This window comes from Psittacula echo (assembly GCF_963264785.1).
Source record: "Psittacula echo genome assembly, chromosome: 1".
NCBI classification, from domain to species: Eukaryota; Metazoa; Chordata; class Aves; order Psittaciformes; family Psittacidae; genus Psittacula; species Psittacula echo.
The window spans coordinates 88,615,423-88,738,471 of NC_137735.1; the positions used below are offsets into that span (position 1 = coordinate 88,615,423).

General features: G+C 47.7%; 9 protein-coding genes across 10 annotated transcripts in view; 7 read left to right on the top strand and 2 right to left on the bottom strand.

Moving 5' to 3' along the window:
- The window catches only part of RAC2 (Rac family small GTPase 2), a 9,130-nt gene extending 8,666 nt beyond the window's left edge, over positions 1 to 464 (top strand). The window contains exon 7 of the mRNA XM_080623974.1: positions 226 to 464. The gene's annotated coding sequence lies outside the window, so the exon portion shown is untranslated. The remainder of the gene's footprint in view (positions 1 to 225) is intronic.
- A 6,097-nt stretch (positions 465 to 6,561) lies between these two features.
- SSTR3 (somatostatin receptor 3) lies at positions 6,562 to 7,770 on the top strand (the record flags this gene model as incomplete). The annotated part of the gene is made up of 1 exon (XM_080621132.1): positions 6,562 to 7,770. Exon 1 carries the CDS (start codon positions 6,565 to 6,567, stop codon positions 7,768 to 7,770), a length of 1,206 nt encoding a protein of 401 aa, XP_080477258.1. The 5' UTR covers positions 6,562 to 6,564.
- A 10,666-nt stretch (positions 7,771 to 18,436) lies between these two features.
- C1QTNF6 (C1q and TNF related 6) lies at positions 18,437 to 21,721 on the top strand (the record flags this gene model as incomplete). The annotated part of the gene is given in 4 exon segments (XM_080636697.1): positions 18,437 to 18,520; positions 18,522 to 18,632; positions 19,445 to 19,679; positions 21,174 to 21,721. Coding segments are annotated over 4 exon segments (978 nt in total).
- Positions 21,722 to 37,274: 15,553 nt separating this feature from the next.
- On the top strand, positions 37,275 to 48,116 carry IL2RB (interleukin 2 receptor subunit beta; the record flags this gene model as incomplete). The annotated part of the gene is made up of 9 exons (XM_080632699.1): positions 37,275 to 37,380; positions 37,958 to 38,084; positions 39,102 to 39,207; positions 40,116 to 40,224; positions 41,153 to 41,301; positions 41,700 to 41,871; positions 44,044 to 44,140; positions 45,877 to 45,961; positions 47,289 to 48,116. The coding sequence occupies exons 1-9, from the start codon at positions 37,299 to 37,301 to the stop codon at positions 48,114 to 48,116; spliced, it is 1,755 nt and encodes a 584-aa protein (XP_080488825.1). The 5' UTR covers positions 37,275 to 37,298.
- Positions 48,117 to 54,095: 5,979 nt separating this feature from the next.
- Positions 54,096 to 69,968, top strand: TMPRSS6 (transmembrane serine protease 6; the record flags this gene model as incomplete). The annotated part of the gene is given in 18 exon segments (XM_080639303.1): positions 54,096 to 54,107; positions 54,111 to 54,267; positions 54,442 to 54,584; positions 54,779 to 54,846; positions 56,022 to 56,206; positions 58,895 to 58,936; positions 59,900 to 60,104; positions 60,447 to 60,583; positions 61,150 to 61,262; positions 61,628 to 61,737; positions 62,743 to 62,888; positions 63,743 to 63,841; positions 65,852 to 65,965; positions 66,229 to 66,345; positions 67,064 to 67,232; positions 68,320 to 68,591; positions 69,192 to 69,328; positions 69,810 to 69,968. Coding segments are annotated over 18 exon segments (2,385 nt in total).
- A 1,865-nt stretch (positions 69,969 to 71,833) lies between these two features.
- On the bottom strand, positions 71,834 to 77,911 carry KCTD17 (potassium channel tetramerization domain containing 17; the record flags this gene model as incomplete). The annotated part of the gene is made up of 7 exons (XM_080626168.1): positions 71,834 to 71,958; positions 73,287 to 73,430; positions 74,148 to 74,273; positions 74,615 to 74,710; positions 75,658 to 75,749; positions 76,973 to 77,081; positions 77,705 to 77,911. 6 exons carry the CDS (start codon positions 77,909 to 77,911, stop codon positions 73,335 to 73,337), a joined length of 726 nt encoding a protein of 241 aa, XP_080482294.1. The 3' UTR covers positions 71,834 to 71,958; positions 73,287 to 73,334.
- Positions 77,912 to 85,358: 7,447 nt separating this feature from the next.
- On the bottom strand, positions 85,359 to 89,140 carry MPST (mercaptopyruvate sulfurtransferase). Its single transcript, XM_080630902.1, has 3 exons — positions 89,021 to 89,140; positions 87,689 to 88,341; positions 85,359 to 87,079 (listed from the first exon to the last, which is right to left on the bottom strand). Exons 2-3 carry the CDS (start codon positions 88,281 to 88,283, stop codon positions 86,781 to 86,783), a joined length of 894 nt encoding a protein of 297 aa, XP_080487028.1. The 5' UTR covers positions 88,284 to 88,341; positions 89,021 to 89,140; the 3' UTR covers positions 85,359 to 86,780.
- A 61-nt stretch (positions 89,141 to 89,201) lies between these two features.
- Positions 89,202 to 97,830, top strand: LOC308227933 (thiosulfate sulfurtransferase). 2 transcript variants are annotated; one of them, XM_080630918.1, is made up of 3 exons: positions 89,202 to 89,827; positions 90,044 to 90,146; positions 97,345 to 97,555. In XM_080630918.1, the coding sequence occupies exons 1-3, from the start codon at positions 89,242 to 89,244 to the stop codon at positions 97,415 to 97,417; spliced, it is 762 nt and encodes a 253-aa protein (XP_080487044.1). In that variant the 5' UTR covers positions 89,202 to 89,241; the 3' UTR covers positions 97,418 to 97,555. The 2 variants fall into 2 exon arrangements, with proteins under 2 accessions (XP_080487044.1, XP_080487043.1); XM_080630917.1 differs by lacking the exon at positions 90,044 to 90,146 and having other exon boundaries at positions 97,345 to 97,830.
- A 210-nt stretch (positions 97,831 to 98,040) lies between these two features.
- CIMIP4 (ciliary microtubule inner protein 4) lies at positions 98,041 to 104,079 on the top strand (the record flags this gene model as incomplete). Its single annotated transcript, XM_080626489.1, has 6 exons — positions 98,041 to 98,490; positions 100,634 to 100,709; positions 101,351 to 101,781; positions 102,423 to 102,570; positions 103,674 to 103,784; positions 103,994 to 104,079. The coding sequence occupies exons 1-6, from the start codon at positions 98,482 to 98,484 to the stop codon at positions 104,077 to 104,079; spliced, it is 861 nt and encodes a 286-aa protein (XP_080482615.1). The 5' UTR covers positions 98,041 to 98,481.
- Between the last annotated feature and the right edge of the window lie 18,970 nt (positions 104,080 to 123,049).

The window sequence follows — 123,049 nt, forward strand, 5'->3', positions numbered from 1 at the left end:
TCTTATTGTTCCCAACTGCCCTTCCCCTTCAACTCAAGGCAGCAGAGGGAGGACAGACGCTTCAGGACAAGAGGCAAAGCTGGCCAAAGCCTGAGGGAAGAGAAGAGTGAGAGCTTTCTAGTTGGGACCTTGCCTTTCATTCTCTTACCACCACTGTGGCAGAGGGACGTAGAGCAGAAAATAGACAAGCTGGTGTTGCAAGGTCTGTCGTGTTTTTGGCTACAGATCCCATCCCCATCTTGATGCCAGGCTCTGTCCAGCACACAGCAAAGCAATGGTTCCAGTATCCCAGTACCATCAGTACCTTGTGGCGATCACTGCGCTTTTTACTTCTGCTGGCTTGAAAGACTGTTGTGGGTCCGACAGCACTGGTTTGCCCGTTTGCACAACTTCCCCACACTCAGCCCTTCCTCACCAGCCCCTTGAGCTTACAACATAGTGAGTAAGTCCCAATAAACAGACTGTACATTCTTGCTATGTCCGTGATGTGTTGTGCCTCAGGGGGATAACGGCGCTGACGCAGTGGGCAATGGGATGGCTGGGGTGGAGGTACCTGCTCGCTGTGACAACCCAGGCAGGACCAAGCTGAGCTTGGTACTGGGGGGCCCCAGCTGCTATAGGATGAAGAGAGTAGGCCTGACTCATGCACCAAGTTGCCAAGTTCTCAGCTCAGCCCCCCGCATTCCTCATTAAAGTGCAGATGTCATGTGCCAGCCAAAGGTGATTACATCTTTGTAATCGCCTGTAATCAGCCAGCAAGGTGATTACACCTCGGCTTTTGCTCTTGTCCTTCTCATCCTCCATGTGTTCAAGAGAAAAGTTGTCTCCCCTCCAAGACACTCAGAGGATGAGATGCAGGCACTGGCATAGGACACATCTGGTAGTAGACTCCTCTCTGTGGGGACTGCGGCTGTGGGTTGCTGGGGACACTCCTTCACCAAAACATTTCTGCATTAACACTCCTAAGCTCACATCATAGGCAGTCATACTGGTACCAGCGCTCACTCCCGCCGTCAGGCTCAGGCAGAGCGAGAACAGGAAGGGGGAGGGCAGGGGGGAAATAAAAAGAGCCAGGAATGAGTCACCAGTCCAGACAAATTGCCTCCAAGTCACTAAAATGAAGCTGGAGAGAGTAGTCCCAGCGGTACCATGGATCTGGCAACTGCAAGCACCAGCCTTCCTGATGCATTGCAGGGACTTGAGAGTAAGTGGTGTTACACAGGGTGGCTGCTACTGCCACTGTTTGCCAGAGGGAGGAGGGCTCAGGGTGCAGTGATTGGCACTGCAAAATCCTGCAGTCCTAGGAGGACACAGAGAAGCTGTGGATCCAGATCACCGCTCCCCAGGGCAGCACCAGTTCTGGGTTTCAAAACCTGCTTTCTGCACTGAGGAGATGCATGGGTAGTGCCAGCAACAGCCCCCCACTGTGAACCCCTGAGGTACCCTACTGTTGGGAAGATTTCTGCACATTGAATTCCTGGGCAGATCAAAGGCAGTCAAGTCAGTGATGAGGCACATTATTCACTGGTAATGTCCACAGCAACCCAGGAGAACATACTGCGGCAGCGAGTTCCACAAATGTCTGCATTGCACATGGACTGCAGGATGAATTGCCCAAGCCTCATCCAAAGGTAATGTAAATTGTGACAACATAAGGCCAGAAGGGCAGAAATTAAGTTTCCTGTGTGGGCATACACCTGTGGAAGGGCAAGAGACACAAAAAGCCCTTGAGGCTGGGATCCAGCCTCCCTTAAACTTCCTAAACATTACTCAAATCGATGCATTCACAATGGGTTATTACTTCCTCTCCAGTTTTCAAGCCTTGGCTTTTGCCTTCTCAGTCTGTCCTGTGTCATGTACAACAATGCAGAGAGGAGAGGCTCACCATCTGCATGAAACAACATTCATGTATTTGCCTACTCGTGGTGGTGCACAGGCTGAGCTCTCCTTCCAACACAATTCAAGCAGTTTGTGCAGCTCCGTTAGAGCTGAGGGCAGAGAACAGAGCAGGACTCTGAGCATTGAGGAAGCAAGCTGGAGACCTGGAAGTTGAGATCCTGTGACTGTGCTTGTGCTAATAAGTCCTGCAACTGGTGGCTGGCCTGAGAAGAGCTCTGCTGTTGCACAGCTCTGTTTCTTCTAAGACATGAGCTCAGGGGCTCCCTATATGACGCTGCAGATACCTGCTCTTGCCATAACAAAGATAGCCACTGAGTGCTACCTGTGCCATTCTGTGTGTCTCCAGACAGCGTTGTGGCCAAGATCTAGGCTAAGGCATCCTGACAGCTTTCAAGCCCCACACTGCCTTCACCTGGTCAGCTATGAGTGGCACTGGCTGGACATAAAATTGCACAAGCAGGTTTGGTAGGAAAGGCTTTAGACCCTGGATATATTCCTCTCTCAGAGATACTTCCTGCTTCTTTTAAGGCTGGAATTGGCCTTAGAAGCTCAAATGCTCATAACGGCAGTGCCAAATATCAAAAGCTAGGTGACTGCACAGCACAAAGAGTCACTGATGCTGGCTGTAGGGCAGGAAATGGTGTGAGGACTATAGAGAAGCACTTTGTGCAGGGAATGGGATGGGAAAATCCTTAATTCCCTTCCTGGCAGAACTGCTCACACAAAAGAGCTTATTTTTTTGCCCTGCCCCATTTCTTCTGGGTGCCCTCAGATGAAATGTGGCAGGAGAGTTTGGGGCTGTGGAACTGGAGCTTTTTTCCAAAGAAGGTACAAAAGACATGAGATTATGCATAGAGCCAGAGGAGGCGGGGGAGAGTTGAGACAGACATCCCCCGTTTGCCCATCTGCCCTCCACTCCATCCACCTGGAGGTGCTCGTAGGGCAGGACAGGAGGGAGAAGGGTTTGTGTGCTCAGCATCCACGCTGGGTTCTGAGCATCTTCCCATCCAGAAGGCTTTGCCGTGTCCCTGGGGCTTTGAGCAACACCGGTCTTGCCTGCAAGATCCGCGGAACAGGGAGTCCCTCTCCCTCGGCATTCACGGGATTCATAGGGCTCTTTGCACTGCCAGGGGAGCCGAGCTGAGCGCCCCCCAGCCACACTACTCTCCCGCCACGCAACTGTTCTCTGTATCCCTCTCTCCACTATCCTCATCTTCTTTTATCGCACTCCATCTTTTGCGCTCCCCCTCTCCCCTTGCCCCTCTCCTGCATCTCCCTTTCTCCCTTTTACTCCCCACCTCCCGGTGTTCCCGTGCGTGGCGCCCATTGGCTGCCACCAGCCGTCCCCCCCCCGGCAGCCGCCGCTCCGCTCCGTCTCGCCCGGCGGACGAGCCCCTTCTCCCGCGGATGGCGGCGGGAGCGGCGGGCAGAGCCCCGCCGCCGTGAGGCTGAGGGGCCGCGTACCCCCGGCCGGAGGGCAGCACGGCCGGCTGGACACCAGCGGGCACGGGAGCTGGTCCCGGCTCAACACCAGCCACGGAGGGGGAGGTGGGCAGGTCCGGGAGGCAGGACTTGAGCCTGCGGTAGCGCACGGTGAGACCCTCTTCGTCCCCGGGACAGCTTTTCTCAGTTGCCTTTAAGAAAAGGGAACGGGAAAAAACATGACACAGATTCTGCCTGCGAAGCAGAGGAAAATGTGCATCCCAGCGACACGTAAGTACCAGGCGGCTCTTCCTAGATGTCTCCCGCGGGTGTGAGTCCATGCAGAAGTTAACTCTGCAGTCCCAGAGGAGGAAACATGTCCATCCAACCTCCCGACCCCCCAGCCCCGCCAGCCCAGCGTGGTCCCCAACAGACAGCTCAGCCCCGAGGTGAGGCAGGGGGAATCCTGAGCCGGAGCAGGGCAGTGGGAAACAAGGGGGACAGGCAGGAATGGGGGCAAGAGGAACTGTAGGTTATTGGCCTCTGTGGTCCCTCCCAGCTCCTGTTCCTGTTTTGTAACCAGGTCCAGGCTCAGCTCTTAGCATCCACCTCCTCCTCACTTCCAGTGCAGACATTTATTAATTTTTTTTTTTTCCTACAGAAAGTGCTGGCACTGATTTGCATCTCTGCCCTCCTCTCTGCCTTCCTCCTGCTCTGCAGATGTATGCACCAGGTATATTCTGGCAGCATGTGTTAGGGGATCCCAAGTCACTTGCAACAGGTAGTATCCACATGAGGGGCAGACCCCAGCCAGATGCCAATACACTATCTAAGCCTGAGGGCAAGGTTCCTCATCAATGCCTACCTATGTGGGCGCTGCCAAAGCAGTCAGTAGAGTTGATCCAACCCAGATGAGGCACTGGTGTCCAGTGGGACACCAAACTAGCCAGAATGGGTGCATGATACAGCATTTGAGTTGGTGGATGGTACTTGCCAAAGTTAGAATGGCACAGGCAGACCGCTCTTGCTTAAAGATGAAGTTTCACCACTGCAGCTGTCTGAGCAGGAGAACAAGTTTCTAGTGAATCAGTGCTTTGTGTTGCATGCCTTAGCATTTTTAACAGGGCTTTTGAGCCCTGGAGTTCCAAACTCAAGCTTTACTGGGTTGCTAAGCCACAGCCTGAGCAACCAGCTTTGAGGTCTGGACCCCAGACACTTCCCCATATGCTTTTCAGCCCCAGCATGAGTGTCCCCATCTGTATTTGATGTTTGTAGGGCTCTGTCTCCAAATGCTTTTTTATTTTTAAGTTCTTCTGCATTCTGGAGGAACATCCAAAGGGATTCCTAACTGTGTCCCCAACTTCTAGAGGATCATCTTATGAACATACCGTTCTGGTCTCTGCCACCCTTTGCAGGGATCTTTGTCTCCAGAAAAGCCTCTGCCCTCCTGTTTCCTCCAACAAGTGGTTTGCATCACTAGAACAGTACTGAAAAACCAAAAAAATCAGAAGATCCTTGAGCTTAGAAATAGAGTTTCAAATCCCTTTGCCCATTCATTGCAGTCACTCATGACGTGTGGTACTGCAGGACCCCAAGAGATGGGTTTCTATCAGGACAGTGTGTCACAGCCCAAGGCACCTGGAAATGAAGAAAGTCTAAACAATTCCAGTTCTTTAAAGCTTATTTAAGTATACCAGGAAACATTTATGCAATAGCCTGTACAGCATATATCCTAAAGACATATTTGCCCAACTGTGGCTTTAAGGGGCCTATCAGAAGATGTTCTTTCAGCATAAGATCTGATGCACCTGCGGAGTCTGTTGGGTTTACCTATCTGATACCCATCTGAAGTTCAGGTCTCCCCTAAGGTATACAGAAGTTGGAAGGATACTTACAAAAAAGAGAAAAACCTGTGCTATTAAGACTTTTGTGAAGAAAGGTGTGATGCTACAGAGAATCCCATCTGGGACAAAAGTCTCTGGAGTCCTGAAAGTAGTTAATATTGGGAGTCCTTTCCTTTGAGATTCCTGGTTTTCATTTACATAACGGAAGAGCTTCAGCATCCTTTTTGTTGGGATAGGTAAAGGTGAGCTTCAGGGTCCCTGTTCTCTTCCACCAAGTCATCCTCCCTTCCGAGGAGCTAGCTCATCAAGAAGATGATGCATAAGGTTTCCCAGGGTGTCTCTGGCCTGGAGTATGTGCTGGGCTCCCTATCTCACAAATCTGGAGCCCTGACAAAAGGCACATTCTTCTCTTATCTGTCTCTTCTCTGCCTGCAGCTTCTCACCCAGTGTCAGCAGAGAGCTGGTGGTGAATGGAGAGCTTGTTTGTTCAAGGCTCTCCCTGAGTGAGCTGAGCGCTGTTTCCATGCCATACCCTGATGTGACAGGCAGTTGGGCACCTCAGGTTAGGAAGGCTGGGATACTGCTTTGGTGTTGCAAACAGCTGGGACAGGCAGAGCCTCTTCCATTAGCAATGTGTTAGAGGGTGAAAGAAAACAGGAGAGAAAGAGACAAGACAGATCTGGGGTGATCCTTCTTGGTGTACCCCACATAATCCAGCTCTTAGTTTACTCCTAAACTGGTTTAACAGAAACCAGCTAGCCTCCAGCTCAGGTGCTGAGCTCAGCCTCTTGGCTTGGATTGAGAGTGGAGATGCTTTCGTTTCTGCTGGTGGGACTAACAACCCCATGATAACCTGGCCAGTCCAAAAAGAGCTGCAGCAAGCAGGAGGGTACTCAGAGAATGAGGGAACCAGAGCTGAAATTGCACTTGTCACTGGATGCTCTTCCCTCGTTATTTCCTAAGGCACCCGCCACTCATAAACGAGAGTCAGGCCTCTGGTGACCCAGTATTCAAGCCATTAGCAGAAAATGAGAAATTTCCCTGTCCCTAGACTACCATGTGGTTCTTTTCCCAGAGGATCTTTCCCTAGCGGAGAGGATCCATTGACCTACATTAAGGCATGTTCCTGTTTGTCACTCCATGCCCACTCCTGTGTCTCCCAGGATTAGATAGGGTTGATACTGTTCTACATTTTCCAGCTGTCAGCACCCGCCAGCTCACCTCAACTTCCCATGCCTGTCCACACCTACACTCAGTTAATGTGGTGTTTTTATCTGTGGCTTTATCTGTTCAGCTGTCATGTCCCCACTATCAATGGCTTTTTTCTCCTCCTTTCACTTCCAGATTGGTAACTGATCCTGCAAGGACACTGCCCTCCGCCCTATTCCCTGCCTCTGCTATGGACACTTCTGCTTTCAGCCTCCCCACTCCAGTGGTGTCCGAGGAGGGGAATGCCTCTGGCAGCTGGGCAGGCTTCACCACCCCCAACAGCTCCACCATCACCAGCCCTGGTGTGATTTTCAGTGGTGTCCTCATCCCCGTGATCTACCTCATTGTCTGTGTGGTGGGGCTGGTTGGGAATTCTCTGGTCATTTACGTGGTCCTGCGGCACTCTGTGAGCGAGTCAGTGACCAACGTCTATATCTTGAACCTGGCCCTAGCTGATGAGCTCTTCATGCTAGGTCTGCCCTTCCTGGCTGCACAAAATGCCCTCTCCTACTGGCCGTTTGGGTCTTTCATGTGCCGCCTGGTGATGGCTGTGGATGCCATCAATCAGTTCACCAGCATCTTCTGCCTGACAGTGATGAGCGTCGATCGCTACCTGGCCGTGGTCCACCCAGGGAAGTCCTCCAAATGGAGAACAGCACGAGTGGCCAAGGCTGTGAGTGCAACCGTATGGGTCCTGTCTTCTGTAGTGGTGCTGCCAGTGGTCGTCTTCTCAGACGTTCCTTTAGGGATGAACACTTGCCACATCCAGTGGCCAGAGCCTGCTTCAGTATGGAGAGCTGGCTTCATCGTCTACACTGCCACGCTGGGCTTCTTTGGGCCACTGCTGGTGATTTGTCTCTGCTATCTTCTTATCGTAGTGAAGGTTCGTTCCTCGGGCAGGCGGGTGAGGGCTCTGTCCTCCAAGCACAAGCTTTCAGAGCGCAGAGTGACCCGCATGGTGGTGGCTGTTGTGGCTGTCTTCATCCTTTGCTGGCTCCCCTTCTATGTCCTCAACATAATCAATGTTGTCTGCCCACTGCCAGAGGAGCCATCCCTCTTTGGCGTCTACTTCCTCGTGGTGGTGCTGCCGTATGCCAACAGCTGTGCCAATCCTATCATCTATGGCTTCCTCTCCTACCGCTTCAAGCAGGGCTTCCGGAGGGCCATCTTCCGGCCATCCCGCCGAGTCCAGAGCCAGGAGGTGCCAGAGTGCCCCCCCGAGAAGACTGACGATGAAGGGGAAGAGGGCGAGATCAGCAAGATCACGCAGAATGGTAATGACAAGCAGGAGCACCCTCTAAGCAGTGGGGAAGGAGAAAGCAACCAGCAAAAACCACTTCCCGAGGAGTCTGGGGGATGTGAAAAGAGCAACAAGTTGCATGTCAGTTATTTATGATGAAAAGGATGGTGCAGGGGAAAGAGACATTGGGACATGGGATCCCCTTCACCCTCTGTGCTTTTCCACCTCAAAGGCAATGGGAGACATTCATATAAAGGTATACTAAAGACCAAGACTCTGTTTAAAGATGAAGAAGGCTCCACGAACCTCTGGAAAAAACAAGACATTATTCTTGGCTTTGGAAGAGACACCTGAGATTTTTGTGGTACCAGGTAAAGGAAGGACTGAATCCAGGGAGAGGTGAAGAGGTGATGGGCACTCACAGTATGGAGAAAGCGAGGTCAGCCCTAGACTGCATGATCCATCCTTAGATGGATCATGCAGGGGTGAAGGGCATCAGCTGCCCTCTGACGCTGGCACCTCAAGGAAGTCCTCAAATGGCATATAGAATGAATAGGCATCCCAGGACCTTGATTATCTTCCTTATAGACATGAGAAGCAGTTTACCCTAAAAGAAAAACAGGGAGGAAACATGTTTGCAGCAAAGACATAACAGCCAGTTGCATGTACGGCTGACCCCTTTTTAGTTCTCCAGTAAGTCTTGGGGACAACATTCCTACCCATGCTGGTCGCGGCTGGAGACCACTCAAAGCTTCTTCTTCCTTTCCAGGGCTCTCATGGACTCTGGGCAGGCTGATGAGACTTACCTGAGAGAGCAGATGGGACACTTCTTTCCTTCACCTTGCATTCTTCAGTGCTTTCCTGGTGCCTATGCACCCTGGTGGAAGGTATAACAAGAGTAGAAAAGAAGACAACGAAGCATAGGTTGGAGGCAGGGTTTCCTACAAGCTGAAATGCCCTTTCCCTTTGTCTCTCCCTAAGCCTTATTGTAAATAAACAAAAAGCCTTTGGACTTCAAAGGCCAACTGGGCAGAACTACCCTGTGTGTTTAGGGGAGTGGGGTGCTATAGGTTTGGCTTTGGCTTCCCTAACAATACATAATGTCTTTGAGATGAGTTGATCTTTGTATGGAGTAATGTTTGGCTGGTACACGAGATCAAGGCATGTATCAGTACAGGATGGGGCAGGGAGCAGAGGGAGGTTGGGGGATCTCCACTGTGTGAGAGCTATGGTTGCAGGAGTCTGGGCAATACTAGGAATTGATTCGTCTTTGGGAAATGGTAGAGTGGCTCAGAACGAATTAGAAACGATGTGTCTGCATGTGTACAAAGGTGACTGTATGCAGAAGTATGTATACATTGTATGTGTATGGGAATGGCTGGAGAGGACTGTAGATTAAGGAGTCAGGGCTACTGGAAGGTATGAATGGGTTGGGCACCGATGCTAACCAGTATGTGGCTGTGGGGTGTGTATAAATGTGTACAAAGCTGCACAAAGTGGTATGCATGTGTGTAAGTGTATACAAACACAGATGTGGAAGTGTGTGTATGTCATTGTGGGATGTTTAAAGGGTAGATAGAGGTGTGTAGGCATGCAAGCATATGTGGAAACGTGTGCAAACGTGAATGCTTGGGTAAGAGCGTGAAAGTATGTGTGTTGCATTGGATGAGTTGCTGCTTCTGTGCATCAGTTTTTGGAGGGAGGTTGTGGGTGGGCCTGTCTGAGTGTGCAGGCTAGAGGAGCAGTGATGTACAAGGGTGGGTGGGATGAAGGTCTCTCTCTCCACTTTGGCTTCATTCCTGCAGGCTCTGCTAAATGTCTGTCCCCACACCTTGAACTTCTCCATGAGTGTTGTTGCTAAGCTACAGCCACCAAGAAGGCTCCCATACCAGAAGAGTCCTTCATTATATTTGGGCACTTTTCTCTACGAATAATCTAAGAAATGGGAAGGAGGGACCCACCAGGAGGAGAAATGCTTTACTGAGTTCAGGAGAAGCTGAAGAAGGCAGTCAGTGAAGGGCCAGTGACAAGAGCTGGCTGATGGAAAGATGTCTCACAGGTCACTTGAGAGAAGTCAAGAGATGTGAAGGGATGGCTTGTGTCGGGTGTGCTGGAACAGAAGACAAAAGCCCTGGGCTGGAAAGCAGAACAATCTGCAGCAGCTGAGGATGTTGGGAACAGAACCACTTTATGAAGAAGCAAGAGACAAGGTCACTCAAAGGTGATGTGTGAAGTGGAGGCCTGGAAGGCATCGGGGGAATTGCAGTGCAGAGCACCTGAGTTCTTGAAAGGACCATCACAGGGTATCAGGTGATGAGACGTGTCCTAGTCAAGACAGAGAGCAGAGGAAGGGTGGAAAGGGGCTGCAAACATGATCAAGAAAAGACATTCAGCCATGCTTTCAGTCACTGGTACAGCCATCACCTCCCTGACAGAGAAAGATTGTCCCTATGAGTCCTCTGTCCTGGGATGTGAGTGCCAAGCTGTCCATGCCCATAGGCTCAGCCTCAGGACCTGACTTTCCAGTGAGACCACATGGCTATGGCTTAGCTCATCTTACTGAGCACCCCTGAGCATGGACAGTCAAACACACCAGAGGGCAGGCTCAACTCATGGGGAAAAGAAAGTGCTTGGTACTCAGTTTCTATCCCCCGCTACCTCTTCACATCTCCTCCTCCTTCAATCCGTGCATCAGCTGCCCACAGTCTGGGCCCCAGTGAGAAAAGCAGGCAAACTATTCGTGGGTGAGGGATACACAGTCTGTTGGACTGAAAAAGCCTCTTCTTTTCGGAGATCTCCCATAGCATCCACCAGAGGAATCACAAACAATAAATCCTAGTGGAATGCAGATGAACTGCCAAAGTTCCTGCCTATATATGGGGCAACAAATACTAGGAAGATAAAAAGGACTAGCTATCAAGTGGCTGGATAGACAGACAGCACAGCACTTTAAGCAGGGGGCTGTGTTGCTCCTCTTGCAGTGAGGAGCAGGGCAAGGTGAATACTGGGCACCACTGGCACAGCCATCAGTGTAGGATAGAGGAGAAATGGTAGTAGCTGGAGAGCACATAGCACTGTTGGTGGTTGGTGACCAAGCACTGAAGAAGGCGTGTGACAGTGAATGAAGACCTTGCAGGAGGCATCTCAGGTGGGTGGCGGGCACAAAGAGGAAGGGTTTCCTTCTCCACCAAGGGGCTGCCCATCTGCCATGGGGAGGGGGGGGGAGTTCCCAAAATGCTTAACAGAGCTGAATCTCCTTCACCACTGAACTGAGCTGAGACTTCACTTCGCACGCCTTTGCAGCTCCATCTGCTGCAAGTCACTGCTCAAGAAACTCCACCAACTGGTTGGCTCCTTAAAATACCTACATCTCCGAAGAGCCCAAGCACGGGGATGTCAGCACCAAGCCGGTGTGCCAAGGAGACATCATTGTGATACATGGAGTCTGAGCCCACTAGCAAGGCAGCTCTGCAGGGGAGCCTGCTGAGGAAAACCGATTGCATCCCAGGGAGACCTGCAAAAAAAAGGGGTATTTAGTTTAAACGGAAGTTTAAAAGGAAAGGGTCACAAGCATTGTATTCTTCTGTCTTGTGTTTCCTCCTCCTCTCTATGTTGCATCTTATTTTTCAGTGACAAATCAGGAGGAAAAAAAAAAAGGAGATGAACTAAAAATAAGACTGGAGGAGGGAAAAGAAAAGGTATTTTTTTTGTCTGAAATTCACGAGGAGAAAATGAACACTACAAAATTTTGTAAACTGTCACCATTGATTGAAAGGTTGATTTTCATTGGAACAGACATTTGGAATGGTGGGCAGTACCTTGCTGCCTCCTGACCCCTGCCTCTCGCTTCAGCTTTGCCTTCCTCCTTGTGAATCCCCACCTTTTCCTATGGTGATAGCATCAACTGCCCTTGTCATCCCTCTCCCTCTTCTAAGGATGGTGCAGTTGACTCGAACAACTCAGAGGCCATGGGGACCCTGCTTAGGGGCTGAGTGAAATTCTGGCTGTGTTAAGAGGGCTTTGTTCCAGTCAGATATGGAAATGGGGTTTTCTATTCTGGGTGCAGAGGCACAGAGATAAGGGCTCCATCCAGCTCTGTGCTGCACAAAAGGTTTCATTCTCATCACGTAGAGATCGGAGCTGCGAGACTAGAAAGGGCTGCAGTGATTTCGGCAGCGTTGTGCAATGCCTCTTCCCAGAAAATGCTTGATCATAAACGGGGTGTTAGGAACGCGGAGAGCCCATTCTGCCACCTGCCCATAGAGTTTAATATGCATGTGCCAGGATGAACAAGAGCAGAGAGGCATATGTATGTGATGTGTATACATGCATACAAATGAGTGTTTATGTGATTGCATGCATGTATCTTGGCCTAAGCATGAATGCAAGAACATTGCACATACTCCTTCATATGCACAGTCCAGACATGGGCTAAAACTGGGAGATGGAAACTGGACCTTGCAAATGACCCCTCCACATAGACGAACCCACCATATGTGGGCACCCAAGCACATTTCTGCCAGCCCAAGAGTGGCCTGGAGCAGCTTCAGACCCACTCAGTGTGACCCTTTTGCTCTGCAGTGGAGCTTCAGGAGAGAAACTGGAAGGGCAGAGAATGGTGATTGGAGAGGAGTTCCAGCGTGGAGAGGTGAGGATGCATTTCCAGGCTGTTAGTAACACAGCCCACACTTAATGTCATTTGAAGCTGTTGTTAGGGAGCTGCTGTATTTGTCATCAGCAGGAAAACACAGCAGCTCAGCTCAGGCAGCAGCAAACCTGTCCAGGCCATGCTCTGCTTTAACTATTTTATAGGACCATGGGCTAGGCAGGTGTGGGGAGCCGGCAGGAAGCAGTTAACCAGTTGTGCAAATAGAGTAGCCAGCAGATGAGAGGCAGAATGGTACAAGGAAAGGAAACACCCTCGAAAGAAGATGTTCCTGTCTCTCCTGAGGATTCAACAGAGAATGGAAATGCTTTATCTGCTTGAACGAGTGGAAAATATGCAAATATTTGCTCATGAAAACTTGGTGTTCTTTGCCTTCCCAAGCATAAAATATGCAAACGCCATGCACAAGGCAGCCGGCTTGCTCAGATCTCACACCACGTCATGCACAAACACACACACACACATCCCCAGCACATCAACTGCAGCCAACTACAGACACATGCCTGGGCTGCAGCATGTCCTTATCCATGACAAACAGGGCCAGGCAGGAAGCGAATAGGAACGCCTTGGCTCACGAACTGGGTGCACACGGATCACTCTGTTCTTTCGGTGGGCTTTAACCGGGGCAGTGCTGGGCGGGAGGCTGCAGAGAGGACGAAGGAGCCTAAGCCACCGGTGCCACCCGTGGGCAGGACAAGCAGCGGGCACCGGGGCAGCGCACGGAGGGAGCCAGGAGGAGGCGCGCAGAGCGGCGCGGCCGGCAGGGGGCAGTCGGCAGCCGCCGGGAGGGCCGGGAGCCGGGATAGGGAAGCAGGATTGGGGCGGGCGGGGGACAAGGAGCTGGGAGCCGGAGCCTGCCTGCTCCTCACACCCCTGCCCTTCTCCCTGTTTAACTCGGGTTTGAGGCAGGGCTGTGCCACGCGGGGATGTCTCAACACCCCTGCACACCCCGCAGTGCTGGCTGAGGTTTTCGTTGGGACCCCTCTCCAACACCACTGTCTTCTTGGAATTCCCACATACTCGCCTGGAGATCCATGCAGAACCCTTTGTCAAACTCTCAGAGGCGTTGTAGCTACTGGAAGTCATCATATGGTTGCAGCAGAGGTATGTTGCTGTGAAACACATCAAGCTTTTCTGCATGGGTAGAAAATGTGCACATGCCCTGTGTCTTGAAGATGGAGTAATGAACATGCTCTAGCTGGATCAAATGGCCAGAGAACATGGGAGGACTCTTACCCTGTTGGCAGGTTCTAGGACCATAGAATCATAGAATAGTTTGGGTTGGAAGGTGCCTTTAAAGCTCATCTAGTCCAACACCTCTGCACTGAGCAGGGACATCTTCAACTACAGCAGGTTGCCCAGAACCACATCCAGCCTAGCGCTGAATGTCTCTAGGGATGGAGCATCCACCACCTCTCTGGGCAACCTATGCAGTGTTTCACCACCCTCAGTGTAAAGAATTTCTTCCTCACATCCAGCGTGAATCTCTCCTCTTGTTTAAAACCATCACTTCTCATTCTGTTGCAACAGGGCCTGCTAAAAGGTCTCTCCCCAACAGGACAGTGCTACCAAGCAATGGGGAAATTACTCTGTTTCAACTCCCTCAGTGACAGGGTGGTTCTCTTAGTGGAAAGAACCTGTCACAGATCCAAGAGTTTCCGTGAACTCCTAAGTACCATCTTTGCCCCTCTCACCTCAAAGTGCTTGTTTCTTTGGTGAGAAAGATCATGGGTACCTCTGAAAAAGATATTTCTCGCCCTAACCACTGTCGCCCTTCCTTAGCACTCCTTGTGTGAGTTGGGATGCCCACAGAAGTGATCTACTGTTGGTAACTGCTCAGGGCAGGGTTAGAAGTGTATGAGGACAGCACAGGGGTCAAAGCTCCTGGGTCTACATAGGAGTGGATGGGAGGAGGAGGCATTTAGATCCAGAAAGGCAGAATGCAGCAGGCTCGGCTGAAGGTTATTGTTAAGAACTGCCTCAAACAGGCTGCAATGTCATCAAGCTGCTGGGCCTAGATGCTCACAAGGCTTGCTGGTTGCAGTAGGCTTAGTGCTTGTAATCACATGCCAGCCTTTTGGTGGATACCAGCAGCGTTTCTTGTCTCAGTGGTAAGAGGTGGGACACTCGGCTGGACAAGCTACCTGTGGGGAAAGTAGCAGCCTGGGCAATGCCCCCTTGGCTGAAAGGCACCCCCAGCTGACATGGCTTGTCAGCCAGCTCTGACACCCTGTTCTGCAGCGTCTGACAAACATGCGGTGTCTTGGACAAGCTGTGGGGGCAGCAGGAAGTGGGAGAGAAGCTACCGCTTTCATGCTCAGTGCTGGAGACTGCCAGGTCTAGCAACAGCTTGGCTGCAGCAATGAGTACAGGTGTAGGGCTCCTCCAGATGCTCCTCGGCAACGTGGCATTTCAGCAACACACAGCAAGAAAATGCAGTGGCTTTGCCAGCCCTTAATCTCTATGTGAGACAATCCAGGCTGCCGAGCAGCACACAGCAGCAATCCCTGCTGGCACAAGCATCCTTGAACTTGGCAGCCAGGGAATGTGTCATTCCCGATTGGTCCAAGCCCTGCATGGGCAGAAGTTAAAAGGGAAATGTAGTCACGCAGCTGATACCCAACAGGCCTGCCCATCCTCAGCGATGTATGAAATATCCTAAGCCAGTAACTTCTTACCGTGTTGGTGCTCCTGGGTAACAGGGGCTGGCTGTTACACAAGCCTTGTACACAGCCATAGAGTTCACAGGCTGGAAAAGATTCATCTTGTCATAGAATCACAGAGTGGTTTGAGTTGGAAGGGTGACCTTTAAAGGTCATCTAGTCTTCCCAACTCCCCTTGCAGCCTGGCCAGACATGATCAGTGATCCCGATATGGCAGAGGGCCAGCTGCTGTTACATGGGCACCCCAAACTACTGAACATCAAAACACACTGCCACATTTCCATGTCTCAGGTGCCCCCTTTGCACTAAAGAAGGGCAAAGCAAAGGTACCTGGCAGCGGCTGGACAGTGAATGGAGAGGAGGTGAACACAGAGCATCTCTTCCCAGCTCTTGCAGCACGTGAGCTCTCTTTCCAAGGGTAGCAATGGCAGTAGCCAAAAGCCTGAATTTTGCTTCCAGGAGGAATCAGCTGTTGAACTGAGCGAATCGTGTGATGCTGTGTGGGGTGGGTGAAAGGAAGGGAAGGAAGGAGGGAGAGCCAAGCCTGACACGGGCCGGAGCAGGAGGGGAGGCACTCACAAAGGCCGCTGAGGCAGGATGGGGAAGACAGTAATTACATAAGAGCACTTGGCAAGCATCTGTGTGGAGTCAGCTGGGCCCCGGCAGCCCTCCCGCCCTGCGCTGCTAGCCAGGAGCAGCTGAGGATACAGATAACCCAGCGCGGGACCCCTCCGGAGGGGACCGGAGGTAAGAGCTCCTCCGCTTCCCCTCCCAGCTTGCGATGCTCTCGGAGAGTAGGGACAAATGGGTGGGGAAGAGGGGAAAGGGAAAGCAGCTGGAAGGGAGAAGCATCCAGGAAGGGGAAGAGAAGGGGATGTTTCTCTGCCTCTTGGTGCGATTGGTACCTCTGCTCCGGAGGTTTTGGGGAGGGAGGAGCAGTGAAGTGTGAGTGTGTGTGTTAACGGGTGGATGTGAGTACGTGTGTATGTATAGCAGAGAGGATCCATGTGTGCAGCAAGGGAGCTGAGCTGTACACAGCGGCTGGACAGGGAAGGAAACATCAAAGTAATTTCCTTCCTTTTGTAGCTGAGGTAGAGAGGATTGATGGGATGGAAGCAGTCACTGAGGAGAGCCAGGCTATATCCCCCTATTTAGCCTGTGCTGGGGGGGGATTGCAGATAAGGGAGGAAATGCAGGAGGAGGAGGAAGCAGCTGTTTTTTGAGCAGGGATTATTGCAATCCAATCTGGCCAGAGCTTCCCTGGGCTGCCTCCAAGGCCAAGTGTGTGATGAGGAAGAGGGAAGATTGTTGAGCACACCAGGTGCCTTCAGGCTTGGTTTACACTTAAAAGCGTGGCTGGCAGAGAGCAGCTGGATAGCATTATCAAAACTCGTATCTTTGAGCGCTCGGCCATACAAGCCAAGACCTCCTGCAAATGAGGCTGCCCTGGCAAAATGTTGCTGGTACAGACAGTTCCTTTCAGGAGGCAGGGTGATATTACCCTGGCAAAAAGTGTCTTTAGTGGCATAACTGCTGCCCAGCTGGGCAATGCCACCAGGGCAAGTCTTTGTTTGCTGGTTCGCTGTGGGTCCCTATTCAGTTTAGACAAGGCATTAACTACAAAGTCCTGCTCGCTGCCCACTGTGAGCTGTTCTTGCAGTCAGATGAGACAAAGTCAAAGGCCCCAGCTGATGAGGTCCTCCACAGAGAACATTTGCTTGGTTGTAAGCAGGTCAGGAGTGCTGATGGAAATGTGGGATGGAAATGAGGACAACGGCCTCCTGCTACCTGTTCCCCTTTGGAAAAGCAGAGGAGGGCAGACATAAGGTCAAGGGCTGCAAAAGAGGATAATATAATGATTGGAAATAAGTCAGGCAGGAGCACCCAAGGGAGTGAGGGACTGCAGTAGCTTTGATGGGACAGAGAGGAACTTTGTCTTCAGTGTCAGTGTCTGAGCTCTCACGCACCCCAGAAAATTTATTGGCTTTCAATAGTACTGTCAGCTGCCAAAATCCCCACCAGCAGCAGGCAGGAGCAGACAACACAATGGATCACAAAACTCAGCTTCTGTCAGCTGGCGAGGGTCCATTAACAAGAAACATTGCCCTGGCCTTTCCCCCTCTCATTTTCCACAAGGGGAAACTGAGGCACAGGCAGACGTGTGAGACTTGCCGCGGGGCTCACTGGATGTCAGTGCTGCAGCCCGGCTGAGAGCTCACGAGCATAGCAGAGGAGTCCTTGGTCCTCTTCCCATCCCGGCTGGGAGGCACATTCAGCCCATGTTCATTGAGCTCCAGGCTGACAAGCAGCCTGAGAATATCTCCAGGCTTCCCAGTCCCCCTTCCTCCCTTCCCCCCAGCTCGCAGCACATATTTTCCCAGAGTTTTCCGCTTGCTTCTCCAGTGGTGCTGGGGTCCTGCCAAACGCCAGCCACTCTCTGGGAAGCGGGGCCTCCCATTCCCAAACCAAACAAGTGGGAGAAGGAAAACAGCAAAGAGAAGTCCAAGCACACGTAGGCACGCACAGAAATCCTTCCCCCTCAGAAACCTTGGAGCCTTCAACAGCTTCTCTTGGAAACTGCTGGAGGCACAGTGCTGACTTGGCACTTCTGGGCCCCGCAGGAGAGAGCTTCCTTCTGCCTCCCAGAGATAAATATGTGCATGCTCCCCAGGGTATAAGCTTCCAAATCCAGTTTTGCTGCTGGGTAGAATCCCCAAAATCCTCTTCCAACAGATTCTGCAGTGTAAGGAAAGCCATCCTGTCCATCCCTCGCTGCAACATGCCCTTCATTCCAAGGTACTGGTGCAGCCACACAGTGCTTACCCCAACAGCATAAGTACGTCAGCTTGGCGCCAGGCTGGGGGCAAAGATCACGGCTAGGGTTTGCTTCAGATTCTCAGCTTTGCTGGCAGGCAGCTGGGATCTAACCAGGGAACATGACCGGGGCATGACACACACCAGAGTGCAAGGGCTGGGGCTCTGCCCAGGGAGAGGGGATGACTAGAGAGGGAAAGGACTGATGCCTCTCCCAGTTGGCAGATAAACCTGCTAGAAACATCATGCGTGGGGCGAGAGCCCACAGTGACGTGCAGAAGAAACAATGCAAGAGAGAATGAAAGATGAAGTGTGGAGACTGAGTGGTACAAGCACAGCTGGGGAGGGAGTGTGGCCAGGCAAGTGAAGGGCTGGGACCCATAGCCCATGGGATAACAGACTAATACAAAGGAGAGCAGCGTCCTGCACCATCCCACCTGAAGGAAAGCACTGATGCACCTCACCTTGCCCATCCTGAGATGCTCAGGGTGGGATACTGCCCTGCTGCCTGCCCACCCTTTGCACAGGGAGCTGCAATCTGTGCTGCCTGAGTTTTGCTGACCAGAGGTAGGCTGTTGGAAGTGAGAAGGCAGAGAAAAAAAGAGCAAACCACAATACATAAAGGCAAGGCACTACCTAGGAAAGAGTTAAAAGGCTCCAAAACCCAAGCCGGTTTGCAATGGAGGGCGCCCAAAGCCAAGGAGGGAAAGGGAGGGAGAGGAGAGGGGAGGGAGCAGGTCCAAGCCAGCGCTCAGCAGTGCCTGTGCCAAGAGCCAGCTTTCTTAAAGCTATGGGCCGGGGGGCCGGCCCTGCAGGCAGAGGGGAGCCCTGGATCAGGGGCTGGGAAGCACCGAGGGGAGCCCTCAGCCTGCCGGGTGAGGTGCCACGCTGCACTGGGGCGCAGGCAGAGGGAAGGGGGGCAGAGGCTGCGAGAGGGGCTTGCTCGGCTTGTTTGCGTGTCTGTCTTTCGTAAGCATACTTCTCTGCAGGCTGCCTGCTGTGCGCTTTGCTTCCCTACCCTCTGCAGAGGAGCAGCTCCTCTCGGGTCCATCCGCAAAAACCCGGCACTGCTCGCTGCTCCTGGAGGAGCCGTCATCCCCTTGGAAAGGTGCTGGGGTTTGGCTGAGAACCCAGCTGAACACTGGGGTTGGGAGGGATGGGATTTGGTGTGGGGAATGGAAAGGGGTCCCTCTGAAGAGAGAGATAGGTCAGACTCCAGCTGGTACAGGGGGGTTGTTGGGTTGGACTCCTGTGAAGAGTTGATACCTAGTGACTGGAGGACTGTAGAAGTTTTTTATGGCCCTCCTCATAGATTTAGCAGCCTACCAGAGCATGCTTTTGCAAAAGGGAGGGTGTGATTTGACGTGTCTTCTTCCCCTACCCCAGCCTGGAGACTGAGCCTTCTAGTGGCTCCAGTGGTTTGGCTAGTGAGGTTCAAGCCTTCTGCAAGGGCACCTAATCTCCGCCGGTCTGGGCAGAAGGGCATTCTCTTGGGCCATGTGGTTCCCACTCACATTGCATCTTTGAGCCTTCAGGGACTTCAAGCATGTGAACTCCCTCCACAGGACCATGCCATTTTCATCCCACCTCTGGCTCCAGCCGCAGAAAGATGTTTTGTGGTGATTTCTGCTCCATTGCCCGAGTCCTCCCCTTCTTACACCTCTGGCACTTCTTCATATCTTCCCAGGTCACCATGGACATAATTTACCTCCGCACACCCCTGGCCCTCCTGCTTCTCCCTCTTGTGCTTGGGGCACCCACTGATGAACCCAACCTCACAGAACCAGCCTCTGGTGCTTGCAAGCGCTGTTGTGACCCACTGGACTCTTCCACAGATGCCCCACCGCTCCCTCCGAGCCACCACCACTTGCCCTACCCAATGCCGGAGGTTCGTCCCTATATCAACATCACCATACTGAAGGGTAAGTGCCCATCTTGGCCCTGGGATGTTTTGTGCTGTGACCAAGAGTAGCCTGAGCAAAGGGAAGGCAGTGCATCCATGCTGTGACCTCTGTTTCTTAGGATGCTGGCTGCTACCAGCTCTTCCTCCCTCCTAGCACAGGAGTAGTAGTAGCAGTCACTTGGCAAGATGGGAGGACGCCTTCCTTCCTTCAGACTTCCAGACTCCCATAGTGCCTAAGGGAAAGAGAAGTCTCTATCCAGATGCAAGATAAGCATGTTTGGAGGGTAGGCATTGACACCTGGGAAGGTTGTGCGAAAACCTCCAGCTCCATGGATCACATGCATTTTGGAGCAGGAGGAGGGCAAAGGGAGGGAGCAGCTATTTGTAAGCACCTTCAGGCTAACTGGCAGCAACCACCAGCTCATTCCACCCTGCTTTGGCTGGCTTGGCTAACGGGAAAAGGCTCCCTATTTTAGATCAGCTCCTCCCTTCAGGGCTCCCCTTTTAGCTTTTGCTGTGGGCAAAAGCTTGTTCCCAGCTGGATGCTGCTGCACTCGCTTATTGTTGCTCTGTGGTTCCTCTGGGCTAGCTGGGCAGATGCTCCACCTTCCCTGCCCGGCTTAGAAATAGCTGCAATCCATCAAGGCTCAGAACTGGGGCAGATAGAAGCCTGGGCCAGAGCAGGGTGTTGCAGGGGGACCTGCATTACCATGCAGGGAATGGAGAGGAGGAAAAGAACAAGATACAAATCTGAGATGCTGTCACTTGTGCTGGAGGCTTCTCTCCAACTCCCATCTCTTCTCTCTATTCGCAAAGTACATTCTGGTGCTGCTTTCTCTCTGTATTGATGCCTGTCCAAACCCCAGGATAGAACTGCAGTCTAATTATACAGGATGCCCAAAGCATGCTGGTATTGTCAAAGTGCCACCCCTCTAACTTGCACTGCACCATCACCAAGTCCAGCTTGCATTTTCTTCCCCTGACCCACCTCACTGTTCCTCTCGAGTCATAATCTCCCACAGGCTTTAGCACTTCTTCCCCTTCTCCAGCCTACAGCAACAACAGTGTGCACACTACATGGGTAATTGGGCCATAGGAGAGGTGTGTAGCAGGGCAGAGTGAGTCCCTGCCTCCTGTATGCTATTGCAGTGTCCTCCTGGAGATAAAGGAGTGTGGAGGACGAAGAAGAGGTCAAGAGCTGCAGTAGTACTTTGTACTGCTGGGCTCCCTCTCAGGCTGAAGTCTCTTAGGGACAGGTTCTCCTGTCTCCAGCAACACCATATCACATGGTGAGCAGGGGGTTTATAAAAGAAGAGACCCCAGTCACACCCAGATATCTGTTAGCTCCTTTCCCATGAAGCACAATGATATTGTGACCCTCATGCATGTTCCTTTTTCTGGCATTGCCTCATTATGCAGCAATCCTCTGCCTCCTCATTAGGCTTTCTCACCACCATTTCCACCTCTCCCTCTGGTACCACACAGGAGTTGTGTCCTCTGCTTTCTCTTGCAGGAGAAAAAGGAGACCGGGGAGAGCCTGGAATGCCAGGGAAATGGGGCAAAGAAGGACCACGAGGTGAGAGGGGAGCCCAGGGCCAGAAAGGCAGTAAAGGACAGATGGGCATAGCAGGAGACCCCTGCAAGCATCAGTATGCTGCATTCTCCGTCGGTCGCAAGAAAGCACTGCACAGCAGCGAGGGCTACCAGGTCTTGATCTTCGACACTGTCTTTGTCAACCTCTACAGCCACTTCGACATGTTCAATGGCAAATTCTACTGCTATGTAGGTGGACTTTACTATTTCAGCCTCAACGTCCACACCTGGAACTTCAAGGAGACCTACATGCACATCATGCACAATGAAGAAGAGGCAGTCATCTTGTATGCCCAACCCAGCGACCGCAGCATCATGCAGAGCCAGAGCCTCATGCTAGAGCTTCAGGAAAATGATGAGATCTGGGTGAGGCTCTACAAGCGGGAGCGGGAGAATGCCATTTACAGTGATGATGTTGATGTGTACATCACCTTCAACGGGTACCTGGTCAAGCCCAGCATTGAGTAGCTGCCTCTCCTCCTCCTTGGGGCCTCTTCTGCCTTTTCCTTCCTCTCTCTCTCTCTCTCTCTCATTACTGCCCACAACCACTGCAAATCACTTAGAAATGGGCCTGTCAAATCTCAGGCACTGAGTGTGAAACTTGCCGCACTGGCTCCCACCTCACGCTCTCTCGTAGTCAGGCCTGTATCTGTCCACTTACAGTGTGACACTACCATCTCTTGCCCCCTCCCTCATGACCCCAACTTTGGTTATTGGCTTCTTCTAAATCTGCCAATGAGCTGTGTCTGGCATTCTGGGTCCTAGAGCAGGAGGAAAGCTAAAGTGCTGCTCTTGGGGATGCGCCCCTCCTTGGAGCTTTATACACAAAGGGCTGCTGTAGAAAGGGCTAGAAAGTCCCCACGGCTGGGTGCATCCTGGCTCCTCTCCATCCCAACTAGGCACGTCAGTTTTGCAGCCTGCAACACAGCTTTAATGTCATCTCTCACACAGATAGACCGGAGTGTGGACTGGGGTCTGATAACCTCCTGTAGCAGAAGGAAGATGCAGGACTGGTGAGAGATGATACTGTCTTTCTAAAAACGGGACTGATGGCCTTCTGAAGTATGGCATTGGCTTTCCTTAGACACCCTGCTGAGTCACAGTGTCCAGGCTGGCTATAAAATCTAGGCTCGGTGGGATTGTTCTCCTCTGTGCCAGCTCTGGCTCTTTGAAGAGATGAAGGGTCAGACACTCAGCCAGACCCTTCAGAAGCATCTGCCATTGAGTCAGTAGTGTCCACCACTCTATTTCCACTAGGGATCAGAAGTACAGAACTAGAGACAAAGACAACCCTGCCATACTTCCCTCCTAAACCTCCCCTGGGGTGCTACTCAGTCTCAATTCCCCAGCTGTGGGAAGCTAGTCCAGACAGTGAACTTGAATCTGCTTGTCTTTGGCAGATGTGCCCCCATGGCCTTCTACTGGTGTCACCAGTCACCCCTGACGTTTGCTGGTGCCTCCTGCATGCTATTACAGTGTCCTCCTGAAGGTGGTTCTCCCACACTGGTATTGAGGGACCGCTGTTTCAGAACTCGAGCTGGAGGCTGTAGGGGCAATCACTGTTAAATCAGTTCCACATCTGGTCAGGTTGGCACTTCTTTGCCTCTGTGATGGAAAAGAGAGAGAGGTGAGACTACAGCACCTCACCCCGAGGGTAAAAAAGCTTCCCTGCCATTTGGTCTGTGCCCTTTTCTGGCAACCTCATCAGAGCAACTGAGAAAAACATGCGGCTAAAACAAACTTTCCCTCTTTTCGTCAGGTTGTAAATATCACAGTAGGAAATGAATGTCAGTGGTAGGTTTTTCTAGTACCATTTTTACTGGTCTCACATCCCTCTGGGGTTGCTGTTATCCTGGGAGGAACAGGTGAGGCTGAATCAGCACTTTGGGAAACCTATATCCACGTGTTGTGGTGCTCCGTAAACATCAATGCCAAGAATTGTCTCTTTTTTGAGTCTCAATACAGGACAAGCAGGAGAAACTGTATTTCTCCACTGCCCACCACTGATAATGAAGTCTTTTGTCTTATCTAGCTTCTGCAGTCTCGTGATTAGCTGTAATCTCTGCCTGGGACTTCCAGAGCTCTCCCATAGGATTGTTTTACAGGACCAGGTCCAGTACACTCAGCCCAGGCTGGCAAAGGCAGAGGGACACAGGCTAAATGTTTAAAATGAACTTGAGAAAACTTCAGGACATTTTCTCTCTTACCCTCTTCACTTACCCTCCCTGCTTTGCTAAGGAAGCTGTACAGACTGGAATGAATTTCAGGCACTTTCTACCCTGGATCCTCCCCACCACTGTCACTTGAGGCAGTGGGTATAACAGCAAGGTTTCACTGAGGCAAAGCTGGGTTTTTCCCAGGAAAACATGTGATGATGGGATCATGGGAACTAAAGGAGACTGTGAGTTTCTTCCCCTCCCTTAGTAGGTCAAGCACGTGGAATTGCTCAGAGGCAGGATTGCAGGCCATAGCATGCCTGAAAGCAGCATGCTGGAGGAGATGCTCAGGTCCAAATCCCGTTCTCTCTTCCTCAACTGGCTGCAAACCCAGGTATTGTCTATTTACAGTGTACAGTGCCCCCGTGTCTCCCTGGAGAGAAAAAAGCCTCTCTAAGACACAATATCTCCAGAAACAAGCTTCCTTCTTCCTCCTTTTCTCTTTGGTGTTTGAATGCCAGTGACAGGTCTCATGAGCAGCCAGACGGTGCCTGATGCACATGAGAGAGGAAGGCAGGGGGACCAAAGGGTGTGTTTAACAGGCTTCTTGGTGCTAAACAAGATGGCAAACCCTTGGTGCTAAATCAGATTTCAGGAGTATTGGGTGCTTTCTGGAAGGTGTAGTAGGCTGAGTTGTAATGTACTGTGGAATTAATGGTGCTTTATGTTACAAAACCAAACAAACTCCAAGAACTTTTGTATATATATTTTTTTTTCAGTGGTATTAAACTTTTTTCGCTGGTTGTTTTGCACTTACGCCTGGTTTTTCCTACCAACATATTCCTTCTATCTCTGGTTATTGCCAAATAGTTGATGGAAAAGGCAGTGACCTGAAAGAGACAGGTACAAAGTCTAACTCAGTTCTGAAACTTCCCATGGCAATGCTTGGCAATTTTCTGTTTACTTTGTGGAGAACCATCACCCTGAAGATATTTAGGGTAATTTCCTCTTTGCTGGGAAAACTTTAAGCAAATTCAAGGAAGGATTCTTCAGAAATTACCAAAAAAACAGGACAATACAGTGGGTTATAGGATTAGGGTTCAAATAACTAATTATATTGAGGAAGACTGGGCTAATGCTGGGGTTCTCTTGAGGGGTATTGGACTCTTGACATTTTTAGCACATCCTTCTATCAAGTACTTCGTATACACGTGTGCTTTCTGTTTTCCCTGTGGTGCTTCTCTTTTATTTGGGGTTTGAACTGAGAAGACTCCCGCTGAAGTGGAGAAGTGGACAAGAAAACAAGAGAAGAAGCCCATATAGGACCTTCTGTTTTGAGTTTAAATCATGTTCACATAGCTTCTCCTGTGGTTTGACATGTACCAGATGCTTTGTTTGGCAAGGGGTGGAAAACATAATTAGTCCAGAGCTAGGGCTATATATATCAAGTAAATGCAATACTTGTCAGGTCAGAGCTCAGCCTTCTTCACAGTTTTTATTTACTTCTGAGAAAACAGGTAGAAATGTGTCTTCAGGAAGTGCAGGGGTTGAGCTTGTGCACGTTCCTGGCCCCTTGAGGTGAGATGCTGGTAGATTGGATGTGACTTTATCATACTTACAAAACGTGAGGAAGGAGAGAGGAGAGAAAACGTGTAGCCAGACCTTCTAGAAAAGACTTCTATGATTCACTCTTTCAAGCTACCCACTTTGAGAAGAAAGCACCACCTGAAAAGCCTCTTCAGCCAGATCCTTTGGGGCTAAGATGCATGGTAACAGGCGGGGTTTGTAGCCAGTGCCACCCATCACACTATGGATGCCTAACTGGGGAATTGCTGTAGGTGAGGCTCAGCTAGGGCAAGGTGGACCCTGCAATGGTACAGAACCTGCCCTGCTGCCCTGCCAGTGGGTGCAGCCATGCCCTGAAAGCCACGAGATCTCCATTCACCCAGGTCCGGTCTGTTTTCCGTGCAATGGCGCTGCCCTGTGGTATGTGAGCCTGGGGCTGGTGACAGTCAGGACCTCTCTCATGGGCAGAGAGCAAGAAGTATGAGCTGGCATGGGCAGATACAGCTCTGCTCCTGGGGCCATTCCTCTCTTTTACCCTGACAGCATGAATCTCTGCTGCAAAGGGCTCTGCGGCCATGTCTCAAGCCTGTTAAAGGTATCTGCCAAGGGAATGGCCCTTTAATCTGGTTTCCTGCCAGTTTGTGGTCTTGCAGGTATGAAAGGAGGAGAGAGAGTTGGAGAGAGGAGATAAAGGGCAGGATGATACGGTGCTATCTCTGGGGAAGAAAGCACATGTCAGGGCCAGCTCAGGAGAAGCTGAAGGCCGTGCAATAGCTCCTTGCCATGTAATAACTGTGGGAAATGGGAAGAGAGAAGCAGGGCAAGAAAAGGAGACCTTTGACTTTACTGGGGGCACTTAGATAGGCACTGGTGAATGCGCCTGAACCCAAAGTACCAGGGAGGGCAGGGGCTCAGCACAGCTGGACCTATCTCTGTGTCTCCCTTGACTCCGTCACAAGAGGGGCAGCCATGAGAAAAGTCTCTTGCAGCCCCTTGAGCATCATGATGGTGCAGAGTCTGCGCCACGCCAGGCATTTGTGCACCATTTGGGTGGCCACCACACTGAAACACATCAGGTTTCCCCTCTGCTCTAGCCTGCTGTCCCTCCTCCCCTCCCAAACAACCCGGACAACCTGCTTCGCTCACACCTCAGCCTTGTTTATCTCACAGAGTCCATGGAGGGAGAAAGGCGTGATACAATGCCCAAGCCAGCATCGCTCAGTGCTGCAAGCAGAGCCTCTGCCTCCCTCCATGCAGTGCATCGCAGCCAGATGCCAGCAGTGGGTTGACCCTGCCCCAGATCTCCTGTTTTTCTCACCTTCCTTTTCCCATTGCTGGCTGGGAGCTGCTGCTGGGCCCAAAAGGCTGGATGTGAACCATGCCTGTGGCTGCATGGATGATGGGGCAGAGCTGCATCGCTGAGGTCAGTTGTTCTACTGCCTCACATGGCATGGCCCACCTCTGACCACAGTAATGAAATGTGCACTTGCTGAGCCATGGTGGGCTTCAGAGGGCAGCTCAGCGCGCACCCTGCTGTGACACCCACACGTGTACCCATGCACGTACGAGCCCTATATGGACATCTCTCACCTTCCTGCCAACGGAAACTGTTGCCCTTTGCAAGCCTGGCTCGCTCTGAAGATGCTATCAGGAGGTGGGTAGAGGGGGGCTGATGCTCCAGGACTCTTTGGTACACGCACTGCTCCCTCACCTCATGACGTGCCTCCCCCTTCTCCCACAAGCCCTCTGTGATGTCTCTCCACTCAGTTATATCACAGTGACTGCTAAGGCAGAAGGTTTAAATCAAAGGCTTCTGACAGTTTATCAACCCACAGACCATCCCGTCGCTTGAGTTCACGTCACTTAACTCACAAATAACCAGGGGATTATTGCAAAATCTCACACTTTCCCCAAGAACTCTTGGGTTCGATAAGATAGGGAGCAGGAGGGTCCCCATCCGCCCGGGAGGGCTGGGAATCCAGCTGTGGGTGAGTGGGAGCTGTGAGACTGGGTTGTTTCTTGATTCATTTAACCTACTTGCATCCATGCCTTCGAGATGCTGACCTGCATCCACCTGAAAGCTGCTGAGGTGCCTCATCTGCCGGGGAGCCCAGACAATGCAAACTGGAGTGCACCTCCGAGGTGGGAAGTGTGTCCAAGCCTCACTGGATGCTACTGAAGACGGCTGCAATGCTTCAAAGTAGCCAGCGGAAGAGAATGACCAGGGAGAGGAAGAAGAGCAGGTCTCCTGTCTGACACACATCCTGCAGGCTCCGTCTTCACTGTTCTGGTCCCTGCTCTGAAGTCCTGACTACCTTCAGGTGTTTGGCACAACATGTCCTAGAGGAAGATGTGGGCAAAGCATCCTCCATGGGGTGCCTGAGGCTCACTGGATTCTCCTGTTTGCCACACACATGCTTTTCTGGGCTCACGGTATTCTCCTGTTTACCCTTACAGAGATGGTTTTGGTTTTGTCCCCATATGTCCTCAGTTCTTCCCCTGAAGTAGTGGAGTGGGGCAGATCACTAGGAAGGACTTCCCAGGCAACCAAGCCCTGTCCCCTGCCACCACAGGCAGCAATTCAGCACATCTTCCAGGCCAAGGGCCCACAGAATTACAATTCCACACACAGCCCAAAGCACCTCCCAAGCCCTTGCTTTGCCCCAGCTTCTGGTTCTCTCTGTGTGCTATGCTGGTGGCATTGTTTGGCTCTTCAGAAGGCTTGCAGATGCTTTTACAGTTGCACCATGTTTCAAGCTTGGTCCCACGAGGCTTTGAAATGTTTTTTGTGTTTCTAAATTCCATTTGTTCAAAATATGCCAGAGTCTGAAGCACCCCCTGACCCTGGGACAAGCTTGCTTCTCCTCCTTTATCCCTAACCCTGCCAGCTGTGGAGGCAGAACAGCTATGCCATCATTACAATGGCTAGATCAGGCAGGAACAGTGGTGCCTTGGCTCAGCCCCTGATCATCTTGTTCTGCAAGGTGGCAACCTGAGCTCTGTGGAAACGGATAGAGGATTAATGCATTGCCTTCTCTTTGCTGCAGGGCTGTTCTGGGCTTGTTTTTCCACTCCTCCCTTTTACATTCCTGTGCCAGCCCTCCACTGCAATGCACAGAGAGGGAGATCTCTCAGTGCAAAGTGCAGGGGAAGCAGTGGGAGGGTCAGGTGAGGACTGAGGAGGGTGAGAGGAAAAGGTCAGTGACGCAAGCCCGAAGCGCTGGCTCTCAGCTGAGCCATACTGCTATTTGGCTGGGGTGTGCTATTTCTACCCTGCAACCATTCACACATCTGGGACCACAACTCCTTCCACTACCCACGCTCTTCCTCCCCCCGCACAGGGGCTGAGGCAGGGGAGGGGGGAGACATGCTGCACCAGGCTGCCAGCATCCCTTCCAAGACCAAAGGGGAGAAAGAGAACCTCAAGCAATCCTTTTCAGCAGTCGCTGGACATTGAGCATCTCTGATGAAGGAACCTGCTGCCTGCAAAATGGGTGTGGAGAGCAGGAAGAAAGGGGGGATCCTTTCTGGGGAAACGTACTAACACCCTCCTCCTTAAAACATGAAAGCAATAGCACAAGTTACCCCTTAGAATCAAGGTCCCACCTGGGGAGACTGTGGCAGAGGGAAGGGCCCCGGTACCTGCGGACGTGTGTTGTCCTTGGGCTGGTTCCAGGGTAAGCATTTGGATGGAGCCAAGTGCTTGACCCCCTCCGCGTTACCCCACTGCGTACGTGCATGTTAGTGTTTGTGCTCACGGATGTGTGCACAGGTGCAGGCAGAGGCCATGCCCCTTCCACCGCAGCCCGCTCCTGACCGTGGGGTACAACACCCTGCCCAGGATAGCCCTCCTAGCCCCATTGCTGGCTGCAAGGGAGGCAATTGCTCTTTCGAGCTGCAAGGAGAGGGAGGATGAAATGATGAACTGCTTCAATGCTCTGTGCCTTTTCCTGCTTCTTATGTGGGAGGTACTGGAGCTACAGGAAATGGTGATATTCTAAAGGGCATTCCCCTCCTGTCCATGCATGCCACTGTCAGGAACAGAAGGAACGTGACACCCTGGTTTTGTCTTTCTCTCAAGGAATCAAATCCTATTTCCCCTGAGATCTCCTCATCCCATGTCCCAAATACAGGCAAAGTCAATGGGTGATGAGATGTGGTGAGATGTGGCTTGGGCTTTGTGTTACAGCAACAAAACTGGAATGTATCACATGTAAAGGCCTCTGTGTCACATCTCTCAAGGAGCACCTTTAGTGTCCTCAGAGACCAGAATCGGGGAAAATAGTAATTTCCACACTGCTTGTTTTTAATCCCAGTGATGGTCCTGCAGCGTTCACCAGGATCTGGATTGCCACTAACAAACAGTCTTTCCTATTCCAGCCCCGCAGCCAGAAAACTGGCTTTCAGTTCCATGCATGTTCAAAAGCCTCACCAGGCTGCAGAGCCACTGTGCTACAGGCAGTTCACCTCAGAGAAAGGAGAAGTGCTCAGAGGAGCAAGCCCACAGCTGAAACCCTGAGGGATGAGGAGCCCTTTGGGCTGACCTGTTTCACAAGGCAGTACATCCTTGGGGGAGTGAAGTGCCCTCAAGCCCTTGGGTCAGGTTGTGGACCTGGACTTCACCATTCCCTTCCATTCCTTCCATACAGGTATACTGATTGTGGCCATTCCTTATCACATCTGCCTCCCAGGGTGGTGAAGAGAGAATAAAGGGATCCTGTGGAGCAATATTAGAGGGGCAAATGGGAAGCCTGGACATGGGAAGCAACAGAGAAGGGGAAAGAATGGCTTTCCTGACTGAGCCTGAGCACCAAGCTGTGGGGGAACAGGCAGCTACCTCTAAACAAGTAATTTCTGTTCAGGCATTTTAACAACATGAAAGGTAATAACTGCCATAGCCACCAATCAGTGACCCCAGAAGAGCTTAAGGAGGAGCAGGGGGCTGGCCTTTGGATAAGTATGACATCATTTTAGATCAAAATCAACCACCTAATTAACTCCCTTTCTAGGCACTGCTCAGGCACAGAGATGAAGAAAACAAAGGAGCAAAGAGAGCTCTGCGCAGAATGGGGGGGTTGTTGTAATGATTTTTTCCTCTAGAAAAGCAAGGGAAATGTGATTAAATTGGGAGCAAGCCTCACTAATCAAAGCACCGGAGGGTTTATTCTCAAGAATCTCCTTGCAGTATCATGTCTTGCCTTCAAGCAGTTTTCAATGTACAATAAATCTCTAAATTCTTCTCAATTTATTAGGTCTGAAGCCATCATTGCTTCATATTAGGCTTGTCAAGCACACAAGCCCCTCTAACTTTAAATAGAGAGATATAACACATTGGCAGGCTGCAAGACAGAGCAGGGCTGTATCTTTCCAAGACCACCCAGGTAACAAGGTAATGATTTCCCTCAAGGACGACAGCAGTCGCTGGTGCTGAACAGCAAATTGGCCAGCATTCAGCTCATTATCTTTCTCAGGCACAGATTTGGCGTAAGGCTGGTCTCTGAATCAATGCTGCCCTCCTGTAGATCATATATCTTGCACAGGCACTCCATCTTCAATACAGGTCTATGACCTGTAGATGCTCTGGCCATGCATCTTCAGCATTCAACCCCAGGGAACCTTCAGGGACTTGCACAGGCATGGATTAATACTGGAAGTCTACTGACTTCCCCACAGACTTGGGCAGTGGACACCTGTATGTGACGAAGGATCTGGTGCCTGGTCTGTGAATCTCAGTTCTTGAAAAAGATGGGAAGATGTCCTTTTACGCCCCTTTCTCTGTGTGGAAATTGAGACACAGAGAGGATGTGAGAGCTGTACAAATATGTCGACAGTCCCACGGGTACACCACCTTCCTTCCAGTTCACACTGGTGAGTTTTCTATCACAGGTGCACCACACTAAGACCATCTGCATTCACAGATGCCATGTTAGATTCAGCTGGCAGAGATCACTTGCCACACTGCTATGGCTCAAATGCCTACTGTGTGTCACATACTATGTCCACAGGATCAGAAAAGGGCATAGGTACTGGCCTTGTTTTGTGTTGCTGAGCCCAAGGGCACTGAGGAACAGAGGAGTGCCAGGTCCAGGGTCTTCCATGACCCTTCCATGACAGCCCAGCTCTTCCATGAGTGTGTATGCAGGGACTCCCAAGTCTGAGCAGCCCTTCTGGCACCACAAGCACCCATTAGGGAGACAGGCATCCGCACTGAGCAGCTTTCTTAAGCCTTTAATCTGCTGCATGGGCTCGAGTCCTTCAGACCAAAGTCCTGGCACTGTCTAGTTCAACCCAAACATAATGGGGAGCCAGGGCTCAAGTTCTGAGGGGGGGCATCTCGTGACTGTCCCGTGCTCATGCTCATGATTTCATAGCTGTGCGTTCACAGCCAGACAGGCTAAGAGTGAAACTGCTCGAAAGCAGCATGCTTTCCCTCCCACCCTTGTTTCCCCACTTCTCTGGTCCTGTGACCACAGAGAGTGAAAGTGAACACCTCCTCCATCCCCTCCCACCTGTGGCCCCAGACTTGCTGTGGGCGATGGTGCCTGCGAATGCCTCAGCTTCCTACCCCTTCTATCCATGCTTTTCTGCAGCCTGCGAGGCTAGGAAATCCCTACTTCTGAACATTTTGTGTATTCATGCGTATATTTGATGTCTCCTGCTTTTATCAGGCAGATCTATCAGGACACTTTCTGTGGGACACAAGTTGGAAGGGAAGGAACAGGAATATCATCTGGTGTGTAGGTGGGCTTAACACTTGAGCATGGTTATTCCATTGTGGTACCTGATACGAGAATTTAAACTCTATTGCTTAAATGCCTCTTCACTTTAACATGGTGATGGAGATTCGCACAATGGCAACATTTAGCCTGAAGCAGCAATATCCCTAGGGATGATGGAGCAGGAGTTAAAAAATCCTCTTTAACGTCGGCCCAAGGTTGCCATTTTGATATGAGTCAAAGCCTCTTTTAGACTTGTAATGTGAACAAATTCAGTAAAGAGCTCACTGATACACCAACCAGTGGCTCCCCACAGGGCCATTTTTACAGACATTTTTCGGAGTAGAACCACAATATAAGGGGAAAATAAGGGCAGATGTAGAGTGATGTAGTTTTCAGAAGCTCACGTATACGAATGGCAGGAAATTAAATGTAAAGGTTATAGTTAAAACAACATTATTTGGAAAGTACCAAGCCTACAGAACGTCTAGAGGCCTTCACAGTGTATCCTGTCAGGAAGCGAACTTTGGTGGCCATTAGGGTGTCTCTGCCCTCATCCCCTCATCTTCTGCTCGCTCTGCACCCTTCCCACTGCTCCACTCCAGAGCACCACAGGGTCAGGACACTGAGATGGATCTACTGAGCCTCTCACTACACTGAACTCACCCCTGGCGAGCTGGGTGGTTTGTAAACCACAGGCAAGGCACCCCAGTTAGCCTGGGACCCCAGTCCCAACTGAAAGCCAGCAAAGGGAAGGGATGACAGCTGATGAGTTGAGCAAACATGGGGTGGTTTGAATGCTTTTGAGTTTCACACTTCTTTGCTCTCTTTATTCTTCCATTCAACTCTGCCATTCTGCAGAGACTCTCAGTAGACAAGCAACTGGAGATCGAGAAGATTCAGCATTGCTGAATGAAAGCAGAATGAAGGGGAAAAGATATGCATAAACACCTGTCCCAGCCTTGAGGATCTTTAAAACTTACACTGTCCCTGAAACACCATTCTGGCCCAAACAACACCTTTAACCAAACCTCCAACAGCATGCTTTTACCTGCCTGCTTTAACACCAAACAACAATGCTGACTAGTGAGTTCACCCATCTCAGTCACCATTATCAGGACAGGAAGGTAGTCACAAGAACACCTTGCATGTGTTTCTGACAATGTGGTTTTGTTTGGCTTCTTACATTACAAATGGCACCATCCCTATCAATGTTGGTGTAAAGGAGATAAAAAAGTGCTAAATTCTCAGCAGCACAACTTCCTGGGCAATCAAGTCTGAAAACTGTGCTTATAGCAAATGTATTTGCCTGTATCAGATGGAGCCTGGACACAGTCATCGAATCACGCCTGGGTAGGAAACCCTTTCCTAATTATGCCGCACAGTTGTTGCTTTAGTACATTTTAAATGGTGTTTCCAATGGAAACCAGGCATGCTGAGCCTGTCTGTGTCTGCACACATCGGTGTTTGGCTGTCTGTTAGCTGATCCAACAGAGGATTCCCCTTCCTTTCACAGTTTTGGAAAAGTCAGTCAATTCCAGTCACACCTGACAAAGGCAGATCCCTTACTACTGTTAAGCAAAGGTGGAAGGAGAGCTGGCTCTAGATTAGGAGTCTCAGTGGGAAAATCTTCAATGGGACACCAGTCCTTACTAGATACCAGAAAATCTGCATGAGTATCTAGCATAGAGACCTAGATGCAGAGAAAACAATCTCCAAGGAACTGGCTGCCCTTTAGCTTTCGTGAGACCCCACCTGGAGTACTGTGCACAGTTCTGGTGTCCTCAACATAAGAAGGACATGGACCTGTTAGAACAAGTCCAGAGGAAGACCACGAGGATGATCAGGGGACTGGGGCACCTCCCGTATGAAGAGAGGCTGAGAAAGTTGGGGCTGTTTAGCCTGGAGAAGAGAAGGCTGCGTGGAGACCTCATAGCAGCCTTCCAGTATCTGCAGGGGGCCTACAAGGATGCTGGGGAGGGACTCTTCATCAGGGACTGTAGCGATAGGACAAGGGGTAACGGGTTAAAATTTAAACAGGGGAAGTTCAGGTTAGATATAAGGAAGAAGTTCTTTACTGTGAGAGTGGTGAGACGCTGGAATGGGTTGCCCAAGGATGTTGTGAATGCTCCATCCCTAGCAGTGTTCAAGGTTGACAGAGCCTTGGGCAATATGGTCTAGAGTGAGGTGTCCCTGCCCATGGCAGGGAGTTGGAACTGAATGATCTTAAGGTCTTTCCAACCCAAATCATTCTGTGATTCTATGATTCTCAGATGAACAATAAAAAATGGGTTCTTTGTGCTCTTGTTTTCCCAAAGTGATCTGTAGTTTGAAGGAAACTGCTGATTTCTCAGTCTGAAAGACAAATGGGAAAAATGATGGTTAACATGAACGCTCATTCCATTGCAGCCACAAAGCTGGTAATACCAAGAGGATTTCATTGCTTCAGCTGAGGACTTCTGCACCAAAGCAAGCTGCATTCATTTTGAGAGTTCCTGGGAAAGGTGGCCTGTGCCCTGATAATACATGCCACTACAGCTCCATCCTAGTGGGAACCTCCAGGCTTCAACCACCACAGTCAACAATTACCACTGCAGGAGAGCAACAGCCCATCCTCCCCCCTGCCCCTCTTCAACAACATCTGGCTGATCAGATTCTCTGGTTGCCCTCACAATGGCCGTAACAGGAGTCTTCAGATGATAAGCAAGAGCATCCAAGTGGCACCTCTCAGACTCCTGGTCCATGTCATGCATGGTAAGGAAAGAGGTGTTGCACTCCTGACTGCTGGCTAAATGAGTGCTCGATGCTGGATTAACTGCAGTGCTCTTCCAGAAGCAGCCATGAAGATCCACTCTTGCAGCCTTCAAACCACTGTTTTGCTCCAACACTGTTTCTTTTTGAGGTCTAATATCTTCTGAGATCCAGTTTCTGTGCTGGTTGCCTGTGACTAAAGACTCATCCACCTCCCACACCCTTTTTCCACCACCTGAAACCAAGATCCCTTTGTTGTTAAAGGAGATCCCATCCTCCATGTTTATAGAGTCTTTAAAAAGGAACTGCCTGTAGACCTGAGATTAGCCTCTTACAACTTTTGGTCAGCAAAACCTGCTTGCTGGACCTCAGCTTGGGCCTTCAGCTGCTCTAGGAGAGTAAAGGTGAGGAGTGTGGTTACCGCTGTGTGTATAAATGGAGACTCTCATCATCTGGCCCCACACCAGCGGCCATCTTCGTGCAGCCCAGACCAGACAGGAAACACAATGGGCTGCACTTCGGAGAATTGCATTTGTGTATGGAAAAAGAGAGGTGTGCAGGAACACGTATGCATGCACATGCCTATCTGTGAAACCATGGGTCTGTGGATTTGCATTTGTGCATCTGTCTTGGCTTGGGATGTGATGGCAGAGTCTTCACCCAGGGTAAGATGTCTGCCTGTGGTGAAAGAATCTTCTAAAACTAACTTGCAGGGCCCATTAGAGGTTATCTATCTGTGAAGGTGAGGGCGCATGAAGCTTTGGGAGAAGCTGGACATATTTTGTGAGTCTCTGTCTGGCCTGTTGAGTGGACAAGCTATGCCAAACAGGCACTGAAGCTACTGCGGGGTGGTGCTGCCTGCCTGGACTAGCTGCAGTGATTCTTCCTTCTGTGGAGCAAGTGGGGTGTTCCGCTGGGTAGGGAGGCCACGGGATGAGTGTTCCTGTGGTGTCACACCATCTGCAAGCGTGAAGGCTGTGCCTCAAGCTTGTTCACACTCAGCACTGCCCTCGTTCCACTCCCGCTCAGACCCAGGATGGATTGTCTGAAACTGGGGCACTGATGTGGAGGCTGGTTTCATTCTGGTGTTGATTAGGTCAGCATCTTAAGTTATTCTTCGCAAAGTGGTCCATGGTATTTCTATGACAGACAGACTGCTGTTCTCTGTTTCAAAGTGATCTGTGCACCTGTGCAGACCCTGAGAGTGATATGAGCAATCTGCTTGGGTGTATGGAAAAGGAAGCTGTGGATCTCTTGCCAGTGTCCCAAGAGAATAGGTCCTCCTCTTTCTCTCTGGCTCCCCAGCAATAGTTGCGAACTGGTCCCAGTGTATCTGAGCACTGCAAACTAACACCTGATCCCTCCACCCTTGTTTCTGCACCTATTGCTTTACCAGCAGGAAGTAGGACGTGGTTTGGGGCTTTTTATTCTCGGCCTCACTAGCCTTTTCGATACTCTGGGGCCTCGTCTCAGTCTGACAAGGCAAGCAAGTGGCAGCTTCCTGTGCAAAGGTGAGAGGGAGAAGACAAATAGAGACCATGCATGTATGAGAGGAACGGCTCTGCAGCAGAACTGTCAGGCTGGAAGCAACTCTTGTGCCAGCAGCACTGGCTGACACCTGGACATGCACTGAGCTAGGATATCTGCCTCCATCCCTCTCTGTTCTCCTACCCCTGTTCCCGTCACTGATGTCCAGCACCTGCATCCTCCCAACTCTACGACCTGATCCCTGGGGACTCCCTTCATCAGGACCTCTTGGTGCCTGCAGCTGGAAGGTAAATGGGGCAATGCCAGCTCTCTCCCATATGGGGGTGGCTGATTTGAAAAGCATCTTGGAAGGAGTTTCAGTCTGACAAACTGAATGTCACCGTTGGGGAGGGCTGAGCACATATTTATCTCTCTGCCTCTCCACAGTCCTCTCAAATCATACTCTGCATCTTCACAACCACACCGCCTGCTTTCTTTCACTCTCTTTCTCTCCCCTTTGTCTGTTAATGCATTGTCGTCATGTTTTTCTTCCTCTGAACCTAATCTTTTATCATGAGGGGAATCAATATTACGTCTCATGCCACCCCTTTATAAATCCTCTCTTCTCACCCCCCGAGTAGTCCCAGTAGGGTCCAGTGGGACTACGTCTTATTTAGCTCAGCTCTGCCTGGGCTCCAAGCTTGATGAGAGGTGAGCACGGCAGGAAAGCACAGCTCCTTCCAAGGCAGTGCAGGATGAGGATGCGAGGATGGTGCTTGGTTTGTACGTGACTATGTAGTGTTTTGTGGTGTACTAAAGCCTTGACTTTCCAGAACCTGGCAAATTCCTCCTTCTCCCAGATTTCCCACCCTGTCCGAAACAAGCTATTCAAAATCTACCTCCTAAGCCATGAGCTGTGTAACTAACTTTTGTCGGTTGCAACCAGAGTCCCCACTTACTCAGCAAGCACCTAGTTATTTCAGCCCTGAGGCTTACCGAAAAAAGATCCTCTTCAAAGCACAAGCCATGTGCAACCAAGGCAGCACTCTCTACCTGAGTCAGCAGCAAGCTGAAACAACACATGCAGACTGCTGTGCACTCACACACACATTTTCAAGAGGCATTACTCCTGCCAACAGCCTATCTGTGCTGCACTGCAAATTGTTTCAGTGCTGAGCAAATCACCCAAGGCAGGAAAATGAGGTGGTGAAGGGAGAGCACAGACTCCGGAGTGGAAGAGGTACGAGTTCCTGAGCCTGGAATATTGCTGCTGGCTTTGAGCCCTACCTGAGGACAGTGGATACCTCCTGTGGGATGACATCTTCCTAATTTGCATTGCTGAGACATGTTGGGTGGCATCTTCTCTCTTTCAGTGTGTCATCAGTACAGATGAAGCCCTCTTTGCTGCTTCTGTGTCACCTCTGGCTGTTCAGCCTCACACCTCTCTCCTGGGCATCAGACTCAGCACAAGGTAAGAAGTGATTCTCTTCACCTATGCCAGCTGTACAAGCAGGGTGAGGAGTCAGACAGAGGAGTGTTTGTGCCACGGTATGTAGTTGTGCAAAGTCTGTGTTGTAACACACAGCCAGAGGAGGCTGTAATAGCTACAGGTCCCTCATAAGCACATCGATCTTCAAGCACAAGAGGTAACAGATTCAAACTTAAACAGGGGAAGCTCAGGCTTGATATTAGGAAGAAGTTCTTTACTGTGAGGGTGGTGAGGCACTGGAACAGGCTGCCCAAAGGAGTGGTGAATGCTCCATCCCTGGCAATGTTCAAGGCCAGGTTGGACAGAGCCTTGGGTGACATGGTTTTGTGTGAGGTGTCCCTGCCCCTGGCAGGGTGTTGGAACTGGATGATCTTAAGGTCCTTTCAAACCCAAACCATTCTGTGATTCTATGACACAGAGGAGTGGCTCTGCCTTTCTTACTTGGAGACAGTTATCCAGCAGAGGAGTCAGTCTGTAGTTTGGGATGAAGCAAGATTGTCTGGTGTGATGGTTAATGCTAATTCAGCCACGTTACTGTCCATATCTTCTCTGCCGGCAGGCGCCTCCAGCCTCACTTGTTGGTATGACTCACGGGCCGCTCTCTTCTGCGACTGGACCCCAGGCAAGGACCTGGCTGAAGCACCATGCCAGCTGGAGATTTTATCCAAGTTAGCTTTCTGTGACAGGTGGGTGACTGGAGAGTAAGAGGAAAGCCAATGCTTTGAATGGGAAGTGTCCTGGGAAGTTTAGCTCTTAACAATAGTGTAGGCTCTCCCTCCCCAGGCCAGGTGTAGTGGAGTCACAGAGCCAAGTGGCTTTGTCTTGAATTCCATCTCTAACCTCGTGTGGGCTGAGATGTGGGCCGCTGCTCAGTGTTTGTCATCTAAGAGTCCCACACTGTCTAGCACAGCCCATCTTCCAGCTCCATAGCTGTGCCTGTGCTTCATTTCCCAAAAAATCCCTTTTCCTTGGTAGCCACTCTCTGGACTGAAAGGAATTTTCAGTGGAAAAGGAGGATGGGGCGGGTGGAATTAAAGTTATACAAAGGCCCCTTGCCAGGATGAGCTGGGATGTTGCACCTTGAGTAACAATAGATGAAGTAAAATAATTTTCCCCTTATCTGCCCTGGCCCCTTCATCCCCCTCAGTTCATGATGTTTTCCTTTCCCACATGTCTCCCAGTAGAAGGGTAGGTGTGTGACCAGTACTGCAGTGGGAGCTGACTAAGTCTCTGTGCTCTCCAAGTACAACATCTCCAACCAAGAGACTCACCAGCCTGCCCCAGGGCTTCCCTGAGTGCCTGTCGTAAGGAAAGGCTCAGTGTGATTCTGGCAGTGGGTGGGTTGCTCATGACTGTCATAGAGACACCTCCAGTGGGGTTAGATGGGCAAATGCATTCCAGGGCCCGGTGCATGCACCTAGAAATCCACAACGTTTATGTTGCTCCATGGGTGTGAATCACAGAGACCGGGGCTGGGATCTGGACCAAATTTGGAACCATGCTATTGCTTGACCAGCAGGGCTGTAGGACACCACCTCTCACCACCATCAGCAAGTCCAGGCTTGATCTGGCCTTACAGCTGGAGCAGGCAGCTCAGTCTGATACCCCCTCAGCTGTAACCCCACAGATACTTTCCCAACCTGTCACTCCCTGTGCCGTGCGAAACAGCTTCCCAGCTCACTGGAGTTCTGCTTAAATCCCAGGTTCTCTCTTTTATCTGAAAAGATCAAGGAGCACTGTGAATTACCCAAGGCAGAACACACGACGGGACTGAGGAGATGCATCAAGACCTTCAGCAAAAACAATAATGTGAGTAATTCATTTGGGATGTCCTGGTTAATGACAAGGTGGACTTTCGTGTGGGTTTTGGGTGTATAAACAGTGTGATGCCCAGGAGCAGTATAAAAAGCCCAAACCTGACTGCAGTTCTAGAATTGGATTTGGTGTTGTATGCTAACATACGTCGTCTCTGCAGGTTCCCCTGCAGGAGGGATTGGCTTCATTGTGAGCTGGGCTATGCTGGACAGACCACATTCAGTGTCCCACGTCTCAGTTACTTGGGTTTGTCCCTAATCCCTTTTTCTGAGGAGGGATGGACATCACCACCAGCTCTGAAATCACCTCTTGACCTCATTTCCCTGAAGAGGCTAATATCATTTCCCAGATAATTAATTGTGATAAACTCACAACCAGGTCTAATGACAGACAAGCTTTCTTACATTTGCACATCATGTGCAAAGACAAATTGCATGGTTGGTAAACAGCTCCAAAATCTTTTCTTTTTAATCAAGCTGATTTCCTATTGCTTATTTAATACTACATGTTGTATGTGGGCCTTTAGTATCACTGCATTTCAAGAGTAAAATTTAATATTAATGCCATCTCAGTCTTACCGATGAAGACAAAATGTTTTAGTAAGAATATTTTTTCTCAATAAATGTCACTCATAGAATGTAACTCTTTTCCCCCTTAGTCAGCACATATAGCAATCCTAGCAAACTGGCATGTTGCAATATTTCATGCCCTTCTAGCCAATGAACAACAAAATCCAACCACATGAAATACACATCTTTGATTTCTCACTCACCTTTCAGCCACAGATATCGCCCATATTTATTGTCAAGTGTTCCCAAACCTCTAATGTATAGGCAATGCTTAGAAATATGGGTGCTTATTGATGAGCCATCAGTGTCACTAATGGTAAATTTTCTTTGCAGACTCAATGCTTCACCACTGCAGACAGTCTTACCATGTCAGTCCATTGCCAGATTGGAGAGAATAGGATTATACCTGTGCGAGTAGAAGATTTCAGTCCACTTGCAAACAGTGAGTACTCATCTGTCTTGCAGTCTCTGAAGTTTCCATATGAAATGATAGCTAATTTCTCTTCCCATCCACCGCTATGCAACACCATAGCTGATTTTAGCCCAGTGTCTTTTCCTCATCCTGTGCTACAACTGACACAAATGAAGCATGTTGACTCCTGCCACTTGCACCTCTAACATGCAGCATCATGCCAGCCACTTCCTGTCCTGTATATGGGACTCTGTTAAATAAGAATGCTTTGTGCTAGGACTTCTGGCTTCAACGTCAGCTCAGCTGACCTCCTGAAAAAGCCGTGGTGCAGGAAGGAGGGAAAGTCTTGCATCTCTTCCCCCGTCCCTCCTACCACATATGTGCTTCCACCCTCTTTTAAGCCAGCTTTGGCATGCACCAGTCTCTGCTGAAAGGGTTCAACTCACTAATCCAGCAGAAAAACATCTGCTTGGGTCATTTTTTGTTGGATGTGTGAGCTTACCTCACTCAAGGAGACATCCAATAGGGTTGCTGCAAGGTGAGGCATAAGAAAGCATGGCTAGAGTCAGGGGTTGGGAAGGATCAGCCTGGACAGTCTGTGTAACTCCATCCCCTGTGGCTGTAGGTCTCTCTCCATACAGTTGCCTTGTGGATCACCCCCATAAGACAGGATTCATGACCATGGGGGATTGATTGCACTGACTGCAGGGGCCACGCTCACAGGCTCACAGGAGGAGCTGCCTTTAATGTAACCCAGAGACAACAGGCCTTTTGCTGTCAGTAACAGTGGGGAAGAAGAGGAAAGAGAGGGAGAGAGCTCACAGACTCTCTCCCATGGCTAGCTGGAACCTTTGAGCACAACCAAGACACCAGCTCTGCTGCAGTGAAGTCCTGTTATGGACAGACAGTGTGGAGGTATCAGCCCTGCTCCTTTTCTCTGCTCCTTTTCTCTTTCCAGTAAAGCTGAGGCCTCCGAGCAATCTTCAGCTGGTTCACAAAACTGAAAATACCTACAACTTAACATGGAGCCTGAATATCTCCTCTCACTATTTGGATGGGGAGCGGGAATACCAAGTGCGGTACCGAAACACTACTGAGTCCTGGCAGGTGAGTAGAGAGAGGCGTACTGGGACTTGTCACCATACAAAGGACCTGCTCCTGTGCCACCCCTCAGGATGAAACCAGTTTTGGTGAAGCTGGAGAGCAGATGACACCCCCCATTCTTTTATCTGTGTCACCTGCTGCCAGTGTTAGTTGATGACATGGAGGCAGATGGGAATCCTATTTTACTTACTGCTGTCACAAAGAAATCCAGACAGCTCCAGGACAGACTGAAAGGGGTGAAAAAAAAGCAACGTGAGGAAGAATTTTCCTCCAGGTTGAACAAGCAGTGCATGAGGTGTAGGGATCTGAGATAGGTCCTCTGTGAGGGCCTTGGAAGGGATGGTTACGTGAGGCTGTAAGCCAGGGTTGTTGATGACGCTCTAATTTTACCCTGCTCCCAGGAGGCCAGGAACTTCACCATTATGCAGGACCAGATGTGGGTGGTGTTTGAGAGCCTTTCACCCAACATGAAATACGAGGCAGCTGTCCGTGCAAGGCCAAGTGCCTCAAGTATCTGCAAAGGCGTGTGGAGCGACTGGAGCGAGACGATACTGTGGAGGACACATGCTGACCGTAAGGATCACAGTCAGACAGTCTGACATGGAGGGGAAAACAGGGACTCAGGGAAATCAAGGTAGAAGCACCAAAGCAGTCTGAGAAGCTGAAGGGTAGGGAGGGTTGTGTTGACAGCTTGAAAGGTTGGGAACCATCTGTCTGTCCTAATCTGTTAGGTCAGGCTGGCTCAACAGAGCTTAACGGCAAAGACTTCCTGTTCCCAACAGAGCCCCTCTGACTTCCAGAAGCCAGGGAATATCCACAAGACGTAAAACAAGGACTGCTTCCCCAGAAGCAATAAGGCCAGATGTCTGACCTGCAGAAGCAGTGGCCAGCACTGGCAATTTCCCAGGTATTAATGTGAACTAAAAACATAAATCCACCTTTCTAAAATGGCCCAGTTCGTTGGAGCCATTGATCAATGAGATGAAGTAAAACAGAGTGCTCAGTTCCTGAAACAAAGGACACTGAAACTGGGAAGCAAAGTCGCACAGAGAATGGAAGAGACTTACACACATAGAATCAGAATAGGTAGGGTTGGAAAGGACCTTAAGTTCCAACCCCCCTGCCATGGGCAGGGACACCTCACACAAAACCATGCCACCCATGGCTCTGTCCAGCCTGGCCTTGAACACTGCCAGGGATGGAGCATTTACCACTTCTTTGGGCAGCCTGTTCCAGTGCCTCACCACCCTCACAGTAAAGAACTTCTTCCTTATACCTAACCTGAAATTCCCCTGTTTAAGTTTGAATCCGTTACCCCTTGTCCTATCACCACAGTCCTTAATGAAGAGTCCTTCTCTGGCATCCTTGTAAGTTCCCTTCAGATACTGGAAGGCTGCTATGAGGTCTCCACACAGCTTCTTCTCCAGGCTGAAGAGGTCTGTTGAGACTTACATCAGTCATTGCTGTGAACCTCATCACTGAGGACACCTCCAGCTTGAAAGACAGTGCCCTGAGCAAGTCTCTTCAGTGAGTGATTGGCTGTGGACTCTGTCATTTCTTTTCCAAAAGATAAGCAGATGGAGGTTATTCCTTCTCATGTCACCCCCACCGTGCCCCTGCTCAGCCCCTCCCTGTTGTGCCGCCTGGTACTGGTATAAACAGAGGAGTTATGTTTAGAAAGGGCACTGTGTTGCTGTGGTGATCAAATTTTGACAGTGTGTGATGTCAGTGAATAGGATACAGCCGCAAACAGTTGTCATAGCAACCAAGACCCAAAGATAACCAGGGTACCAGAGGCAGAGGAGACAAAGTGATCTGAGTAGCATCTCAAGGACAGGCAAAGAAAGGATGTCCTAAAAATGTCTCCTTCTTCTTTTACTTTTCTCTGCTTCCTCACAACTACTCCAGAGATGCTCTGCAGGCCCAGACCAAGGGCTGTGAGGGATGGAGGGAGATGAGGGGGCAGGCAGATGAGGCAGGCACCAGAATAGCAAGACCAAGAAAAGGTGCACTATGAAGATGTGTGTGAAAGAGACAGATTAAGAAAAGTTTGAGATGACACCAGACAAGCCTGAGGAGTGCTGGCAGCACTGGCAATGTGGGAACTCAGTCTCTTTCTCCTAATCCAAGTGCTAAAATATGATGGAAAGCTGTAACCTAAAGCTTTCCTACACCTCTCCAAAGAAAAAAGGCAGTCCTTTGACCCTTAACCTTCTCCATCCTTGGCTATCCTGCCTTCTCAAAGACCCATGAACACCATGACTCTGTCTCCCCCATTGACTCATAACACCATTTCAAGTCTCCAGTCCCACTTAAGCTGATTTTAGGACTCATTGCTTTCCTTTGTAAAGAGGCAGACATGTTGATGGGCACTTCAACCAGTAGACTGTGGCATCTTATCTGTGGCAAACCCCAGCTGTGGTGCTGTTATAAACAGAGTTCAAGCTGTTTAGCACAAATTACCTATTAAGTAGACTCTGAAACCCATATCAGCTCAAAGACATTTTATACAACACAGCAGAAAATAGTTCAATTTATCTGACCTGTATATTATAATTGTATATATTATTATATAAAATTATAATAAAGGACATGTATATTATATATAATTTTGTACTAGTATATAAAGTTATAATAAAGGCCCACTTTGATCACCTTGAACAGCAATGGAAGGGCTGCAGCCTCTGCCTCCAGCATCCTGGCTAAATTTTTACAGCAAATCCCTCATTCTCTCTCATCTTGCAGAAACATCCCAGCTGGTGCTGCCATTTCTTATCGTGAGCACTTGCATCTTCGTGGTCATCGGAACTGCCTTCCTTATTAACTTATGGACCCTGAAATGGTAAATGAGAATCGTTTTCTGCTCTCTTTTCTCAAAACCCAGCCTATTTTTCACCTGGTGTGATTCAGGATAGAGAGCGACTTAAAAATACGGTTTATAGCCCAACCCTCTGGGGCTGACATTTGTCTGGGGAGATATATCACCACCTAAGATGATGTGGTTTTACCACCGTCATTGCACTGTGCCACGCTCCTGTGACCTGGTGCCATGCCCTCGCTGAATTAAAAACAGCTGCCTTAGAACTTCTGTTGCACAAGGATTACAGTGAGAAGTACAATTCTGCTTCTTCCTTATCTGTGCAGTCCTGAAGTATCTCATCAGATGCTGGTAAACATCTACCTGATGTCTTAAAGATCTCTTTGCAGCGTTTCTCCCCAGACATTGCTTTTGCTCAGAACTGAAAGTGTCTCGCAAGGTTACCCCATGCAATAACACAGAGAGTGATGGTGAGGTTAGAAAAGGCTGTGGGCGCAAGGTTACTCCATGCAATAACACAGAGAGTGATGGTGAGGTTAGAAAAGGCTGTGGGCGCAAGGTTACTCCATGCAATAACACAGAGAGTGATGGTGAGGCTACAAAAGGCCGTGGGTTTTCTCATCTTAGGGCAGGGGCAGAGAAGCAGGGTGCTGATGTTCATGGCAGGGAGCAGGGAGAAATATTCTCAGGGATGAGGCAGCAGAGCCTGGATGACTTCCCTGTAAGGGTAAGAGGAGAAGCATGCTGAAGGAAGATGGATACTGAGAAAGTCACTGGTCACTGCGTTTTACCTTGAGTCATAACACAGAAGTGAGGAAGTGCTAGCTATATGACACAGAGAGAGATGAAAAACCTCCTTTCTTCACAAAGTGTAATTAACCGCAGGGAATTGGATGGAGGATAATGCTGAGGTAAGATGCAAGGGAAGGATTAGACATGCATGAATAAAAATAGCATCTGCAGTAATGTAAGGTAGTTTATATGCAAGAACTAGCGAATTCTGATGCTTCAGAGAGTATACTGATTGCCTCCAGAGGTCAAGAGGGTTTTTCCTCAAAGCATCCCACAGCAAAGCTTCAGAAAAGAGCTGACAAGATCAGCCAGCCTCTCTGAGGGGCCGAGAAACAGATTAGATCACTTCATGATGCCTCAGGATGACAGCGGGCTGATTCCAGTACAGTAGAAGCATCTGGACTGCTGCAAGGCATACTCAGATGGCTTGCATGGCCAGTGTGTCCTAGCAATACCATGTAGCATCTTGCTAACAGGGCAGGGAGTTGTGGCCACGGCTTTGCCAGTGATGGTCCCGCTCAGGCCGTGCATTCCTCAGAGTCAAGTGTGGTGTCAGCCAAGCCGAGAGGGGGCAGCTCATAGCAGCTGAAGCTTGTAAACAAGGGAGACCTGCCCAGTTTGTCACCAGGATAGGGGCTTAAGGGGCGAGGTGGAGAAGTTAAGATGACCAGCCAAGGCAGGGAAGAAACCAGTGAACTGTTGGTTGTGCTTCCCCAGGGAAAAGGCTAAGGGCAATGTATTTTCCAATACCAGATTTAACTACCCCATCTTTATACATCTCATCCTTCAGCTACTGCTTTTCAGTCCACTCAAGAGTAAAGACAGCCCGCAGCCTTGCTTATTTTACCTGTTCCCCACACCAGGGTAATACCCATGAGCTGCAATACTTTCTCCTATCCCTATCACAGTGCCAGATTGGTCAGGATCAGGGCCCGCTTCAATCCTTCTTCCCATTTTCTTTTCTCAAGGTTTAAGAAGATCCTGAAGATTCACATCCCAGACCCCGAGAAGTTCTTCCCCCCACTTGTTTCAGTTCACGGAGGTGACATTCAGGTATGTGACTGGGGATGGAGCCATGTGGATATGAGTGAGCAATGAGGGAAAGGAGAGTCCAGCTGAACATGCCTAAGGGCAAACAGGCAGTTTGGAGACCTACATATGCACACCTGGCACATGTGCCTGTAGCACCAGCTGCCGAGTCTTCTGCTCAAAAGAAACCTTTTGACCTTCCAAAACCGAACACTTGGCTGAGGCATCTCTAATTACAGAACTGAGAAATGGCAAAACACACAAACCTCAGCACGCTGCTCCCCTAACAGGGAGCCCGAGAGAAAACAAGGGGCTTGCAGCAGGGAGCTTAGCCTCTCAGGTCCCCTTTAACCCCGCTTCAGTCCCTCCCTGACTGCTCTAGGCTGCCTAGATCCTCCCCAGATTTCCTGCTGTGATCTCCTCCTCCTGGCTTTGAGCCTTTCCTCTGCCCCTATCTTGAATGGCCATCACCCTGGGTGGTACTTCGCTGTTTTCTGCATTCTTGTTGTCTCTTTTCCTTCTTTCTCCACCTCCACTTTCGCCCTTCCCCTGGTCTCGTTGTGAGCACAGGCAGCTGCAAGCAGACAATTACCATTCTGTGCAGCATTAAAGGGAGTGTCAGATGCAAGGCGTGGGAGAGGATCCCAAGGGGCATCTCTCTTTAAGAAGGATGGAAAAAAACTGCAGAAGGTCCAGAGGACAGCAAAGCTTTGGAAAAGCCTAAGTGCAAAAAGGCTTAGAAAGCTTGAACTACAGGGGAAGAGTGCAGAGTAGGTGACTGGGGGGCTGCAGTGGGCACTGAAGACACTTTCTCAGCGCAGAAAGGACTAGAAAAAGTGGCTTTACTGGCCATAAAGGTAATAAAGTTGGGTGTAACCAAAACCAGTTAGTTTTTAAGGATACCGATGCACTCATAATGAGTGTGGAAATCTAGGCACAAGGGGCCTGGAAGAGCACTTGAGACAAGAAATCTGCATAGTGCCATGTAGATGTATCAGATAAACGGTTCAGCACCTAGGAACAGACTGCATGAGAAGCATCTCAGTACTGCCTTTCATGTTTCCACCTTCATCTTACAGCCTTGTAGGGCTTTTTTCTTCCTTTAATTTTATCCTCCATCTTCCATTCACCCTCCAGAAATCTCAAAACATAAGCTTGCAAGATCCACTTTTGATTTCAAAGTGACGGAAATACATGATTTCTCTGTAAATCCTGCAGATAAGATATCGTGAATGCGAATTTCCCTCCCCACCTCTAGCAACTCTTGCATAGACAGAGAAAAGGTCACTTGATGGCTGTGGGCGCTCAGGAGAAGCACTGAGTGTTAAACTTTGTGTTTCTTTCCCATCAGAAATGGCTCTCCTCCCCATTCTCCACATCTTCCTACTGTGTGAACAGCACAACCCCAGAGATCTCCATGCTTGAGGTGACGGAGAAGAATGACCAGGAATCACAGCTTCTACTTTCCAAGGGCACCCTAACTCCTGAACCACCCTTAGAAACCAGTGGGCACTCTGTATCCAGCTGTTTCACCAACCAAGGCTACTTCTTCTTCCCCCTTTCCAACTCCTTTGAAATCGAGCCCTGCCAGGTATACTTCACCTATGAGCCTTTCACCCAGGAGGGCACTGGCAGTGAGAATGGCGAGCCTTACCATGCTCTACCCTCCCCAGACCTCTGCACACTGGCAGAAGACACGCCAGTGTTGCCCCACAACATCTTGCACTGTATCAAGGCTACCCAGGGCTCACAAAGCAGCTCCCTCATGGAAAAGAAGGAAGGTGAATCCCAGCAGGCCACGGCTACTTCTGGGATTCTCCAGTCAAGTGAAGGCACCTCACCAACACCAGTTCTGAAACAGAATGAGAAGGTGATGGACAAAGCAGCTTTACAACCTCCTGGGGCCCCGTGCCAGCTAGGCACTGACTTTCCTGACCCACCAGACCTGGATGACAGCAATACTGTTGATGTAATGGAGGGGAATGGGGAGACAGGCCCTCCGACTGACTCCTGTACACCAGCAGTACATGATACCTCTTCTTCCTCTCAGCCTTCACCTCTAAGGCAAAGCCAGAATGAGGATTCATGCAGAACAGCCTTCTCCAGCCAGGTCCCAAACACTGGTGCCTACCTTTCCCTGAGAGACCTCCAGGGCCAGTACAGCTATTGCTCTGTCTAGGATCTGCCTGGAGGAAACCCACAGCGAGAAAGGCTTTCTCTGCAGGGAAGGATGGAGAGACAGTTTTTCTATTCAGGGCAAGAACGTGGCTTCAGCATCAGACCCATTGGGACTGTTCTTTAGTGAGGCTGGAGAGCACAGATACTCTAGAGAGCTGCAAAACCAGAAAAGGGATAGGATGGACAAGGTGTAAATTCATGGATCTAAATGGGCAAACACCAGCTCCCAAGGTAAAGTGTTAGTGAAACAGACCACTGGAAATGAGAGGACATTTTGTATGGAGAGCTAGGCTAGTGGGCAGTAAAGCAACAGATGGAAAATGATAAAGGCACATTAAAGCTGTTCAGTGGCTACACAGCTAATGGAGACATATAAGCCTGATTCTGAGGCATACAGGCCAACAAGGACTCACCTTTGTAACTGAACCTGTTTCTCTGCTATTACTGGATCTGACAGCATAGAAAACCCTTCCTGAACTGTTCAAGTCCCATCCCGAATTGCACCAGCTTGTTTTTTCCTTCCCAGCTCCTTAGTAGGAGGCTGTGCCAGCACTTCCATGCTCTGCATCTTGATGTAAAATAGCACTCAGCTTTGATGCTGAGCAGCCACATGGTCCATTTGCCTCATCCCAGCCTAAAAATCTCTAGCGGGAGGAAGAAATGCCTGAAAAGGTAGATACAAGATTTTGTACAAGGGACAGTAGCACTGCTGGTCAGTGCTGTGGCCAGTGATGAAACGGACAAAGACATCTGACCAAGGGTGTAACTTTTCCTGTGATGTTCCCACTTCTGGTTTTAATCAGATCTTACATTCTAAGCTACTCAGTCCAGCTTTGGACTTGAGTCTCTAAGGTAGGCTCAGAGTCCCAACTGTGTCAGCTGTCTAAGGCAATGCAGTGTAAAAACAAATCCCCATTATTGCGTTAAAAATAGTGGGGAAATCCCCCTCCCCCCTTTCCCCCAGGTCTGATGATTGCAGTAAAGAGAACGCACACAATTTCCCATTCTTGCTGCAATATTTTTCATGAAATCAAAAGCCTCTCTGCCCTGCTGGCAAAATACAGTTATTTGACTACGATAAGCTGATTGCAGAGTAGTTCATCCCACATCCTGTATTAGTGGAAAACATCACGACACTGCTGCCCATTCCTTCCATTGCTCAAGGGAAACCATTGCCTAATTAGCAGCAAAGATGTGGTGAATAAGCCCAGAAAACTAACCCACAAATCAGCACCTTTGCTGAAACGAAAACCCCAATCCACTCACAAAGAATGGGGATAGCAAAGGCCATGTTATGTTTTTTTCTTTTTCCTCTGCATTTGCTGATCTCATTTCAGAAAAAGCAGCTCAACATGGAAGAAAAGTGGCAAGGCAAAGGAAGACAAGTTGTTCTGGTTACACACATCCCTGCATTTAGCATCTGTACTGTCTATCTGCTTTCTTGCATATTTCCGGACTACTCAGCAGTGGGAAAATATCAGCCCTGTGCTAAAGATCCTTCTTCTAAGATTTTTTATATAAAAAGGTCAAGGACATCAAACTCATTACTTCTGTCACCCCTGTGAGTATCACCCAGAACTAATTCTTCCTTACCCCTATCTGTACAAGCATTGAGCTTCCCCATTGTCACAGTTCCACGCTGTTACCTGACCTTGCATTATGCAGACGGAACGTCATTTTGAGTCCCAGCTATGGGGTACCCACTGACTTGGATTTCACTTCAAAAGTGCTGCTCAGAGGAGCTGAGCCTGAATGTAACTGAGAGCGATGGGGGAGCTAAACCTCTCCTCTCATCAGCTTCTTCACCACCTGCATCAAGACGTGGACCGCTTTGTTGTCTGCAGGAGGCAATAGCTGAAGAACACCCTACAGCTTCCTGGATAAGGAAGCACAAGGCTTGTCCAGCTGCTTGTTATACATCGAGAATCTTCCCAGATGGACTTCAGAAAGACATGCTGAATCCCATGCCCCTGACGGGCAATTTGCTGTTTTACATGGGCCAAGGATCCTGGTTGTACTGATGGTTATCCTGTCCCAATGTAGATCTTCATAAGCTTTTTAATTATTCTCGCTTCTGAGTACAAAAGAAAAACTTTGCCTCTTTGCAAATAAAAGAAATATTTAGGAATCTACAGTGGTTTTCTGTCCTTTGGTGCAGGGGGAAAGAGTTAACAGGTTTCCCAAATAGGTGACTACACAAAGCTTTGCTCAATATACCTTTAGCCCGCCTTCCTACTTGCTCCCCTCAGGGAATCAGCCACCTAAAACAGAAAGCAGAGTTGGAGGTGATCCTGCCACAAGGCCCTGAGGACCATCCTGCTGGCTCAGTACTTTTCTCCCTCCTTGTGAAAACGCTGACAGGTTTCGAGCTGGCAAGCTGTTAGTACTGCATTCGGAGCCATGCTGGGTGTGAATGTGTGACACGCTGCGGCAGGAAGTGCTCAACATCAGATCTGACGATAACTGGACCTTTCTTCCAGGAAGACAAGATCATGTGGTCTTGTATGTGAGTAACCCAGGTCTAGAATACTAGAACCACTCTCAGTGATACAGCGCCCTTCTTCTGCTGACTCCCCAAGAGCTCCTTGGAAATGTCACACGGGGAGCGGTTCCCTCCAAAGCCAATGTGAAGGCACAGCATATGGTTCACAAAACTACAGAGATGCTATGATAGCGTCCACCAGTACCAGAGGGAAACCGAAGGGGAACACCAGTATTGTGTGGAAAATACTGAGCTAACAGCCACAAGCATGAGTCCTCTCCTTATCTTAAAGCTAGGGACAGCAATGATAGCAGCCACATCTCTCATCAACCTCTTCCCAAGATACCTTGTTCATACATAGACATTAACTCTCAGTCCTCTCCCATATCCCTACTTTTTTTTTTACTGTGGAGAAGGAGAAAGTAAAGGGTACTTGCCGTAAAGGAATTCATCTGAAGTCAGATCTGATCAAGGTTTTGGGTCCTTGGTTGATTCAAAAGCCTGCGGTGATAGATGTGGTAAGTTTGCTTAGATAGATTAGATTGAGATTCTACATTTTTTGTTCTGCTGAAAACAACAGAGAAGGAGGATGTTCCTTTCCAGGAATGTTGGACACAAAAAAGTAAGATCTCTGGCACTGGAAAATACCATCAGCTGAGTTCTGACCTACTGTGACAAACCCTCATAGCATAAACTTCAGAAAGTTGTATACAAATACATACATATATATGTCTACAGACTTAGCTAGTCCTCAGTTATCTGGGGAAATTCTGGATCAAAGTAACTTCTAAAGGGAAACCTGGTCTCTTAAATCTCTTGGGCAGTTCTGAAAGCAGCTCTTAGTGCCATTGCGTGCCTCATTTTCCCATATGTACAGCAATGGACTCATTCAGGCTAACGACACTGACATATTCCCAAACAAACCCTGCAGCTTTTCATCCACATGTAACATTTATCTACTAGAATCCACCATTAGGCAATGAGAGCAATGGCTTTTTGGTCTTCTTGCAGTCCTGGACGAAACCTGTAATAGTGGCAGAGCTGAAAACAGCTATCCCTGCCCAGCTGCCAAATAAGCCCAAATGAGCTCTGGCACAAAAGAGCTCAGCCCCAGGTCAATGTCACTGGATGGAGCTCAGTCCCAGGTCGAGAGTTGCCCATGTCCACATTCCCTCCACCCATTTATTGACAGAATAACTCTATTTACTCTGCTCTAGCTGGAGCGTAGTTCCTTTTTTGGAGAACAAAGGGGCATGTACAGAGCTGCAGGGCTGTAAGTAGAAGGTGGTGCAGGTTAAGGTAGGTGAGGAGGACCTGGGGCTAGGTAACTAGGCACTCAACAGAGTGCAGGGAACCCAGTGTCTGGAGAGTAGCCATCAAGCAAAGCAAGAAGACAAGACGTAGGCAGGTTGGGACTGAGAGACACCGTGCTTTGCTTTCATCTGCATAACCACTGCGGTAACTGGACCCACTGCCTATCGTCATCTTCCCTCCTTCCAGCAATCCACACCTGCCAGCCAGCATCTGCTCCATCCGTGTGCTGGGGAGCACACACCTTGTGCTTTGCCTCTCCCTCCAATGGGACCAAGGAGGGTAGGTAAGAAATACAGCAGTTGCTCAGCAACTCCTTGTCCCCCAAGGAAGGCAACGTAAGCTATCTGCACCAGCCTCCTGGGTTGTTCTCCTCTGCACGGCTGGAGGTGCTTCTACCCTGACTTGTTCCAGGCTCACCCTGTAGATCTGCTCCCTGCACAAGCCTCCGAAACCTCCATTTCAGAGAAGAAAAAAGCCATTGTACGGGGTGCACTGACCCATCGCAGCAGGACAGTGCAGGACAAAGGTCGAGCTGAAGGGATATGGCACCACGTTATTGATCGCTGAGACAACCTTGAGCTTGGGTAAATAAATGTCCTCCTCTCTCCCCCCTCTCCATGCGTGTGTGAGCTGGCTTGCGTAGGGGGTGTGGGCCAAGCCTCACAGGTGGCAACAGGCTTCAAAGGTAGGTCTGCAGCTCCAGGGGAAACCCCAGTGCCTACCATCAAACCTTCTAACAAAGAGATTCTGCTGCTACCGTTTCCTGCCTTCCTGCCCCTGCCACTCTGTCTGCGGTTCTTTGCTTGTGTCTGCTGTTTCTGAAGGGATGCTGTGATAGCAGAGAAGTGCCTTTGCTCTTCTGGACTGCCCAACTTGGTTCACTGGCGAAGAGATGCTCCCCAGGAGTTGCATAGAAGGGTGACCCGTGAGAAGCAAGGGAGGGCAACCTCTGCTGGGCCTGTTTGTACCATGTGCCTCTCTAGAAAGGTGTATTAGAGCAGCAGATATGTGGATGATTGTCCAAGTGCTGATGTTCACCAAGCTGGGTTTAATGTTTTGAAGTGAGCTACCTGGTGCTTGCTTTCTGCAAGTATGTTTTCATGTTGCAAGGCAGCCTGGAGGGCTTGGGACTCAGTAACTGGGACGAGCAAGGAGACTGAGGACCTCACTCACCCCTATCTTCAGAATGCTCCATAGCACCCATGCTGGCTAAAATGTGTATGAGGCAAACCATCTCTTCCCACATATGCAGCAAGTCCATCCCATTCACTCATACACACCATTAGGCACAAAGGGGACTCACAGACATGTAGACAGGGCACAGGCATTTCCCAAAACCTCTGTGCCCTCCCACCTGGATGCTTCACACCCCTTTCCTCTCCAGACAGACACAGAAAGCCTTTGGGGGCAGCCATGCACTCAGTGATGGCAGAGGAATGGAGAAGGAAGTTGGGTCAGATAACTAAGATTAATGTGGCTCCCTTCATCAATGGCATTTCCTATCCTCAGAGTCTGATGCAAACAGAAGGGGAGTGGTGGAAAGGAAGCAAAAGAAGCATCCTGGGGGAAACAAGGGGCAAAGAAAGACAGAAGATGTGCCCTAGCACGAGCAGAGGGTGGTAGAGGGCTGAATGTTACTCAGGTTATCTCTCCTCACTAGCTAAACTAGCATGGGCTTAGCCCTGGGACACACGGCCTGGTGGGAATGGCAAGGCTTGCTTACTTTTAGAGACCGAGAGCAAAATGGCACAGCAGGCAAAGGGCAACTTCTGCCTCCCAGGCTTTGGCTGTTTTGTGCAGCTTCTGTGCACATCTGAGATCATAGATTTTCTATTGTAGTGATTTCTAGGTCAATAAAATACCAGTTTTAAAACTATTCCCAGCCTGGGAGGACAACACTTTCGTCTCTGGAGAAATTCATTATTGTACTAATTTGTGGTTTTGGCAGAAGCAAACCCCAGGGAATGCCTTTGAAAATTAAGAGATTACCAGGAGGCATAGACAGGACAGTGTCCTGGAAGCCTGTCTCCCATGGAATTAGGAGATTTACTCACATTTGCACTGAGCAAAGTCTTTGATGGCTAGCACACAGATCTCTTGGGGCTATAGAAAGGAGCACAGAAATGGCAGAGCACCTCTACAGACAGATGTGAAGGGAAGCAGAAAACTCATCCTGACTATGGAATGCTCTGTCACTAGATGCCCCTGATGGAGGCTGAGGAACAAGAGGAAGATGCTAACTCCTTCTCAAAGGACAAGTGTGAGAATAACTCACGTGACTGCCTCCGCTACGTGTCCATTGGGATAACCTTTCTTCTGCTGGCTGGAGCTGCTGCAGCAACCTGGTATTTCCTAGGTAAAAATCCAACATGTTTTGTGCCCACACACAAGGTGGATGGGCTGTAGTCAACGCAATGCGCACCCCAAAATGTGTTAGTGACTCTGGGTGATCTTTACAGACTTATACACATGGTAAACCCCTCTCTCCTACGTATCAGCAGGGTAATCCAGTAGTGTCTTCTGTTGACAGACTACAGACCATGGCACCTGGAACCAGCTATCCTGCAGTATTACTGTGGCAGCCTCCAGGTCCTCAATCGCCAGTACTCCCCGGACCTTGGGCAGGTGGAGTCCAGAGCCTTCTGGTTGGAGTCAGCTAAGCTCCAGAAGATGGTGAGGCCAATTTCATGACCAGAGCTGGCCCTGAGGCAGTTCAGTGAGTAGAAGGAGGAAGGGGTCAGGTACCCTCATCCAATTGACAGACTTGGCGGGTCCCTACAGCAAGAGGGATGGAACATAGGGTTGGCCATAGGTCCTTTGCCACGGTAACATTGCACAATAGTTATCGGACAACATTCTCGTTACAGCTGAAGGAACTGATTCGTGCCACAGAGCTGGGTCGATATTACAACTCGAGTACAGTGTATGCCTTTGGGTGAGTAGCACCCACAGCATATTTGCTTGTTTGTGTGTGAAAGCTTCCAGTCAATTCTACTCTGGTTTCATCAAAATCTGGCCGTGACAAACTGCTGCAGTCCCTACCATGGGCTGTAGGCTAGGCTGGGCAGCCCAGATCCAGAATGCTTCCAGCATGGCAGAGCTGGGGATGTTTTGATGTTTATGCTCATCCGAGGTCATGATGAAAAGCCAAAACTGAGGAATTTTTCAGAGACACAAAAGTTCCAGAGAGTAAAAAAAAAAAAAAAAAAAGGGCTTGGCATTCTCAGAATCTAAGCAGATGGAAATTAACTTTCTAATTCAAGAAAGTCATTTTATGGCCTGATTCTAGGCACCAGAAGGGAGAGGCCAGAATGCACCATGGAAAAGGCATTCCAGCCAAGAAGCACGGTCCATGTGGGAATAGAGTAACAGTGGAATTGGACAGATGTGGTACTACAGCTTTGTAGATCAAGAAAGCAGGAATAACTTCCAAACTGACATATATATTGCTTTTGATTTTTTTCCATGGAAAACTACTTCCCTGAATATGTCCTTCAGCTAAGGAAAATTGCAATTTTAACGAAGCTCCATTTTCAACTGAGGAAAGAAAAGTTTCACTTTCAATTCTTCCTCTAGCCTTTTACTGAACAAAGGTTTGTTCAATTTTCGCTGTCAGCTGGTTGAACAGAGCTTTCCCAGTCATAGTCTCCTGCAGCTTGAGCCTGCCCAGCATTAATGGCTTGTGGTAAGGTACTGAGTCATAAATCATCCACTTGTCACCACTGGGCCGTGACACAATCAAGTCTTGAGTACTTCTTTTCAGCCCCTGGTCAGTAGTAACCAAAGGTCATTTCTGCCTGAAATGAGGCCAGTCATTAGAAGAGTCTTGATTAATTGTCACATTAATTTAACCACCTACGGTCATCACTAAAGCCAGATGGCACAAAATGGCTTCCTCCCCCAAAGGACTGAGCATTAACTAGCACCATGGATGTAGCAGCTCTCCCATCCCACAGAGTGGTTCCTCTGGATCACAGCAGTGATCTGGAAGGTCAACACAGATAGGTCTGACTTGTGGAAAAACAGCAAGGGGTTAATCTCTGGGGTTTTCCTCTCCAGTGATTCTGGAGAGGAAGAGAGAGGATATTTAACATGCTATTTCTCTGTTAGGGAGGGGGCTCTGACCTTCTTCTTCTGGTTTGCCCTCCAAATCCCTGAGAGTCAGCAGCAGGAGATGACTGCCGAGAGGGTAAACACAGTGCTCCACCAGGAGCTCTCCTCCAGCTTCAACAGCTCGGGCAGCCTGTCCTACCAGACAGAGTACACGGTCAACCCAGACTCACTGGTTCTGATGGGTAAGTACCAGCTGCTCAGCTGTGGCCTGAGCAGTCAGAAATGCTCCAAGATTTATAAGGTGCTAAAAGGAGGTTAGGAGAACAGGCCAGAGGCCACTACTGAAAGGGATAAGGGAAATGTGAAGAGAATAGGGAAGAAGTGAGGATCAGGAGATAGAATTACACATGTTTCTTCCTGATAGAGAACTGAAGTTTGATTTAAAAAAACCCAAACCCCTAAAACATTCTTCCTTTGAAGGATTAAAGATTATTAGAGATACAGCTGGCCATGACCAGCTAGGTAACTTTTTCTTCTCCCATCAGCTTTGGCTTCTGTGGAGTAAGATCTTACACAGATCACGACTTTGATCAGCTCAGCTCAAAAATAGCAAGCAATTAGGTTTCCTGCTTCCCTTGGAGAGATTATTCCAGGCTATTGATTGAGAGAAGAACAAAGGCAACATACCTGAGTCACCACTTGTTTTCCTCTGAGACACAGTATTGTCACCACTTCATTTCTTGACATATAATATTAAGGATTGTTTCTTTTTGCCCACAGTGAAGATCACAGCCTCTCTAAAATGCTACCCTTACAGAAGTTCTTTAAAATAAGTGTTAAATAAAGGACTAGGGATGTGTCTATATTCAATGCATCCAAGCCCAATGGAATTCGTATTTGGTCTTTCTAATGAGATTTAACTTCTCAGCTTTATCTGATTTCTCTTAGAAAGCCCCAAACCTCACAGGTTTTAAAATACATTGGTTTTCTTTTCTCCTCTTGAGGCTCTCATTTCCAAGTTTCTTCTTCATTTCCAAGTTTTTTTCCCTATACATTTTATCTCATATTTTTCAAAGGTGAATCTTATTTTAAATATCCCACTCTTATTTTCTGTAACTTTTCCCTCCATATCTCAATTGTTTTATCTTGGGGGTAATTTTTTGGTGTCCCTAAAGAAAATTTTATTTCCTCAAAATGACTTTAACTCCCTCATCCAGAGCATCATGTTAAGATCTTATTCTGGAGACACATTAGCATCTCATGAGAGCATGTCCTCCACAGTTACCATTAGTCACTTACTTCTACTTACTATGTGTTTCCAGCATACCAGACCTTATGCTCAACCAATTTAAATTAACTTTCTTAAGAAAAGTATCATAAGATATTATGCTAAATTCTTCCAAGTCAGCCCATCTAGCATTTTCCATTTATCTACTCACTTCATAATGTAACTAATAAACAAAGAAAAATGATGGTGCCATTTTCTAAGCTGTTCCCATTTCCCTCTTATTTGCACCTGTTTCACTTTTTTATTCATTCCAGCAGACCACACTTCTTTCTGTTTTGGTATTTACACACCAGTTGTAGCCTCTCCAGCTCCTTCTGCTTTCTCTAGTCCTTTCCACCACCCTCTCAGAAGCACAGTCTAGTAACTAAGGCAAAAACCAGAAACTTCTTATACTGCTGGGCCAGGGTGACCTCAAGCCAGTGACTTAACCTCTGGCTTCATTTGCTCTGAAAAATTGGAGTGACAAAATAACTAGCTAATAGCAAGTCATTAGCACTCCATTGCTTTCTGACAGACTCATTTGCTGACCTGCTTTAATGTTAAGACACAGAGCTGCAAACCACTGACTAGCACAGGAACCTTTCCAATGTTTCATTTTTACCAACACCTCCGCTCGCCCCAGGACACTGCCTTCCCCTTTCTCCCAAAGAGTTTCAAGTCTACCTTCTCCTTATAGGAACTCGGTCTTATTACCTTCAGATGAAAGAGTACTTAATACCAATTCAGTCTACGTCCTTCCACACAGCACATGCATTTCTCTAGGAGCCTGCCTTATGCCAGCAGGATCGTCTTTTCCAACACATCTGGTTTTGCTATGACAAATCTGCTTAGCTCTGCCAACAGAATTGCAAGCTGTGCTTAGGAACTAGAAAAGACCAAAGCCCTGACCTAGGCAAACCCCCAACAGCAATTCTCACACCCAACTGACCTCATGGTGCCTTTTATTTTGGCAATTATTCTCAGTAGCACCTGATCTCTGGCGGCTTCCAGTTCAGCTGGAAGGCTGGAGCAAAGCCCAGCTCTCCTTAAAATGTTGTCCACCCTGTGACTTTGTTTCGCATAGATTTGTAGTCCTTGCTGGTGGCTTTCTCTGTGTCTCCCTTCTCCAGAGGTGGATTCTGTAAGGATGTTGAGTAGTTCATCAACCGGTGGTCATCAAATGAGACCTCATTCCCCACCCTCAGTAACTCACATACTTGTTAGAGAGGGTTATTTAAACCGAGAAAGCAGGGGAGGGGAGAGAAGATGGTGAAGGCTCTGGGAAGTGGGGTTGTGCCCTGCGGTGTGGTTGGCGGAGGAGTAGGGTGGGCACCTGGGCAGGGGAAGAGGTCCTGGAACAGCACACAAAAATGGGCAAGGAAAAATGGTAGAGAAGCCCACGGTAGGCTGGAAAGCATGGACTTGAGCTGTTGGGTTTGGGGCAGAGGCCAGAGAGATTTCTCAGAGAGATTGGTTGGGGAAGGCATGACTGAAACAGGTTCCTGAGAGCAGATGGAGAAGTACCTGGAGGATGGCACATACTGAAGTTGTGAGCAAGCCATTTACACAGAAAGGGAGTCATCACCTGCCATGCTAGTGTTCAGATGCTACCAGATTTATCTTTTTTTTGTTTATCTTCCCTTATATATTTTCTTTCTAACAGAATCCAGTGTGAAAGACATAGTAGTGCTGAAATCCACTCTGGGTAGGCTATCTTTTCCTTTCCTTTTGAGTTTGTGACTTTCTGGGAGGGATTTTTGCAGGGCACAGAATGCTTCTTAGCTTCTGGAGTTGTAAATCCTGGGGACTGCAGATGAGAACAGTAGCAAGGGAGCACCAGTGCTGCTTGGTTGGATCCAGACTACATGAAGCAGCTACATGCTGGGCAGCTTTGAGCATCTTGACACCTCTGCCCCAGTAGCACACGACTGTGCAAAGATACCAGCTCCCAGCTGCAGTGCAGCCACCTTAGTCTTATCCTAATGAATGAGTCCTAATGAATCCCATCAGATTGCTTGGTGTACTGGTACAACAGCACTAATCCCAGGCCCCATGGAATTTTGCTGAGTGGGGATTCTCCTGCGTGGCTCTGCACTGGATGTGTTGTCAGTCATTTAGGGGTCTGTTGCCTTAGCAGTGTTTGAAGATGCTTTCAGTAATTACAGGCAGTGTTGCAAGTGCTGTGGCTGGGAGCTTGCATCAGCTATACTGTTAGAAACTCATCTTTAAGCTGACTTCTATTCAAAAATCCTGATATGGAAGCCTGCTGAAACCCGGAAACCAGACAAGAAGGTTGCAAAGCAGAGGAGACTATGGGGGTGAGAGGAGAAAGAGGGGAAGAAATAAATAGAGCTAGTAGAATATAACTGCGCTGTGCTGATATTTAAAGCCTGCGATAGTACTAGCTTAACCAAGGAAGAGGGGTCAGTTTTTATAGAGAGAAACTGGGGCAACAGTACAAAGGGACCGTTGCCATCACAACATATGTAAAAGTAAACTGAGACCACTGGGATGAGTCAGCCTTACCCTGAAATAGGGCTCACTCACATTGATCTCCCAAGAGACAATACCATATCTTAATTTCCCTTACAACCACCACTAAGCCCTGCTATGCCTCCACTTACATCACCTCGCGGTTTCAATCCCTCTGTCTTTCCTCTGGACTCAGGTTGCTACAGGTACAGCTATGTCCAGGAGGATGATGTCCTAAGGCTGGAGGGCCCCGACTACCTGGCCTCCAGTTGTCTTTGGCACCTGCATAGCCTCAAGGGCTATATGATCAAGCTGCGCCTGGAGTGGACTCTGACGGACTGCAGGGACCGCCTGGCTATGTACAGCGCAGCCGGGCCCCTGGAGAAACACCTCATCACCTCGTAGGTAGCTCCTGAGCAGGGCAAGCACGGTGGGGAAGCCGGGCAGGATGGCGCGACACACCACAGCAGGGGAAGGTGTTAGACTGCATCAGAGGAAATTCTCTTTGATGCAGAACCTGCCTCTTGCTGATGAGCCAAAGTCACTGATGTGGGATGTCACAGAGCCAGCCATGCAGTCTGACAGACTACAACAGCACGAGCTGTCTCTCTGCTGGCCCGTTGTTTGAGTCAGTGCCTCACAGCAGGCATGTGCTGCAGATAACACAGACATCCATTGTCTCTTTCTTGTTCGTCTTGTTTGTTGCTTGCTTCGCTCCTAACCTTTTACCTCTTTCCCCTGAGGATCTATGGCTGCAGCCGGCAGGAGCCTGTTGTGGAAGTCCTTTCGTCTGGCCCTGTCATGTCCGTCGTGTGGAAGAAAGCCATGTACAGCTACTATGACCCTTTCATCCTCTCAGCGCAGGCAGTGCCTCTCAAAGGTGAGGAAGGCTGAAGGAGGGAGGCCATAGATATAGATATAGAAAGGACACAGGTTAATTCCTGCATCACAGCTCCTAGAGGTGCTCCATACTCATTAGGGTCAAAACTCACTCTATATTGCAAGGGTAAAAGGGGTCAGTAAAAAGGTTAGATGTTATCCCCTCACCTGTACTCACACATTCGCATCTGGCTCAAGTCTTTACAGCCCAAGGTCTGGCAAGCAGAGCCCAAGTGATTGCGATACAAGAAGGCCAAGTTCTCATGCATGGACAAACCAGATGTGGCCTGGACATCACATCCACATGCACTTGCAGATAAATACCAATTCAATATGAGTCTAAAGCAGCAATTTACATTACCATTACTCTCTCTGGACAGAAGAAGGAGGCTGAAAGTCTTGCCAGGTAGAAATGGCCCCTTGCAGGGGGATTGAGGAGGAAGATCCCAGTCACCTTTAGCATCAAGCCTTAGAGCCCTTTTTCTCCTACAGTGGGATGAGTATATGGCATCCCCAGGCTGAGATTGAGCTGACAAGTAGCAAGGCTTTGAATGTCTGTATTTACAGCCTGTGAAGTGAACATAACCCTGCGGGAGAGCCTGGAGCTGCAGGGGAAGATCGGCACCCCACACTACCCCAGTTACTACTCACCTAACACACAGTGTACCTGGCACATGACGGTAAGAGCCAGCTCCCACAAGGGCATCCACGCCATCCCTGAAACCCATGCCCATATTCAGGGGGATAAGGGGTACAGCTGGTGCTGTCAGTCAGATCTCCATGAGAAGCAAGCAGAGGGTGGCACCCTGCCTAGCCCCCACATAATGTGTGTTTCTGAAGGGAGAGGAGTCTAATATTGGCACAACCAGCAGAGCTACCCTGGGCTGCGGCATGGCCCCAGTTTAGAGCATGCTCCCTTCTGGTCTGCAATGTGTGTATTGACAGCTTTCCCCTTCACATCTCCCCTGTTTGTTCCTGTCCTATGGAGTGAGCTGCAGCACTCACAGGAGCCATCGACAATCTGCTCTGGACCCCTTGCCTGCAGGTCCCATCCCTTGACTATGGGGTCACCTTGTGGTTCGATGCATACTCGCTCAGCAGACAGAAGCACGACCTGCCCTGTACCCAAGGCCAGTGGATAATTCAGAACAGAAGGTGTGTCTTGGGGTCCTTGTTTAATCCACCTGGGATTAAACTGGGATTAAACCTCTGCAGGTTCCCTGCTCACTTCAGCCACCAGGTCTGAGGAAGGACAGGCTATCGCCACACTCAGTGGCCACTGTTCATGCTGGTGCCTCTTGCTTTTCTAGTTCTTTTTCAGCCTGTCTCATTCACAGGCTCCCCAGTGAGCACATTTCTTGCAGAATTGCTTCAAGTTACCAGCCTGTCTTCTCTGACTTGCTGTTTGCATCAGGCTTTCTAGTTTTCTCCCATGTGTAACCTTGGTGTCCTCCCACATCTCCTGTGTTTGCAAATCTGCCTGTCACCACCTCTGCAATATTATCTGTGTGCCATTGCCTTCCACCCACCTCTGTACAGACCTTCTGCCTAGCTCCATATCCTCCCGCTTTGACTGCAGCTGCTTTCCCCTGCAGGACTTCCCAAAATTAGCACCCATACATAGATGGGGGTTCTGCCACCACCGAGAGCTGCTGCATCCCCATCTCCCCAAAGCAGGCTTGGAGATGGATGGACCAATGGCTTTTGGTTTTCCTCCTATGTACTGCAAAATTGCTTCTTTGTCCCTCCAAAACTTGCCCCAGCCTGTCTCATTAACTTCCTCTGCACTCCTTCTGTGGGGATAACTTCTTTTCCTCTCAAGTGTCTTACTCAGAACCAATGTCCACCTGCTTTAGGATTTCCACTTTTTTCTTTCCCTACCTTCCTCTCTTAAAGTGTCAGCACCACAGTTACACCGACATGGCTTTTTCAGGAAGATAAATGCAAGGAATTAATTGCTTTCTGTGGTCTGAATTCAGCTCAGAAAGTGGGAAATGTCCAAAGACAGGGTTGCTCTGGACTCTGGATCTCATGCCGTAATTGAAGGCATTTTCCCCATACCCAGTCTGTGAGGCCCGCTTCCCACCCCAGCCCCACTGAGCCCACTTGGTTGTCTTCTTCCTCTCTGCCCAAAGCATCCTGCTTGTGTTTGCTCCCCAGGTTGTGTGGTCTGCGGACCCTGCAAGCCTACGCTGAGCGGATCTCAGTCACATCCTCTGCTGATATCACCATCACCTTCACCTCACAGATCTCCTTAACCGGCCCCGGCGTACAGGCGGCTTACAGCCTCTACAACCAATCTGACCGTAAGTTCAGGCTCCTGCCTGCTCCTCAGTGGGATGGTGGCTACCAGCTGCCCCTGTGCACTTGGCTTGCGTTAGGATAAACACCAGGCACATCCCATGAGACCTAGATGCCATCGGCACTTCAGGCACGTGCTCACAAATGTGCACACACTCATCTCCCAAAGAGAAGAGGCATTTATGTGCAAAGCTGTTTCTGCACATGTGGCCCTGCCTCATGCTGCAGAGCATCCGTGTGCCAAAACCCAAGGTCAGAGAGTTGACTACAGCCTCACTCCAGCGCCCACGTCATGGACTGGCCTTGGGAATTCAGTGAGAGACCAGCTTGAAGTGGCTTTCATTTCAGTTATAAAAGCTTTTAGAGAGAGCTGTTTCCCACTCACCTGGGAATCTGTGCAAGTGAGAGACAAATAAAACCACACACAAATACACGTACACATATAGGCAAACGCACGCCCACAGTCTGTCTTTCCAAGGTCTCTCCATCTCCCTCCTAAAGGGTGTCTGTAACACATACCAGTGCCTGAATATGCACACCTGCAACATGTCTAACACAAAACAAGTTTTAATAACGACCCCAAAGGACCTGTTTCATCTTTTGCACAGCATTCAGAAGTCAGAGGTACAGCACCCCAAGAGGGTGGTTGTCCTGGCTGTTGCCCATTGGTACATGGGGAAGCAGGGACAGGGCCCTCCCTCTCCCAGTGTATAGCCTGGCTCTGTTTGCCCTTATTCAGAGCAGATGATGTGACACACCTGTGGTCAGAGGGTGTGCAGCCCCATTTTCAAGCCACAGCGCTCTGCTGCAAGGAAGTTTCCAGTCACTGAGGACTAACTACTCTCTGGCGGTTTCACAGCCTGTCCCAGGGAGTTCCTGTGTTCTGTGAACGGTCTGTGTGTCCCAGCCTGTGACGGGATCAAAGATTGCCCCAGTGGGCTGGATGAGAGAAACTGTGGTGAGTGATTTCTTCTCCGTGATGGTCCCTGCTCTCAGGAGGACACAGCCCCTTGCTGCTTCAATGGCAGACAGAGATGGGAAGGATTCGTTTAATCTAAGTACAGCCTTGTACCTCCCCTCCAGGAGCTTAAACCTCTGCATCCTTAAAAGCCTCAACCCACTGCTGTATGGCCTCAGCCTCCTCAGGAAGGAGCAGCAACACTTCTTGCTCCTGTGTACAGCACAATCTTCCTGGGAGAAATCCCTAGTGTCCGTGCACTAAGTGCTCCAAGCAGCCTGAAAGAAGTGGAGGCTGTCCCTCACCTTGTCCTGCTCACCCCCTCTTCCCCAGCCCCGACAATCAACCTCAGCCCTGGCCGACAGCCCCCTCTGCCGTCACAGAACTCAGCATCCCCCTTCCAGCCCTCGCATCCTGCCCACATCTCCCCCAGCCCACTCACTGCCCTGCTCTCTCCCCTTTCCCCCCCAGCCACTAGATCTGTACAGATCCTCACCCGTATATTGCACCCCAGGTTGAGAGCATCTAAGTCCTCAATCAGCCATCAGTTCTTCATGCCAACAGCAGTTAGTAGTGATGCAGGCACCATCCCCGGCATCCTAGGTCTCTCACAAAGCCCCATTCTCATAGGAACAGCTATTCAGGCTCATGCATGGCACCTAATTCATCTATTCTCTCATCCCTGGTGTAAGTGGGAGGTTCATCACGCTGCTGCCACCACTTAGTTTTCATTAGCTGTCCCCTACAGCTGTTCTTCTCAGCTAGGAAGATCCCTGAAGCACTGGAGATAGTGGCCAATTATGAGTCAGAGGAAAGTACAGACATATCTAAAGTGAAAGGAAGGAGAAATCTTTCTCACTGAAGTTTTCATTCAGTGCTGGAAATCTGAGAGCTCTCACAGGATCACTGAGGGTGGGTTTTATACTGTCCATGGTCTTGCTGACAGTGCATGCTGTCCCATCATCTAGCTGTCAGGGCTTTCTTGCTTCCCTCATGCAGACACAGATACATATACACCCTTATGAATATCTAATCCTTTCATGGATCTTGGCCCCAGGCATTTCTTGTGTCATTCAGTTGCAAGTTCAGACCAGGACTGAAGAAAAATGTATTTGTTTCTCAGTGTTTTCAAACATCCTTTCATATTTGAAAAAGAAAATAGGAACATCACGATTTCCTTCCTTTCTTATAGTCCTGTCACTGTTGCATCTCTGTTTATTCACTCCATGTCTGTATGGAAATGTCCCTGTCTTTAAAATCAGTCTTCACGTTGTGTCAGACCTTCATGCACCTTTCATCATCGGAAGCCTCATGCGAATTACTGAAGAAATTATAGTCATTGCAATAAGAAAATGCCCGGGAGGTACTGGCCCATCGTGTTTGGTGTTGAATAGAGATGCACACTAACACTTGGCAAGTTCCTGCTATAGAAATCTATGACCAGCAGTCAGACCCTGTGATGGGTGGCCACCTTAAGGCCATCTCCATCCATGCTGTTGGAGCTCATGTATATTGAGGAATCTGTTGTTGTTCAGGACTCACCTATCAGAGAGTGAGGGGAGCAGCAGGTCTGCAGGGGAATGTGACCCTTGAGCTGAGGGTGACAGCAAGGCAGGAGGAACAGTGAGCTCACCACACAGGATGCAGTCATACAGAAACTGAACAAGGCGACTGGACCAGGTCTGGTGGTGGCCACCTGGGGTCAACCAAGAGTCTAATGACCTCAAGGCATGTCCATAGTGATGAGGCAGGTCTGAGGACAAGCCAAGAACTCAAGGAGAGTTAAGTCAGCACCAGCAAAATGTAAGACAGGGTGCAGACATACCTACAACATAGATCAGGCAAAGACCACGCAGCTGCACTATACCAGAGCTGGTCTTAATCACACCTTATGTATGAGATGGGGAAAGAGGTTGCAGAGCCTACTGGTGGCTGCAGGACCCTAACCTCATACATGGCACTTTCTCTTGCATGGCTAATTCCCGGGTGCTTCCCTCCCTTCCCTTGCAGTGTGTCCTGCAAAGTTCCAGTGCCGTGAAGACAGCACTTGCATTGAGTTCCGCAAGGTCTGCAATCAGCAGATGGACTGCGCCAACGGGAGCGATGAGGAGCAGTGCACTGAAGGTAGGGAGGGCACAAATACCTTCCCCTGTGCTCAACCCAGGACTGTCAGTAATGTACTCCCCTCTTGTGAGGTAAAGGCACCAGCAGCGGGTTAACGTGCCCGACATGATCACAATGTTTGCTCTGACTGTAGCTGACCAAGCTTGTTGAGGACATTGCCTGTCATCATTTATGGAGTTCCTCAAAGCTCTCTGTTGCCTTTTTCCCCTGCACTCAAAGAACTTTAGGCCGCACCTACAACCTGCTTCCCTCTCTCTTTGCAGGGGTCCCCTGCAGTCCTTTCACCTACCGCTGTGAGGATGGGACCTGTGTGAAGAAACCCAACCCCATGTGTGACACCACTGCAGACTGCAAGGACCTGTCCGATGAGAAGAGCTGTGGTGAGGAAATGATCAGTCATACATGTGCCAGGCAGGTTTGGGATGCCACAGAGCCCCCTTTTCCTCACCACCATCAGCACCCATCCTCCCTTTCTCCACTACCTTCTCCCTACCCCAACCCCATGGCAACAGTGCCAGTTCTCCATCCTGCAGTGGAAGCAGCAAGGAGCCAGCTCTATGCTGAGCTGTGGGCAGGTGTTTTCCTCTTTGGATGGCTGCTCCCCATCCCCTTCAGGCAGAGGCAGCAGGCCAGATAGATGTGTCTCACACACCAGGTCCTACCCACTGGCTGCCTGTTGGACCACGATGCTGGCTTATGTGAAGTAATGCAATCCTACAAGGCTCCAGCCAGGGAAATCATCCGTGACCGCATGGTCACTGGCAGGCAGAGAGTTTATGTTTTCATTTCCCTGCTTGTTTTATCCAGAGCCTTGGTGGGAGGGAGGTGAAGGGGAATGACTGTGAGGGTTCCCCAGCAGCACAGCAGGTAGCACAGACAGAATGCTGCCCCAGAGATATCCTCAGGCACCAATGGGGGCACATGCAGGGCAGAGTGCTCCTTAGACCTGTCCTGCATAGCACATAAAGCTTCTGCTTGCTGGGCAAGGCAAGGGATTAGAGGTCAAATACGCAGGATTTAAGTAGGAAAGGAAGGGCAAGCACAGTATATCATGTTCCCTTCCTCCCCTGAAGTACCTGCATGATCTGCTCTTCTCAGACTGTGGGCTCCAAGCCCCTCTCAGCAGGATCGTGGAGGGTGAGAATTCCGTGGAAGGGGAATGGCCATGGCAGGCCAGCCTGCAAGTTCGGGGGCGCCACATCTGCGGGGGAACACTTGTTGCTGATCGCTGGGTGGTCTCAGCCGCGCACTGCTTCCAGGATGAGAGGTAAATGGAGGGGTGCCGGGAGGGAAAAGGGCTTGCATTGCTTTCCATGTCACACATGATGGGAGGATCTTCCTGTCTTGGAGCTGGAGAAAGGGGTATGGATACACACACTAGTGTTAGGGTGTGCATCAGGGAAAAAGAGGCAGTGTTGGATTTACAGAGCCGCTTTGGGAGGGCAATGGTAGTGGAAGACACTTCACAGTTCCACCTTTGCTTTGGCTCTGGCTTGTCCCCATGCTATCACAACCATGGAGGCTTCAGCATGTGCTAGGATGGGTCCGGGACAGCATTATCTGTGGAGGATGCTGTTTGGGTCCCATGCTGCCACCTTCAGTATGGTGACACCAGCCTTGGTAGGCCTGCGGCTTTGCTGCAGTTGCACTTCTCACCTCACCCTCCTCCTGCCATGCTCCTGCCTGTGTCCTACAACCCTTCAAGGAAGCCCACCAGCACTGGGAGCAGGGCTTTCAAATGGCCCATGCAGGCTGAATTTGCCATCTTGGAGTGTCCCGATGCAGGACGGGTGGGAGCTAGCACAGCCCTGTTAGATAGCTGTACTGTTCTCCGAGTATCACCTTGTTAGGCTGTTCCTGGCTTTAGCCCCTGTTCCTGTAAAGGGTTGTCATACCTTTTAATGCCCTCACTCCTGAGCTGTTTTTCTCACTTCATTCCCTCTTAGAAATCTCTGAGAGCTTGCTCCCTTTCTCCTTCTCCTTGCAGCTTTGCTTCACCCACTCAGCCCTTGCTCTCTTCCCTATCACAGTCACTTGCACATGACCAGCCCCACTTGCTTGCCTAACCTATATACACATTTTAGTCTGCTTTGTGAAGGAAAATAAGCAAATATCAAGTTTCCCATGTGTATGAGCATCTGCTCAAACTTGGTCCCACTGTACAGGCATGCCAAGGCATCAAAAAATGTCCCACCTAGTTTCTTCATATCAGTAGCCAAATAAAAAAGAGGCCCCTCTGAGGAAGAAGTTCATCCATATCAGGTACTCCTCAAAAGACTGCAACAGGAGTCGTCAGGCTCTGCCCATCCTTCTCTGTCCCTGTGATGAGTTATCTTCTCTGCTGCCTCCCACAGGCTGGCCTCTGCCTCCATCTGGACAGTTTACCTGGGGAAATACTTGCAAAATGCCACCAGCCACACCGAGGTGTCCTTCAAGGTGATCCGCCTCTTCCTCCACCCTTACTACGAGGAGGACAGCCATGATTATGATGTGGCCCTGCTCCAGCTGGACCATCCTGTGATCATCTCACCCTTAATCCAACCCATCTGCTTGCCTGCTCCTTCTCACCTCTTTGAGCCTGGCCTTCGCTGCTGGATCACTGGCTGGGGAGCCCTCAAGGAAGGCGGTAGGTGCAAGGTCTTTGCTGGTGGCCTGCTGTAGCAGAGCCGAGGCAGAAACATAGGTTCAGATGTGGGGTAGGCAGAATAGGCTTCTGTTAACCCCAAAACATTATGCCTCCTTCACCCCCTTTGATTTTGAGTCACAAGTTGGCTAAAGTTACCTACTGAGTACCTTGAAACCTCATTCAGAGAGGCCAGCATGAGAGTGTGGTAATCTATATGGGGACAGCATGCGTTCCTTAATTCAAAGACTAGAACGGTCCTTCAGGAACTAGGGGTCTGTGTAGTGCCTATTCAGCCATGACCACAGCACGGAGCAGCCACAGTCTCTAAGCCCAACCCCATGTTTACACAGACATTTGCTTACAGCAACCTTTTCCCCATGTCAAAGACCCTAGAACCTGGATCCCCTCGGCCACGCCTGTACTATTAAATTCAATGGGAGCAGTGCAGTGCCCTGCTGAAAGTTAGACTGTGATGCCAGTGAACAGCAGAACAGGCAGCTTTCGGCACGCAGTGGGATGGGCATGGGCTGGGGATCACAGTAAATGATGGGAAGCTCCACCACTGCTCACCTGCACTACTTTCGGTGCTGTACCCCCCAGGGCACATCAGTAATGTTCTGCAGAAGGTGGACGTGCAGCTCATCCAGCAGGACATCTGCAGCGAGGCCTATCACTACATGATTTCACCCAGGATGCTGTGTGCTGGGTACCACAAGGGCAACAAAGATGCCTGCCAGGTGACAGAGGAACTGTGGGATCAGGGTTGACTACCGGAGGTGGGGTGTGTTCCAAGTCTCCCAGATGCACACCGTAGCCTGTAAAATACCTGACTCTCCCAACATTTCCTCTGATCTAAGTGTCCAGCAATAGTTCTTGGGACCACTTCTTCCCAGCATCTTTGCCTTAGGCAGGATCCAATTACACTTAAACTTCTCCTTTTCTTATTTCACCCCATTCTCCACTCTTTACCTCACACTTTCAGGTCATGTGTTTACATCAGTCTTTTACCCCCTCAGCCTCTCTAGCACTTGTCACACACATTAACCTGTGTGTTCCTTCATTACTATCAATTGCAAGGAATTCCTCTGTCTCCCATCCCTCCAGGTATCCAGTTAAATTACACCGGCTTCCTTCCTCTCCATGTGTTTGGAAATGCCACACAAAGCAGCAAGAAACAATGGATTTACCATTACCCCATTTTCCTTTCCATTTCTCTAGGGTGATTCTGGAGGTCCGCTGGCCTGCAAGGAACCCAGTGGCAGGTGGTTTCTGGCTGGTTTGGTCAGCTGGGGAATGGGATGCGCACGCCCAAATCACTATGGAGTCTACACCAGGATCACCCAAGTGCTGGCCTGGATGAACCAAACCATGAGCTGAGAAAAGTGCATCTCTGCCTTCTCCCCATGAGACCTGCACCCACATGGCACTCATTCCTGATCTTGCTCACTTGCCTCTCAGAAAAGGAGAGTTTCTATGTAGGATGTTATCAGACCGAGGATGGTGCCGTGGGAGTTGCGGAGAAAAGCAGGCAAACCTTCTTCCCCCTCAGTGCTTCCCAGGGAGCATCCCAAGGTGTTTTTAGGCTATCCATCCAAAACAGTTGGGGGTGGGGGGGTGACACAACACACAGCAGCAGTCCCAAGCTGATGGAATAAGGGGAGTTGAACTTTCCACGAACCATGTGATCCAGCTGCAATCTTATGCTGGAACATTTGCTGAAAGAAAAATGTGACTGATGTAGTTAGAGATTCCAGTAACTATGAAATCAATCTGCCTCCCTCTTCCTTCCTGCTGCTCATCCTTCTTCCCCCTTCCCCTCCCATCACTCCTCCTCTTCCATCTCCCTAATTGCTTCTTTTCTTAGCCGGCGCGTGCTGCTCAGTGTGCTGCTCAGCTCAACCAGGCAGCTCTTCACATCTCGCTGACTCCCAGGCATGAGTCCAGCATCACACCCGCAGGCACGTGTCCTGCCTCCCTGCTGGAGCAGCACCCAGCCTCTGCTGCTGTGCTTTCCCCAGGGAAATGCCCATCAGAGCAGCCTCCCATCCCTTTCCCTCTGTCCTTCTAAATACCTTTAACGTGAGGGCACCTCAACTGCTTCCATCTCCTAACTCAAGAGGATCCAGGAAGTGAAGGAGAAGGCTTCAGTGCTGAAACAGTACCTGCTATGGGTTTGGGTTTTTTACCAAAGATATATATGTGTGTGTGTATATTTACAATGGGCCACTCTCTGAAATCAGAAATAAAAATAATTTGAGGGTTTTTTTGGCTCTAGTTTGCATTACTCTGTTAAAAATTATCTTGGGGTTTGTATCTTTTTTGACCAAACTCCAATCCTGGCACTGAGAACTGCCAAAAATTTCCACACCCTTATGCTCCCTTCTGAGCTGTCCCTCAGGCACAGTGGGGTCCAGCTAGATAGACGAAGGGTCCTCACTTACTGTTATGATTTAGGGCTGCAGATACCAATAATACCCAATTGACTGCAGTGGAGATGCAGCAGCAATGCAGTGGGAAGTACCTCCAGCCCTCAGAAGTCAGGCACAGCAAAAGCAGCTTCTGGTGGCTCCAGGTGATGAATCCAAACTTCTCCAGCTCCCATTACCCCCTTCTACAGCACTACGTGTCTGCCACTTGAAATGAGAGGCGGCAAGGAACAGAGTGTGAATTTTATTTGGGAGCTACAACCTGGTGTCCTCAGGCACAGCAGTGAAGGCAACACCCCGCTCCACAAGACAGGGATCTCCACATCAGGTGCCAGCGTGTTCTGGGTACACATCCATCTCCTCACCCCGCCAACGCAGGGCTGCTCTGGGAGACAGGCAGGGAGGCACTAATGATGTGATGCCCAGCACAAGGACACCCCACGAGCAGTGCAGGTGGTACAGAAAAGAGCAGGGTCTCTGCACTTGCCCTCCGGCCACAAGCCCTGACCTGCAACAGCAAAAGGACAAGGGGTAGTCCTTCTGATGCTGCCACCACCTCGGGGCCCCGATCGCACTCAAGGTGTTGAGGAAGGGACCGCAAGCTGCAGTGGCTTATCACTGATGTCCCCAGCAGGGGCCACTGTGACATTAAGGAAAGCCAGCCTGCTAAGCATCGGGGAGGTGAGGGGGGGGCCTGGGCTCCAAGCCCCTACAGCAGCCATGGGGCTTTCATGCAGCATCTGCCTTCCTCCAGGGATGGATGCTGAGGTCTCCGAGGTTAGTTTGTAAAATAGAGTGAAGGAGACTGGGGGGGGGGGGGTGTCCACCATGTGGCAAAGGGTTGCCGTATGCTGCAGTACAAAAATAAAGATATAAACAAGAAATGAAAAGGCTGGAGTGCAGTGTCGGGATCACATCCTCAGACCTCTGGCTTGTAACAGCTAGAGAATGGAGAGAGAAAGACAGAAACAAAATCAGCACAGGGAAAAAAAGCTATTGAGCATAGAGAGAAGAGTGCGAAACAGGAAAAGGGAAATGACAGTGGAAATGATAACAGAATCAAAATAAAAGAGATGAGGAGTGAGGGTGGAAGAAAAGAGAAAAGGAAGGACGAGTACATGCGATTAACATACATTGACTTTTAAGAGAGTAACACTCAGGTCCCACAGCTATGGACAAGGAGGCTCTTGAACAGGAGAGAGAAATGTCAACCAGCTAACAAGTGCCCTCCACCAGAATGGAGAGTGGCACTGAGCACCTCCAGCTTAACAAGAGCCCCATGGTTTTCCAGTATGACAGAGAAATCCTCATTTTAAAGCTTTCTTTAATCCAGCCCCATGCACACCAATTAGACAGCAGAGGCAGAGCAGAGGCTCATTGAGCATCCGGAGACGGGGACCATCCGCTTCTGCCCAGCCTTCACCACCCTCTCCCACTGCACTCTTACCCTGCCAAAGGCCATGGGGTTTTGAAAAGCCCAGGGAAGTGAGAGCAAGGAGGGAAAAATAACAGGCTGCCTTCTGTGAAGTGCTTTTGGGCTGGCAGGCAAATGAGCTGCAGGCGGCAGCCTGGAGAAGCGATCTGGCATGCGTGTCAGGCGGACACGTGGCACACTTCCCCCCGCCCCAGTTTGCATTCATTCCCAGCAGCAATGCTGTCCTTTCTGCTGTCAGAACCTCTTGTCTGGAGCGGTAGGGCCTGCTTGGCAGGTAAAGACACACATAGGATGAGAATTGGAAAAGCCTCCCTAGGGGTGAGTCAACCTCCCCTCCCTCCTTCCCCTCCCCAAGCTCTACAAACCAGGGCCATACCCACAGGAGGGAAGTGAGTCACTCATGCAGAGCTCAGGCTGGCGGGAGCTGAGAGTGCAGACAGGTAACATACCTGCAGAGGAGGAAAAGTGAGGAGCAGAGAGAAACAGGGTCCAGAGCAGGGAACACTCTGAGCCCTGGCAGGCAAAGAGAGCTGAGGGAAGGATGCTGGAGAGTGGGGCAGGGTGGGAGGGAGGTGACAGTGCTAGGATGGACACGGAGGGGAGCAGGAAGGACAGTCTGAAGGAAGGAGTTCAGAGCAATCCTGAATAGGTGTACCGTCTGCAAATAAAAGTATAACCATAAATAAACCCAGCAGTTTCAAATACAAAGCAGCAGCCACAGTAACAGCTCTCCTCGGCCAGCCTTGTCTCCCAAGAACTCCTGCTCCTGGAGAAGACTTCCCCATACCCCACAACTGCCCTAGTCCTTCCCTGCTGCTGGCTGTGAGCTCTCACCAGAAAGGTGGACGGGTCTATGCTTGGGGGTTATTTTTATCATTTTCCTCAAGGATCTGCTGCACCTTTCTCCTCTGCTTCTGCTTCTGCCTCTGCCTCCTCCTCCACCTCCTGCTCTTCCTCCTCCAGGTCCTCCTCTGTGCTCTGTGGCCCAGCATGCAGGACAAAGGGAAAAAAGAGTGGATACTTGCAAGATGAGCCATGGCAGTTCTTTCTGACACACAAGGGAATAAAGCAATGGTCATGACACTGAAATAAAAAGGGACATGGCCCCATGGCCAAGACAGCTCTGGGTCAGGGAGCATAGAGACTTGTCTTCCTCAGGAGCATCACATCAGGGCTATCTAACCCACTTACAAGTGCTGTGATCCCACTGCCAAAAAACCACCACCAGTCACTAGTGGTCCTTCCTGTATCCTAGATGTCTACAGCATGTCATGCACTGCCACATGTTTCTGTCCTTCCTTCAAAAGGGGAACAGATGATTTCCTGCCTTTTAGACTGGGACTCAGCAAAAGGAAAGAGAGCACTGCAAAACCTTTAAGGAAATCACACTCCACAGGCAGAGTAACACACATAGCACGGTCATGAGGAGGCATGAGGGGGATGTTAGAGGAGCATGAGAGTGCTAGGGTCACTTGCTAAAGCCATTTGCCACACACAGCCAGACACCACCACTCTCAACTCACACTACTTCTGGGCAATGGGTATAATGCCACAGTGCTGAACACCACGACAAGCCCCTCTATTCCACCACTGAGGTGCTTCGCAGTCACAGTGGAGAGAAAAAAGAAAGAGGGAGCAAACAAGCGAAGGACGTCATAGGCAAAGGGAGCAGGGCCATAGAAATGTTGGTCTCACCTTGGCTTTGTGGCTGGGCTCAGAGCTCAGGCCATTGGGAGAGCTGTACAGCTCCTTGGAGACGACACACAGGAACTCTGTCTGATCCTCATTCCCGTAGTTATAGGATGAACCAATGTTCACAAGCTAGAAAAGACAAGAGCAAGAGTCACAAGCACATGTTACTGCAAACATCCAATCCACCTGGGGAGCAAGGCAGAAAGCCCACCAAGTAGCATGGAGTCCAGTCCACACCCCCAATAGAAAGACCAGGAGAGGAGTCAGCCAGGATGCAAAACAGCTTAATGTCATACAGTATCCTCCAAACCCCTAAAGAAAAGGCAAAATAGAGCTACTGTTGATAGCACCATCAATGGCTGACCCAACAAACTCAAAGAAGAAAGGTGCCTTGCCTGTGTACTGTATGGTATCCATGACCTTTTCCCCAAAACACAACTGCTTCCCACCCTCCTCTACCTTCTCCATACCTGCTCAAAGCACCATCCATCCGACATAGTGGAAACCATCTGAGTGAGCTCCTCTTCCTGGCACTGCAGCACGCGGTAGACATGCTTAGGAGGTACCTGACAGCAAAATTGCAGGGTACGTTGACAACAGTGAGATGCTAAAGGCTGTTGCCCTCCTGCAGAATGAAGTAGTACCTCTGCTCAACAGACCTTTCCTCTTCCCCACGTCCCAGGTTAAAGAGGAGTGAAACCACAACCCAACTTTCCACTACGCTATCACAGGGAGCAAGAATAACGATATCTCTTCTAGAGAGGAGGGACTGAGCTGAGTGCTTCCTGCATTGTTCCCAGAAGATACCGGGCTCTTCTGATGGGGAGTTTGCATTTGTTGTTACAAAGCCATTTATGCAAATGCCACAACTGCTGATGGGGTTTTGACAACACGAAGTGACTGTGTTGCTGGAGGCTTGCAACATGAGGCAGACACGATGAAAAGTGAGGTATCAGCCAAAATTCCGAGAAGATGGATTTTAAAAGGTTATTGAGCAAGACACGGTGTGATTGTGCCATAGGTTCGATTCCTTGTGCCTCACTGTCTGCATTTAACTTTTCCACAGACACGCCTTCACCTGTTCCATCCAGGTTTCTCTACAGGTATCCCCATTCTTTTCACTGTGATTACACTCCCAAGACTCCCAACACCAGAGCCTTCCTCCCCATGACACCTTCACTCTTCTCACTAACATTCTTCCATATCCTACAGCAACCAACTGCCTTCTTCCAAATGTAAAAGGAGCTGATTTGCTTTCAGGAACTACATCCAGCATTACTTCTGGGGATGCAAAACAAGCCTGTTAACTTGTTTATTGCAATTAAAATGGTGATAGCTTGTTCCCTAAAATATTTTGTTTTGTAGACATTTGCACACAAGCTCAAATTAGTTGCTTCTTACCATTCCTTGCTGCTTCTCCCAGGCCTGCTCTCCCTCTAGACTCAACTCTCCTTTTCCACATGCCCTTCTTTGCCCAACCAACACTATGTTTCCTTGCCATTTCTCTCCATACCTGAGTTACTGTGTAGTCCTTCTCCTCCAGTCGATCCTTGATTATTCGGATTAAAGGACCAATGTTATAGAACTCAGCTTCTTCTAGCACACCTGAGAAAGACAGGACCACAAAACTCAACAGCCCATCTTTGGCTTTTGGCTTGCAAAAGATTAGTTTTGAGCTTCCCAAGATCCATAGGGAGAAATGATGCTGCAGCCTCGCTCTTCAACAAGTTTCTGTTGCTTGAAACTCTTACTGCAAAGAACAGAACCCTGTCTCTCTGCATTGCATCTCTAATACTCACCCTAATTTCCTTGTGCTGCCTGCTACTACAGAAACAGGTACTGCCGATGAAGGCTTGTGCAGAGAACTGCTAATACTTTTCCCAGGTAACTGGCCAAAAAATGTAGGTTCCAGCCTCTCTCAATGACCACTAGTTATCACCTTGTTCAGGCCCTCTCCTAAAGGCAGAGAACTACAACTCCTTCTGACCTTGCCACTAAGAGACAACCTCAGAGCTGTGTTTATTGCAGTTCTGTATATTTCCTAGATGTATTTTTGGACTTATAAAATGATTCTGAAGAAAACTTTCCTTGCATTAGGTAAAAATCCTAAGAGAGAGAGGCAAGAAGACTAATCAACATGCAGAAACTGTGCTTGGCAAGGGCTGAACAGCACAGCCTGTCTTTGCACTCGGCTCCTTGTTAGACTATAGCATCCAACAAAATAACGAGGCATCGGGGACTGCTGGCTGGTAACACCATGATGTTACTGAGTTACCCATTGGACCTCCTGTAAACCTAAAACAAGAGATGCTTTTTGTCTGGCTTGCTCCACTGGAATTGCTGCAGCCCATGACCCATCACAGCACTAGTAGCTTACATTGTGTACCATTGATTAACGGTCTTTATTACAGTCAGTAGAGGAGAGAGGCTTGGCTTTGTTTGGTCTTCTGGGGGTTCATACCTTATTAGAAATGCTCAAGCATTAACAGAAAACTCAGTCACAGAGCCTCGTTAAAAGTGGAATAGAAACAAGTAAAAAATGGCTTATTGAGGCTGAGAGATCTTGCCTACTTCTGTCTTGGTGGCATCTCTGCTGAATGAACAATCATGAAGCCGTAACACATGTAGGATGCCTTCCTCACCTACTCCAAACCCCTTTAGAAAAGGAAACATTGGTATGCTTTCCAACAGCTGCAGGGATAGCCCTCTCAAATCCCCCCACATCAACCTCCAGAAAGAGAATGAGAGACAAGGTCAACAACAAGTGCTATTGTGTCCTTCCTGCAGCAGCGATGTTAGGTGGGAAGCTTCTGAGCTCCAAGACTCACCCTCTTCAGCCATATCTTTATCCAGAACCAGCTTTCCATGACGGAGGAAATTCAGGATTGGTCCAAAGTAAGTGGGGTCCCGGTCTATTAGGTATGCACCAGTCTCATCCTAGCAACAGAGATGGACCATGAGCAGAAAGAAAACATGAGAAACTTGTAACCAACCCTCAAATACTCCAAACTATAAGAAAAAATACAAATCTAAGTGAAAAAAAAAATCCACTATTTCTAAGACTCTTTGGAAACCACCGGTCCCTCATAGTCCCTACCCAAGTCAGCCCAGCTTGGATTGTAACTCCTGCATTTGTATGTTTAGCATGCCCACCTCAGCATGGACCAACCGAGCTCAGAAAGCCAAAACAACAGCCCTCAGTCGCCTTCTGCAACTGTGCATACAGGCTTGGTGTGAGGGAGCAGAGAGACCCCTTACAGGGGACAAGGCCGAGTCAGGCAGGTACAGCCGCGAGCTAGATACAGGGAATATGAGGTGATGGAGAGGCAGGGGTGGAGGGGAGATGTCTTCTCTTTTCCCCAGCTCCAGAAAGACAGGTAAAAGGCTACAACACAGTGGGATCTAGGGAGGGGAAATCCTTCCCGGGAGAGGGGGGAGAAAGAGCAGGCATTTTTCACTCAGCTACTCCTGCAGCTCTCAGAGTCTGGCTCCATCCCTGCATCCCTCCAGCCCTTCCCATGCTGCGGGGTACAGTGCGGGAGGCAACCCAGCTGCCTTACCCGGTCCGACTGCAGCTCCTCGCCCTGGCACAAGCGACACAGGAAAGATTTCTGCTCCCGACACAGGGTCTGCCTGGTGGTGAGGAAGACTGTGCCCCCCACATTGAGCCTCACCCATTTGGCATGAGTGCCAGTGGGTGGTGGGATGCCGCAGGTGCAGCTTAGTCCCATGGCATCCTGCGTGTCCTCCCCGCCCTCCATCCTCATCCTCACACCCCCCCCCCCCCACCAGCATTCAGGGACTGCCGCAGGTGCTCTCTGCCGGGGAATGCCGGGGAATGCCGGGATCTGTAGTTTATCCACCTCTCCCTCCGCAGTACCCGTGTTTCCCGAGGGCCAGAGTCCTCCCTGTGACTGCCAAGGGAGTCCCGAGGGCAGAAAGGATGCTCTGTGCTGGAGGATATCACTGCGGCTATAATGGGTGGGCAAAACCACAGCTCCACAGCGCTGACTCTCCCTGGCTTTTCTCCCGTTCCCATTACCACTAACCAAGGGCTGCCAGCACTTCGGTGGTGCAGGGTATTATGCAAAAATCGTCGGCATCTATTTCTACAGACATCCTCTCTGGCTCTTTAAAAGGTTCTGGGAACTGTAGTTTGCATGGACACGCACAAAAGGGTTCTGGGAACTGTAGTTTTGCTATCCTTCCATCCCCGCAATTAGGACGTTGTAATGAAGGGGGCTGCACTGTACTAGATGACCCCAGCCCTGCACCTAGCAGTCTGCCTGCTTCCAGTCCTGGATCTTGCCTGCAAGCTTCCTTGGAGTCAGGCAGAACAATCTGCTCCCTGGCAGTCAGTATATTAAGCCCATCAGTGCTATACTGCACAGCTTTCCCTTCAGGAGATGTATTAGCTCAGGCTCCCAGCTCAGTAGTCCATCAGTTGCCATGCTGTTCTTGCTGCAAAATGTGCAGACAGTTGCCTTCTTGTTAACATATGGATGGACATTTCTGGGAACTGTATCCTGGATCTGCATGAAGTGCTGGCAGGGAGCAGAGATAATTTGTCTCCCAGCTCAGAAGAGTCGCTGACTCAGCAAACTCCTCCCCTTAGCACAAACCATGCCAGACAGAGACCCCTTGCATCCTTCCCCTGTGCTCCTGACATCCCCGTTTGTGTCTGGGCAACAGAGAGCTCAGATTTTAACTGAGCTCTGTGTGTTTTACCTCTGCCCCAGGCACGTATCACCCACTGAGGCTGAAGTGCCAATACTGCCTGACCAAACCAAGCCCTCGCTCTGCCATTTACTCCTGCCTGGAGCTCAGCAACTCATGCCCCATGGGACTCTGTTCTCTCCTTGGCACAACACAACCTGAATGAGCTCTCTCTCCAGCAGCTCTGCTTTCCCCACTCCCACCTAAGCGCAGCCGTGCTTGCCAGCAGCTCAAGCATATTAGGAATGGATGGGAAAGGCTGATGTTTCACATGAATGTGGCCCAAAACCTTTCTTCTCCTAAGCAAGTTTCTGGCTTTTCCTGGCCAGGGCAATGCAGCACTGCAAGAGACACCACAGTGCCTTGCAGACACTTTTATCTTGCACCTAGGTCTTTGTGTCTTTTGTGTTGGGGTCTTATTGATGGAAGAGGGTGGGTAAAGAAACATTATGTTCTACTGTCATATTCTTTTCTTCTTGTCCTTCCCCCTTCTTTTACTTACAAATCTCTCCCCTTTATCATTACAGGACCTGAAGGCGGCACCACCCTTCCCCCAAATCACCCAGGACTTCCTACACAAAGACAGTCTGTGTGTGTACTTTGCTTCTGCTGTGGAGGAGTGCAAAGGGGAGGAGAGGAAGAGAGGGTAACAGGGAAAAGGTTTTCAGATCGCTGACCTGCAGCTAATTTAAGCACAGGAACAATTTAGCTGCTGCAGGGTGTAAATTCAAATAACTCTGGATCTCCTTCAATTTATATCAGGAGCAGGCCAGCACTGGAGTGACCGAAAACATGGAGAGGATGAAAAATTATTTTTGCCTACTTATATGGAACAGACTTTGTCCCAGATTAGGGTCCAGATCTTGAACCAGTTTCCACTGAGCAGTGGTGCATGTCAAAGATGCTCAGACTAACACTGACCTGAGCTGAAGCATCACACAGTGCAACAACTCTGGGATTGTTGCACTACTACTGGCTTGGAGTCAAACCATGGCAAATCTGAGGGCTCTCCATGCACTCTGGTGTGCAAGAGTTGCAGGACCTTGTCTCTGCTGGCTGCAGCTCCAGCAGAGAATTAGGGTGAGGACTGTGGCTTTCTGATATGAATGCAGTAGTTGGGGTGGCAGCCTATAGCCCCTTATCTCCCCCTGCAAGAAATCTGCCCTCCCTTAGTTTTCTTCCTTCTTCTACCAAGGGTTCACCCTGTCTCTCACAGCCCCTCAGCCTCTTGCTCCCCTTAAGTTCCATTTCTTGTTCTCAACACCTTCTTCCCCAACCTCTCCCATGCCAATGCTGCTCACAGGTCAGGGATGACCCATATGCAGAGCACATTTTCTTCCATCAACATCAGTCGCCATCTGTGGCCAGCACCTAAGTCTTGCTCAGGGCATGGTGTGAAAGGTTAGTTGGTAAATCTAAAGTAAGGAAAGAGGTCAAGGTACATGACTCCCATTCACAGAGCCTTCTTTTCTGCAACATGTAGCACAAAATTTATTGGAAACCCCCTAGGCAAGGGCACTCACCATGGTACATGGAAATCCTCTTTAGGAGCGAGTTATTCTGTGATGAGTTACCAAATGAAATGCTATGATGGGTTGATGGCATGGCCTAAATACAGGCCTGACTTGCACACCGTCACCAGATACAGCTCTGAAACCCAACTAGCATGCCATTGTTAAGGTCCATTAAAATCAAGCAATAAAACAGAGAATAAATAAATGTAAATAATCTAATGGCTGTTCTTCCAGCTTTGATGATACATACTAAACACATGCACAGAAACAGAGACAGGAGCAATCCAGAGCTTATATGGGGCAGTGCGATTGTGCAATAATGCTGTACAGCCCTGCTGAGTACCCAGTTAAATGACAGGGACAATTGCACAGACAGATTGGGGGCATGGAAAAACTGGACAGCCACTGGGTAGACAGGTGGTGGGGCTGAACAAGAAAGAGTGGAGGAAAACTGAACAGGGGGTAAACAGAGTTTCTTGGTTCAGCAGCCAACAGGTCTGCAGTACAAACCTGCAGAGATACACATGCTGCAGAGCTCCGTACATACATCACAGCCTGACAAGTCAGCTGCGTACATGGCATACATGGTGCATCACTGACGTTGTTCTTGTTGGTGCACAAGTGAAGACCAGTGATGAGGAGTGTTCCTCAGGGGTCAGTGTTGGGACCGATCCTGTTCAACATCTTTGTTGGCAACATGGACAGTGGGATTGAGTGCACCCTTCTGCACGTTTGCTGATGACACCAAGCTCTGTGGTGTGGTCAACATGCTGGAGGAAAGGGATGCCATCCAGAGGAATGAAAGAGGATAGATTTGGATTAGACATTAGGAAAAAATTCTTCACTGTGAGGGTGGTGAGACACTGGCACAGGTTGCCCAGAGAAGCTGTGGATGCTCCAACTCTGGCAGTGTTCAAGGCCAGGTCGGACAGGATTTGGAGCAACCTGGTCTAGTGAAAGGTGTCCCTGCCCGTGGAAGTTGTCCCTGCCCATGGCAGGGGGTTGGAAACTGGATGAGCTTTAAAGAATCCAAACCAGTCTATCATTCTTAGGGAATTGTTGCATTGTGCAGCGCCAATAGGAGCAGGGATCACCCTCTGTTTGCCCAGACAGTGTCACCACTCTGGCAGGCTGGGAACACACATCTGGGATTAAACCTGTGCAATCATTTACTTAGTGGCATGAGGCACTGGAGAAGAAACCATCTCTGTTGTTGCGCACGGAGGGAACACACGCACAATCAATATGATTGATAAAAGTGATCCGTTTATTGTGCTCAAATAATGGGTATATATAGTGTCAAACTGCCACGTACACACAGCTTCCTGATTGGTTGATGAACACAGCTTTGGGTACATTCCAGGTGCACTTTCGGTGATTTTCCCCTGCTCATTTACACATCCTCCCCTCAAGGTCTCTGCTCCTAGTTCACAGACAATTTTTAGCTACAAGGTTGGCCAGCTGGTCTTCTATCTCTATTGGTTAACTTCCAGGGTTTTTACACTGCTGGCAACTGTACACAACTGGTGTTTTTTCTCACTTTCACAGAATCTGTGCTTAATTAAGCTCAGACATGGGAACACGACCTTTGCTTGCTAACCATACCTCCACACATCTCCTCTCTCTTCTCTATAGAAAGTGGAGAAGGAAGAACAAGCAACACTCTGACATTTTGCCATTAAGCCAACAGTGAACTGGGCAAAGAAAATTCCTCACACTGGACTTGGGGTTTAGAGGAAGACAGCTCACTTGTAACCAACAGAGCCCAGCCTCACTGCCAGTCACACTGGAGCAGGAAGAGAAAGGCCCCAAGTCATACAGGCAAGCTAATCTTTCTCTAGTCCCTTGTGCTTTGTGAGGTCTGTGAGCAAAGTCTGTGTGTATATGTGCATCACTCAGCACGTCTGCTGGAAGAGTGCTAAGAGGAGGAGAGAAAACAGAACATAGCACCTGGTTGTAAGCTGGGATCAGGAGAGATGAGAGGAACAAGAAAAGCCCCTGCAGGTAATAGCAATTACCATTGCTCATGCAGTTGTCGTTAGTACAAAGGGACAGCGTGCTGGCAGAAAAAGGGCTGCTTTAGAATTTGGGAAAGTTTGTAGGGGAACAAAAGCTTCACTGGGAAGTGGAGCATGAAATAGTGCAACCTGACTGCTAGGCAGCAGTAGGGAAGGAAGAGGAAAGCATGGGACAAAGAAGACTTGTGAGGAATAAAGGACTGTGGGGATTACTTTTGGAGAACCACTTACCAGACTGTTCTTATGAAGTCCAAAACTGCTTCATGACAAGAGTACTGCAGATGGTCATATATACCAATGAACCATTGAAGAGTTTACATGCTGGCCTGCAATTCTCAAATTTATATGAAGAGCTGCAAGATCTCCATTCTCAAGTTAGCCACAGGTCAGTGTGACCCTCTTCCTATGTTAACGTTGGGGTTTAGGCTATTTTTTGGCCATTATGAGCCTTATCACACCAAAGATATGTTACTCACCTTTCCCTGTGGCAAATTTTCCACAAGAGATCATGTACGTTAGTGGTTTGCATTTATATCCACTTCTCCCCTTTGCAGTTTCCAGTTCTTACAGGAAACCCACCGAGTCAGGGACATAAAGATCTGCAGGACATTTACAGTCCTGGTGCAAGTCCCCTCAGCTGTTCCATACGTCCAGTAGCATCTGTTATGGCTCAAAATAGGTTTTGCAGTCTCCAGGCTTTGAAAACATTGTCTCAGTCTCCACAACGTTCCCAGTGTTTTGCCTGCAGCGTGACAACAGATCTCAACTAAAAGAAGGCAGAATATGTGAAGATACACTTCGACAGACTTTTGCTATGTGATGTAACAGGGTATACCCCAGAAAGACAAAGTATCTTGTGTGGAGGAAGTTCTCAATTTCTCCTCTCCAGAAGACTCAAGGCACAGCTAAGCATTTGGTAAAACATTTGTCAAAAGCTGGGAAACTGAAGAACCACTGGGATTTCATGATTCAAAATCCAGCCAGAAAGGCAGTTGTGTATTGCCAACCTTGGCACACGTACCAGAGAGGAGGAAGGGCCCTGCTGGTTGTCAACAAACCACACAATCAGAATGTAGAGCAAGGGGAGAGGGAAATGTTTCACTCAGTTCTCTGGGTGGATGGCTGGGCTACGTTAGATACCTCCGTGACACAGGACAGAGAAAAGCAGCTGTCTTGAGAGGGAGCAGAGATTCCCACTTACCCCAGGGACTGCTGGGGTAAGTGGGAAAAAAAGAAACACAGGGTTTAAACTGCATTGCCAAATGTTTCGAAGGACAAGAGCAAAAGCCAGCCCTCTGCACCCACTGGAAATGATAACAAAGTCTGACAGGATATGTGGATTTTCTCTAATAATGAAATTTTCCTGGAGAATGGGCACTGCTCTTTCTTTGTATATGGGAGCCTGGACGCATATTCACAAAGCTAGCCTTACCTTCCAAACAACACACAGAGTGTTAAACCTTAATAATCAACTATGTGAAAGACTCTTAGTTAGCGTTGATGTGGGTGATGGTGGGAGAAACCAGAAAGCCTGAACTGAAAAGATGTCACAAGCCAGATCCTGCTGTAAGATCCCATACTAGACAGCACTGTCTGTGCATCTTCTTAAAGCATCTTAAAAAGCAGCACCTGCATTGCCCAGACTGGGAGGCCCCTCCACAGTTCAGCACCACTTGCTGTTCCCAGCCAGTGCTTACTCTTTTGTTTTCATGTCAACACCACACTTCAGCTTTAAAAGTTTCTTTTTAAGTGTTACTTAAGATTGCAGTTACAGACTGCAATCAGATGTCCTACATGACATGCTGACTAGTTCTTCTCTTTCCCCTGCAGGAAAGAGTTGCTAGAGAATTACCCCACTTGGGATAACACAAAGTGTTGCTACCAGCCTTTAAGAACACAGTGATTGCCTGGGTGGAGAAATTCAAAGCATGGGAGCGAAAACCTTTCCTTACTAGGAAGGAGAAGAAAATTAATTAAACCATAAATCAGAAAGTCTTAACAATTTGCAGGGCATGCTGTAACCAGCAAAGGAAGCCCTTTTGCGAAATCTAAGCCTGAATGAAATGGAAGCTGGCAAATATAAATGTTAATTATTTTATTCAGATCTGTGTCTGGCACTGTGTACTAAAGGGTCACTCATTTCAGACCCCTGCACGCTTATACTGAACACTTGCTATAATGCCAGCCCCAAGTCTCTGAAGAGTTAGGTTGTTAGACTGGATATAAGTAGGGAAATTGAATGCTTTCAAGTCACTGAAGTGAGTAGAAAGAAGGGTCAGCCTCTACTCATGAATGGGGAGGACAGAAATCACATGGACAGTGAAACTAGCTCCACAGGAGGTGAGCAACAATGGAGCTTGCATGCAAGGCAAGCCCAGTAAGCCAGAACTCTGGCCAACGCAGGTCAAAGGAAATGCAAATAAACACTCTCCAATAGGGAAGGATCCAGTGGATAGGAGAGGACGCTGCAAATCTGCGACTGTAAGCATTCACAGCATCACCTAGAAAGGATGACCCCATCATCCTCAGATGTCCACAGGTACCTGTTGCAATAGGCGCAGAATTTCTTTTCTCTCCCCCTTCCCTTTTTTTTTAAGAGGAGAAAATCATAAATAGAACAAATTCTGGAACATTTTCAGGGATACCCAGGGAGGATTTCAACTCTCAAATGTAAGACAAGGATTTTGGGGAAAAGGTACATGCCATTGTGGGCTATTCCTCTGTAGGTCTTGGTTTCCCCAAGATTTTAAGATTACATGGTAAGTGTCATGAAAAAAGCAGAAACACCCATGCAGTCCAATTTTCACCACGTGAGCTGGCAACCAGTCTGAAAAACAGAGCTGTGAGAGACTTAACATGGAGTTTTAGGCTAAAAAGCCAATGAGAAAGGACTGAAAGGAGAAGACACAAGAGAGACACATGCCATTGTCTTTTCTGGGCCAAAGAGCTTGTTGAGGGCAAGAGACACAGTTCTACTCATGGAGACAAGGCAACATCTCATTTAAATCATCAGGACAAAGTGATCCCATAAAAAAAGAATTCCAGAAAAGGAATCACCCAAGCAACACTTACGTAAGTTCCATTCAGCAGAAAGACCTTGAAACACATTTATTTACCCTTTTTAAATCCCAGAACGTTTTTTCTTAAGGGGAATTTTGGACCATGAGGGTACAAAACTGGCTAAGTACACATTGCAGTTACAAGTCCAAGTGCAAGAAGACATCCGAACCACGTCTCTTACCTAAGTGCCAACCTGAAAGCCATATTTGCTCCTTTAACAGCTGTCCTTCCCCAAAGTTTTGCATTCAAAATGGCCATAAAGTGCATGGATGGCTTCTAGGACAATGGCAGCGAGCAGGATCATGAGGCAGAGTTATAACAGTATGACCATTCTGTTAGTGAACATGGTGCACTGTCCCGAGTCATGAGCTTGGCTTGACCCAGTTACTTCCCCATGCTATCACCAGCACTCTCTCCCTCCTATGTGATACGGTAAAAAGGTCTGAGTGTTACAGAATGGCTGAGGTTGGAAGTGACCTTGGGAGGACATCTGGTTCACCCTACTTGCTCAAGCAGGGTCACCTAGAGCTGCATCCTGGTTTCAGCTGTAACAGTTACTTTTTTCTTTTAAGTAGCTGATGCAGTGCTGTGTTTTGGCTTTAGAATGAGAACAACGCTGATAACACACCAATGTTTTAGTTGTTGCTAAGTAATGTCTACTCCAATCAAGGACTTCTCAGTCTCATGCTCTGCCAGTGAGGAAGGGCACAAAAAGCCAGGAAGAAGCAGAGACAGGCCACCTGACTCAAACAAGCCAAAGGGGTATTCCATACCACAGCATGTCATGCCCAGTATATAAGCTGAGTGGAGTCATCCAGAGGAGACTGATCGCTGCTCAGGTTGGGCTGGGTATCGGTCTTGTGTTATGCATCACTTGTGTTTACTGTTTGTGGGGGTTTTCCCCTTTCTCCTTTCAGTTTTATATTCCCTCCCCTTGTTATTTCCCTTATCATTATTATTAGTAGTAGCAGTTTTACATTATACTTTAGTTATTGGACTGTTCTCAACTTGTAGGGTTTACATTCTTTCGATTCTCCTCCCCATTCCACCCAGAGTGGGGCAGGGGGGGAAGGAGGCAAAGGTGAGTGAATGGCTGCATGGTTCTGAGTTACCAACTGGGCGTAACCCACCAGAAACTGGCTGCCCAGGTCATTTTTATGCTCCTAAGCAGCAGCAGTACAGTAAGGAGAAAGTGCCAAAACACTGTGTGTCCATAATTGTACCCAAAACCTTCACCTCAAGTAACTTAACCAGGAATGCTAAATCCATTTTTTCCACATCCTGTTTCAAGGCAAATTATCTGCAGAGCTGGGAGATGAAGGAGCTTATTACACTGTCTTCCCTTTTCCCTCAGAAATAATGTTTTCAGGCTGTGCCCGCATGTACCATTCCACCCAGGCCCCATCGTACACAGCAACATCTGGTTTGCCACAGAGGTATGCCCCCAGAGCCACGTGGCAGGCAGTGACCCCAGAGCCACACGTGGCTACCAGTGGCTTCAAGAGGTCCACTTTCTTCTCCTGGAACAGACTGCGGATCTGCTCAGGGGTCTTCTCTAAGCCAGACTCTGTCAGGAAATCGGTGAAGGGGATGCTTGTCGACCCAGGGACATGACCAGGCTCAATTCCTGGAGGAAAAGCAATACAGATAGGAATTAACCTCTACTGCCTGGGACAAATCTATTGCAAAACCCATTCTCCCTTTTACTGGGAGGAATATTTATTGTTTAGTGTATTCTGTTAAAACAAATACTTCTTTTTCTTTAGAAATAAAAACCATTTGCTTTACTAGATTACTGATTACTCAGGAAGGATGGCTATAACTCTCAGGTTACCACATGGACAAAATCCTGCCAAGTTCTGTTCTTCCTCCACATCTTCCTGGCATCAGAGCAATCCACTCTAATAAGACACTGACTAAAGCACCTCCACAGGCCCTTCTGAGGGGAAGAGTAGCACCAGTACATGAAGAGACCAATGAATATTTTTGAGGTGCATGAAAGACATGTTCCTCACCCCAGCCCCTCATAAGAAAATTAACTGCTTCCCCACTCCTGAATTTTCAAAGAGTAGCACTTGCTATCAAAAGGAGAAGAGGACAGGAGGATACACTGCCTCAAGCACCACGCCATAAAGGACAACCATACTTCCCTTCATTAGTTCTACAGGAGTCAAACTGACGGGCACCTTAAATGAAGCCCATTTTTATTACGCCAATATCTCAGAAGGCACATTACCATCTCGGGGCTCTGGCTCTACTCCCCGAAACCGTCCTGCAGCACGTGCATCCACTAGCTGGAAGCGGTGGGAATCCAAGTTATCCAAGACGTCCTCATACGTTTTCACCAGGGACTTGTCCAAGGAGGCATGGAACTCAGAGGGAGCTACCTGGCTTTTCCCAGAGCTCAGCGTGTTCCCCTCTCGCTGCCAGTTCTTCAGGCCGCCATCCAGAAGGGAGACAGCTTCATGTCCAAAGGCCCTGAACATCCACCACACCCGGGGAGCTGAGAAGAGGCCTTGGTCACTGCCATCATACACCACAACATGGGAATCATTCCCCACACCCAGCTTCCCCACATACTCGGCAAAGTCATCAGCTTTGGGCAGCATGTGGTCATAAGGTGAAGTACGGTCGCTGCACTGGTCAATGTCAAAGAAAACTGCCCCAGGGATATGGCGCTCCTCGAATTCCCGCTTCGGGTCACGCTTCATCTTTGGCAAATACCAGGATGCATCCAAGATTCTCAAGGCCAGACCAGCTTGCTGGGATTTGATGGCTTCTGCAAGCCATTTTGCAGACACCAGAGCACGATAGAGGAGTTGTTGCGACATTGCTCCCGAGTCCTTGCCAAGATTACCTGATTCCTGGGGTTTGCCTGAATTCACCACACTGCAAAATGAGGAAAAGCACAAATAAGAAACCAGCCTTACTAAAAGGAACTATAAGATGCATTTTTGGAACAAAAAACTGTGTCTGCACTGAGGTGCTGCCTAAGCCTACAGAGAGTGGTGTGAAATACTCCAGTGCTGAAAAGAAGTTGCACAGAGCTCAGCTCAAACCCTGCCCCGAGCCTGACAGCCATGGCACAGCGCTGCCCTCCACACATCCCCCTATAGCTCACTTCAGCTCTCCAGCAACGATCAGGCAGCATTGACAGAAGCAAGAGGGAAGTGGGGCTGTGCCCGGGGCAGTGCCAGGGACCCTGACCGGAGGGGACCAAATGCCCCGAGCCGAGAAACAGCCTCACAATGAGGAGCCTCTGACCCACCGTTGTCACCATAGGATCATAGACTCACAAAATGGTTTGGGTTGGAAAGGACCTTAAGATCATCTAGTTCCAACCCCCTGCCATACACAGGTACACCTCACACTAGACCATATCGCCCTTCCCAGAGCACACCTCCAGCCGAGCTCCGACCGGGGCCATGCCGCCTGTCACGCAGGCTGGACCCCCGCCGCGACTCCTCCCGCCCCGGACACCCCCACCCCCAGCGGTGGCGGGGCCGCGGTTCCCTCCAAGCAGCAGGGGGTGAAGGAGCGGGACTGGCCCACCACACCGCCCCTTTACCTCCGTGCTAGGCCTCAGCCGAACAGCGCCATTCCTCAGTTCCCCCCAGCCATGGCCGCCACCGGGAGGCGGGAGCCGGTACCCTCCCAGCGGGCCGGTCCCGGGCGGTGCCACCCGGCCCCGCCCCGCACCGCCCCTCGACCCGCGTCCCCCTGCCGCCGCCGCCATTTTGTGCGTGAGTTCCCGCTAGCGGCGCCCCCTCTTGGTCTCGGCGGTCCGAGATGGCGTCGCAGGTCCTCAGCCGGCCGCTGGTCACCGCCAAATGGCTCTCGGAGGCCGTACGGGCCGGCCGGGTCGGGCCGAGCCTGCGGGTGCTGGACGCCTCCTGGTACCCGCCGCAGGAGCGAAACGCCCGGCAGGAGTTCAAGGAGAGGCACATCCCCGGGGCGGCCTTCTTTGACATCGAGGTGTGCCGGGACCAGTCCTCCCCTTACGACTTCATGCTGCCCAGCGCGTCCCACTTCGCCGACTACGTGGGGCGCCTGGGGGTCAGTAACAACACCCATGTGGTGGTGTATGACGGGGACGAGCTGGGCACCTTCTATGCCCCCCGTGCCTGGTGGATGTTCCGGGTGTTTGGCCACAAGGAGGTCTCGGTGCTGAATGGTGGTTTCAAGAACTGGGTGAAGGAGGGCCATCCTGTCACAGCGGAGGTCAGCCAGCCCACCCCGGCTGTCTTTAAGGCTAAGCTAAACACGGGCCTGCTGAAGACCTTTGAGGAGATGATACAGAATGTGGGGTCCCTGCAGTTCCAGGTGGTGGATTCCCGCCCTGAGGGCCGGTTCCGGGGGACTGAGCTGGACCAAGGTAATGGAGGTGGGAACAGCACCCACCCTGCGCACCAAAGCGGTATGGATGAGTGTTGATACTAGTCTGGGCATAACAACTCCTCTCAGCCGGCAAATGGATTTTGCTAACACACAGGCATGCCTTAGCCTAACTTTGTTGATTTACCTTAAGGGATCCATAGTCGGGCATTCAGATCCCAGTGCCCTCACAGAATGCTTTCCTTGTTGGTTTTAGAGCTGGAGGAGGAAATAGCAGAAAAGGTCTGCAGTTGGTTGGCTCCAGGATCCCCCAGTCCACACCCTGCAGAAGTTAATCAGACAGAAAGCAAACACAGGAGGTGAGAGCTCCCAGGAGTTTGTTCGGTGTCCTGTCTTACACCAGCACACGTGCATAAATGATCAGTATTCATATAGGCACCTCTCACCACAATGAATGCACCAGCAAAAGTCCAGGCTTTGGCAATACAATAGCCCAGAGGACTTTGTCCTTCTTGCTCTGATTCCCAGCAAATAGAAAACTTGCTTGAGCTGCTCTTTGTCCTTTTGCTTCAGTAAGAAAAGCCCCAAATCTTTATCAAATGTGTGGGCTGTCAAGGTCTCTGTTTCAGCTGCCTCAAGAAGCCAGAACAAAAAATGGTTTTGTTACCTGGGTCAAACAGTGGACATGGAAGCAGCAGGGGTGGGAGAAGTTCTCTGCAGTGGGGACAGGTGATACAGCAGTGTGCCTGGAATGAAATTCAAGTTGGTTAAAGGAGGTCGTTACTGTGTAATTTAAGCCTTGGTATATCCCAGAATAGCCTCCCCTCTGAAAGGAAATCACAGAAATAGCTTAAAAAAAAATCAGAGTTTCAAAAACAAAGCACAGAAAAGCTCAACAAGAGTTGTTGGGTCTGAGTCGAGCTCCATGCTGCAGAAGTCTGTGTGTGGCAGGCTGCTGCGGTCCTTAGGCAGTGCTGCGCTGCCTTGCAGGTTGATTGTCATTCAGTTCTGGCTGTTGTCTTATATGTGTGCAACTGTACAGCCACTGAGCGTGACTCCATGGCCTGAAATAATTCCCATGTCCAAACCTCAGTGGCATTTGGCTGTAAATGGCTCTGTACACGTGGTTTCCATAAGTGTTTACAGTGAGCCCCCTCCCAAACACACTCAACCTGTGCAAGGCAATGCGGAAGGTAAAAGGGGTAATGGGAGTGACAGAGGAGACTGTTGCAGAGAGAGAGGAGGAGTTAGGCTTATCACTCATTCTGTTTCTTTGTCTACTGCAGCCCATCGAAGTGAAGGTTGAATTTTAACCTCAAGTCACGAATAAAACACTCCTTGCTAGGAGCTGGTGGATTTTGCATTCTCTTTCCCAAAGCAGGAGCTCTCACCAGGTGACAAACACTGCAGCCCCTGACAGCTTCTTGAAAACAGATTTTTCTTTTAAATGAGTCAGCATGGAACAGTTTATTTGTGGTGGTCCAGTTTTGCTTCCCACAGCAGATCCAACAGGATAAGCATTCCAGCTGCAGCTGCTTGTTCCAGAGGAGCTTGACAGCATTCTGAACCAGACTAGCCAGTAGCTATGCTGCAGCCAGCAGTGGGTAGAGAGGAGCGCTTACACCTAAAAGAGCAATTTGAAATCAATGCTGATTAATTACAGGGGTCATGCAGTCGGAGGAGAAACCTTGCCTGCAATTTAGAGAAGAAGAATGGTCTTGAGGTTAAGGAACTTACTGCATTCTCAGGTGATTTCAGTTAAATTATTGCCTCGGCTCTTGACTTCCTAATTAAGTCAATTAATCTCTCCAGTTCCATGAACTCCATCTCTAGAAGAGGCTAAGAGGCTAATTTCAGCTGACTCTTTTGCCTCTTTAGTTTTCCAGTTCCTTGTGGTAAGAAACAGTTGCCTCTGTTTTATTTTTATGCAGTGGATACCTTGCTGGAATTTAGACCTAGAGTTTAAAATAAGCCATAATACATGGTCATTTTTTAGTTGCTAGGAGAGCTTTACCCAGGTTGACAGGGTGCAGAAAAATGCAGGTATTGCTTTGAATGAAAAAGCTTGGATGTTCATGCATGGTGTGCACAATAAGCCAGTCAGATGTGCAGCCTTGACCTTTGCGCTGAGTGGTTAAAGGTGTCCCTGCACGGCATTCTGTGTTTCTGGAGGAACTAGCAACTCGAGCCTGCTCACTAGCTGTGACTCAGAAATGGTCCAGCCAGCTTTCTCAGGCACTATAGGGTATATGTCTGTGTGACCAGCCTGAAGTGAGACAATCGCAGGCAATCCAGGGTAAGATGATAAAAGTAATTACATGATGGTTACCAGTGCTGACTCTCTCTGAGTGCTGGGCACTGAAAACAAAGGAACAAGAATTATAGGTGAACAAATGCATACTAAAAAGTTGTGAATTTCTGAATTCTTTTGCAGACACCTGAGAGAAGAGGGGAAAGTAGCCAGGCAAGAAATCCATCCTGTAAAAAAGAAAGCAAAGTCAAAGTCATTTCATGAGTTTCCCACTATTTTTCTTCTCATTCTCAGCCCTCAGGTAGTCTTTGTCTCCTTTGCACATACACAACTCCTCAGGTTTTGCCTGTTTTCCCAGCTCTCACTCCTCCCTGCCCCAAACATAAGATTTTTGCTCAGCTTGAACGTTCAGTGGAAGTGAGAAAGAAATGTTGCTGCTTCTTCCCTCTCTTCTCCAAGTGGAGTCTGCAGCTGGGAATGCACTGGCTCTACTTTGACCATGACTCAAAGCACAGCATGGAGAGTGAGAGACTTTACCAAAGTCTGTTTCAACCCACAGGAACCTACAATCCAAAGCTGTCCATTCATGTGAGGAGGTGGACAAGCATCAGCTGCTAGAATTAGCACCATGGCCCTACTGGTTCTTAGAGTTGAGTCTTCTGACTGTATACGCACACAGTATTTTGATGTTGGCGGCAACATGATCTGACTGCGAGGACTCTCAGAGAGCTGGCCAGGGCCAAGCTTAAAGTGTTCCTTCTGATGAGATTAAGGTAGATTAGTTGAGATCGCTGATGGTTCCTTCCGAGGCATGCAATTTGAATGGAAGGGAGGGAGGCGACAGAGGAGGCATTTGGAAAAGAACTGCTAGCTGCAGCTAGCCAACTCCAAAACCACGGGAAATTAAATGTGGACAAGGCACATCTTTTATCTTTTTGACATTAAGAAATTCCGTCTGGAGCTTTCATTGTAAAGAGAAAGGCTAGAGAGAAGGAGCTGTAGTCATAGCTAGATAAATAGCCAACAAAAAATGCCAAGAAACGTTTAAGCAGAGAATCTTAACAGATGTGGAAAAGGGGATTAAACAGTGAAGAAGATAACATACTACAGGTTACAAATTATGAGGGAGGATTGCCAGAAGCCAAGCTGAGTGAGGCTTGGCAAAAGGAATTAAAACAAGTAACAGAACCTGCTGGAGCAAAGCGAATAAAAAGAGAACAAGGACAGAAAGAGTAAATAGGGTTGCTATGCAGTCAGCAGGGGTTCCAGATGAAAGATTATTTGTATGCAGCCTCAGAATTACAGAGTCTGTGCTACCTTTTTTGTTTAGATTTTTCCTCCTGAGGATAAGTCTTCAGAGTAAAGGGAGAGGTGGCAAGAAGGGGAAAGAAGTGGAGATTATAATTTCTAAAGAAGAAGTATAACCAAAATATATCCATGTGCTCAAATCTGTGATGCAGATGATCTCCATCCCAAATATGTGTCAAAAATCAGTCACTTGACATTGCAACTCCATGAGGCAAGAATTTAATAAATTTAATCAGAGGATGGTTCTGTAGGACAGAAACTGGCCAAGTTTGTGTTTGCATTTAGGATAGGAGGTACAGCACGACCTAGGCAGCTGTTGATCTGTTATCCTAACATGGATAGATTGGAAAGGTTTTTTTTTTTTAAAAAAAAATCAGGGAAAATTATTTTAAATTAAGGCAAAATTGAATAAAATACCTTGGTAAACTTGCACTGCAGCTAAGGGCTCTATTTCCTTGCCAACAGAATTGATTTGCCAAGTAAGAGAAATGGGAACATGCATGCCTGGAAGTTATGTCTGATCTTTTCTTCCAGCCATTGGAAGCACCTTTGAGGTAGACTTGTTCCATTTGGACTTCATTAATACGTTGGGCATAATATTAGAGGGATAATTATTAATTCAATGTGAGAAAAAGGCAAATAGCACAAGTACTGTTAGTTTAAAAAAAAACCTGACTGAATGGGAGATAAGAGAGATAAGAATAGCTTGTGTTGAAAGCTGATCTGTGGGTCCAGAAGTTGCCAGCAGTCCCCATCATTATGCTTCTGTGTTTTATTTCATATTTTCTGAATCATGAAGGCACTGAAAATAGGGAGTTGCTACTGAAATGTGCTGCTGGCACAGCTTTGGGGAGGTTTAAATGATCACATGGGGAGTATTATGTGAGGTACCATCTGCAGTCAGAATTGACAGGAGGTACAATGCTACAGAGAGCAAGGTTGGATGCTTAGTACGCTGAAATACTTAATTGCGTGTTTCTCTTACAAGCTGAAGACCCTACATTTGGAAGCAATAGAATAGGGTAAGAGTTGGATGGATTAGTTGGCTGCAATGAACTCAAATATGATTTTGCCTTGAAAACAGCAATTTTAACCTCCTGTCTACCAGCTGAGATGCTAGGAAATGCCACTTCCTTACCCAAAAGCCTGATGGTCACCTAGAACTATTCCTGGGGTGGCTGAGGCAGAGAAAAGCCTGTCTGTGATTTCTTACTGGGTTTAGACTAAGGCTGTTGGGAGTGCTAAGTGCTCACTATCAGCATGTTGTAGCGGTAGCAGAAAGGGAGAAAAACTTTTTCAGTCACAGGGCAATGTTAACTCAAGGTCAAATGGTGTATGGACTGACTGTGATGAACTTAATGTTGGAAATTAATGTTCTTCCTCACGTGGGCAAGGAGGTGCCTCAGTGGGAAGTTTCATGGCAAGAATCCAAACTGGTTCTGGGAAGGGTGTTTTTATGAGAGAGAGCCTATAAAGTGATCACTGTAGTAGCTGAGAGCCAGGCTCTGTAATCCTAGGGTTCCTTCCTGGAGTTTCTGAGGGTGACTACATAAATCTGGTGTGGAGTATACTCTGTGGATGTGAGGCAGGACCAGATGTATCCTCTTGCCTGTTCAGATCCCAGATGCATACATCCTTACCTTCCAGTCCCGTGTTTCTTTGCTCTTGTCCTAGAAACGAACAAGCCGATGAAACTTCCTCAACCACTCAAGAGCACTTTTTAGGCAGTCCAAGGGTTTGTGGTTGTGCAGTGTCAGCTCTTTCTTTCAGCTGAACACCCACATACATGAAGAAATACATTTTCTACAGAATTCCTTATCTTTCACTCAGAGAGTGCAAGCACTGGTCTCTGACTCCAACAGACTTTTGAATCTCTGAAGCATGGAAGTCTCTCTATAGATCAAAGACAAAAACTCTGTAAAATGAGACTGTTCTTTCCAGATCTGCTCAGCTCCTAACTAAGAGTTGTTTAAGGATGGTGAGTGTGTCACGACAGTCTCCAGTAAGACTACCTGTTTTAAGATGTGTGAACAGTCTAGAAAAGCAATCGTGACCATGGGGCTTGGGACACTTAAGAACTAAATTGGTGGCCCAGCAAGCTTCCTTGAACCAGCCCTTCTAGTTCAGCCCTAATGACTTCTTGATCTTGGTACACTTCCCAGTGCCCCAGAATGGTGTGAGAGCATTGTTCTGTGGCTCACAGACTTGTCTGTAGTGGGATGGTCTCCAGTACTGCAGCAGTCTTGCAGAAATCCCTTGCCAAATGACAGCATTGGGACCATTCATTCTTGCGGGAAGGTGGTAGCCTAACCTAGGCATGTAGTTCTCCAATAAGTTCTGCAGCCTGAGAACTGCAAACAAGGTTTTCTCCCACTCATTATTTGTATTATTTTTATTTCTCCTCTGTCATACAAACACTGTATTAATGAGCATGGATTTTGCAGTTCTGTGTACTGAAATGATGAACTGTTGTTTTCTGGAAATGGAGAAGATGTAGTAAAATCATCGGTCCAAAACACTGCCTTTTTTATTGGTGGGTTGTTTGGATTTATTTTTTTTTTATGTTAGTCCCTCCAGAAGTCAGCAGTTTTTCTCTCCCAGCTTCTCCCTGTAATGATAAACACTTCTGACAGATGCATGAGGTGACTAGTAGACAACAGTGCCAGGTTTCTAAGGTACTGAGGGAGGGTGAATCAAGAGACAAAGAGGGTCCATCTGGAACAGGGAGAGATACTGTGAAGCTGACTCAGGGCAACTTTGATTGTCTTTAGGCCCTCAGTCTTTGTCCAGCAGAGTAAAAATCTTCTCCTCGGTACCCCATGAAAAACATTTTTTCCCCTTATGACATATCCCTAAACTGCAGTGTCGTTATGATGTGTGATGTCAATCTCTAGTTAGGTGTACTTTAATCATTTGACTGTGACCAAGGATCACCAAGGATCTCTCTCATCTCTTGAGATCAGTTACCCTGATGACTTAGGCAAGTGGAAAAATGTCAGTGAAAGATTAGTGTTTATGTGACTTTCCCAGGGCTGTCTCATTAGAAGTTCAAACCTAGCAAGGAAATTCCCTGAAATCATTTTCAATATAATATATTTCCTGCTCCAATGAGGCTTGATCCAAAGCCTCTCAAAGTCAGTGGAAAAGCTTCTACTGAGTGTAACGGACTTTGGTTAAGCCTATAGTGACAGAGTGTGGATTTCAAGGGTGTGATGAAAATCATACCCATCATGGTTTTATATCTGCTTCTTTCTAAAGACCTTGTTCTTGAGATGCAACTTCCAGCTTGCCTGAAGTACAGCAGCAGAAAAACAGAACCCATGTTGATTTCATCCATGGAGTGGATAAAAAGTGATACAAAATCTCTGTTCTCGCTTTTCTGACCCCGTTTCCCTGGGATAGCTGCCTCAGCAGTAATGTGGCTGACTTAAAGGTTGCTTTGCTTTTCTCAAATATGATTTTAAGGAATAAACTGTGAACAGATAACTGCTTTCATGAATTCCATGTACAAGCCACACTCCCTGCTTCTGAAAGCTGTGTCACTACGCTCTACTGGCATACTTGGGGAAGGTCAGAAATGCATTGCTGCATTGCTCTTTGCACAGATCCCTTAATGCCTTTGTTAGGATCTTTTCTGTGGTGGTTTTTTGATTCTTGTCACATCTAGGGCTCTGATTCCTACCTCTCCTTGCTGTCAAGGGGGAAATAGTTTGCAAAATAATCTGGAGTCTTTAACTTCAGCAAAGTTGAGTAATCTTTGTCTTCCTCTTTTTAGCCCCATACTGTTCTGCATCTTCATCGTCACCAGAAACAAATCAGGATCTTCGAGAAAGTGGTTTATCTGCATAGATAGCATGATATCATAGATATCATGGTTTATCTATTTAGTTATGTAAACTTATCTGCAGTGGTGTCTCTTTAATGTCTATTTTGTAGATGTTTTTCACCTACGTTAATGTATTCTTGCTCATGTTTCCTTTTCTTGTTCACTCTTGTAGGACTGGAATCTGGTCATATCCCTGGTGCGGTGAACATACCCTTCCAATCATTTCTGACAGAATCTGGCCATGAGAAGAGTATAGAGGAGATCCAAGAAATATTCCGTGAGAAGAAAGTGGATCTCTCGAAGCCACTGGCAGCCACATGCCGCAAAGGTGTCACGGCATGTCACATTGCCTTGGCAGCCTTCCTGTGTGGCAAGCGTGATGTGGCTATTTACGATGGTTCCTGGTCAGAGTGGTTCCACCGTGCCCCACCTCGCTACAAGGTCTCTGAGATGAAGCGCAACAAGGCCTAGAGGGACACTTGTTTCTTGGGCAATGAGACCTAGCAGCTGCCTCCAGCCCAGGGTACAGGGCAAGGGAGGAGGTGGAAGTAAAGAAAACACATGCTGATCTGATTTTGCTATTTTTTCTAAGAATGATCAGTAGATTTCTATCGATCTTTCAGTACCTCACAATGAATAAAGTCTAATTCTAAGATGATGCATCTGTGAATATTTCTAATTCTCTGTTGCCTGTGATCTGCTTGTACTGGGTGGGAAAATCAGCTTTGTAACATGACAGAAAGTTGTACTCTTCCTTGGTGACTTAAAGATGTTCTCCAGTGGTGAGAGCTCAGGTCCATGGTGGACCAGAATAAATGAAAAATTTGAGGCTAAAATATAGCACTGGGTGCTGGACACAGGAGGCCCAAGCTGTGGTTCTGTCACTGGCTTTAGCCAGCCCACCACCTCCCTTTTTCTAATGTGAAAAACAGGCACCTTCCTATTCCTCTCTGATGGATGTCAGTGAGCTCATGTGAAGCATTTGGAGAAGCTAGAAGATCCAAGTTCTGCTGAAATAGTCTAGTTGGTTATCGTGACTGTGTTAAAAGAGTCTTTAAGAAATCCTGTGTATGTGATAAGAACTTCTGAGCACAGGTTTTCAATGAGACATGAGCCTTTTACTCCACTCCTTGTTTGTTTTTTTCAGTCAGCAAGGAGAACCCTGATCTCTGCCATGTTTCTTCTGGTTCCCATAGAGATGACAGCTCATAGATAGAGGGAGGGCTGTTCCCCAGCAACCATCTCTTCAGCCTCCATCCCACCTCTATACCTGGACTTCAGCAGGACCTGCCTGCTGCAACACCACATCATGGACCAGGTGAGAGAGGTAGTTATGGAAGAGGCTTTGCCTCTTTCTAAATCCTGGATCTTTTTTTTTAAAAACAAGAAAGGGGTAAAAGATCCAATGTAATTTTGATACCCACGGGGCCTCTCAGGTCTGGAAAGTCATTGAAATCTCATATTTTGGAGGCCCAGCCCCATGTGGAGGGCATATGAGACCATTCTTGACCACAACTGAAGAGAATGGCATATGATTTCCCACAGCTGTCTGAGGAAGTTAATTTTCTGCCTGCAGAAGACAGCTCCCTCTTTTCTCCATGGCTGCACATCAAGGAAGTCAAGTGTTAGGCTATGCTAAGCATGCATTTTTGGGTTTGCTTGTGGACATTTTTCATTTAGAAAGAAAGATCAAGTTTAATAATTTTTAGCTCTTTAATCACGGTATGTCTTTTCTAGTATGTAGCCAGTTGTCCCTTACAGAATTGGCTTAGTAAAGGAATAAGTAGACATAGTTCTTTAGCTTCTGTTATCCAGGAGGGTGGTAAAATGTCCTTAAAGTCCTTCTTGGCATCAAGACATAGGAGTCTCAGAGTGGTGCTTTGACTTTGAACCTTCAGACTCAGAAGTAAAAATGAACAATAGGCAATAACAATAACATCATATACAGTTACAAACTAGAAAGTAAGAACAGTTGCAGGCTTCAGTATCATTTTGTGCAGGAGGAACTGGGGAAATGGAAGCTACCAGTAAATGGGATTTGGGAAATGAGCACATTGCCTCATTACACAGAAATTCAGGTTCATTGGAAGAAGTGGGAAAGGAGGAATTTCTACAACAGCAGACTGGGAAGTTCTTTCCACTGACTATAGTAATAATAACAGACATGGTTTTGTTTTAAGTAGGAGGGGGGAGTTAACAGGAGTTTATTTAGCAACACAGGTTTCTGCACTTTGATCATGCGTAAATATTTGGCTCTTCTTTAAAAAGTATAAAAAGCGATACAAAAAGCAGCAGATTGTGCCCTGTGAGCCAAGACTGCCTTCCTCTCTTCATCTCTTGTGACCCTGTTCTTTCTGTGGGAGAGATGTTGTCTTTTAATGCATTTGCAGAGCACACAGCACTGACTCCTGAAGTCTGACTGATAGAGTTAACTTCAGCTTTAGGATCCCAGTAGTGTACCACACATGTTGTTGCAAAGTACTGGCACAGTGTAAAGCACAAGCTGTCAGTTCAAGTCAGCCCTGGTGAGTTAACTTTGAAGTGGCAGGCTTCCTACTCCATTGGCTGGTATTTTCATTCCAATAACTAGCCTCAGGAGCAGAAAGTAAGGATATATGTCATTTGACAAATGCAAATATATATCCCTGTCTGAGCCAGCTTCCATTTGTACTGCTGCTAGTGCTTGCAGGCTCACCATTTCCATATTGACCACTGAGGGCCTTGGCTTCAATTGTCACTTGTCACAGGTTTCACATGGGCTAAGCCTGTAGGATCCTGCTGGAGTGAGGAACACAGATATCAGGAATACATGAGTGAGGGTTAAACAGACATTCCCTCTGCAGAAAAGACATGAGCTTCCTCTTAGTGCAGGAGGCTCTTTGCAAAGGCTGGGTGTTAGATCAGTCACATCAGCAGGACTAGCAAAGCAAAACAAGGGACAGTCTGTGCCAGAATCAAGGCAGAAGTCCTGTCTCCAGCCTGTCTCTTTGCCTTTGCATAGCTAGCATTGCACAGGCATTTTATGTTTATCACTTCCTGTCCCCATTTTTTCTGGCCTTACTTTAAGGCACCAAAAGAAGGAATTGTTGTACAGCACATGACCAATCTGACAAGCCTAGGTGCTTTAGAATAAAAACCCCTTACATTTTCACTGAGATTTTTTTCCATTTTGGCTTGTGTCTGCTCTTTCATTCCCCAGAGGCACTAGTTGGCCATGTCCTAGGCAGGCTATCCTATGTGAGCTATTAATGTGAAATCCTGCAGGACTTTGATGCTTGTTTTAATCTGAGAGGATCATGTGTTGTAGGACCAACCACACAGGCAGGTTAGGGACAGCTCTATCTTGGTCTAGAAGGCATATAATACCTCTGAGAATAATCTGTGTCATTTAAAGATGAGCAGGACCACTGTCCCCTTCCTTCCTGTCTCTGGGCCTGACACAGTTTTGTTGCTCTTCCAAGGGTGTGCTAGAGGTTGCAAATTCCCCTGCATCTCGTGTGACAGAAAATGACTCTGAGCTGGCTAACCGTACTTCAGGTAAGCAAGATGGCAGAGAAGCTGTCCCTCCTTCAGAGCTTGCCTTGCAAGGTTGTGAGGCTGTGTGCAATTCCCTCCCTTCATGCCATTCAGATTTGCATGTACCTTTGTGGGGGAAAACTCCTTGGACAGGGATCCCATGTGCCATGGGCTGATGGGTTAAAATCCCCCCGACCCAAGTATGTCTTCCTCCACTGGTGGACTTGTCTCACTACCTCCTTGCACAAGCGCAATAAGCCACTGATGTGCTGTAAATTCTTCAGCAAATACTACGAGCCACAGAGACTGTAAGTGTATGTTCACAAGAGTGATCATGGTCATGGGTTAGAAGGGCCCCTACATGTAACAAAACACAGACCTTTGTGTGCAGTTTTGACCACAAGATTTTTACTTCCACATTTCTGTGCATGTTCGTCTCTTAAGAGCACTTACGACTCCTCAAGAACCTTCACCTGGTTCAGCAGGAAGATTGGTGCAATGCTGCTAGGTTGTTGGGGTTTTTTCTCTTTCCTTCTTTGAGACCTTTCCTGTTTCTTTTGTTATCTAACAATGACATACCGAGTTCTTTCCAGCACCATTTACAGTACCACCTGTCATCACAATGATATCAAATTTGTTGATCTATTATTTTTGTCTTTAAGTGGAACCTGAAAAAGAGAAAAAGGAGCATTTTCCAGAAAGCAGACACAGAACACCCCAAAGGAGCTCCAGCAGAGCTCAGGGAACAGCAAAGAATTGTGCACCTGTTAAATCCCAGACATCTCTTTCTGCAAAGTGTGTTCAGACTAAAAAACAGAGCAAACAGAATCTCCATGCCAAGACTCCTCCTGCAGAGGGTCTTCATTCAAGAGGACTTGAAGAGAAAAAAGACACTTCTGCCACCAAAGACCCAATAGTGGGGCTTGACCCAAGAGGGGGAAACAGCACTTCCTGCCTGTCTGAAATACCTACACAGGCGGAGGCAGAAGAATTAGTAGCAGGCAAGCAGCAAACACTGAGTGCTCGAAGGCCTGGATCTTCCCACAAGACCATCAAAGACAGCTATGAAAAAGCCAAGGAGATGGACAGCACAGTAAGTGCCAAAGAATCCTTAACATCATTAGGGACAGATATGAAGGGAGAATGGAACCCCCTTCTGGCAAAGAAAAACATCCATGCTAACAGGAAATATAAATTTGCCACTGCAGATGAAGTTACCAGTGCAGAAGAGGTATTGTATCATTTGTGGCAAGGTTGAAGGCTGTTTGTATGGTATAGCAGGGGGCTGATTGGGTGGGATATTAGCTGTATACTAGCAGTTTCTAGAAGACGTGGGGGAATGGATTTGGGTTTCACACTACAGGGCAGTGACACATTCCACAGACAGCCTTTCCCATGTCTTCTTTAACTTTGTTTTTCCATCCCCTTTTCATTTATAAGGTTCCTGTAGCCAAGCAAAGCCCTAACTCAGCAAGGCAAAGTAATGTGATATCAGGACCCAGTGCAGAGCTCAGCACCATCATCCCTTTCTAATCCCTCCCCCTCATGCTTTTTACCAGTCCTCCTCATCCCATGCAATTATAGTGCCTACAGAAGCCAGTGAGGGAGACTCAAGAGACAGACCCATGTCCCAGGGATTAGTCGTAGCTCAAAGATCCATGCAGGGCTGGAAATGCCAGGAGTTTGCTGCACTTTGGGAATGTGGACTGACTGATTCCATCTTTGTGTTATCAGGATAGGCGAGCTCTGTGCAAAGCAGCATTAATCATGGGACAGAAAAGACTCAGCGACCGCAGTGGAATGCAAAAAACCTCCTCAAACTCTACATCTCTTACTGATTACAACGAGCTGGGTTTTAACCTGAGATCAAATATCTTCCAAGGTGAGGGTACACACCAATGCTTGACCTTCAAAGCTGGTCCATCTACACTTTGCCAGGGCTCAGGGCAGCCACACTGCTTTGAGTAGAGATCTGACTGTAGGTGACCCTCACTTCCCCCTCTTATTCTTTCTCTCCAGTCACTTCCACACTGTGGTGCTTGAGGAAATGAAAGCAAGAGCCTCCCTTTCTGTATACCCTATCCCTTTCTTTTTTTCCAAGGAGTGAAAAGTGAAGGTGTATCATGACCCGTGTCCTCCATGTTTAGAGCTGACAAAATGGACACCATTTGCAATTCAGTGTTGCCTGTTATCTCCAGTTCCAATACTGACATTACTTCTCTTCAAGACCTTTAGAGATGTGGGGCTCTGAAATGTCTTCCTGAAACCTCTGTTTCCAAGGTCCCCAGATTGGGAATTAAGCATTCACCCCATTCTTGTAACCATCATACCCAAGAAACTCTGAAGTAATTGTCTTCTGGTTCCAGTTTCTCATGTACCAGCATGAGATAGAGTCCTTTTCCTTACACGGTAGCCTTGCTGGGTATTGAAGACAATATTGTCTTGGTTATGTGTAGTCACGCAGAAAGGAAGGACATCTTACCCCAGGGAGCACAAAATCATTATTATCAAGGAAATTGTACAATAAAAAGGAAGAAGAAGAGGAAAGGATGAGAAATTAAAATAAAGCCCCTCAAATGGCTTAAAGTCAAGAGGGGATAAAAAAGAGAAGTCACAGCTGGGATCTGTTTGTTAAGTATTGTGGCAGACAAGGAGCTCAAGTAGGTACCTGAAGTGGTAAGATGGTGCTTTTTGTGGAGCTGTGCTGCTAAATAGGAAGTTACTCACATGAATTGAGAGGATTCAACAGGAAATAAGTGGGCACTTGACTAAAGAAAGGGCACTGGGATGCAAATAAAGATGATACTTTGTAGCACCCTCTGTGTGTGTCTCATAGGTGAGGAGGAAAAGCAGATAAATTGTCAAACCACAAGCTCCCTCCTGGGTGATGAGCCCTTGAAACTGCTGATGTTACTCCCTTGCTCAGTTCCAGGACTGCAGTAGGATGATTTCTATGTGCAGTTCTTTATTTGCTGTTCCTTGCAGGTGGCCCACTGGAAAGCCGAAGCTTGATGAAAGATTCCTACACCCCTGATGTAACTCAGAGAGTAATCAGGGATCCCAAAAACTGGCACGGAAGGAGAACTGATGAACTAGGTATGGCTTCTGCCAGGAAAAATACATTGCTGAATTCCTGAGATAGCTGCTGCTTCTGCCAAGGACAATAGGTGCATTTGGGCAAAGGTGTAGGGGGACTAGAAATTGTAATTTTCACAAGAGAGGAGCTCCACAGCTGGAAAAATCCATGAGGAATAATAGCGTTGAAAGGAAGGCTGTAACTGAACTGTGATTTGCCTTCTTTACAGGAAAATGGCATGAGAAAAATGCCCTAAATCTTAACCTGCAGAAAGCACTGCAGGACAAATATGGGAAGAAAAAAAGCAAGTCTTAGAAGATGAAGGTTCCTGGAGTGCATTCAGGGAGGGATCTTTTTCCTCAGCTAATAAACCTCCATTTAAAGCAGTAACTTATTGCTTGCTAGTTTGTCAACAGCAGATATGTTGCTGGTGCTCTTCCGCTCTCAATTAGGGTGGCTTTGGGGAAAGCAATGCAAAATAGATTTGAATACAAATACCAAAAATATCACTCTTGGTCACTGGTAAGATGGGCCTAATCAGTGTGTGAAGCACATGCCCTTGCAGAAGGATGTGGTGGTGAGAGGGGGCCATATGGAAGTTCATCTGCTCAGCATGTAAGGTGGAGTAAGACCTGTGAGTGGTGTAAGAGGACGATGGCAGGGAGGTGCACATGTATGTGTGCAAGCTCATGTTTGCCAGAAGATTCCTGATACTTCGGCATCTGCCCAGCAGTTCTGAGAGAAGTATGGAGGATGCACTGGGAATGAACCAGGGTTGTCCAAGAACCTGAATGGTGCTTGCCTCTCCCCACACTGAAGGCTGTAAAACCCCTGTGCAGGGAAGCTTCAGAGCTGTACTTAACACAGCTAGACACAGCAAGCAAAGAACCAACTCTCTATTGGTGCTTTCAAGGTAAATTCAAGCTCTCTTGCCAGAAAGGCACCAAACAGTGTCCACTCAATAACCTGAGCACAACTCCGTATGGTTGGCATCAGATGCCTAAGTGGAGTAGGAGAAGAAGGCTCTCCTCTCTGCCCACCACTCTAGTTTTGTTGTTGCACATGGAGGATTTCCGGGAAAGCTCTTACCCTGGCAGGGAGCAGCAGAAGAGGAGGCATCAGGGTGTTCACTAAAGCCCACACTATTTGCAGGACTAGCCAATGCAAAATGCCCCAGCTTATTCTGCCTAAAGGGAAAAGGAAAGCTGCAAGAAGTCTCCAATCTACAAATCACCCCACAAAGTGAATGGACCCTTGCTGAAGCTCTCATAAAGCCTTACTTGCCCCTGTCAGCCCTTTCTGTAACTCAAACATCTCTCAGAGAGAAGCATATGCATCAGTCTGCACAATCAGAAGTTCAGAGGGTGTATCTAGATAGTAAGCAAGGACCACCCAAGGGCTTGAATGATGCAGGACATGCAGAGTCTTCCGGGCTTCCTAATGCGTTTTTCTCCCAGTGTTTAATGGCCTTGATATTGCAGGATCCTGCCTTCCAGCTCCAAAGTGGAGCAGTTTGGTGTAGCAATCACAAAGTGCATGTCTGGGAATAGCGATACCCTGATCTTTCCCATCTGGTCCCAAGCTTTCACCATTTTAAAAGACTGATGCTTTGCTCCCTAATATGAACTGTTTTGGAGCAGAATTAGGATTGTTACTTCATCCTTCATCAGCTAGTGATTAGATAGCAATATGCTGACTTCATAAAATTAGTGAAGGAGGTTAAAATGTAACTAATGATAATCAACTGGTAATCATTTTCCACCACCAATAATTAACCATTTAGAATTCCAATGTTTCCAGGCACATGTCCAAGTTTTTCAAATTAAGTAGACTGGCCAAATGGCAGCTTGTAGAAACCTCCCTGTGGATTTTCCTTGTACATTAGCACAAAGTGGCTCCTGTCTGAGCACACACCGCTCCAGCTGAGCAGCACAGCTTTGTAGGAACACCCTGTCCTCTGTGTTGTATCCAGCACTGATGGCCAACATAATTGCAGGTACATAATAAATGCTGTCTTCTGAGAGCACAGCAGGTCCTGATCCAGAAAACACGGAGCTGAGCAGAAATCCACTGACGTTGTTCAGCGTACTGGAAGCAGGCAGTTCAGGGCACAGTTAGCTAATACACAAAATATAATACGTAGGCTGAATCAGCAGACAGATTTACAGACCTATTTCTAACAGACATTAGAAACAGACATTAGGGCAGGCAAACTGAAGGATTGTAATACAGCTTGGAGTGAAGGCCTTTTGCTACTGAGGAAAGGCTCATGAAAAGACTAGATCAGAAGGGAAACAGCCTGGAAGGTCTTGTTGGTGCACCGCTACACGCTTCCACAAACTGTATTGCTTGCCTCCTGCAGTGAATTAAGGTAATTTTGTGCATTTTTTACAAACTAAAATATTTTTATAAGCACTTCAATAGTACAGATTGTATAATGCACTGAAATGGGTGACAGCTGTTTGTTGCCAAATGGACATACATGTGGCAATCCCCCTTAATCCTCTTGGCTTTGCCAGATATTACTGCCCTGCCAGGGAAAACACTTTCTGATAGGTGACATACTGAAAGCTGCAGAGATAACTGAGATGATAGCTTTCAGTGAGACAGCACAGCTACAGGGAGCAATGCCTGAAGCCTCTGAGTGCTGAACAGACTAATATAGCCAGAACCTTGGCAAGGACCATTACCCTGTGTGGCACTCCTCTATGCTGATCAGAGTGCTTTGGGTACCCAAACAGGTATTTAAAGCCAGCTTTGGAATCTCCAAATAGCATGTCAGATGCAGTTAAGACAAGGACAGGGCTGAAATAAGTGCTCACTGCAGCTGAAATCTCCCTTCTACCCATTCTTCCGCTCTTAGCAGTTCATTCCTTCTTGTTTTGTGCTGGTGCTGACACTTCACTGCCCACACTCTGAAGTGGTTCAACTTGATAAACCAGCAGAAAATCAATACAGAATCAAAAACAAAGTTAACGTTTTAACAAATTAAATTTTCTAAGCAAAGGACCATGTTGCAGGCATGGCAATGAGTGATAGGGAATGAAGATTTGGGGGAAGAGGAGTGGAAAGGGAGTGACGAGGGAAATGGCCTTTCACTGCCTTTTTTATGCAGTAGGAAATTAGTTGGTTTCCGCTGTATTCTCACTGAACTCGGCGCTTCGCAATATTGGTAGCCTGTATTTAAGTGATTTTACAAGGTCTGGTCATCGGGTGGCAGCTCTGAGCCAGTATTTTTATCTGACAGGCAGAGCTTGTAAAAACAAAAGGTTCTTCTGTGGTTTACCTAAACCATTCACCAAAACAGCTATCTAAGAACTGTTTCAGTCAACTATAAACAGTCAATGCACTTGAAACATAATCATACTAAAGCAGTTTGAAGTAGAAGAGACCAATTGCATCCAAGCTTTTGCAGCACTCTCCTCATAACCTTCTAGTTTCTTTTACAGTAATGGGTATTTCCCAGTTTAGGCTTATTCATCCTGCAGTAGAGGCACAGATCAGTTTGCAGGATATCAGTTTTAATAAAGATTTCCTATTCTCCGTCTAATCTTTATTTTCTTTCTTTCTTTTCATTTAACCCTCTGACTTCTGCCTGTCTCATGCTATCCTGAACAAATCCAGCCTTTGGTATCTCCACTGTGAATGACTGTTCATGGCTCATTAAAGAAACGGTAACACTGTAAGGACAGGAGATATTCACTGAATGAACTCTTATCGGAGTCTTCAGCCTGCTATTAAATTCAGTCCTTATGCTGCAGAGCTTGCACTGAAATAAAAAATTCAGAGCTATATCTATCCTGAGGTAAGCCCAGTATTCCTAAAAGAATGGAGTACTTACTGCTGATCCTGCCTATAATGGGATAAAAGAGAAATCCAGCACTGCCTGAAGTGGCTAGAGATCACAACAAAGGGGGTGAATTGACTTCAGGGATTTCACTCTGAGGGACTGAGGTTGAAATACAATTGTGTCATAAGTTTAAAGGTATTTAAAACACATATTGATCGAGAGAGAATAGTGGTTTTGAGGGTTAGAAATTACCTGTGGTATTCCCCTTGATAGTGATAAAGCAAAGGAGCCGTGGAGCATGAAAATAAAAAGAAAGAAGAAAAGGTCTGTTCCTCAAGGTTCTCTTAGGGACTCCTCTCCTATGGAGTCCTTTCTGACAGAACCAAGGCTTTGTGGACTGAAGCTGCCAAGAGCAACCACCTGGCATCAGAAGTGGGATCACTGCAATTGGAAACAGTGAGAGAGGTTTAAGAGCAACATCTCCTTGCAAATCGACAGTGGACTCTTAGCTCTGGGCAGAACAGGGGAGTGGGCTACATTACCAAGAAGCTTTCAGGTTCTACTGCTGAATTTAGTAAACAGGCCTACCAGTGAGTTGCCATTTTATCCCTTTTAGTAACACTCCTTTTAAACCCTTAGATTCATTGCTCTTGAACGGGAAAACATTATCCAAGCTCATTATGGTCCCAGGCAGAATCATTTTCTTTCCCTATAACCTGAGAGGCTTGAACTGAAATTGATTACCTATTTTTAGAAAGAAGCCCTAGCTAAATCTAGCTTCTTCCCCTGCCAATCACACCTATCAGGAGAATGCAAAGCAAGCCTATCTGAATGCAGGTACATGGGAAATATGGCCTGTCTCCTTTACCAAATACATTCATATAACTAAGATGGGGGTAGGGTTGCTTGAGATCTTTCACCATGTTGGACTAGAAGGTGGAGAGGAGAGGAAATATTTGTGCAAAGAAAATTAGATTATAATTGTTTGTCTTGGTTATCTAAGACCCCCCTATGACTCCAGCAGGCTTTTCTGAATCTCAGTGCAGGCTACTTCCCTACTATCTTACTATTACAAGCAAAAAAGACTCAACTTAGTGAAATTAATTTAATTTCTTGCCAATCAAATCAGAGTAGGATAATGAGACATGAAAAACAAGCCTTAAAACACCTTCCCCTCACCCTTCCCTTCTTCCCAGGCTCAACTTAATTCCCAGTTTCTTTATCTCCTCCTCCTGAGCAGCACAGGGGAATGAGGAATGAGGGGTGCGCTCAGTTTGTCACACATTGTCTCTGCCACTCCTTCCTCCTCACGCTCTGTCTCTGCTCCAGTGCGGGGTGCGTCCCACAGGAGACAGCCCTCCATGAACTTGTCAAGTGTGACTCCTTCCCACAGGCTGAAGTTCTTCACAAACTTCTCCTGTGTGGGTTCATTTCATAGGGTGCAGCCCTTCAGGAACAGGCTTATCCAGCAGGGATCCCCCACAGGTTCACAGCTTCTGCCAGCAAACCTGCTCCAGTGTGGCTCCTCTCTCCATGGGTCCATGGGTCCTGCCACAAGCCTGCTCCAGCGAGGGCTTCCCAGGGAGTCACATCCTGTGAAACAGGATGTGTGTTGCACAGCCTTGGTGCAAAGCCTGCTAGAATACTGTTGAAGGACACTGGACACAGCCTAACCTCATACAGTCATGTCCATGTTGTCCACTGGGAATGGCTGCTACCGTGCGCTATCTCCCAAACCGTGTCAGGATGTTATCCTGGAAACCACTAGTTGGCACAGGCCAAACCACGGCGGGGAGAGTGCTGACATTGAAGTAGTGCAAGCAGTTACAAAGCAGTACTCGATACTACGTCTTGGCCCTGATTTATTTAGCAGTATAGACTCAGGCGGTGTGACTGCTAGCATCAGCATTTATGCAGCTCTCTAGCTTTCAGTGATGCTTTGCAATTAGTTCTTCAAAATAAAGAGCCCCTGTCTCTTACAAGCACTGGATGTGAAGCTAGACAAAGGGAGAAGCAAAGGATTTCAAAGAAGTAACAAGCATAATCCATCTTTCCTCCTCATGACTTTAAAAAGTATGTAGTAAAAAGAGCTGATGCTCTCTCCTAAGAGGCAAATAATTATCACGAAACCCAAGAGTCAATTTACTTTGGGTCAGCCTCCCTGACTGCTCTGTAACCCAGGACAGTTTCCTGAACAGAGCACTATGGTCACTTCCCCACTCCATCTTTGAAGACCTGACACAAATTTGAGGCTGTATGGACAATTTGGAGCTATTTCTGATCAGCCGCAGTGGCTGGGCCACTGCAGCTTTTCTTCATTCATATTGCTGACTTTCAAAGCAGACTTTGCTTCAAGGAGCAGAAAGCATGTCATTTCTAGAGGATGAAGAGGTAAGGGAATATGTGTATTTTCATAACAGGAAGCTGTGTTCAGGCAGGCTGGGAGGAATTCAGCCAAAATTTCCACCCTATCAGGTCAGTGTCTTTCATTCAAACCTATTTCCAAAGGAAATGTAGAGGAAGAAAGGAAGTAGGTTTCTATCCTCAGACTTCCAGCCAAGGAAGTCAAGGTCTTGAATGGATTGCAGCTGAAACACTTCATTACAATTTCCGTACATGTGCTGGAAGTTGTACACAGAGTAAGGAGTTACACAGGTGAATATACTTCGTCCTCCTCATTGCAATGAGTGATATCCGTGCACAGCCTGCTCTTAGCCCATGGTTAAGTAAGGAAACTTTCAAGAAAGGAGTAGGGAGTGGGCTTCTTACCCATGTGGTACTTGAAGGCAGTTAATCTGCTCCACCTTCTCAGAAGTGCTTTGCACATTGAAGCCCATGTGGCTGAAGAGACACAATAAAGATTGCAATCCTTCTGAGAAAAGAGAGACTACATTAAGGCCAGGAAGAGCCAAGAGCCATGGGCACAAGGACAATAGTAGCATATTTGTGATAGACACTCAGGACTAGAACCAGCTTCCAGGCAGTCACACTGTGTAATTAGTTTCGCTAGTTTATCAACATGTGGTTTAGAAGCAATCTTTTCTAAATAGCTTTTGTCCCAACAACCTTGCTGTTCTCATTTTTAAGTCCATGCTGTTTCCCCACCTAAACACAGTAGAAACATTGCCACAGGCAATCTTTAATAGAGTGATGCAGGTTAAAAAACTGCCAATCTGAAAGTATTCCTGGCACCTTCGTACCCCTTTGATTTGTTCTAACATCTTCAATGAGTTTTTTCCTCCTTTGTCCTTGCTCCAATCTGCAGATCCTCGTCACATTTCAACCTTCATTCTCCAGCCAGAACAAGCTGAGAGCTGTTTCTCTTTGATCTTCATTAGCATTGCTGCTGTACTGCAAGGATGCAGACTGGACAGCTACTTTGCTGAGAAATCCCAGCTAGCTCGCTGCTGGACCAAACTTTAACCCCAGCTTAGAGAATGTGTTTTCTATAGAGGCATTTCCACCATTAAAGTTTCAACAAAACCTAAGGAAGCAACCTGCATCAAAAGTACCATCCTTAGCCTTCCAGGTGGCACTTCTGAAGGCAGCAGCACATTAACTGGAACACACATAATGTCTCAGGGTACTTATCATCATACTGGTCCAGCACTCCCTTTCACCACTTTGGATAGCTCTGCTCCATCCCGCACTACCTTCAGTGGTCTCCCATGATCCTCCACTCGCTGTACTGACAAGAAGTCACTGTCTCACCCTGGTCTAGCTCACATATGGGCAAAGTAGCTGCTCCCTGGGACAAACAAGGTCCTTGTGGCTGAGATGGCAGCGTATGGTGTTGGAAAGCAAGAGTGAGGCAGCTTTCTGGTTTTGGGGGAAAGGAAGGAGAGTCGAGAGGTAGGAAATTGGGGAGCTGGGATATGTGCACTTGAATTACAATGAAAAAAAAAGAAAAAAAAGTGCATCCTCCTGGACAGAGAAGCAGCTTCAAGTGTATTTTGCCATTTTCCCAAAGCTCCTGTTGGAACGTGATTTAATCTCATTTGGGAGGGATTCAGGGCAAAATCAATTCCAGCTCAAGGAAGATCAATGAAGAACAGACCTTCACACTCAGTTCAGGACAAATGGTGTTTCACTGGGTAAGTCTCTTGCAAACAGAAAGATAGCCCCTTCTGCCTGACCTGAAACTACCTTTGTGGCATCTCCTCATAGTGCCTGAGAATGGAAAGGCCGTTCATTTGCACAACTTCTACCACAGGCTCTCAACTGCCCAAACCAGGACAGCCCGGCTCCTCTGCTCTTACCTCCCAGGACTCCCAGTCCCTCTTGTAGGTGACTTCATACTCCAGCGCGCTGCCCAGCCCTTGGCTTCCATCAGCAGCTTTCCATGTCAGCGAGAAGTCTCTTGCTGTCATTGAGCTGACCGAGAGGTTTTGAGGTGGAAGGGTCTGAACTGGTGAAGGTACAACCCATGAGAGGAGATAGTGAGGACAAGGACATGAAGAGGTGAAGAAAATGCCTGGCTGATATTCTCTTAATGGTAGAATCTGGACTGATGGCTGATCACTGTTCTGCTTTTCTTGTTACTGTGGGACTGCACCATTGTCAATGAGGTCAATGCTTTGCTGTCACCCTTAACTCCTAGCTCACCTTTCCTTAGCAACCAAAGTTTGTTGCTTCCATAATAGTAGTGTTGTACATATGTATGTTATGCAATGCTTACACTAGAGAAGTCAAAGAAGACAAGTCAAATCAATGCAGCTAGGAGTTGGAACAGAAGTTCTGTGAGAACTATGGGACTGCAGTCCTCCATTCAGACTTTGGAGTCCTTTATGCCACAGGAACACTTCTGAGGATTCTAGACTTCAATCCACAGCAAACTGCTAACATATGGAATATGATTCAATACTGTAGGGACTGTAGTAACACCTTCAAGACTTGAAGAGCTGTCAGGTCAACTCATTAATTAATCCTACAGATTCTTCTTCAAGAATAAAACCAAAATAACTTCTTCCTATTCCTTTTCTGGTTTTCTTCCCATCCTCCAATCTCTTTGCTGTTTACCCCTCCATCTCCTGCTTTCACTATTATTCTTTTTCTCCTTCCCCATCTCTTCTTTTTCTGTCCTTCCTCTCCCTTGTACTATCCATTTTGACTGTTCTGTTTTCTTCTTGAAAGGAAGCAGAAGTAGCAAAAAGATAGTGCAAGACATAGCCTAATATCTCTGAGAGGAAACCAAATGAGTCCAATGCGTACAAATTCTGTTTTTCTCACAGTTTGCTTTGCAGAAATTATTTCAACATAGCTATGCTCTTATTGACATAAGCGTTCTTTGCCATTCTGCTTAGTTATTATCACCACAGCATCTAGTGTAACACATTCTTCTCCACTTGGATGCAATAATTAACATGTCCCACCGTATTTTGTGTGTGTGCTCTCACATCAAAAGCAGGGGAGAGTGATAGAAAAGATAATGACAACAACTTAATTAGCATGTTCTGCTTCTTGTTCTTCCTCATCCTGTACAGATCCAGCTTAATCTCTAGCCTGGGCATAACACTGGTGTCTGCAATCTGTCTCTGAAAGAGAAAACAGTCAGAAGATGGATGGGACTAAAGGAGGTAGTGGGAAATGGTAAAATGAGCACAAGCTCGGCTACTGTAGTAGAGAAAGCACAGACAGAGAAGTGAGGAGCTGGGTGATGAGATCTGTTAGGAATATCCCCAATGTTATTAATCTTATGGTGCATGGATTTCACAAATAGAATTTGGCACTTCATGGGAAAGCCTGAAGGCAAGAGGTCTCCAACAGCAGCTGCTGCTTTCAGAGAAGGCTGGACTGTCATTATGTCACCATTCATCAGAATTTTATCATGAGTCTTACGACTGAGAAAGCCTCAACTTTTTGACTCTGCCTGTTTGCAAATCAAAATGGTTGTGTGAAGAAAATAAGATACTGGTCTACAACCTGTGAAGAAAACCTGGAATTGTTTTTTATGAGGTAAAATTAATTTTCAAGAAATATTCAAATTCAAAAGATAAATCAAGAGGGTCAAGCTTGATATTTTTAAGCTTCATTGGACTTCATGCCTTTGAAGCGAAAGGGCCTTATTACACTAGCTAAAACATCAAACACATATTCCCTTTTCTGTTCCTCTCCCCCAGACAAGATTCGCAGCCATTCTAATACAGTGAACTATGACCTAAGACTTCTGATTGATTGTACCTCTGTTTCTTCCTGAACTGCAGAGGCCTGATGCTCCATTAAACTTCAACACAGACGGAAGGCTGGTCAAGCTAAGCCTGAGTATAACACAGAAAGCCTGAAAGAGCAGCTTTCCCCAGTGAGAAGCCAATTGTGTCCTATGAATATCTTTTGATATTCTCAGTAGGAGGAAATGAGAGTACCAAGATCAACTGGGCAATGCTGAATGGGGATTTATTCAGCTGAGCACTCGGCATCAGTGTCCTAGGATCAGCATGATTGATAGTCCTGGTAAATCTCTGCGTAGTTTTGCAATAAACATGGGTCCAAGCTGAATGGGAAGACCTCAAAACCCTAGTCAGTGTAGTGTTGACTTTTGTACCCCATAATGACAGAAAGAATCTGGGAGACATTTAGAAAAACAACTAAAAACATAATTACAGATTTTAAAAAAGCCACACAAGTGCTCTCACCAATTTACTGCTCTTCTAGCAGTCAAGCGTTGTCTCAGTGGAAAGGCAGTAAGTACAAGATATGAGTGAGGGCTTTACTGTTTCAGACATAAAACCAGATGCTTCATTAAGCAGGACATTCAGCTTTGCCTTTGTGGGTTGTTGTTGTGGTGGTGTATACATTCATATGCCTACTGAATAAGCCCACTTGCCTTAGTGAGAGTTATGGCTCTAGGAAGTCATATGCAAAAGCAAGAGACACCCTCTCTGATTAGCTACAATGACATTTAAGCCACAGAAAGGGGACAGCTTCCTGACAAGAAAAACATACTTAAAAAGTTTAGTGGCTGAAAAATTTGTGTCCTTCTATCAGTAAACAAAGAGACCTCATAGGTGGGTTTGCAGAGAACACTCTTTTCCTTTTGTAAAAAAGGCCTGTGCAAGGAGGAGCCATGTCTGTGTTGAGGAAAAGTCACTGTTAACCTGGGAGAATGAATGTTCCCTAGCCTGAGAATTCAGACTCCAAGAACTGGTGCTGGAGTTGCCTCTGCTATGATGGGAACTATGACCCATGGTCGGCTTGGATGAGAGCACTTTTTTTCAGAAACAGCAGCCAAGAGATGGCAAGGACTGATTTGGCTATTCCTAGCAGCCCTAGGGAAGAGGATTCCTAACCTTGCAAGAAGCACATGTGCCCAAGCCAAGGTATCTTCTGGTCCAAAACTGAAAACAAAGGTTGTTTCATTCAGCATAGGGTTACTGCTTGAGAAACCAGAGAGTCCATGGATCACGTGCTAGGCATGGATCACTGCAGATCACGTGCTAGGCATGGGAACATAATCCTCCCAAGCATCAGAGGTATGTGTCAATCTCTAGAAAAATAGTAGTGCAATGTTGTGCTGGTTTTGGCTGGGATAGAGTTAATTTTCTTCATAGTAGCTAGTATGGGACTATGAGATTTGTGGTGAAAACAGGGTTGATAACACAGAGATGTTTTATTTACTGCTGAGCAGTGCTCACACAGAGACAAGGCCTTTTCTGCTTCTTATCCCACCAGCGAGTAGGCTAGGAATGCATAAGAAGTTGTGAAGGGACACGGCTGACACTAACTGACCCAAGGGGTATTTCATACGATATGGCTTCATGCTTAGCATTTAAAGCTGGGAGAAGAAGAAGAAGGGGGGGCATTCAGAGTGATGGCATTTGTTTTCCCAAGTAACCGTTATGGATGATGGAGCTCTGCTTTCCTGGAGATGGCTGAACACCTGCCTGCCAATGGAAAGAGGTGAATGAATTCCGTGCTTTGCTTTGCTTGTGTGTGCAGCTTTTGCTTTGCTTATTAAACAGGTTTTATTTCAACCCTCTGGTTTTCTCACTTTTACCTTTCCAATTCTCTTCCCCATCCCTCCAGGGAAGAGTGAGCAGCGGATGTGTGGTGTTCTGTTGCCACCTGGGGTTATACCATGACAAATGGGTACATTTTTCAATATCTTTTATTTCAATACCTGTTATTCAATACCTCAGAGGCTCCAACACTTGTGAGCAATGACTAGGTTCCTCACTTGCACAGGTGCTGTACCTCTGCCCTGTCAGCTGTGTGATCAACAGCTCTACATTCTCTGTCTCTTAGGAAGTAACCAGCCCTCGCTGTAGTTCTAAAGAAAAGGAGAGTATCACTCAGAGGCAGGACAAGTCAACAGAAATAATGAAGAGACACCTATTGTTGAGGGGAAAAAAGGCAGGTTGGAAAAAATGTTTTCTTTTGGTATAAACCAAAAAAGATATCTAACACTGGGACAGGCAAAGTCACAGCTCATACTAGCAATAGGCAGGCCTCCTCGGATCTGAAACCTCAAGACTAATCAATTTAAGTAAATATACCAGCAGGCTTTGAACATTGTCTAGCCCATGAATTTTGCAGTTTTGCCTTTACCATTCACAAATCTCCCATTGACGTACATCTGGAGTGTTTGGTATAGTCCTGGTAACTACATACGTGTACACTCACAGAGTCTCCTCTTTCTGTCACCAAGATGAAAGTAGGAAATAAAGGGAGAATGGAGAAATATCAGGCTAAGAGAAAAGGAACAATAATAGAAGACTAAGGAGGAAAAAATAGAGGCAAAGTGCCTAAAATTCACCTCACATAGCTCCAACCCCCAAAACCAAGCATGGAGCCAGAAGAAGACTGATAAGATTCTCATCTTTACACTGTTGCACATGAGCGTGATCTTATGTCAGTTAACAACTGCCTGCATCACTGGCTGTTCTTCCTCAAATGCAAACCCTACAGCCACTGTTCTTCCTTCTTCTTGTCACCTCACAAAGCAAAACTCAGGTTGTTAACTAGGAGAGTTTGGGCCTTCTGTTGGCTACAAACCACCTCCCATCAGCACTGACATGGTCTCTCAGAGTGGCTTCATAGGAAGATAACTTATTAATGCTAAAACTTTCTGCCTCTTCACAGAGGACAAGGACAAAGCTTACTGTTTGGAACTAATGATAGGACTTCCCACCACCTTCCTTCACCTTGAGAGTAAGAAATAACCCCTAAGTTATGAGAAGGAATTAATTATCCATGTTGATTCACCTATCTGATCCATACAAAGTACACCCTGCTGTTCCACTGAATCACAAACCTGTCCAAAAAGAAACACTTCCGTGCCTCTCTTGCCACTTCCACTCACAAAAATGTATTTCTAGTGAATAAAGATTCAGTCCTCCTATTTCCGCACTTTAAGACCTGATTGACAGGATTTTTAAGTCCTTGTTTGTTTGAGGAGAGAGGGCTCCTTGCCAATTCCTTCCCCACAGTAAGAGCACATTTGCCTTACCTGAATGCTGAGTGGTCTTCAAGGCAGGTGCTTCACAGCAGGTGGTTACTTGACTTCCTCATTTATCACTTCACATGGTGTCAGTGCAAACACAACTGCTAGTGGGACGCATGCAGCCCTACCCCTTCAAATGAGCCTGTGCTCATATTTAACTTTCAGTTGTCCTATTGTAGTCTTCAGCACCAGTGCATGTTTGATTTGTTCTCTCTGACCTTCCTGTTTATAGCATAGGTCAAGCAATTAGGTACCTGATCAGATGTCATACAAGTAAGAGGAAGAGTGAAGGAATTACTTTTCACTGTTACGTTTTGCTTAGACAATTTCCAAGAAATGCCACGTTTTCCCTCATATAAATTGTAATGATCTCTTAACAGAAGCTGAGCTTTGCTGCTGTTCTCTTTTCTAGTGAACTGCACTCAAAACGTGTTCCTTGTATCATCCTTCTCCTTGTGTGCAATGTTTTCTGAGAGGAAAATTCATTGCCATAAAGTTAAGTGGTCATTAAATAAAACATTAGTTTACACTGTGAATGTTGCCTTAAAGACACATTGCTATTGCTAAGTCTGACCTGTAGAAAACTGTTTCCAATCAAATAGTAATACTCAAAGCATGGATTCTGCTTAAACCAAACTCACAGTGTAAGGGATTAAAATTCAAGCCACGTTCTGATTGCATATTTTAATTTAAGTGATAAAATCACTTTGCATCAGTAGAAGTGTGGAAAATACACTCAAACAGAGACAGTGTAATTTACTGTATATTTAGATCTTCTTTTTAATCTTGAAAAAGAAAAAAGGCAGGAGAGTGGTGTCATCTAAAAAAGTGAGAGGCACTGAAGTTTCTTACTGTTTTCTCTAACCTAGACTGCAGTCTCTGTGAAGAGACTATTACAGTTTTGAGCAGGACTTTATCAATTGAAAGTACCAGAGTTCAGGCAACTTTGGGTTACATCCTCCAAACCATACACAATTCCTTACAAATCAGTGGCAGCTGGAAGTGTGTCGGAAACACTTTTAAGAAGCTGAAAGAAAAGCAGAGTAAGTCAAAGAGAGGGAAAAGAAGGGAAAGCTACTTTGCCATAATTTTCAAGATATGCTGTTAAAATGAACGTTGCCCACAGTGTATGGACATAAACTCAAGAATGGAGACCACCTTAATTTGTGGTCCCCAAGGGACCTTTCCTCATGTTTCTTTCACAGCTAATAAAGAGGTGTAAGCTTATTCGTTTAGTTTCTTCTTGACAGACAGAAGAATTATCCCACTTACATGCAGAGACCTCAGTGGAGAAAAATGAGACCTGGTAGTTAATACTCATGCACTATGCCTCTTGAAACTTCAGTCATTCATAAGTAATTGTCCTTTCTTCTTTTCATGCTTGTTAAGCCCACTCACACTGTGTGTGATTCCAAGCAGTAGCCTTGTTACTCCTCTCACTTAATTTACTCCAATTAGGTTTTGTCATCCTTAGACACAAAGAATCTACCTATCAGACGGAGTGCTTCTGCAATAGAGCAATGCTTGCTGAGCGTGAGATTAAAGTTCCTTTGGATGGAACTGAGGCATGCCTCTTCAGCAAAGCTGCTACAGTAACTTGCACTTGCACAGCGCGTGAGCGGATCAGTGATAGCAAATTCACCACCATCAATTACCTTGTTAGTCTGCACAGAAATCACTGTGCCAAGACACACCTATGCTGCAAGGGCCTGAAAGAGTTTTGCCTTTAGGAAGTGGAAAGGCAACTTCCTCTATGTAATCAGGCTGTGAAGTGATGCCTTTCTTTTTAAAGGACTCACAAAGGACTCATAAAGGGAGTTAACTAGTATGTTAGTTCTCTACTTAAAGTGAAATCCAGTAACAAACTTCAGCAGCAACTTAGGGTAGAGGTTCAAGAAAACTCTTCTGACACAAAGACCAGCAAGGAGGGCTGAGTCTAAATCCCTGGATTTATCCTGCTTTGTTTGCTGAGCCACAGTGAAAGCAGCTTTCCTGGGTATACATAAAAAGCAGTGACCAAAGAAAGAATCAACAAGCTACGAGCTCCTGAAAGCAAAGTTTAAACCAGAAAGCTTAAAAATGCAGTCCTACACAGTAGCATTCTTCACTGGTCCTGGTTTTATTCGCTGTGTCAGATAACAGAGGCTCAGTGCATGATTGATTAAACTGTGTTAGGGGAAAGGGGATTATATTTATTAGCATCTGGTAAATTTTTGAATCACATTGAGTTAATATAAGACGGGGTCCACCTAATCAAAACAGAATCAGTGCTGCTGACATTTAAGATTAAAACCACTATGAGGCAATTTTAAAAGGAAAACCAAGGAAATCTTGCCAGATCTGGAAAGTAAATCATTCAGATTGATCTGTCTGTGTGGTCTGAAATCACAGAAAGCCTATGACTGAGAATAATGGATAGAATAGAAGGTAAGAAAATAAAACAAAAGCAATAACCCAGGTAAGCAGAGCATATAAAACCATGCAACTAAATCAAGACAAATGCCCAAATATGCCTACACAAATACTTTCCTTTTAAAATATAGTTTAAATGGCAGAACTATTACAAATGCCTTTTCTGGGAAAAAAAATAAGAACAACTAAAAAACAAAAACAAAATCAAAATATAATAGGCATTATGAAAGTTTAATGAAGATATTCAGTGAACACTAGTACATAAATATAGATTTTGTACAAGAACTGTAGTTTGCATTTACACAATAATGCTAAAGAAATTACACTGTAAACAGAGGATGTGTCAACCATTGTGTTTTGCTACAGAATTTCAATGGCTGCAGGATTTCATGCCATGCTAAATGAACAGTGTGCTGTTTGTGCTATGCTATCAATCATGTGAACAAAAGGAGGTGAACGAAATGCTACAGATGACCAGAGACCCTTAAAGGCTGTAACAATGGGAGAGTCCAATCGTTCTAGACTGGGTAAACATCACAGTGAACCATGATGAGGCTGTGTCTGCACTGGTAGACTAAGCCAGGACAAGGCAAAGGTTTGACCTCTGGAATGAGATCATAGACTCCACTCAACTGCTCGTGAACACTTTGCCATGGCTTTTGTTTATGTCAATGAGCAAGCCAGGGACTCTTTCCAATATGCAGTGTGGAAGAGGCCACCTTCTATTGTTGCGGAAAGAGCTTGGATACACAGATCATCCCGGACTGTTCCAGGTCAATACCTTTTACAGCCAGAAATGGACCTTGGTCTATTTTATATGCAAGTACAGCTTCTACTTTTTCGCCACTGTGATTGCTTCTTGGAGCTATTTGTGAAAGCACTCACAAGAAAAGAAACAAACTGATTTAGTCCTGAATAATACACAAGACCTAAATTGAAACAACAAAAAGACACAATTTACTAGAATAATGTCTTAAAGGCATACATAAAAAAAATAACAAGACTGGCAAAAATAAGCCCAAGAAGCTGTTAAAAGGTCAGATGTTTGCAGTGCCAAAGGGGCTGTTTAAAGATAATTTAAAAATTCAAAAGTGAACTTAGGCCTTTTGTAAGTCTTGCCATGCTATAAAGGTAGGGTTATTGTAGCCTTAATGCTCTAAAAAAGTAAATGAAGCAAGACCTATAGAGAAAAACGATAGCTTATAATGATATTTTCCAAGTAAATCTTTCAGTTTAATAAAATATAATTACTTTCTTTACAAGTCTTGCATAACCTACATCCTTACTCAATTACTTTCTTGTAATAGAATCTGTGGACACTTAAAATATCAAGTAATTGCAGTAAATAATCAAAGGCATTAACTGGCCTCAACATCAGAGAGAAAGAACTATGAAATGCAAGATTTTGAGAAGTACTCAGAGAAGAACCCAGGGAACTACTGACCTGGAAAAAAGCTGGCTTTTATACAGGATAGGTGGTACAAATGATAATGAACAATAGAAATAGTAGAGAGAAATGTCCTGGAGAGTAAACAGCTTTTGTAGAGAGTAGTCATGCCTCATAAAACTAGTAGAGTTCTTGGAAGAACTCCAGAAGCAAACAGATACAGGGTTATCCAATTAGTGCACTATAACTAAGTGTCTACAAAGCTTGATGAAGTTCCTCAGCAGTGCAGTTCCAAGAAACTAAGAGATAAAAGGAAGGTTCTCATGTAGATTAAAGTTAGTCAAAGTCAGAAAACAAAACGAGATAAATTAATGGTTAGTTTTCATACTGGAGAAAAGCTTTAAGTGAGTTCTCCCAGGAATTTATAATCTTCAACATAACTTTAAATCAACTGGGAGACTGAATGATGAGAGATCTCATCATCTCTCACCTGAGGGATATGGGTGGCTGAGAAAGACAAAATCTTATGCAACCTAATGATGATGGAGAAACCACTATGTTATTATGTATAAATGGGGTGTTAAATTAGAACCATAGTACCATAGATTCATAGAATGGGTTGGGTTAGAAGGGTTCAAACCCCCTGCCATGGGCAGGGACACCTGCCACTTGACCAGGTTGCTCTAAGCCTTCTCCAGCCTAACTTTGAACACTTGCAGTGATGGGGCATCCACAGCTTCTCTGGGCAACTGGTTTCTGTGTCTCACCAGCTTGTAAAAAACCTCTTTCTTATACCCAATCTAAATCTATCCTCTTTCAGTTTAAAGCTGATGTCCCTTGTCCTGTTACTACAGGTCTTGGTAAAAAGTCTTTCTCTGTGTTTCTTATAAGCCCCCTTTAGGCACTGGAAGCTGCTCTAAGGTCTCCCCAGAGCCTTCTCTTCTCCAGGTTGAACAACTGCAACTTTCTCAGCCTTTCTTCATAGGAGGGGTGCTCCAGCCCCCTGATCATTTTTATGGCCCTACTCTAGATCCACTCTAACAGATCCTTGTCTTTCTTATACTGGGAACCCCAGAACTGGACACAGTCCTCCTCTCACAAGGGTAGAATACAGAGGCAGAATCACCTCCCTCAACATGCTGGTCACACTTGGTTTTATGCAGTCCAGAATACAACTAACTTTCTGTGGTGCAAGTTCACAGTCCTGGCTCATATCTAATTTTTCATCCGCCATTATTCCCAAGTCCTTCTCAGCAGGGCTGCTTTCAATCAATGGATCAATTCAGTGTTCATAAATATGTAGAAATAAAGAATTCTAACTATTCAATAAGATCAAAGAAGCTGTGAGAGAAGACAAGTAATAGTAATGGATGAGTCCAGTTATCATAGACTAGTTAAATAATATGTTTCTTGTATATCATCTTGAGTTCTTGCCGTCTCATCTCTGAAGGAATACTGTAGAGTACTGTGTAGAAACAGAAAAAGTATAGGAGTGTTATCAGAAAAATACGATCTACAGGAAGAGGGAATAATTACTATGGAATTCTTCCATTTGGAAAAAGAAACAACAAAGAGATGATTTGGCAGAAGTTTATAGTATCTCAGACAGGAGATGATGAATAAGGAATGATGAATTATTAATTCTCCTACAACAAAAACAAAGGAACAACTTATCATGCAACTGGCACAAAATGAATCCAGGAAAATGTGGGCTTTTTTTTTTGTTTGAATGTTTTTATTTATAAGCAATTTGATTAATACTTTACTATTGGACATTATGAAGCCAAAAATTAAGTGGTTTAGAAAAGGATTAGTTAAATTTCTAAAGGCCAGAGCAGCTAAGTACATACTATCTACAACAGCTTAGATGTAACCTTCAAATCAGGAAGGCTCTGGGCCAGGTACCAGGTAAATATATCAGTCGGGATTCAGTTATTTATTTACTGTATACTTTTCTATGTTTACTACATTCTGCCTTTATGCATCCACAGCAAATATCAGCAAACACAGAATACTGGGCAAGATAAAATGACTATTTAGACCCAATGTGTTAGTCTTCTGTTCCTATATTACAGTCTACTGCAGGTAAAAGGGGAGAAAAGGGTGTCTTTAGATGGTGAAACAGCATTATGAGTCCATCATGAATATGCAGTGAGTGAAATAAACTCAAAACATGAATCAGTGTCCTGAATGTAGCAGGACAAACAGGATAGAATTACACTGCAAGGCTACAGCAGATGCAGAAGTGCTCATCTCA

Coding starts and splice junctions, on each gene's coding strand:
- LOC308227933 (XM_080630917.1), top strand. CDS start 89,242: ATGGCGTCGCAGGTCCTCAGCCGGCCGCTGGTCACCGCCAAATGGCTC. Junction 89,828..97,344: donor GGGGACTGAGCTGGACCAAG/GTAATGGAGGTG, acceptor TCACTCTTGTAG/GACTGGAATCTGGTCATATC.
- MPST (XM_080630902.1), bottom strand. CDS start 88,283: ATGTCGCAACAACTCCTCTATCGTGCTCTGGTGTCTGCAAAATGGCTT. Junction 87,080..87,688: donor AGAGCCAGAGCCCCGAGATG/GTAATGTGCCTT, acceptor CTTTTCCTCCAG/GAATTGAGCCTGGTCATGTC.